Source organism: Lissotriton vulgaris, unplaced genomic scaffold (assembly GCF_964263255.1).
Source record: "Lissotriton vulgaris unplaced genomic scaffold, aLisVul1.2 SCAFFOLD_2356, whole genome shotgun sequence".
NCBI lineage: Eukaryota > Metazoa > Chordata > Amphibia > Caudata > Salamandridae > Lissotriton > Lissotriton vulgaris.
Genome location: NW_028251124.1, coordinates 4,560 through 148,738, shown reverse-complemented (window position 1 = coordinate 148,738; position 144,179 = coordinate 4,560). Strand labels below are relative to the sequence as shown.

The window sequence follows — 144,179 nt, the reverse complement described above, 5'->3', positions numbered from 1 at the left end:
AACATACCCGGAAGAGTTGCCTTGGACCAAAGTGGGGAAAGCCAAGACAAGTGATCCTTGTCACCACTACTGCTGTAAAGTGTGCTGGTGTACCGAAGTGGATCCATGCCAGCCACACAAAGCGGGTAACCGGAGAAAACGCGACTGAAGCTGAAGGCAGCACCGCTGAGGAGACTCCCGAGGAGAGTCCGGAGCTCGCTGACATCGAACTGCCGAGCACAAGTCGAGACGTTGATTGGTACCCTGCCGACGACCAGGTTCATGATCCAATACGAACCCGGAAATATTCCTACCTAGACAGTGAGTGGGATAGTCCAGGTGAGACAGAACTAGAGGACGAAGGTCAGGTCAACGAGACTCACATCACACCTGATCAGGAAGTAGGCCAAGTAGGGACAGATCAAGACATCGACACTCCTCCTGAGACTCCGGAGTCTGGAAAGGGACAGATAGTGGTCAAAGTTGAAGTTCATGCGGAAGAAAATGAAGGGAACGAAGTGCATGAACCAGAGCAGATATAAATAGACGAACGTGTTCAGGAATCGGAATCCAGTTCACCTGAAAGCAAAGAAAACCTACAAAGCGAACCTGAACAGGGCCAGCTTGAGGACCAGGCAGAAGAAATAGATGAAAGACCTGGAACTAGTCAGACAGGAAGGGAAATAGACTCTGTCAAACCCAAAGAAAAAATAAAAAGAGTGCACGAGGAAGGCCAAGTGTCCTCGACCACTGAAAGTCACAGAAGCAAAAGTACACCCAGGTACGTCAAAAGGCTAAGACTCCGAATAAAAACAGTCGAGGAAAAACTGAAAGACCGTAAGAGGGCTGAAAGTGAAAGAAAAGCAGCCCGAGGCAAGTCGCTGAGAAAGAGCGACAGAGTAAAGAAACAGAACAGGCTGTATCGGAGGCCTGAATGGACATACTTAGTGTTGGAAGAAATTGATGAGCCCCACCACAGTGGTAAAAGTGACGAAGAGTCCATCACTGATCGGAGTTCAGACGAAGACCCTCCTTGAGAGAAACCCGAGTGAGCCTTTGGTGTAAGGAGACAAAGAGGGGTTGCAAAAGCCACCTGTAAGCTAAAATGTCTGATTCAAACGTAGCTGGAAGGTCCAGATTTGGGTGTTGTAAAACTTGCTGTAAAATATGCTTATGTAGTGTAGCTATGTTAATAGTGATGTGGATAGGATTAACAGTCTTCATACCTTTTATGATAAGTAAAAATCCTAACTTGTCCCCTACTGAACCTGAAATATTAGACACAGACGTTGTACAGACTGCAGAAACACCACGAAGCTTAGAACGACGTGACAACCCAGTTAGTCTGAGACATACACGACCAACATTAGAAGCATCAGATGAGGGTGGACTGCACTTTCACAAGATGAGAAACCGGACGCATTTAAATGTTTTCGCTAACCTGTTAGTGCATTATGTAGAAGCTATGGAAATAGAAGATTGTTATGTCTGCATGAAGCTACCCACGTCTGTAGCTGAAGGTGTGACATATCACCACTTACCCCTAACCTACGGAATCTCCTGTAGTATATTAGCTAGCTTGTTTTATAGAAGCACTTTGCAGTACTACTATTCAAATGCTGACGTAATATTTTCTGAGCTTCCTATTAGAGGACACCTGAACCTTGTACATGTTAAAAGCGAGGTAACCCGTTATATGGGAGAATATTTTCTGACTATAGGTGACATAGACTTAAATGAAGCAAGACAAGAAAATCTGACCTGTTCTTTGCAAGAGCAGGAAAAGATGTTTATAAAAATGGCAGACAGAAGGAGGGAAAAGTTTCAGAAAAAGGCAAATGATGAAAAGGATAGAGTCCCTAGGTGGGCAGAGAACATGGACAACACCTCGCAAGGCGAAGCTAATCCTACTTTGTTGCTGGATTTTGAACGGAAAGGAAAACTTTGTCTCCATAGAGAAAGGACAGAATATTATAACAATGTATTCATTGGTTCCAGCGAGTGTGAACATAATTATAAGGTAATTGGAGGTTGGGGTTTAAAAAATGGGTCAGAACCTGTGTTTCCCAGAATATATTATATATGTGGGAACAAGGCTTATTTTAAATTGCCGGATCACTGGTATGGAAGCTGCTACTTTGGCATTGTTTTCCCGAAAATATACCATGTGAATAATGCTGCTGGAAGCAATGATGAAGATACTAATGGCTTAGTGCGTAGTAAACGTGAGAGTGTAGGAGAAATCATAGGTGATATTTTTAGTGCACTGATACCTGGAATGGGGGTAGTTCTGAACACACACAGAATCTGCAAATTGTCTACAGTAGTAGATCGGTTATCTACTGACACTGCTGCTGGATTCCTGCTGGTCAATACTGAGATGGTTGCGATCAGATCAATGGTTTTGCAGAATCGCCTTGCTCTTGACACCTTATTGGCAAAAGAGGGCGGAGTCTGTAGAATGCTGAAGGCGCAACATTGTTGCACCTATATACCTGATAAAAGTATCGAACTTAAAAGATATGTAAGGAATATAACTAATTTGGAAAAAGAGCTCAAACCATTGGAGGTTGACAGTGCCTGGACGAGACTGACTGGAGGTCTCTCCTCAATAGGTAGTTGGTTTTCTAACTTAGGTAGAAATCTTCTGTGGAAAATACTGATGCCAATAATCGGAATAGGTGTGGTTGTTCTGATCATATTCATCTGCTGTAAATGCCAAAAATGTAAAAAGAGGTACACAGTAAATAAGAGAGGGGTGAAAAGAAACATTAATGAGTTAGAATTAGAAGAATTAAGGAATCAAATCTACAAAAAGGTAAAGAATCACCACTCTCATAGAGAAGCCGAGAGAAAACTAAATAATAAATTTGTCGAGATTGAGATGCATGATATGGAAGAATGAAAGTTGGCATCTGTTTCCTTTATAGTGATGATAGTAAATATAATCAAAGAGTGGATTGATGGAGCAAGGATTCGCACGTAAAGCGGCTTGCTCTCATTCAGGAACCTCGCCTAACGTATAATGATATTAATCCAACTGTCCGTCATTTATTTAGCATTTTCCCCAACACGCGGGTGTCCCCGAGAGGCTTGCCTGTGTGTCTTTTCATCCTCACAATGCTTGCACTAAGGAAATGGCTGCTTCGCAGAAATCCAGTCTGCGCATGCGTCGGTCATACCCATGTGATGTGACGCACTCGCATTTTGGAGGGATTGTGTTGCTCATGCGCACTGATGCAAAGATGGCCGCTTGTCTCTCACCACGCTCTCTGCTTGCTACCGCTGCTTTCGCCTATCTGTCTTTTCGCACTAAACTTTAATACTATAGATGTTATAAAATAAGGGGTGTGTTAAAATCTATCACGGTATACAGTGTGATCATTTTTATGTATAATTCTAATTTGTTCTCGCTTACTTTTCATGGACCGCGTCTCTGGGGGCTGGGGCACACATGAGCTACGCCATGATGAAGCTCCTCTGAAACCTGTCATGTGACCTGGGAGAAACCTCACTGCGCAGAAGCTAAAACAAGCCACCTGGCTCCTGAAGCCTGATGCGCCTGGGAAACCTCTCCAGGAGACTGAATCCTACCTTGAGCGAAGCAACACTGTTGCTATATGCTATGCACTTGTATTGTTTTCTGTATTCCTATGCCTGGGAACGTGAACCCAAGGGGCGGGTGTGCAAATTTTAATAGTCATGATGGGAACACTGAATTCTAGGAGGTGACAATGACCAGGCCACCTCTCCTGACCAATCATAGTATGGGAAACTGTCACTTGCAACATTAGTGGGTGGTCTAAGGGTCCCCAAACCGTATAATTGCCCTGGTGTAGCATAGAGAAATTGTCCGACTTGTCCGAGTAGCAGACCTGTCACTGACCCTATGAACTCTATAGGTGCTCAATCTAGAGTGCTGCGGATCACTCTGTCCATATTTTTCCACAAACCCCTAGGGGTGGAAAATAGTCCTAAGTGCTGGCGAAGCACTTTGCTGGGGAAATTCGAAAACCCAATCGGGGTTACTGGCGGATTACTTGCAGAGAGGGGTAACGCAGGCGTTGCATCCGAAGCTGTGGGTGTTGGTCGTACCTTGGTGAAGCCCAGCCCTGACCCAAACCTGAGGGGTATCCTGTCCTGACTGTCCGTGAGCTGTACCTGCTCGCATTCTGGTATTCCTTTCCTTGAGGGTCCTTGTCCCCGTCCTTCCAAACTGACCCGTGGCCAGGGTTAGTCCTCATTCCTAATTAGGTAATTATCAATCTGTGGGTTTATGTCTCTCTCTCTCTCTCTCCTTTTTCTTAATAAAGCACTCTTGCCTGTGATATTGCTCTGTCACCTTTGAATGCGCAATATATGCAATTGTTTATTTAGAATTGTTCCACTTTTTCCCTACCCGTAGGACATTATTAAATCGTCATATTATAGTAGTATGTTCCAATTTTTTCCCTTTCCCTTAGCATGATTGCAGTGAAATTCAGTAAGAATAGAATATCTAGCCTAGTTAAGTACTCATATTAGGTCCTGTTTCATGTCCCTTGCCTTAGTTTAAGGTTGCGGTGAATAGTCCATTACCTTTCAGTGTTCTCAATTGTTCTAATGGTTCTTGCCCTAATCCATAGTTACATTGTGGCACTAATTTTAACTCTTGATGTGTTAATGTGTATCTGGCTTGTCTTTTTGGCATATTCATTCTGAAATCTTTTGATAAACCTTTAAAACTCATCAGGTGTCTGTGGTCATTTTACAGTATATAGTGTGGATAAATGTATTTTTGGTTATAAAGTGTATTTCTTCTAGGAACCCTGTCACCTATTCCCTGCTAGCTCCTGATCCGTCAGGAGTAAATGTGCATGTGGTAAGTCAGGTACATGATCAGCAGTGGTGTGAAGTCACCCCCCCGAATTACTCATAGTGGCGTGCAAGAAATCACCCGGTTCACGCAAACTCAGTCCTCGTACTCACGCCAGGGCCCAGTGCGTGGGGAAAATTGGTAAACTTGTGACCCGGGTGACCTGCGCGCTCTATCAGTAGCGTCCGTCGAAAGGCCTGACACAGCCCAACGTTCCCCGAAATCCGCCACGCCAGGAGAAGGAGGGAGCCTGACCGAACCAGGGGATGCGGATTCTGAAGCGGATCTAACAGGAGATTCCGCTTCTGAGGCAGAAGAAATGGCAATGCGCAAGTCATTTCCAGGAGAACAGGGAACCACGTTGAGCCCGCCACAGAGGAGTGATCAGAATCAGCTCCGCCTGAAAACGTGTCACATAGGCCAGAACCCTGGGGATCATCATAAACGGGGGAAACGCATAACTCAGGGAGGTCGGCCACGGTTGAAGGAAAGCATCCGTTGCCAGAGCCTCCGGGTCCGGTCTCCAGCTGAAGAACCGGGGAAGTTGGGCGTTGAGACGGGGCACAAAGAGATCGATCTGACAAGGGCCCCAAATCCGTAGAAGTTGTCGAAACACACGCGGATGGAGTCTCCAGTCGCTGAAATCCCTCAGGTACCTGGAGTTCCAATCCGCCACCACATTGCGACAACCCGGAAGGTACTCCGCAATAACTGTGATCCTGTTGTGTAGACAGTAATGCCAAAACTCCTTGGCGATCTCCGCCAACAACCTCGAACGAGTCCCCCCGAGCTTGTTGATATAACGGACTGCTGATACATTGTCCATCCGGAGAAGTATACAGCAGCGGGACTGAAGTGGAGACAGACATTTGATCGCGAACGATCCCGCCAGCAACTCCAAACAATTGATGTGGAGAGAAAGTTCTTGGGGGGACCATCGTCCCCCGGTCGTGACCGAGCCGCAGCGGGCTCCCCAGCCCCACTGACTGGCATCCGACTCGATCACAATCTCCGGAGAAGATCCGAAGAGGGCCCTGCCGTTCCAGGCCTCCATGTGATTCAACCACCATGTCATCTCCGACTTCGCTTCCTCCGACAGAGGAATGTGGTCGGAATAGCGAAGGCCCCTCTGAAGATGCTGAATCTTCAAGCGCTGCAACGCTCGGTAATGCAGCGGAGCCGGAAATATCGCCTGCAGAGAAGACGCTAAAAGACCGACAACTCGAGCTAATGATCTTAACGACACCGTCGGACTCGAGACAACAGACCTCAATTCCCGCTTGATGTATCGAACTTTCTGACGAGGTAGCAGAAGTTGACAAGAGAGGGAATTGATTTGGAACCCCAAGAAATCTATCACCTGAGTAGGTTGAAGTACAGATTTGGGAACGTTCACTAAAAATCCTAGAGACTGGAGAAGGTCTACGGTCCACGTCAGATGAGTCATAAGCTTGACTGGACAATCCGCTAGCAGGAGGATGTCGTCCAAATAGATGATCAAGCGAACTCCGTGACTGCGGAGAGACTCCACGACCGGACGCAACAGTTTCGTGAAGCACCACGGTGCTGACGAAAGGCCGAAAGGAAGAACCTGATATTGATACCATATCTCCAGCCACTGGAACTGAAGAAAACGGCAATGGGGCGGAAAAATCGGAACAGAGAGGTATGCGTCCTTGAGGTCCAGACAGACCATCCAATCCCGTTCTCTCAGGAGATCCCTCAAGAGATGGATTCCCTCCATCTTGAAGTGGCGGTAAACCTCTCCCGCATTGAATTCCTTCAGATTGAGAACCAACCTCGATCCCCCTCCCTTCTTCTCCACAAGGAAGACTGAGCTGGCAAAGCCCTGAGGATGGCGCACCGTCGGCACAATCGCCCCCTTCGCCTCCAGAGACCTGAGTTCCTCTGTGATGAACTCTTGACTTTGGCTTGAGAAGCGGAGAGGAAAGGGAGGACGGGACTGACGAACAGGCTGATAAAACTCTAGTTTGAAGCCCTGAACCGTCTCCAGCACCCATGCATCGCTGGAGATTGATCGCCAGTTCTCTAGGAAAAGGCGAATCCTGCCCCCCAGAACAACACTGCATGCAGGAAGAATTCTCACCTGAAGTGGCGGAATCGTGGTAGCCGCCGGAGGATCCACCAGCACGTCCTTTTTTAAACTGGCCACGGCCTTTTCTGGAGGGATAGAAGTTCGAACGTGGGGTATATCCCAAATCCTGCTGACCTCCCCGCTGGGACTGGTACCCCTTCTGGGAGGGCTGCTGCTGACCACGGCCAGAGGAACGCCCCCTACTTCTTCCGGCCCTGTTGAAAACCGGACGAAAGGTCCGGCGCAGAGACGCCTGTGCCTTATCCAGGCCACTGAAGGTATTCACAAAGTTGGTCAGCTCTTTTAAAAATGGATGTCCAAAAAGCAGACCCTGAGCCGCAGGGCCCGACTCTGAAGTCGCCAATTCTGCCAGCTTAGGGTCCAATTTCAGTAAAATGGAACGGCGCCGCTCGGCAGAGAGCGCACAGTTGGCATTACCCAACTGGCAAATGGCGCGTTGAGCCCAATTAATTAGCTCATCCGGATCAACCATCCGATTGGTACTCTTTGCCAGAAAACCAAGGTCCAACATTTTGGTGAGGGGCACCAAGAGATCCAAAACCTTGTCTTGGCAAGCCCGCCAAGACCTATCAAGACCCTTTTTGGGATCCTTCGCAAATTTGCGCAGGTACGTCGTCATGGTGGGATCCACCTCAGGGGTCTCCGCCAGATGATCAGCCAAGTCCGGTCGCGGGCATTCAGACCGGAGGCGGGCACGTACCTCCTTTTCAAAGGGCTGACGTATGTGCTGCTGGACGTACTCCGTCACAGCCGGGGAAGGAAGCCAAGCCGTGGACTGGGGATGGACAATGTCCGCCGGCTCAAAAGTAAGGACAGGTGGATGCGACGACGCATCGACAAAATGTTCTTTACACTTCTTTTTCTAGGGAGGGGGAGGAGCGGGGTCCGAGGACGAGGAGGACTGCAGGTCATCACTCTCGTCATCCTCCACAATAGCGGCAGGTTTGGCAGAGGACAAGGACTGTGCCAACTTCTTGAAGACTGAAGCATGTGGATTAGCAGGTGAAGAGGAAGAGGACTTCTTAGCCGCAGGGACCCAACCCTGTTGTTCGGCATATTTTGTCAAGTGCCGCTTGAGAGGCATGATAGCACGCACAAGAACTTTATTCATTGAGTGCTGGACTCCCCGGTCCAAAGCCTCCACAAGATGTTGCTCCATGGTGTCTGGAGCCTCCTCATCAAATTCCTCATCTTCCTCATAGTAATATTCACTCATGTTTCACAAGGGTTGTGAAAAATATGCCCGCAAATGAGGAAGGAAAATATGCAGAAGCCAAAGGCCAAGTAAAAGGGGGGTGAAAAAACCCTCACAGTAAGCCAAACTGCAGATAACTACAGGCCAAAAGATTTAAAGAGTGGAGAGAGGGCTTACTGACACCAAAAAACGTCACCCTAGGCAAAGCCTATGCCAATTATTACAGCCAGAGTCTTTTTTTTAGAGACTGGCGTCTACAGGGTCAATCCCGGAGGATGTGGGCATTAACGCCGCAGGGGACGTCCTTCAGAGAGCTCCGGTGAGGGAAGGAACACGGAGCGCCGGAAAGATCAAAACGCGCATGCGCGTTGAACCGGCCGCCTACCAGGAAGGAGAGCAGCTCGCGCGAACAGCGCGAGGCTGCTCCGACCCAAAACTCCACTCCACAACAGGAAGAGAACACAGGCACAAAGCGCCCAATCTCAGGGTGCAGATGCCTCGCACCCAGCCGCGCCGCCACTAAAACGGGACAACCGAACGGAACGCGGCAATGAAAGCGCAAGCAGCGCGAGAAGCGCAGAAACAATGCGGCAAGCAAATATCAAACACAAGCTGTGCAAGTAATACAAAGCGCAATGTAAACAACAATAGTAAGGTAAGAAGCACTTAACTGGCTGCGGAGCAGCAAAGAAAGAGGAAGTGGGATTGTCTGCACGCTTATTTATACTACAAGACTCTATGGTTATCACCCAAGTGTTTCTGGGTAATGTGGTTTTTTACTTGGCTGCTGAGCATTTCAATAAAGAAATGAGACTAGCATAATCGGAGCCTCCTGTCCTGCAATAGAATTGAGTTTCTCAGCGATTGACTAACTGAGCGGCGATTGACTAACAGAACCACAGCTTAGCACATGGACGTGTTTCTTCTTTAATGTGTTAGACTTTTATTTGAGAAATTTTATTCAACGCACTTCTATTATTGAGCTTTTAAATGTAAACTCACCGCGGACCATGCAGTTGTGCTATATACATTTGAATTTCGCTTACTGCCTTTGTGTTAAAAACTCATCACTGAAACTTAAATGTGATACTGAAACGCAACGTCTGACGTCCCAAGTCTTCAACGTGCGTAGCCTTTCCTCTGTTACCTAGTTATGCCGACGCTTACAGAAGATCTCCTAGCAACGTTGATGGGCACAATGATACTGTATGTTGGTTTATGGCACTGACACGCACAAGTTCATTTGGAATAGAGCGTGTCTCCGTGTACTATTATATGACAACGCTGACACGTACAGCTTCATTTGAAATAGAGCGTGTCTAGGTGTACTATTATATAACAATGCTGATGCGCACAGCAACCTTCATTTGATTATTTACGGCGCTGACAAGCACAGCTTTATTTATATGCAGCGTGTCTGCGCACAGCAACCCCGAAACTCTGCGCATTGTTACATGACAACGCTGATGCGCACAGCAACCCAAATTGTTTATTTACAGCGCTGACACGCACAGCTTCATTTACATACATCGTATTTTTCCTGAATGCTTTTACTTTATTATGCTGATGCGCACAGCAACCTTGATTTCCGCGAACTATTACACGACAACGCTGATGCGCACAGCCCTCTTATAGTTCATTGTCGACGCTGACACTCACAGCTTTGTTTATATACAGCGTGTCTGCGCACAGCAACCCTGATATTCCACGCATTTTTACATGTCAATGCAGCAACCCTGAAATTTTGTTTACTGCAGTGTAACAGTTTCATTTCAATACAACCTGTATTCTATGTGCATTGATACATTATTACTCTGATGCGCACAACAACTCTGAATTTTTATTTATGGTGCTGACACTCAAAACTTCAATTGGATACTACACCATTTTTTTTCTCTGGAGTTATGTACTCTTATGTTCAATCCTTAAGCATTTATTGTCATCAATAATCAATCATATTTAGAGCATATTACTGTTTTATATCATTGGTGTACCTTATTACTGTTTTTCACAACAATCTACGTGCAATTTTTGTCATGCAAAACATCACTGCAGCTCCATTTTTTTGCAGTTTCCAGGAGATCTTCCCATCAAATGGTCTAAATGGAAAACTTTTGTTGAACGTTATGCCTGTGTATGTGGTACCTCTCTCAGTGTTGAGATGAAAACAGCTTTGCTCATGCTCTGTCTTGGTTCAGAGGGGTAAGATGTGTTTGATCATCTTCCAGATGTTCCAGACAGTGCTGCATCAAATTTAAATAAATTTGAGTTGTGTATTTATAAACTAGACGCGCACTATCTGCCCAAGGTCAGTACTATTTTAGAACGTTACCATTTTGGTAGGCGAATGGAAAAAGAAGGAGAAGGTATTGAAAATGATGTTCCTGACCTAAGACGTCTAGCTTCAACTTGTAAATTTAGCACACTTATAGATGAAAGAATAAGAAATCAATTTATGTTAGGTTGTGTGTCTGAGAAAGTGTGTGATGAATTATGCCCCTAAGATGAACCTTCTCTTGATGAAGTTCTAGTTGTGGCCAAAATAATTGAGCATTCCCTTGAGTGTGTCACAGAAATCAAGAAAGATCTCAATAAAGATGTTTCTGTGGTCAACACAAATTTAACTTTCAAGTCAAAAGACCCTCAGACAAAGCCTCAAGTTAAAGACAAACAAATAAATAGGGCTCGCATTCAATTCACTAAAGAAAATAAGTGTTATAGATGTAACAATGCTGGTCATTGGGCTAATGATAAATCCTGTCTGGCCTTAAATGCTGTATGCAGTTATTGTAAAAAATATGGACATTTTGTTATTGCCTGCAGGATCAAAGCTTCTAAACAAAGAGTGAATGCGGTTAGCCATAAAAATTCAACTGCTCAACATGATTTTGATTGTGGGCAGATTGTAGTTCAGGTCGAAGGTGATGGGCCTTTAGATTATGTTCTTGCTGAAGGTCATAAAACCAAAGTACTATTTGACTCTGGTGCAAAAATTACTATTATTTTGAATACATTTTTCAGCGACAATTTAAGTTCCAAAGTTAATCTTTTAAAAGCTGACATTCGTCCCACTGCTTATGGGGAAGATCCTATCGAATAAAGAAGATATTTTGTGGATCTAATAGAATATGAGGGTCGTTTCACTTCTGGGAAAGTTTTTGTCTCCAAGAAGGGTGACAGTATTATCAGTTGGTGCCATCAGAAAGATCTTGGTGTCATGTTACACCCTAATAGCACTCCTCCCATTAATCTTTAAGAGACAGGAGTTGTCAAGTCTGTTGATAATCTTTCTCCCTTACAAACTCAACTGATGGAGGAATATCCGCAAGTATTTGGAGACAAACTTGGACCTTGAAAGGGTTATTGTCATAAGATAAAATTGTCTCCAGGATCTGTTCCAGTATCTAGTAAAGTACGTAATGTACCTATCACTGTGAAAGATGAGATGTTGAAAGAGTTAGATAAGCTTAAATCCCAAGGCATCATTGAGGAGGTGGATGGAACATCCTGGTTGGCTCTAGTAGTGGCAGCTAGGAAGGCTAATGGGTCTCTGAGATTATGTGTTGGTCTCAGGCAGCTCAACAAATGTGTGCTTGTAGAGAAGTATCCACTCCCAAACATCTCAGAGCTTTTGAGCATGGTACGTGGTGCTAAAATGTTCAGTACAATTGACTTGACGTCTGCGTATCATCAAATTCTGCTTGACCAGTCCTCCAGGGATTTAACTGCTTCGTTACACCTTTTGGAGCTTTTAGATTTATAAGACTCCCTTTTGGCCTTGTCTCTGCTGCTTCTGTCTTTCAGCGAGTCACTGAGAAGGTTTTAGTCAATATACCTGTAGTCTGTGTTTACCAGGACGATATTTTGGTACATGGGTGTGATGAATTGGAACATGGGAAGAGAGTCCGACAAGTGTTAGACAGACTTTCTGCTCACAACCTTACCATTAATCGTGAGAAGTGCAAATTTGGTCTTGATAAAATTTATTATCTGGGTCATACCATAACAGCGGATAGGGTCGTTCCCAAAGCGGATTTGGTAAACACCATCAGAGATCTACCTGCCACCACATCTAAGGAAGAACTCATGCGATTCCTGAAGATGGCAGAATATTATAATAAATGTATTTAAAAATTTGCGGAAGCTACATTCAATATGAGAAATTTACTTAAAAAGGGGGTGAAATTCGTGTGGGATGAGTTGTGTGAAAAAGAGGTTATTGAGATAAAACTTAAATTACAAAATGCACCTAATCTTCAAAATTTAGACCTGGAGAACCGGGCCTTATGGGCCTGGAGGCGCAGGGCACGCCTTAATCCCCGAGTTCACCTGCCTTGTAAAAAACAGAGACACAAGACACTCCGTTGAGCGTGGAAGCCAGGTTTATTAGCTGCAGCTAAGCACAGTTATCCCAGAAGTTACACACAAGGTGGGTTCTAAGGAGACTGCCACTTCAATCCGTGGCGCACAATCTTTTATAGCAACATATTTACAGCATCTCACTCCTTACACATACAAAATGAACCAATGAGAAAAGTTGGAAAACAAGCTATCAGGTGTCTCAAATACGCCCCTCTCTGAGACCCCGTGTGTTACCCCTCCCAACAAATTAATCAGTGATGGCATCAACAATCCCTTCTTGGAGGTGGCAGGACGTATTTGTAAAGGATAGTTGTGTAATAGGAGAATACAAGAAGAGAATAGCGAAGGCCAGTCAGATAAGATAGTATAAGGAAAGAATAGGAGAAGGCAAATAGTCGGTCGAGACAGGGATCAATAGAGCCAGACATGGATTAACGAAATCAGCCAGACCCTGACATCGGGTTTCATAAACAGGAGCAATGGAGTTACTTTTTAACTGAAAGGACACGTAGCAGCTGGAAAAGCAAAAACACACCGCCCGCCGTGCTGCCTGAGTGAGGGCAAGTTAAAATGGAGGCAAGACACAAAATGGCGGCTAGATACGGGACAAAGTCAGAAATCGAAGAACCTCAGACCCTCCTTTTGCCATTACTCAGGCAAAACACCAGGGACTCAAGTCAATCTGAGTCGATGTCGATGGCCATGAAGTCATCAAGCTGTTGCTGTAGCATCATTCTAATATTCTCTGTTTTCTGTGACACAGGCTTCGGGACACACATGGTGGCACACAGACCACAGATGGCAGGTCCACACTGTACACAGAGACAGCAGGAGAAAATGATGGCCAAAACCATTCCAAAGAAAGTTAGTATCTTCCATGCCCATGTGGACAGTAGTCCCCAAAACCATCCCATCACAGACCAATCTCCTGTGTCCTGATGTATAGACTCAGAGATGATATGTAACTTGGAGATAGCTTGGTATACTGTAGGGGCATTATCAGGAATGTAAACACAGCAACTAGACCCGATCAATTTACAGACTCCTCCACGATCTGCAAGGATAATATCTAGAACTATCCGATTTTGCAAAGTCATAAGGCGATCCGCCTGAAGTTCGGCTGTCAGATTACTCAAGGCTCCAGAAGTTACATTTATGGTAGCCTCAACAACACAAACTAATTGTCTGATGTCTCTACTATTGGCCATTGGGCCCCAGAAAGGAAACAACCCTTTAATAAAGTCACCTCCCTCTTGTCCTGCTGTGTCTTTCGAATCAATAACTCCCCTGCCATATCTTTTCCTAAAATGACCTGAAGGGGCAGTATATGTTGGAGGAAGAAGAAAAGCCACATAACAGGTTCCTGAAAAATAAGTAGGAAGCCATTTATAGGCTCTATCATAGCAGATAAAATATGTGCCTGGTGATGGCACTAGTGATGAGGGAATCTGAGGTGTATAGACATAAGTATGGGAGCAGACACCCTTTTCCTGTTGATTTTTAACATTCTGGCCATTAATCTGTAAGCAGAAATTACCTCGATGAGGTACAGTCCAAATTGGTGGGGATCTTCTTCGCCTAGCCTTATCTGTGAGGCTAGTAACATAACAGGTTATATTCCAGCCATCATATGCTCTTTTCTCATCTACGGGAACCTTACTAATCTCAGCAATTCTAGCCATAGCCACTATTTCCTTTATCAAAGAACTATGACTGAAGTCTGCTCCACCACCATATGGACTACCAGGAGGATACCATAGCTGATTCTGATAGACATTAGAGAACATAGCCAAATAGGCCCAAGCAGAGCCTTCATATGAGAATGGAAGGACTAGATACGGTATACCTCTCTCTGTATTATGAGGCATGAGCCCACAGACCCAACAATCAGTAGTATTCATCACCAGCTGGTGCTGATGCAATAACTGAATAAATGAATTATTGAAATATTCTGTTCTCCTAATCTGTTCGTGTTCTGAGAGTGTATAAAACCGATGTGGAGAGGCGGTAGTAAGGAAAGATAAAGCGACATTGGTTGGAATAGGTGATGGCTGCATAGCATAAACAACCCGACTTACACACGCTAATAAAGTACATAAACATATAAGAATACATAAGATTATGCCACGTGGACTAACCATCAATGTCTTGCATTTACTTTTCACGTTTACAGTCTGATCATTAATTTCCACTTTAACATCCATACTCTAAAGCATTGCTCACGGCAATCTTCCTAGATCACTTAGCTGTGGTTGTTAGCCGCCCTATGACACTGCAAGTCCTGCAGACCTATGTCACTACTCAGGTCACAGCTTAAGACTCCTACCGTGACCCTGCAACTTGATGGATAGTGGAAGAAAAAACATTAATGTCTCTCAAAAAGTATAATCAGAAAAATAGAAAAAGAAAAGTTCAACTGTCTTTGATTACTCTTGGCCGTAAATAATATTGAGTCTTATTAGGGATTGTTTGGTCCTTAAACAAAGCTTCTGGATTCGCTGTGTTCAAACGCAAATGTAATGGCACGGCTTCTTGTAACACGTCGTTGTATTCTTTCTCAGAGTTCGTTTGGTCCAGGCGTGCACTACTGAATGGTACAAATCGAGGTACTCTTTCACCTTCACTGTCACTCATGCCCTTACGAATCCATTGATCAAAAGGTAAGGGATAAAGGTACCCTCTTACAGTGCACGCCATGGACCCAGTTCTTCTTCCCAACGACTTTCACTGCCGTACGTATTGTCAATACAACTTGTCGCGTCGGGCCCCAACGAGGTTCCAGATTCTTTTTTCCGCTGGAAATTCTTCACGCAGACCCAGTCTCCAGGCTGGATGAAGTGACCTGGATCTGCGAGGCATCCGGCAAAGCGTTTTGAACCTGTTGATGAAGAACACGTAATTTAGTGGTGAGGTCATGCAAATAGTCAATCAGGATTGGGTATGGAATATCATAATACTTCTTAGGTCGAGGGACTCCCCAAACATTAGCTGGGCATCCAAAAACGACCTCATACGGACTACGACCTAAACGAGAATGCACAGTAGTTCTCATGGACAGGAGTGCCAATGGTAAGGCATCAGGCCAAGCGAGACCTGTGCTGGCCTGAATCTTTGCCAATTTGAGCTTGAGAGTGCCATTATAGTACTCTACCAAACCTGCTGACTGAGGATGGTTTGCCGCATGGAATTTCTGCCTAATACCAAGACCTGTACACACTTTCTGCATAATTTGGCCTACGAATTCACTCTCATTGTCAGACCAGACAATGCGCGGCAAACCAAACCTTGGGAAAAAGTCCTTCAAAAGAACTTTAGCAGTAGACAAAGCAGTATTGTCCTTTAGGGGGTAGGCCTCTATCCATCTGGAAAAGGCACACACCACTACCAAAACATACTTGAGGTTATTACAACGATCCATATGAATATAATCGATTTGTAATACTCCAAAAGGGTACGTAGGGGGAGCAAAATGACCTGCTGGAGTTGGGGTTCCCTTTCCTGGATTATGCATTAAACAAACAATGCAATGCTTCACCACATTTTCTGCACATTTAGGAATTCCTTCATTCTGCCATACTGGAGCCAAAATCTTACATATGCCTTTTGCACTGATGTGGGCTGGACCATGCGCCATAGTAACTACAGGTAGTACATAGGCGTCTGGTAACAGCCATCGCTGATGTTCTGACAATTCCGTCCAACACCCAGTCGCGTCCAACATTCCCGTACTTTCTCTCCACTTACTCAGTTCTTTCTCAGTAGCCTCTTCTTGAATCATTCTCACACTTTCTATTGTGTCCTCACACATTCCTCCTTCTCTGACCCATCTTGCAGGGCCCGCAACACACATGCGACTTGTAACATCTCTTGCTGTCTCCTTCGCTACTGCATCTGCAAAAGCATTACCGCGACCCACATCATCAGTAATTTTCTTATGAGCGCTACACTTGATTATTGCTATTTGTGTAGGCAGAGCAAGTGATTCGAGAAGATCAGTCACCAGCTGACCATGCTGAATTTTAGTCCCATGGGAAGTAAAGAATCCTCTTTCCTTCCACAAACGACCGAAACTATGAGCCACACTGAAAGCATATAGGCTATCAGTGTAAACGTTCACTCTCTTTCCTTTTGCCAACACACATGCTCTCGTCAAGGCAATTAATTCAGCTGCTTGGGCTGAATTCTGTGCAATGCGCGCTGTCTCTACTACCGTATGCAAGGTAGTAACAGCACAAGCTGCAGTCGTCTCACCATTTGGAGGCTTGAAACAAGACCCATCCACCCATAAGATTCCATCCGGATCCACAAGTTGTGTATCTTTTAAATCTATTCTACATTTAATTTCCTCCTCTGTTCGGAGAAAACAATCATGCTGATCTTGAATGCCTTTCTCATCCAAGATGGGCAACAATGTTGCTGGGTTCAAAGTATTACACCGCTTGATGTGTATATGGCTGGCCAAGAGCGTCAGCTCATATCCAGACAAGCGAGCACTCGTGAGGTGTTGTGTTTTTGTCCTATTCAAAAGAGTATCTATTGCATGTGGTACCATAAAAACAAGAGTGTTGTCCAATACCAATCCAGCAGATTGGTGAATGGAAATTGCTGCAGCTGCTGTAGCACTGAGACAACTAGGCAATGCCGTGGCTACTGGATCCAACGTAGCCGAAAAATAGGCACATGGCCGTTGTTTGTCTCCAAATTGTTGCGTTAAAACTGACAAAGCGCAACCTTCTCTTTCATGAACGTAGAGTGTGAAAGGCTTAATGTAATCTGGAGTACCTAATACAGGTGCAGAACACAAAGCAGTACGTAAATCAGAAAAACTCTTTTGGCATTCGTGAGTCCAAGGGAGAGGATGTGGCGTATCTTTCAACGTAAGTGCCAACAAAGGTTTAGTCAGCAAAGAAAAATTCGGAATTCATCGTCTACAATAAGAGGTAATGCCCAAAAAGGCACGTACCTCCCTTTGTGTGGTTGGCTCAGACATTTGTGAAATCGCTTGAATTCGTTCTGGGGTCAACCGTCTTCCCTCCTTCGACAAGAGATGACCTAGATAGGTAACCTCTTGGCAGCAATATTGCAACTTAGAGAGGGACACCTTATGATGCAGGTCAGACAAATGACGTAACAAAGAAACAGTCCCATCCTTACAAACAACCTCAGAATCGGCAGCAACCAACAAATCGTCGACGTACTGAATCAAAGTGTCACCTGGAGGTAAAATGAAAGCATCAAGCTGAGATTTCAAAGCCTGACTGTAAATGGAGGGACTTTCGCAATAACCTTGAGGGGCACGCTTGAACCAAAAACTTCGGCCTCCGAGAGAAAAGCCAAAGATATCCCTACTTTCCTCAGCAAAAGGAATACTAAAGAAAGCATTCTTTAGATCGATAACAGAAAACCATGTCGCTGAGGCGGGTATCATGGTAAGCAAAGCAGTGATATCTGGGACAACAGGAAACTGGGGGACAACAATCTTGTTGACCTCCCGTAGATCAATCACAAAGCGATACACAGGAGGCTGAGAAGGATCACTGTGTTTAAGAACAGGTAGAACAGGACTGTTACAAACATTACCTCTCGTTTCTTCGACCACACCCTTCTGAACCAGATCATAGATAATAGCCAACAAAGCTCGTTCACCATCATTAGAAATCTTGCATTGACCAGCTGTACTCGCTCCTCGACGGTCGCTCCCTCTCGCTCCCTGCCTCACTTCCCCGACCACCTGGATACACTCCTGCTGATCACTGCCAGACATCGCCTGCAGTTTTAGCGCCTCGACGCCGAACTAGCGCTCATTGCCTGTGTGGTATCGTTTTTTAGGGAATATCACATTTTATTTTACTTTATTTTAAAAGCGCTGCATTGCCTGTCCTGTGTAATTTCGTTTTAGTTTAAATAATATTTTATTTATATTGCGCTGCATTTACTGGGTTTTAGCTGTCCCCTTCTGTGTGTCCGTGCCCCAGTTTCACTTTCCCTCCCTCCATTTGTTGTGCTCGTGGCCGATGTCTCCTCCCAGCCTCCCAGCTGCCCCTCCCACGCTCCGCCCCCTCCACTATCCATTTAAGTCAGATGGTCCTACGCGCAGCGTCCACGCGCTGCGGCCGTGCCGAAGGTGCGCCAAAGGTAAGCCCGTCTACGCCCGTCTGCGCCAAGACTGCGCCCATTGCCAGACCCCCTGGTCCCCGCAAACCCCACCCCTCCCGCATCACATACAATGCAGCTACCCTCTCAGCCCTTAATCCCGGCCGATCACCAAACTGCTACCAAGCCGAATCTGGACGCACCCATGGACCATTCGCCTGCCACTGCTGCAAGTACAACTGCACTAAGAAACCCACCACACCCTCAGATTCCAAACCGCGCTCCGACCCCAACCATCTGAAGTGCATCCTGCTCAACACTCGCTCGGTCCACAGTAACGCCATCGAACTATGGAACCTACTTGACACCACAGCGCCGGACATCGCCTTTCTCACAGAAACCTGGATGAACACATCTTCAGCACCCGACATCGCCATAGCCATTCCGGACGGCTGCAAGATCATCCGAAAAGATCGCACCACCAAACAAACAGGAGGAGGCATCGCCATCGTCCATAAGAACACCATCCGCATCTCTACCAGCTCCGACGATAACCTCGCTACCGCCGAACACCTCCACTTCCAGATCCACACCGACTCGAAGTCCACACTCAGAGGCACCCTCATCTGCAGACCACCAGGACCCCGCGCACAATTCTGCGAAGACATCACTGAATTCGTCACCCCTCACGCCCTCCCCCCGAGGACTATATCCTGCTAGGAGACATCAACTTCCACCTAGAAAAGAACAATGACAGCAACACCACCACCCTTCTGGACAACCTCGCCAATCTCGGACTCAAACAACTTGTCAACACCCCCACTCACAACGCAGGGCACACGCTCGACCCAATCTTCACCTCCAGCAAGCATATCTCCTTCGACCACACCACAGCCCACCAATGGACAGACCACAGCTGCGTTCACTTCAGCTACAAAAAGACTACAACCCACAACCTCCCTCAACCAATTCCGCGCAGAAACTGGAACAAAATTACAACCGACCAACTCTTCACATCACTGCAACAAAACCTCCCTGCAAAATCATCGGACCCAAACCTTGCAGCAACCAACCTCACACAATGGATCACCCACAGCGCTGATGAATTAGCACCCTTGAAAAAACAGAAATCCAAACAAATCAACAATAAAGCCCCTTGGTTTAATGAGGACCTCAAAAACTCCAAGAAGACCTGCCGCACCCTCGAGAAAGCCTGGAAAAAAGACCGAACTTTTGACAACCAGGCAGCCTTCAAGAACGCCATCCGCAAACACCACCAACTGATCCGATCCACCAAGAAATCAGCACTCAAAGACCGACTCGACAACAACGCCCAAAACAGCAAGGAACTATTCAACATTGTCAAAGAATTCACCAACCCCCCCGCCGGCACGAACGACATCACCCCCTCCCAAGACCTCTGCGACTCCTTAGTCTCATTCTTCCACAACAAAATCGCAGACATACATAACAGCTGCGCAAATGAGACCGGAATCCAAGCCCCACCACCCTCACCTGAACTTAAACACCCCTCTAACAACCTCTACGCCTGGAACCCAATCTCCACTGAAGAAACCATCCGTCTGATGAACTCCATCCACTCAGGATCACCAACCGATCCATGTCCCCACCACATTTTCAACAAAGCAGACTCCGTTATCGCACCCCATCTCCGAGATGTCATCAACTGCTCCCTAAACGCTGCCACCTTCCCAGAAAGCTGGAAACTCAGCGCCCTCCTGAAGAAACCCACAGCAGACCCCACCGAACTCAAGAATTACTGCCCCATCTCACTCCTTCCTTTCCCTGCCAAAGTCATTGAGAAAGCCATCAACAATCAGCTCGCCTCCTTTCTCGAATCCAACAAATCCCTCGACCCTTCACAATACGGCTTACAAGCCAAACACAGCACGGAGACCGCCCTCATCGCAGCAACTGACGACATTCGAACACTACTGGACAATGGAGAAACAACCGCACTCATCCTACTTGACCTCTCCGCAGCATTCGACACAGTCTGCCATACCACCCTTATCAAACGCCTTAGCAACGTCGGGATACAAGGTAAAGCACTAGACTGGATAGTCTCGTTCCTCGCCGGAAGAACTCAGAGAGTCCGCCTCCCCCCCTTCAGATCAGAGGCCACCGAAGTCATCTGTGGTGTACCACAAGGATCTTCACTCAGCCCCACCCTCTTCAACGTATACATAAGTACCCTCACATCCATCGCACGCAAACACAACCTCAACATCATCTCCTACGCAGATGACACACAGCTCATCCTCTCCCTCACCAACGATCCCAGCACCACCAAAACCAACCTACACGAAGGAATGAAAGAAGTAGCCGAATGGTTGAAAGACAGCCGTCTAAAACTGAACTCGGACAAAACTGAAGTCCTCATCTTAGGCTCATCCCCCTCCGCCTGGGACGATTCTTGGTGGCCACCGGCCCTGGGAAATGCACCCACACCTGCTGACCACGCACGCAACCTGGGTTTCATCCTAGACTCCTCCCTCTCAATGACCAGACAAGTCAACGCCGTCACCTCATCTTGCTTCAACATCCTACGCATGCTTAAAAAAATCTTCAGCTGGATCCCCACCGAAACAAGAAAAACGGTCACCCACGCACTGGTTACCAGCCGACTGGACTACGGAAACACCCTCTACGCCGGAACCACCGCCAAACTCCAGAAAAAACTCCAACGCATCCAAAACGCCTCAGCCAGACTTATACTGGACCTCCCCCGCCGAGCTCACATCTCCGGGCACCTGAAAGACCTCCACTGGCTTCCCGTCAACAAGAGAATAACGTTCCGCCTCCTTACCCACGCACACAAAGCCCTCTACGACCTAGGACCCGACTGCCTCAACACACGCCTGTCCTTTTACACCCCCCCCCCCGCCAACTGCGATCATCCACACAAGCCCTCGCCGCAATCCCACGCATCCATAAATCCACCATGGGAGGAAGATCCTTCTCCTACTTAGCAGCCAAAAGCTGGAACTCTCTCCCCACCCATCTCCGCCTTACCCAGAACCACCTCACCTTCAGAAAACAACTAAAAACTTGGATATTCGACAAATAAACTTCCCCTTCGCCCAAGCGCCTTGAGACCCTCTGGGTATATAGGGCGCTATACAAATTTCAAACTTGAACTTGAACTTGGAATACGTGGCAACTTAACATCAGGCTTAATAGTAACCACATAAGGAGGAATCTGCAGCAGACCAACATCATTCGGACCTGTAGCCCAAAGTGTAGCAGGAAGAGATTGCAACTCAGGCGGAAATCTATCTTTCGATAGGTATGTAGGAGAAACTAATTTCTCACCCAAAGTGAGACGCACACCAGAGGGGGAACAATACAACGTTGCATGAAGACGTTTCAATAGATCCAAACCCAACAAATGTTCTCCACAACCAGTCGTTAGAATAAGCGGAGCTTCCAAATCGTAAGGACCAATCGAAAGAGGCAAAGGACAAGAACCTGGGTTAGCAACTGGGGCGCCAGAAAATCCTACAGAAACGTTCGTTACGCCAGACAAAGGTGCCCCAGGGAGTTTGGAATGAATGATAGAACTTCTCATTGCACCAGTATCCAAGAGAAATGGCTCTGCAACACCCAATGCAACTACTTTAACATAAGGTCCATTCTGATCCACTGGAACTGATACGACTCCCTTACTTTGTCCATGGCTGTCCTAACTAGAATAAAAATCCAGAACCTCACTCTCAACACAATAATCGGCATTGTAATATTGTGCAGACTGAGTATTCTGCTGATCAAAATAATTCGAAGAATTCTGAGGGGAAAAGGAACTCTGTCCCAGAGGCAACGCACCTCGCCCTCTACACCTAGGTGCTGATTGAAAACCACCACGGCCTCGCGGCCCTTGAAATCCACCATTACGCTGCAATAAAACCAGACAGCTATTCTTAAAATGGCCTTCCTCTTTACAATAGGCACACTGATTAGGACCAAGCAAAGGTCGTGGAACAAAAGGCTCAGGTTTCTGTAGCAACCTCTGAAGCTGGGGAGGTTGCTGAAACTGACGCTGGCCAGAGCGAGGGGGATAAGTCTGCTGAAGGAGAACCTTCGTTTTTAATTCCTTAGTCTTCTTCTCCATCTTATCTCTCTCTTCTTTCTCCCTATTCTCATAATACTGAGCAGTGGCCAATATCTGTGCAGACGAAGAAACAGCCCAGGAACTTTCGGAGTCTTTCAACTTATGGGACAATTCAGGAAGTAAATTAAATACAAATGTATCCACAAACAATCGCTGTCCACCTTCAGTACTCATATCCTGACCACTGTGATCAAAAAATGTCTCCTCAAACCGAGTAAAGAAATCGGAGACACTCTCATCTTTCTTCTGCTTACACGCAGCTAACTTATCCCAGTTAACGCGTAAGGCAGGCATCATCGTCTTCATTAAAGTAATGATCCTACCAGGCAACTGCGTAATCAAATCATCTGGCTTAGCACCATCCACTTGTGCTGTATCTGCGGCAACTATATCAGCCCAAGTACCTCCTAAAGCCTGGTCGTGGTCCTCTCTACGAATCCGAGCCCACAATGCTTGTGGAACTACATTCCCCATCAACATATCAATATCGGCCAAGTTCATGATGCATGCATCAACAGTCTAAGGCAGCTCTTCATAATATCCCGCTGGATTTTTACAAGGGTCCGGTAAAGACTGCTTAAGTGCTAAAACTTCAGCTTGTTTCCAAGGGACATGTACCCATATACGCTGGAAATGAGCAGGGACAGCCGGAAGAGCACCTGCCTGCAGAACCTCTTCTCCCAAGACTGGAGGAACTTCTCGCATAGGGTAATTTTTCGTTCTCTGTCTAACTGCAGGATCGGGTTCAGGAATAGTCTGGGTAGAATACAAGGACCTAAAAGTAACAAGTGTCTTTATAGCACCCTCAACTTCAGGACCCACAATGAGTCCTCTATCGAACCTGTCCTGTATATCCAATAGACCCTGAGGAGTTAAATCCAACTCCATATCCTCCCATCCTCTAAGAAGTGCATCACATATGACATTAAAAACGTATCTCTGCGTAGGCGCATTCCACTGGAGAAAGGTACTCAGTATATCTGGTACACTATACAGTGGACCATTCATCATCCATTTGTGAGCGAGGGAGTCGAACACAACTCGTTCATCAGAATGTGGAATTTGACTACGGGATTGCCTTCGGGAAAAAGCAGGAGTCCTATTAAACGGCCCAAAGAGGGGGGAGAAAAGACCAAAGACAGTATCAACTAACCGAGTACGAATCGGCAATTGCGGAGGAGACGGAGCACCTGGCTGAACAACAGGTTGCTGCACAGGTGGCAATAATACGGGTGCATTAGCACCTGGCACATAATACGGAGGTAATCTCAAAAACGGGACATTAAGGGATCTTCGTCAAGATCCTTACGCTGTGGAGAAGTAGGCAACACAGGATAGCACCTATCAATTGCCATTCGATGTTGTCTATCTGAGACCTCAATCGCTCGATAAGTCTCATCGTCTTTAAACTGCTGGGCAGCCTGTATGACCGTCATATCTTTCATTTTCCCATCCCTTTTTGCTTGTTTAATTTCCTTCTGTTTGGCTTCTTTACCCCAAAGGCGGAAAGAGTCAAACATTGTCGGCCGGGCTTTTCTCTTAAACAAAATTGTTTCCAAATTATCTAATATATTGGGCTCAAAGCTACCATATTGTGGCCACCGCAAAACACCATCTTTCTTCGTGTATCGGATCCATGCCTCATTAAAGGTAATGGGGCCAACACCATGCTTGGAATAAAGCTCATAAGTGGGAGTTCCAACCGGAGGAATCAGACATGAATCCTCGAGCCGGGAATCCCTAGTACAGCAAAAGCAACAAAGCTTCCTAAATCCGCTCAGACCAGGCATTTTAAGCACACCGATCCGTTTACTAACTTCAAGGAGTGAAAGAAAAGAACGCAGTACAAATGTACTCACCCCTTGGCTTCGGCTGTTGCAATAGTCGAATAACAAAAGTCAAAAACAAAACAAAGAAGTGGGCGCTACCCACGAATACTTAACTAAATGGTATTCTCACGCCAACAGAGGTCCGTCTAATGTCTCGCAATACCAGTCATCACCAGAGGGTCCAAGGCAGGACGGTAGTCAGGGCAGCAGTCATCAGCAGCCGTCGTAAAAGAGTAGCCGCGCTGCAAAAGACCTTCAGTCCGCTTCGACATACAGGGGTCGCTTGACATGGCTCGCGAATGCTCCGGAATTTTCTTGCGGGGCTTCTCACGACCCTCGGGCTGAACCGCTACCACTGAAACCGCCCTACGTTGGGCGCCAGTTGGAGAACCGGGCCTTAAGGGCCTGGCGGCGCAGGGCACGCCTTAATACCCGAGTTCACCTGCCTTGTAAAAAACAGAGACACGAGACACTCCGTTGAGCATGGAAGCCAGGTTTATTAGCTGCAGCTAAGCACAGTTATCCCAGAAGTTACACACAAGGTGGGTTCTAAAGAGACTGCCACTTCAATCCGTGGCGCACAATCTTTTTTATAGCAATATATTTACAGCATCTCACTCCTTACACATACAAAACGAACCAATGAGAAAAGTTGGAAAACAAGCTATCAGGAGTCTCAAATACGCCCCTCTCTCAGACCCCGTGTGTTACCCCTCCCAACACATTAATCAGTGATGGCATCAACAATCCCTTCTTGCAGGTGGCAGGACGTATTTGTGTGCCTCAAAGGATAGTTGTGTAATAGGAGAATACAAGAAGAGAATAGCGAAGGCCAGTCGGATAAGATAGTATAAGGAAAGAATAGGAGAAGGCAAATAGTCGGTCGAGACAGGGATCAATCGAGCCAGACATGGATTAACGAACTCAGCCAGACACTGACATCGGGTTTCGTAAACAGGAGCAATGGAGTTACTTTTTAACTGAAAGGACACGTAGCAGCTGGATAAGCAAAAGCACACCGTCCGCCGTGCTGCCTGAGTGTGGGCAACATAAAATGGCGGCAAGACACAAAATGGCGGCTAGATACGGGACGAAGTCAGAAATCGAAGAACCTCAGACCCCACAAAATGTTTGATCATCTCTACTGATGCCAGCCGTAAAGGTCTTGGTGCTGTCTTGTATCAAGGTGGCACAAGTCCAGACAACACCATCATGTTTATTTCAAGAAGTCTGAAAGGTGCTGAATCTAGGTATTCAGTTATTGGAAGGGAAGCCCTTGCAGTCTATTGGGCCATAAAAAATTAAAAAAGGTTTCTATGGGGTACCTCCTGTGTAGTAAGAACTGATCACAAGCCTTTGTGTGAGGTGTTGACAAGCAAGGGTATTGATTCAATTTCTCCAAGAATCTCTAAGTGGATTGTTGGGTTGCAAGGTTTTAATTTTTCTGTCAAACATGTCCCTTATTGCAGACACTCTTTCGAGATTAGTTCCTATTGCTCAATCTGATAATCATATTGATACGGCTTTTGGTCATCCTCATGATTTTGTTTGTGAGATTGATTTATAAGGTATTTTCTCATGAGATTTGGTTAAATGCTTGTCAAGAAGATGAAGTCATTCAAAATGTTTTGAATCTTATTCGTGATGGTTGGCATCATAAGGAACAGAGAGGTCTGTCTGTAAAAGATTTTTGGTCCGTGAGAGATCAACTCTCCTGTTGGGAAGGAATGCTGTTGAGAGGTTACAGGCTAGTTCCTCCTGTGTCTTTAAGGAAAGAGCTGTTAGATTTAGCTGAAGAAGCGCACTTAGGAATCTCTATGACTAACGAAAGAGTGCGCTCCAGCTACTGGTGACCTGGCCTGGATGTTCCGATTGAGCGGTTGGTTAGAGAATGTGTTCAATGTTCTCATAGTGAGAAAATCTTGAAGATCAGGACCCAACCCATGGAAAAGAGGTCTCGTCCCAGTGGTCCCTGGAAAGACATACCTCTTGATATTTTACTTCCTGTAGGTGGTGATGGGTCTGACACATTTATCATTGTGGTGAAGGATTTGTTCTCAAGGTGGCCAGAAATATCTTTTGTAAAAAGTGTTGATACCAATACTGTCATTGATTTTCTAAAGAAACTGATCTCAAGGGAAGGCATAACTCAAACTATACTGACGGACAATGGTGTCCAACTTGTATCAAGCGATATGGAAGATTTTCTTAGTAATTGTGGTATAGTTCACAAGAAGTGTGCCCTATATTAGGAGCCCTACAGTTATCCCAGCTGGTCGCAGCCCCTACCCATGAGAAGGGTTACTTACTTGATCCGATCTTTAGCAACTGCACAGAGCTGGTAGTGGACCAACCCACTCCCCTCCCCTGGTCGGACCACTTTTTAATCCCGTTCACATGGCTCACCTACAAAACCCCCCTGCCGATTCCCCAAGTCACAACGAGGAGGAATTGGACAAAACTACCCATGGAATCCTGGACAAGCAACCTAGATTCCACCCGCCCACTTCTCTGCACAGACCCCAATGTGGCAAACAAAAATTATGAAGGTTGGATCACGAACTCTCTGGATACGATTCTCCCTTTTCGTAGATCCACCTCAAAGAGACTGCACAAATCAGCACCCTGGTTCTCAGACTCCCTAAGAGATAAAAAACGCCTCTGTAGGCAACGAGAGAGAGCGTGGCGTCTAGACTTCCTACCGGAAAAAAAGGTACAATATAAAGAAGCAATTAAGGCCTACAGAGAAGGGGTCAGGGCGGCCCAGGCTACCTATTTTTCGGACAAAATCTTGGAAGCCAAATCCAAGCCCAAGGAAATCTTTCACATAGTAAAACAATGTACTAAAGTGAACACAGCTCCCCCTTTGACTAAAACCCAGGAACAATGTAATGAGCTTGCGGAATTCTTCCACAATAAAGTCTCTCAAATCTACTCCACCTTCCCAATAGCAGCCACAAATCCAGAGGCAACCGACCTATCTTCATCGAGACACCCTCCTTCCCCAGACCAGCCAAGTCTTGAGTACTTTCCCCCACTAGACCTTGATACCCTTGGCAAATTGGCACGCCAAGTCAAATCGGGCTCCCCTCGTGATCCAGCCCCACCGGAGATTCTGATTCAAGCAAGCCAAGCCATCCTGCCTGTAATCTTGGAGCTACTAAACTCTTCCATCTCCTCCTGTACAGTGCCCACTGCCTGGAAGCGAGCCATGGTGCGGGCGTTGCTAAAAAAAACCAACCTGGATCCAGACGACCACTCCAGTTACCGCCCCATCTCACTGCTCCCCTGGGCAAGCAAGGTCCTGGAGAAATACATAAACGCCCAGTTAGTCCAATTCCTTGAGAACAACTTACTACTGGATACGTCCCAGACAGGCTTCAGACCGAAGCACGGTACTGAAACCGCCTTGTTAGCGGTTACCGAAGAATCACGAAGGATACTAGATCAGGGAGGATCAGTGGCAGTGATCCTCCTTGATTTAAGTGCAGCCTTCGATACGGTCAGCTATGCCACCTTGCTGAACCGTCTATATAATATCGGAGTATCAGGCGACGCATTGAGGTGGTTCGACTCCTTCCTGACCAATAGATCTTTTCAGAACTTTGACGGGGAAACAGTGTCATCCAGCAAATCACTAAGCTGTGGAGTGCCGCAGGGCTCCTCCTTGAGCCCTGCGCTGTTCAACGTATACATGAAACCACTGGCTGGGGTCGTCGAACCGCACGGTATCAAAATCATATCGTATGCTGACGATACCCAGCTAGTGGTTTCGCTGGCACAAGAGAGCAACAGGCAAACCCCGGAAGGCCTGCTGAAATGTTTAGAGGATGTCAAGGAGTGGATGACTACCTCCTCCCTAAAACTAAATGGAGATAAAACTGAGCTCATGCTCCTGGGCCCAACCCCACCAGTGCCTTTCATTTCCTTATGGCCCCCCTGCCTGGGTACCCCTCCCACCCCTAAGGAAAGTGTAAAGAGCCTAGGAGTATGGCTGGAAAAAAGTCTCTCTTTCTCCACCCAGGCCACTAAGTTGTCCGCCACATGTTTTGGCTTACTTAGAACACTGAGGAAGGTTCTCCCCTTCTACCATTGGAAGCCAAACAAGTGGCAGTACAAGGCCTGATCCAGTCCCGTCTAGATTCAAACAACGCCCTATATGTGGGGGCCCCTGAGATGACTCTTCGGAAGTTGCAGGTGGTACAGAACTGTGCAGCCCGTACCCTGCTACAGATCCCACGCACTCAGTCAGCCAGACCCGGACTAAAAAGTCTACATTGGTTACCAGTAAGGCAGAGAGTGGCTTTTAAGGCACTATGTATTGCCCATCGGACCTTCTGGAAGACAGGCCCAGCAATCAATGACAATCTAGTCATTCCTTACCACCCAAGTAGAAACCTTCGCTCCACGGAGGCTTTCCTGGCGGTGGTACCCAGAGTAAGGAGAGCCAGGGCCGGAGGCAGGATGTTCTCCCTGAACACCTCAAAGCTGTGGAATGCACTTCCTCTACCACTCCGGTCCAACTCGAACCTGCTCTCATTCCGCAAACAGCTGAAAACCCTACTGTTTGCTAAATCCACCGAGTCCTAATGTCTTTTGCACCGCCCATCTCTGTCTACTTACTCAGTGCTTGGACGCCCTTGGGCAGCAATCGCGCTCTACAAGTCCAGATACAATACAATACAATACAATATCACCCTGAGTCTAATGGTACTGTCGAAAAATGTAATAGAGATTTAAAAGAAACGGTCTCATTAGCAAAGCAGAATTGTCTTAATTGGAAAGAAGAGGTTTCGAAAAGAGTTTGTGTATATCGTTTTGCACCTCACACTACAACTGGAAAATCTCCTTTTCTCTTGTTTCGTGGAAGGCAACCTGATACTTTTCTAGAACCACCATGGGTTAACAAATTTCTTTCTGTCGAGGGTGGGGTTCTAGATTTGACCTCTTGGAAGGAGAAGGAAGATCTTAAGTATTTGAAGAGCAAGGAGAATTATGATGTCAGACATGCTGTTAAAACTACTAAAGTTTTGGTCGGGAATCTAGTCAAGATCAAAAGGCCTGGCTTTTGTGTTTCTAAGGTAAAATTTTCGAAACCTTTGAAGGTTATTAAAGTGTTTGCCAATGCTGTGAGAACATCTGACCACAGAGTTAGGAATTTGGGCTGTGTTGCTGTATGTGGGAATAGGGGAATAGTGATGGTTTGAATGATTCCCCTGAAAACATTGGTGAAAAAAATGTTCCGAGATTTTAACGAGATCCAACAGAATTTCTCGCACTCCTTCATACTCGAATGACTATGTTGTATAATGCTTTTATGATATCTATGTTGATATTTTTTTTTGTTGCTCTGTATAAAGGAGGGAGATATTTTGTAAAGATACTTATTTGTCTTACACTAGCATCAGCTAGTAACATCTGTGTATTCCAGAATGTAAAAGCTGCTCTGGCTGAAACTTAGAATGTGGTGAGGTTTTTACTGAGATGAGCCTGAGACGGTTGGCTGGTTGAGCTGTTTACCCCTTGAACTCAAGATTAAACAACCAATGAAATTTTTCCTGACTCCTGTGTCATCATTCACTGAGGAATTCACCTTTTAACATATGCCTTCACACAACTGCCTGAATTTTCTTAAGTGCAGGAAACTTCTGAAAACTAAACTTTTTAATAATTGATGGCCTGCTCTCACCTCTGTCCCTCCGCTGTTAGCCTGGAGATACCCCTCCAGGGGGGATTCCTGCACTCTACAAATTGTTTTTTCATTAATTCATTTATTTATTCATTGTGTCGACTCAAGCTTGTGATTATACTTATTTACTTAGTTATGTCTACTTTCCCTCCTGGGGTATAGGCCATCAACCGGGACCTTATCCTTCCAAACATGGGATACAGCATATCTACTGATTTTTTCATCTCTGCCTTCAGTGTCGCTGAAGGAATGTTGTTGAATCTTGCTGCCTGCCTATTTTTCAGATGTTTGATGACTTGCTATATTTCTTACTCGGTTGTTCTGCTGCAGTCAATTGACAAGTCCTTGTCAGCAGGCTATATGTCTGGTTGAGAGTGCAGCACAGGGTGGTTCAGCAGTTCTTCAAATTGCTCCACCCATCTTAGTTGTTCGCATTCATTACCCATGATTATCTGCACAACATTGCTAACAGGTCTTCCTGGCTTGCTGTGTCTGCCGGTGAGTATCCTTGTTATGTTGTAGAGTTCTTTCAAATTTCCATGGCTTGCTGCTGTCTGGGTTTCTGTGGCAAGACCATCAAAAAATCTTCATTTGTCTGCTCTTAAGCTTCTCTTTGCTTCCTTGTTGGTTTTAGTGTATTGACCTTGAGCTTTTTCTTTTTCTGCGCTTGTTGGGGTAGTGTTGACTTTAGCTTTCTTTCCCTTTCTCTCTTGGATTTTGTGGAGAGTCTCGGTGGAGATCCATTGTTGATGCTGGTATTTCTTTGGACCCAGTACCTCCTGGCAGGTTGATGTCACTGTTTCTTTGATCTTCTCCCTCTAACTTACTACTGGGTCTCTGTTGTTCTATGGTTCTTGCAGGACTTGAAACTTGTTACTGAGGGTGGCTGTGTATGTACCCCAGTTCTGTACATCTTTGAGGAGGGTGGTGTTATAGCAATGGCATTGGTTTCTTGGTTCCATCCATGCTTTCTTCAGCTTTAGCCTGGCCACGAAAAGGTGCCGGTCCAACACCATGTGCGCTCCTCTCATCACTCTCACATCCTGAGAGGAACTTCGTAACTCTTTACAATCAAGACATGGTCGACCTGATTCTCAGTCGAAAGGTCTGGTGCCACCCATGTTACCTGTGTATTCTTCTGTGTGGGAATACACTGTCACCTATCATCAGATTGTTAAAGGCACAGAGATCTGCGAGCCTTTCATCATTTTCGTTCCTCTCGCCATGGTCATGGTTGCCCATGACTTCTTCATACTATGATAATAACAGCTGCAAATAAAAGGATTATGCAGCCTCAGGATTCCTATCTCCCAGCAGCCATATTTACTATTGAGTGATACATCGTGAGCCCAGGCCATTACAATGGAGAAGAAGATAAACCTGGTGGTGTGCCCTCACTACACATTTCTGGCATGTTCATTTCACCTGGCATTGTGACACATCAGAAGACACACAGGTTTTCTTGTCCTCTGAAAAACGCAAACCTATTTCATCAGTGAATGCCCATGTAAGCCTGTCAGGTAGTAAGTTGCTCGCAACACATGCTCCAACAATCTCTGAATCATTGCCTTTGGGGGTACCTCCACCTTTTGGTCTGGTTGACACAAGCAATTTGTGCTCCAGATGGTTATGATGGTTTAAGGACTTTGACAGCTATACACTGGCATTAAAAATTAAGACAAACATGAGCTTTCTTATGAGTTGTATAGGTGATATAATTTAGCAATTTGAGGATTCTGTTAAATTTGAGGATTCTGATGATCTTTCATACTGTACTCTAAATCAGCAACTAATGACCTACATTCTCCCAAAATGAAATGTTCATATTAAAGGTATCTTTTGCACTCCACTAAAGTGGGCAAAATCGATGTTTGGCTGCTGAAGGAGCGGAGCAAGGACTGCAAGCCCCAGACTGCCCCTTTGCTCAAGCCTCCCCATTTCAATACCTGGAGGCGCTCATAAGGAGAGCCGCGCCCCGCAGCGCTAGACTGGGCAACCCCTCTTGGATTTTTTTTGCTTCATCTTCTTCACATGCTTATATGAGTCGTCCAAATTTGACTATACATAACTTTTGATTGGCCAAAAATAAGTATGGGGAAATGTAAGTGTGTGGGCGGCGATCATTCAACTCCATCGTCAGCAAAAGCCACCACTATCCTCAAAATGTTTCAAAGGGCTATAGGGGTTATAGCCACTGAGCTAGAGCTAATGGAAGGGAGACTCTCTTTCGGAGGTGGTGGAGATATCTCCCGGAGTACAGCACCTCTCCCCTCAAACTCATCTGTGGTTACTGTTGAAACTCCACCTGTGGCACAGGCCGATACTGTTTGCAATTGTAATGCCACACCTCCAAGGGATACCACTGCAGCTGCCATGACTTGTGAGAAAACCCCTGAGGAACCACAACAAGCAAGAATATAAGTTAAGCAAGTTGTTAAGAATAAGCGAATCTCCTGTTGTTGTCAAATGATGCCTTCACTTCCTGACAAAGCTCGCCAAACTGTTCCCTCAAACTGTGAGGAAAGATTGTATGCTTCCACACCAGGCTGGTTAGATGATTTTATGGTGCTCTGATGAACCAATTGTAAGCTGTGATACATCTAAAACTCACTCCAATAATGGAGAAACTAACTGAGTTAGAAACTCGTGTGCATCTCACTTTAAAAGTTAGCCCACCCCAAGAATGTCTTCAGTCAAAAGCTAAGTTTGCCCATCTTGAGCCAGGTATAGGCTCAGGCACGACTGGGACTTCGAACCTCCGGACACAAAGTACTGACCAGGACATGTCCCAGTGGCTCGAGAACGCCGGGGCTGATGCCCTGGGAGCTCGACAGAGGAACTGCCAAACTTTTAAGAACCCTGCCATTTTGTATCCCCTGCTTCCAAATGCTAAGTAGCGTGAGCCAGGTGGTTTGTATAATGTTTCAATGACTTTCTCCTCCGTGAGACAGAGGGGAGACGGGTACCGGGAGCTAGTTTAGGAGGTCCTGAGCCTCTGCTCCTATAGCTAGATTAAAGAATCAAAAAAGGGGGCTTATGTTCCTGAGAAAGGAGAACAAGTGTTACTAACAGGTGTGTGTGGACCTGTGAGGATAGTCAACATGACTGTCTCATGTTGCCCTCACATATTTCCAAGGGGATGTCATGCTTCATAATAGGGTGGTGCTCCTCATCGGGCCGGCGCTGAAATGCCCTACTGGTCTCCCGAAGGGTCACTTTTTAAGTATGATGCAGGCAAGTGCGGTGACTGGTGTGGTGGTGTAGTGAAACATTTTGTGGGTTAAAACTGATAGGGGAGGTCATAAACTATCTTTTAATAAGTAGACTGCTCTGTCAGGCAATGCTACCCTAGAGGTTTCAAAGGAACCCTAGTAGTCAGTCAGTCAGACAAAAAATCTTTATTCGATTGTTGAAATAGACAATCATAAAAGCACATTAAAAATACAATATTATTATTCATACAAGAAAATTCACACATAAGTTAATTTTGGCTCCACTTTAAAAGGTGAAAACGGTACTAAACTAAGAAAAGCTCTTGACACAGTATATCAAGTCATGGAAATTTGCTTCCTGTAGGACAAACCTTTTTTTCAGAAAAATCAATATCCTGAAAATCGTATGCTCATTATCTAAAAATTGTAAAGCCAATAAGGCTGGTTGTCTTTCGCGCAGCCCAAGCTATTTAGGACTAGGTAATAAATACAGAGCTCTTACAGCAGTATAGAATTTGCAGAAGAGGGTAACATGAAAAGTGGACTGTGGGGAAGAACTATCACAAGGGCAGGCTTGGAGGTTTTGAGACCAGTCATTTATTGTCAGAAAAGTGACTAGTCTGTGAAAGACTTCAAGCCTAAAACAAATCAATTGGAACCTATCATAGACACCTTGTACATAGGTTAAGTAAGGTTGAATGTCTGGTTGTGCAGAACAGTGGGTTTTAAAATCTCAGATGACATTCTATTAGAGTCTAGCAGCAGCATACCCTCTTTTCTTATTTTCTTTCTTGTTATAAACTTGAGGGTGCCAGGGTCAGTAAAAAAAACTCAAAATGGCCAAGATCTTTAAAATAATTATGCACATATCTTAGCCATGGTATCCTCATTGCTCTTTCCAGGTTCAAAGTATCTAGAAGAATTTCTCTATTTAATTTGACCTCATCTTTAGACCACAGTCTGTGCCAGAAAAGCACAGGTTCAAGCCTAATCAAATCAGAGATAAATGCAAGCCCTAACTGTGTGAAAAACTGTGTGACAAACTCATGCAGAAGAACCTTTCGATAGGCATAAAATATATCTTAAGAAAGAGTTTTCAACTCTCTGATTGGGAGTAGATCTACAAAACCCCAAACCACACTCCCATAAATTGCCGCTCCAACACACTTTGCTTTATATATTTTTAGAAGTTCTACAGGGGGTCTTTTTCCCAATTTTCTGGCAAACGTAGTTAAGGCAGATGAAGTGCGTAAAAGTTCCAACCTTTTAGCTAAAACTGCTTGAGCCCAGGTATCATTATGGGCAAAAAGTATACCCAAATATGAGAACTTCTTTGCAACCCCGATCTTTTGCCCTGCCACATACATAGCCTTATGCTTCTTGATGCCAATACCATAATAAAAGTTTTGGATGAGTTTACTCTGAAGCTTAGATCTTTCATTTTTTGTTTGAATATCTTTTATTGCATTTTCTTTGTTCGTTTGACTTGTACACAGATGTGAATTAATTCCATAACCATGACACAGTATCATCATTACATGTCTTACCAATTGTACGGGTAGATTGATGGATACAAGTAAGAGACACTATAATAAAGGCAAAGCAGTGTACACATCATGACTTGGCCATTAGCTATTGGTTCGTGCCAAAAATAGGAGAAATCATAAATCAACAACAGCAGTTCGCTGAATAAACCAATCCTTTCCCAACCCCTCACCAAAGGAATGGGTAGGTTGGGGTATCTGCTATGTTATGTCTGTGGTACTGCGCAAGAGCAGGTGTGTCATCTATGCATGATAATCTTTTGTTCAAAACTAGAAACTATGAACAACAACCTGGGATTGTAGGGATTTAAAGACTGGGTGAAGTCAAATCTATGAATGTGTGGTTCAGTCGGGACAGTCAGGAGCGGGCGTATGTGGAACTGTGTCTGTAGAGGGGGGCTGTTGGATACAAAATGGAGTGGGTGTAATGAGGAAGTGGGGGGGGAGAGGACAGGAAGGCCAAACTAGAGGTCCTGCCAGAGGCCTACAGGGGTGGGAGACCTGCATGTAGGGGGGGATTGGAGGGGTGGCAGGGGGGAGAGCGGGTAGGGGGAAGGTTCGGGGGGAAGGAGGGGGGTAGGAAAAAGGGGGGGGGCGCATTCGGGTCAGCGGTCTGTAGTGCACCCAGGACTAGATGATAACTTTCTGTAGGTACACACTGTGGTAAGCGGTCAAGGCGTTGTCCCAGTCTTGTGCTTTGGGGAACGTGCGCAGTCCCGTCTTCTCTTCTCTGTGTAGAGCTACACTCTCCGCCCTTGCCCAATTGTCAAATAAATTACGCCAGTGTATGGCTTGTGGGGGTGCAGTAAGTTTCCAGCGTTTGGTGATAAGGCGTTTCGCAGTTATCAGCCCCAGGTCCCAGAATCTCGTCTGTACCTTAATCCATGTCGTTCTCTTGAACAGACCCAGTAAGCAAGCTTCCCAGGTGTGTGGCAAGCTACTCCCCGTCGCCGCTGCCAAAGAGGCCGACACCATTGTCCAGTAATTATTTAGGAGTGGGCACTGCCAGAGCATGTGTAGCAGTTGCGCATCCACAAGTCCGCATCTGGGACATGCTGATGAGTCTAGGCCAAAGTATTGGTTGATTTTATCCGGGGATAAGTACGCACGATGTACTATATAATACTGTATGATCTTGAATCGGGAGTTGCGTAGAACATTAGTCGCCCCGGCCAGCACCACTGCCCATTCCTTATTGGTCCAGGCGCGGCCTCTATCTACAGTCCATTTGTCTCGTAGGCGTTGTGACGAAAATTGTGTGTGCGTATGTAGGGCTTGGGCAAGCCAGTGTACTATGTGAGAACCATTTCCCATCACATGTAGGTATTGAATCAGTAAGTGGGTCGGTAGTTCCACTGTTAGGTCACCCCAAGCTTGTGTTAGAAGACGGATAAGTGTCGCATGTGTCAGAAATTGTCCAGGAGACAGCCCCGTGTTAGCTGCCAGGGACTCGAACGAAAGTAGAGTGCCGTCTGCAAAGAGGTCTCCCAAATTTTCTAAATCTGCGTTTGCCCAACTTCCCAGTGCTGCCTCCGTGAGCATGCCTCCCTCCCAAGGCGTCCCCAACAGCGGTAAATTAGGGGCATATGAAGTGACAGAACTCGTGAGTTTTAGGCTGCTCACAAAGCACTTCCTCGCCACCGCAAGGTGCAACTGCTCTGTGCAGCGTTTCCTAGTTAGGGGGTGAAATGGCGCGTGTATCTGCGCCACTGTCACAATGGTGTCGCCCGAAGTCGTATCACACAAGTTCTTTCCTGCCAACCAGTAGGCCACCCACTGCAGCTGCGCTGCCAGGTAGTAGAGCTCTTGATTTGGGACAGATAACCCCCCAGCTGTCGTTGCAGCATATAGCGTCTTCAACACAACTCTGGGTCGCCCTGTATTCCAGATTAGTCGCCTGGTCAGTGTTTCCAGCTCCCGGAAAGTTCTGGGCGGGATATACACCGGTAGGTTGGCATGATAGTATAACAGCTTTGGTAACGCTATCATTTTGGTAAGGGTAATCCGACTCGGGATATTTAGTGGAAGGGAGTTCCAAAATGTCACCTGCGCCGTAAGTGACGAGATGGCTCTCGTGAGGTTACCCTCTAGCAGGTCAACGGGGTCACGATAGATATGGATCCCTAAATAGCGGAAGATGGTTGGATACCATCAGTCTCTCGCCCATCACTACGATATCATGTTCTGGAGTGTCTGCAGCAAAAGAACATTCTCCTGATTTTGCCCAATTAACTCGGAGGCCCGACACATCTCCGAAGTCGCTGAATAGGGAGGTAAGCTCACGCGGAAAGCAAGTCAGATCTCTGACATAGATCAGTAGGTCATCTGCATACAACGACATGAGTGTATCCCATCGGCCAGAGGGATGCCCCAGTCTGCGCCAGAGGCGCGGAGTCGTGTCGTCAGGGGTTCCATCATAAGAGCAAAGATTAAGGGGGAGAGGGGACACCTCTGCCTCGTGCCTCGGCAGACTCGGACCACATCTGATAGGAGCCTGCCCGTGCGTACCCGCGCCACAGGGTCTTGGTAGAGAAGTTCCACCATCTGAAGGTAGGTATCACCCAAGTCAAATTTCTTTAGCACTTGCATCAGGTAGGGCCACTCCACGGAGTCAAATGCTTTCTCCAGATCGAGGACCAGACACCCCAAGCGGGGTCATTGGGACGTGGCTAGACTTTGCACCCTGAAGAGGCGTCTGATGTTGTAAGTCGTACTACGGGTGGGCACAAAACCATTCTGGTCAGCATGTACCAGAGTAGGCACCAGGGGTGGCAATCTTTGGGCTAGGGAAGACGCCAGAATCTTATAATCCGTATTAAGGAGGGCAAGTGGCCTATATGAGCCCAGACTGAGTCTTCTCTGCCTGGCTTCAAGAGAGATATTACGTTTGCCTCGTTCGGTGTTGGTGGGAGAACAGAGTTCTCTATCGCTGCCTTATATATCTATTAAATTGAGGATATCCAAATGTAGAAGAAAATATATATTTATTTGGAGATGGTAAAACAGAGCAGAGCACGTCTGGAAAGGTCCAGGAATCCAGTAAACTGTCCAACCTGGAACTTGGAACCTGATCTGTAAGATGCAGGCACGCATCAATACATTCCAGGCTGCAGCACAGAAAAACATTAATAGACATAGAAAACGATATTATGAATAAAGAATGCAACAATATCCTTAGTAGTTCGGGTATGAGGATAACAGAGTAGGCCTTATAGAACTCCGGAGGCCATCCGTCCAGTCCTGGGGTCTTGCCATTGGAGAGGGAGAAGATGACCGCCCTAATCTCTTCTGCCTCAAGTGGTGCGCCCAATTCCTCCCATTGCGCATTAGTGGCCGTTGGTAAGGGTAGTGCTGACAGGTATTCTGAGATTTCGTCCTCAGTGACCTGCAACCGGGAGCGATAAAGGCCCTCATAATGGTTCGTGAAGGCTTCGTGTATAGACTGTGGTGCCTTGTGTGGTATTTATTGACAGTACTGGCGCAGTTTGGGTGTCCCGTCTTATCAACCAAGACAACAGTTTGTCCGGTTTGTCCCCAGCGTGATGTGTGCGCGCCGAGTGGGCAGCATAATTCAGGTTCTTTAGTCTGACCAAGAGGCGAGTGTGTTGTTCTCGGGCCGCCACCAGTCTCGTGTCGTCGCCTTCTACTGCCTCTCGTTCGTCGTCTAGTAGGGTGGATTCTACACTTGTCAGGTCTCTTTCCACCTGGTGCCGCATGCCCGCCTGCATGCCCAGGCAATTGCCCCGCGTGACTACTTAAACGCATCCCACTCCACTTGCGGGGTAGATGCAATGCCGTTATTTTCTTCAAAATACTGCAGAATGCGGTGCGAGAGCGCCTCCCTGTATGGGGCATCTGATAAAACATCTGGTTGAAGTCGCCACGTAGGCACCGGTGGGTGGGGGTGTTCCCAGGCAAAGTCTAGGGTGTGTGGGTTGTGGTCAGAGTGAGTGCAACCCAAGTAGTCGGTATCCGTGACATGGGGGAGTAAGTCACTCGAGGACATAAACCTGTCCAGCCTGACGTGTAGTGTATGGGCACCCGAGTAGTACGAGTAGATTCTCGCGTTAAGGTTCCTAATACGCCAGACATCATGCAAGTCCCATTGTGTCGCCCATTCTGCAAGTGCCTTCTGTGCTCCGCGCGCCAGCGCGCTTGCTAAGGGAGGGAACGAGCGATCCAGCGCAACATCCAGCACACAATTAAAATCACCACCGATGAAGAGTGGTACACCCGGCCATGGCGCTATCACCGATGACAATCGTGAAAAAAATCGTCCCTGTTCCATGTTAGGAGCATAGATGGAAGCTATAGTTACCTGTTGTCCATCTAACTTGCCTTGAAAAAGCACATATCAGCCCTCAACTTCTATTTTACTGTGAATGAGTGCAAAGGGGACCCAGGGCGTATCCAGATTAAAGCTCCTCGCGCAAATGCCGAGAATCCCATGGCGTTTGGTTGTACCCTCCACCTGCGGCGCAGTGTAAACACCTCCGGGTCTGTCAAATGGGTCTCCTGTAACAATGCTATGTGTATTTGGTGTCGCTTAAGATATGAATAAACCTGGTAACGGCGTGAAGGTGTATGCATACCACGCACGTTCCAGGTACAGAATTTAACCGTAGTCCTTGTATGTCTGCATCACCATGTCTCCCCTCAGCCACCCGCCCCAGCACACAGTTTAGATATAGAATACCTCAGATATCCACGTAGGTCGTTACAAATTATTCGCCCTCGGCTAGTGTCCCGCAAACACACATCTGGGAAATAGGAAAAAACTACCAGTCCTGCAAACAAGGGAAATATCAACATAATACCATAAGGTCCACAGCAGAACATGTTTTCGTCCAAACACTCTAATGAGCCCTAAAGGTCCGTAAGTTCAAGGGGGGTCACTGAGTTTGTAATCCTTAACGTTACAGAGGTTACATGCAATCAGGGCGAGGGTGCTGTCCCCCACAACAGGCAGCTATGGATACCTAGGTCAGTTCCAGCATGAGTTTACAAAGTCAGTTGAGAGTGTTCCATTATGTCCAGGGACCCGTTGCTCAACAGCAACATATCTCGGGTCGCAGCAAGGCACTCACCTCTGGGGGGTTCGTCCACCCCTCCGATATAGTCCCATGACTCACCAACAGCAGTCGCATCTATGGCGTTGTAGAAGTACAGGGTTCAGCTCACGTGACCATGACAAGCAAGGGTGGGCGTCCCTACAGTGTCAGGACCGTCCTGTTAGCCACATCTCTGCATCTGGCATTTCCTGTAATACTTCCGCTGCAGCCCCCTCAGTGTATGAGTGATGGAACAATTGTCTCGGGGCACATTCATTGGACTATATCTGCGGTTTGTGGTGTGACATCTGGAAGGTCCAACGAGACCTGGGAGTCCGGTATACCGTAAAGGTATTCATCGTCACTCACAAGGGCTTCAGGGCTGGCTTCCAAAGCAGGACCTGCTGTCTGTGTACCGCTGATCTCCACCGCCATGCGGAGGGCCTCCTTCTGTTCACTCTGCATGCGTTCAGGCGTGGGACCCACCTGTGGTTCCACGTGTGTCGAATTCGCTGGAAGGGTCTTCTGCGGCGTCTTCTTCGGGATCCACGGTCGCGTCGCATCTTCGGTGGCTCCGTGTCGACGCCTGAGTCAAGCCAAGCCTCAACTGCTTCTGGAGTGTTGAAAAAGTGCGTCTTATCTTGTGCCACCACGCGCAGGCGGGCCGGGAAGAGCAGGGAAAATTTCAGAGCCAGGCGGCGAAGTCGTTGTTTTACCGCTAGAAAAGAGTGGCGTTGGACCTGTACAGTGTAATCAGGAAAGAACATGATTTTGGTGTTCTCAACACTGATGTCAGATAATTTCTGAGCCTCGCGCAGTATGGCATCTCGGTCTCTGTAGTTCAAGACGCGAATGAGCATAGGCCTCGGGTTGGAGCCTGCAGGGGGAGGACGCGTTGGGACACGGTGGGCTCTCTCCACCACAAATTGCTGTGAGAGGGTACCCTCCGGTAGTAGGTTCTTGAGCCAATGTTCCATATGTTCCGCCGGCTCTTTGCCCTCTCATCGTTCCGGCAGACCCACTATGCGGACGTTGTTTCTCCTCGCCCGTCCTTCTGCATCCTCCGCCCAGTCCTCCAGGAATTCCACTCTGTTAAGGAGATCCTGGACATGTTTGTCCATCTGCTTAATCTTGGGTGTCACATCCGCCATGGTTGTTTCAAGGGCGGCCGTCTGATCCGAGAGCTTTTTGTGGTCAGCTCGAAGGTGCGTCAGGTCAATAGCCACTAAATTTTGGTCTCTAAAGATGTGCGGTCTGTTGCATTGACTCCTCCAGACTCTCCATCGCTGCTAGCATTGTGTCTAGTTTGGTGGCAGTCTGGTCCGGTTCAGTCTGTTTCGCCATCTTCCCTTTCCCCTGCGTGCCGCTTGCACCAGCTCTCGTTTTGGGCCCTCCTGACATGAGAATCACAATAGCGCCCCGACTACAGTACAGTTTGGAGGGTTCTTCACAGCGGCAGGCAAGGACTGCGCGCCCCCAGCGCGACCCAGGGCAAGCTTTGGGGAATGCAAGTTAGCCGTCTCTCAGAGTCCTACGAAAGCCTCCCAGTAGGAAGAGTGGCTCCGTGCAGGGGGGGTGTCAGTGCTGCGCAGCTTATGTCTTCTCCAGCCGCCACTTGTGATTGTCAATGGATCTAGGTGGGCTTCTAGATTAGCGAATCGATCTGAAAGTCTGATCCCAGCAATAGGGGCTCCCTTCGCCAGGTGCACGCGCAAGTGCGATCCGTCTCCTCGATGTGCAATTTAGGATCGGTGCCAGGCGCTTCTCCACACCTCACCACCCTGTCTCCCGCCTGTTGGTGTCTTCCAGGAGGTTACAGTCCCCACCGTGCCTTTGGCGCCCGCACCCAGTGATCTTGTGCGGCAGACAGCTGCCGGTGCGCACCTCTCTCGCTCCACCAGTGCCCAGTCTAGGCAGCAGTTGCTTACGTTCCCCGAGACGCACTGTCCACGCGCAGCCCCCAACCGCAATTGTCGCTGGAGCTGCCGCAAAGTAGCTATGGGAGGCAGCCAGTAGCTCCCTGAGCTCCCGGGAATGGGGTCGCTTCCGCAGTTTTTGTATCGATTGACCCCAACCGGAGTGAGTCAGCGACAGGCCTCTTCAGGAAATCCTCGGTCGTGCACCCCCCGCCCTCGCTCCAACAAGTCCGTGTGCTTCCGGGGGGTTACGCCGCTGTCGCATTCAGTCGACTCAGGCCTAGGGTATCGTTTACTTCTACGTGTTAGCCGGGGGGGGGGGTCGGGCGCAGTAGGCCGTCTCAGGGAGGATCAGCCCCGGTGAGTGGTATGGGTCCGGGCGAGGCACAAGAGGGCTCAAAATCCCGTTTTAGGGGTAGTCCACCGCCAGGCCCACCTGCTCCAGCCCAGATCCAGGTCTCCTCACCGTAGTCAGAGGGGGGAGGCGGCCTCCCGCAGCGTCTGTCGTCAGCTCCCTTCGCCCAGCTCGCGGGCCACCTCGTGTCTCTGTCGCAGCCAGGGGTCCAGCCGCCCCCCCTGCAATGTCGTAGCAGCAGTCAGGGGGGGAGCGACGACAGCGCTGAGGTACCAGTTGCTTTTGCGCCGCAGTCCACCACTTCAGGGCCTAGTGGGCCTGCCACACCCCCGACCTCAATTGGCCACGGGCGCCGACCGGAAGGGTCCGCCTGCGGGATGCGCGGTCGTCTTTTCCAGCGGAGCGGTTAGGAGCAAGCTGCAGACTCCAAACTTCTCCAGTACGAGGAAAAGTGCTTCGAGCTCCCTCACTGGTGTTTTCAGCAGATTTTGGATGCTGGAAGCGGATAATTGGCCTGTGGTAGGGGAGCTTCGCTCGGAGCTCTACCAAGGCACGTCTGCCGCCATTGCGTGCTCAGCCACGCCCCCATTAAGCTTAGATCTTTCATGAAGAGGGAAAAACTATCCAAGACACGTTGAAGGCATATTTGGGTTCGAGACATCAATACCGCGTCGTCCGCATACAGGAGGGCTGGAATTGGACTGCCAGCTACTAGGGGAAAGTCCTGGTTTTTCTTAAGAAGGGCCTGCCCTAGTCCATTTATATACAGGTTGAAAAGGAACGGAGCAAAGACACAACCCTGTCTGACTCTGCTCCTAATCAGAAATGCTTCTGAGCATTCTCCCCTCACACCATAGCGGACTGGGGCCTTGGCATCACAATAATATCATTTAAGAAAATAAATAATGTTTGATTCAACCCCCATAACTTCTAAAGTTAGCCAAAATTTACTATGGACCACCGTCTAACCGTCTAAGGTCCCTACAAAACCTCGATCTTTGCACTTATTCATGCTTAAACAAAGCCTACCCCAGGAAAATATCTACAGCTAGAAAATGAGCAGTGCATTAATAGACTCAGAATCAAGTTGTTCGGGGGATTGCCCAGACCAGCCTCTTACTGCCTCAGACGAGCCCGCACTTGGCCCGGGCTGTGCCCGGGCGCAACCCGCGCGCGTCCCTTGCCGAGGGGGTCGAGGCAGCGCTGTATAGCTCCCCCATGAAAATGCCTCCCCCAGTGGCAGCTGTTGACAATAATTGTATTGTATTGTATTGTATTGTATCTATACTTATATAGCGCTACTGTCACCCTACGGGTATCCTGGCATTTTATATATCCAGATACTTGGTCAGCTGGTTGATGAGGAGAGAAATGGAAACATAGATCAGAGTTTTGGGGAAAAGCCAAGTTTTCAGGCCTTTCCTAAATTCGATTAATGAGACACCCTGTCTAATCATTTGTGGTACCTTGTTCCATAACTGTGCCCCTACCACACTAAAAGCCCCCCCCCCCCCCCCACCCCCCCCATCCGGGAGCGTTTACTTTTTCTGACTGCCAGCAGACCGGTACCCGAGGACCGGAGCTGTCTCTGAGAGAGATACCAGGAAAATCTTTCCTGTAATGGGATTGGGCCCATCTCATGTAAGGCCCTAAACACCTGGCAGAGTGATTTGAATAGAACCCTTTCCCTGATTGGTAGCCAATGGAGCTGCCTCAGTGCGGAGATGGAAGAAGAGTCACGTCGCAGCCCCAGTACCAATTTTGCCGCCGCAGACTGGACTCTTTGCAGCCCCTGAAAGATGTACTGGGGGGCTCCTAAATACAGAGAGTTACAATAGTCCAGTCTGCTCAGCACTGTGCTGCTTACCACCGTAGCACGCAATTCCTTTGGCAACATGGGGAGTATTCGACGGAGAAGGCGCAACAGACCAAAGCACACATTTGCAGTCTTGGATGCCTGCGACTCCATCTGGACGTTTTTGTCAATTAGGACCCCCAGGTTCCGTACTGTATTGGCCGGGGTCAGTGGGTCTTCCACCGGAGTGAGTCTCAACTCCAATGGGGAATAGATAGTCGGCCTTGCAGGGGAACAGTAGAGCACTTCAGTTTTTCCGCTATTGAACTGCAGAGAGTTCCTCCGCAGCCAAAACGCGGTGTGGCGCATACACTCTTGGAACTGCTCCAGGGGAACTGCCTGTTCTCCTTCTAAAGAAAATGCCAGCTGCGTATCGTCCGCGTAATTGACTAAGTCAACCCCGAACGATTTGATGATGGAAAACAGCGGCTGTAAATAGGCATTAAAGAGAACAGGGCTAATAGCAGAACCCTGAGGCACCCCATGAGTGACCGGAGTCTTGCAGGAGGTGAAAGGTACCATAGAAATTGTCTGTTCTCTATCTGTCAGATAGGAGCCAAGCCATTGCAAGGCTTTACCCCTGACCCCCATATTTTCCAGTCTCTCTAATAGGATTGAGTGGCTTACCGCATCGAACGCGGCCGACATATCGAGAAGTACCAGTACTGCACCATTCCCGTTGTCGGCCATCATTCGTAGGTTGTCCAGCATAGTCAGGAGAGCAGACTCCGTCCCGTGCGCTAGCCGAAACCCAAACTGATCCTTGTCCAACAAGTGATGTTCCTCAAAGAAGTCTGACAAGGACCTGCTTACAACCCTCTCCAAGATTTCAATAGGAAAGGGAAGCAGTGAGATTGAGCGAAAGCTGACTGGATTTGTGGGGTCTAGAGAAGGTTTTTTAATCAGTGGTGTCACCACAGCGTGTTTCCATTCCCCCGGGACAGTTCCGGTTTCCAATGACTGTTTACATATCTGTCTAAGCCAGGGAAGAGTTTTCCGGCCATAGGTTTTCCATATTTTCTGTGGCAATGGGTCAGAGGGAGATCCTGAGGATATATTTTGCACTACCTCACTGAAAGTGGAGTCAGAGAGAGCCTGAAAACCATCAAGAAGGTATAATTGGCTCGGGCCCCCTCCGTCTCCAGTGGTCTATGGGGGTAGGTGTAGGTATTATGCACCTCAAGTGATCTGACAATCTTTCCCACTTTATCCAGGAAATGCAGAGCAATATCATTGCATAGTTCCTGGGAAGCCACCACTTTGGTGCTCAGACATGTTGGAGCTGACAGATCTCTGACTATCCTAAAAAGTTCCCTAGTCCCATTAGAGCAGTGCAAGATGGAATTGGCATAAAAGTGGGCCTTACAGCCTAGGATTCGTTGTTTATACGCAGTCTGTGCTGCTCTCAGCTCAAGCCTGTCCACCTCCAAGTAGCCCTTGCTCCATTTCCGTTCCGCCTTCTTACACAGCAGACGTAGATGTCTCAATTCATCATTATACCATGGTGCTGATGTTTTATTTCTTATTTTGATTTTTTTATCGGGATTATTTGATCCAATGCACTCATGATATAATTCTGATAGATGTTGTAGTTAGTCTTCACTGATGCGGAGGCGCAGAAGAGGCTGTCTGGTGGTGATGTTAGTGTGGCCCCTGACCTACCCAGCTTCGCCCATTCTCTTCCGACCCTAAATGCCACAGGTATCTTGGCTTGTCCCGTATGTTCTGGGAGTAGGGTTTGAAATGAGACTAGGTAATGGTCAGTCCAGTTCTGAGGTGTGACACTCAGAACCTCGGTCTCCAAGGCATTGGCAAAAAGCTGGTCATGTATATGACCACCTTGGTGAGTCAGGAGTTTAACCAGTCGTTGCAGATTTAGGCTGGCACAGGTGTGTGTCAGTTCCCTGAAATGGTTACCCAAGGAGGCATTCTCCCACAAATTAAAATTACCAAGGATGATCATTCTGGAGTGTGCTAGGGAAAGATTGGTAATAATATCCAGGGCGTCTTGATAATAAGGGTGCTGAGGTGCACCCTGGGACTCCGAGTCCCACCAGGGTATTTGAGGCGATCAAGAGTCACTTCCAAAGCAGCATGGACATGCACATTTGCCCGGAGCCCAACCAGGCAAAGGTGAGTGTTAGCAGAACCACAAAAAACTGAAAAATCCTCAGGCGCGTCCCTGTGTTTCTGCTGCCAAAGGATACAGAAGGCAGAAGATTGGGGGAACTGTCTGGTAGCACAACCAGGCAGTGCATATGAAAAAGTTAATATGATAAAAATGACACAAACAGACACAAATGTAGGACATCAATTCCGTGCTGTGGCAGTGATGTCCGCAATGAACCTTGTTACTTCAACGCAGGTTCTAGAGGCATGATAGTGATGTATCTACGTTAATGCCAACATGTGCCAATCATAAATGGTAAATAACCCAATGCAGATGTGTCAGCCTTCATTGTGGTTAATCGAGATTGTGTTGCCTGACATATTCAGTTTCGAGTGTGTGTGCTAGTTTATGCTAAAGGATGGCATATAGCTTCCCCATGAACCAGCTGAAACTGAATGGAGACAAAACGGAGGTCCTTATACTAGGAAAACAGAAAGACCTGTGGAACCCCTCCCATTGGCCTCCCCAAATGGGAAACCTCCCTATACCTACCACCCAGGTACGCTACCTGGGGGTCATTGTGGATAACACTCTCTCCATGAAGCAACAGACCAACAAGGTCGTGGCCGTGTGTTTCACCATCTTGAAATGGCTGAGAAAAATCCTCTGGATGCTGCCAACCTCCACCCAAAAAACCGTAGTCAATGCCCTCATCACATCACGGCTTGACTACGGAAACATCCTGTACCTAGGTTCAAATAAACTTGTCCAGAACTCAGCTGCCAGGCTGCTGTGTTAAATCCTAAAAACCGCAAGTGTCTCAAAGCATCTGCGGGATCTGCAATGGCTCAGGCTAGAAAACCGAATCAAATTCAAAGCCCTGAGCTATATGTTCAGGATCAAAGCTGGCACTGCACCAAAGTACCTCCAAGCATTAGCCCATCCCTACATACCCAAACGGAACCTACGGTCACAAACCGCATCAAACTTCTGTGTGCCTAGGTTCAAACTCGCAAGAATAGGAGGAAGATCTTTCTCACACCTAGGACCTTCTCTCTGGAACACACTCCCTCCCCACATCCGCAAGCAGGAAAACTACACCAGGTTTAGAAAAAACGTCAAGACCTGGTTGTTCAACCAATAAGATAAAATTCCTGCGAATCCCATACCACCTACTGTGCTGCATCACAGCTCTGGGAAACCCTTCTTGGGTAGCTGTGCGCCTTGTAAGCTTAACAAATAAATAAAAATAAATAATAATATATGTGTGAGCTCAAACCATGCGATGTACAGCAGTTATGATGGCAGATGGCCTGAGTAAACACAGAAGTGGACATGTAAAGTGGTGGTTGTGCCCATGCTTGAGTTCGAAGGTGCTCTTAGGGCTTGTTGCCCATTGTGGTATATGAGTAAGCACCCAATGCATTTATACAGTAGTGACTCTTCACCTATATTATAACTGTGGGTGACAAAGTCCTAGCTACGATCAGGAAAATATCCAAGTATGGGTAGCTGGAGTAAACTTTACGCTTACCTAAAGCTAAACCGCTTTTTACCACATCAGGTGGCATGGAGGTGCCACTTTCAAGCGTGTCCCACTGGGGAAACTGCACAGTTAGTTAGATTCCGCTGGACTCAAGGTAAATTAAAGGAATATGTCGGCCGGCCGATGGCTCGGCATGGGTACTCACGGCTTTAGAGTGCGGACTGTGCGTCTGCACACACCCTTCCGTATCCGGGTTCCTGGGATTGGGACTGGACAGATCCATGGTGCCTGATTATATGGGGTGAGAAGAGTTGGGAGGCCACAAAATGTGCAGTCACTTGGGTGTAGTTACGCATGGCCGGCGGCCATATTGGAAAGGTTAGTCAGTTGATATTGATTGCCTGGCAATCAAGGGGTATGGAAGTGTGGCGTTTGAAAGTAACATGGTTGTTAGTATTTCTCCTGCATTGTAGGTGGCCACGTTGGAATGGTTAGTTATTAACAATTGATTGCTTTCCAACCTCAGGGTGGAAGTGTGGTATGTTAAAATAGTGTAGTTGTGAGTATTACTCCTGCATTATTGAGGTGAATATAGATAGAAATTGAGTATCAAGGGTGGCACATCCCTGAAGCCTGAAGGAAGTTTATGGTCATGTTTGTGATATAGGGAACTATTCCCTAAAGGTGAATCAGCGGCACGATTGGACAGTCTATTCCTTACAGTTTTGAATGGTCATGTTATTGATAATATGTTGAAGTTAGTGTCGCCCAGTGTGGCGGTATTGTTTGGATGTGGGAACAATATGAGAGCAATAGACCTCATGAAGGTACTAGAGTGATAATGACATCTCATTCAGGCGAATACCTGTTTCTTGAATTGGATAGCACTCCATGATATATATCTAAGATAGTGTGTTAGTGCATGAATTTCTTCATCCAGAGCAGAGATATGGATACCATGTGATTGGATATGAGTGTTTAAAGCTCAATTCACGGTATCTCATCATTGAGTCTACTTTTGTTCGTGTGATGACGGAATACCCATTGCTGTTCATGTCTAAAGAGGGTTGTGGCATTCCAGGAAGGGTTGCTTTTGAGGACTGTCCAATTTAGGTCATCAGTGGAGTGCTTTTGCTCCTTGAAATGGTTGCTCATTTTAGTCGCACTCCGACCAAAGCTGATAGTGCTTTTGTGTTCCCCTATCCTGATTTTTACAGATCTTGTTGTCATTACTATGTAGTTCATAGTACAAGGACAAGTGATCGGGTAAACAGTTTTTAATATTACAGTTAGTATGCTGCCTTTGTGTCCAGGAGAATGAGCCTAACTATAGGGTGGTGGAGTTTGAAGTGGATTTACATGCGGTACAACCACCACATGGGTAGTGTCCAGTAACTGGTGGAAGATTCCAAAGGGTGCTCTGTGTGTTGGGCTTTTTCATGCGTGGTCTGATATGTACTAACTGATCTCTCCGATTAGAAGTTCTTCTGAATGCAAAGCGGGGGCATTCTGAGTCTAGGTCCCTGTATTCAAGATTCTCCAATGTTTTAGTATGATTGATTTTACTTTATTTGAGAGAGGTGTATAGGAAGTGACACGTCATCACTTCTTCCTGCGTGCGTTATTTTCAAGGACGGTCTCTCTGTTGTTATTGCCTGCCCTCTTTTTTGCGAGTCTAACCACTTTCTGAGGGTGCTTTCTTTCAAGGAGGTTGTGACTCAGTTCTGCAGCTGGAGTGTGATAATCTGTCAGGTTGCTGCAGTTACGTTAGAGGCGTAGAAACTGCCCGTATGATAGGATTTCCCGCAGGGACTTGGGGTTGTGAATATCAAATGAGAGAAGGCTATTGCAGTCTGTGTCCTTCTTGTGTGTTCTTGTTTTGAGTTGACCTTGTGTGAGGCTAACCATGAGGTCCAGAAAGGGGATCTCAGAGTCTGAGATTGAGCTTGTGAACTTGAGGTAGGGGTTCAATGTATTGACCCAATCTGTAAAGGATTGGCAGCTGTCTTTGTTGCCTTTCCAAAAAATCAGCAAGTCATCTATGCATTCCTTCCATAATAAGATGTTGGTCTTAAATGGATTAGTTGTACAGTTTACGGTTTTGGATTCAAAATCAGCCATGTACAGACATACCAAGCTGGTCACAAATGTACTCCCCATTTCCAATGCCACACTTCCATACCCCTTGATTGCCAGGCAATCAATATCAAATGACTAACCTTTCCAATATGGCCGCCGGACATGAGCAACTACACCCAAGTGCCTGCACATTTTGTAGCCGCCCACCTCTTCTCACCCCATATAATCAAGCACCATGAATCTGTCAAGCCACAATCCCAGGGACGCAAATACGGAAGGGTAGGTGCAGATGCACGGTCTGCACTCCAAAACCGTGAGTACCCATACCGAGCCATCAAACGGCCAACATATTGCTTTAATTTACTGGAGTCCAGCTGAACCTAACTCACTGTGCTGTATCCACAGCGGGTCTCGCTTGAACTCTGCACCTCCGCTGATGTGGTAAAAAGCAACTTTGTTTTAGGTAAGCATGATGTTTACTCCAGTTACACCTACTTAGATATTTTCCTGATTGTAGACAGGACTTTGTCTCCCACAATTATAATATAGGGGAAGAGTCAATACTGTATAAATGCATCGGGTGCTTAGTCATATGCCGCAAATGGTCAACAGGCACTTAGAGAACCTTCTAATGCAAGCATGGCACAACCACCACTTCACATGTCTGCTTCTGTGTTTACTCAGGCCATCTGCCATCATAACTGCTGTAGATCGCATGGTTTGAGCCCACACGTATATGCCATCCTGTAGCATAAACTGCCACACACACTCGAAACTGACTATGTCAGGCAACACAATCTTGATCAACCACAATTAATGCTGGCACATCCACGTCAGGTTATTTACCATTTATGTTTGGCATATGTTGGCATTGCCTTAGATACATCACTAACATGCCTCTAGGACATGCATTGCAATGACAACATTCATTGAGGACATCACTGTCACAGCACGGAATTGGTGTCGTACATTTGTGTTTGTTTGTGTCATTTTCAGCATTTTAACTTTTTCATATGTACTGCCTAGTCGTACTACCAGACAGTTTCCTCAATCTTCCGCCTTCTATATCTTTTGGCAGCAGAAATGCAGTGATATCAGGGACACTGTAACCTCTCCCTTTATTTATTTATATTTTTCTTTACAGGTTGGACCTTGAACCACACACAGTAGGTTGCACTTAAGGGGCACCATTATCATGTGGTGTAATTTTTTATTATATATGTTAATGTCCTGATGAAGCGCAACATATCTTTCAGACCAATTTATAGGTGCGAAACATATCAATAAATCATTGAGTGAGAGACAACCTGGGCTGCTTGTTGCCGTGGGCCATTGCTGGAGTTGCTCTTGGGACGTGGGGACACTCGACGCTGGTCTCCCCCGCTGCCTTACTCGATCCCTGTGCGTGGCCGCCGATGGGGGAGACTGCATCCCTCAGGAGTCCTTGCGGCCGGACGCCACAAACGCCCATTTCGTGCCCGATGGCGCACAAAAGACCACCAGAGCTCCAATGGAGCGGGGGCTCTGAGCAGTGCGGGCGGACAACCTCAACCTGGGCTGCTTGTTGCTGTGGGCCATTGCTGGAGTTGCTCTTGGGACGTGGGGACACTCGACGCTGGTCTCCCCCGCTGCTGCTGCCTTACTCGATCCCTGTGCGCGGCCGCCGAGCGGAGAGACTACATCCCCCAGGAGTCCTTGCGGCCGGACGCCACAAACGCCCATTTTGCGCCCGGTGGCACACAAAAGACCGCCGGAGCTCCCGCGTTGCGGGACGCGCGGGCAAAGCCCGGGCAAAGGGCGGGCTGTCTGTGGACGTCAGAGGCTGAAGGAGGCCGGGCTGGGCCACCCCCTTTTATGTTTCTAACAAGCTCATACAACTGCTGGAAGGTACTGTCTTTCGCTACTTGAAGTTATGTATTCCCCTAATATTTGACAATATTCGAGCTGCGATTTATTTGCTGGTGAAATCTAAAAATGGCAAGAAAACGGGGAAACCTGTTGGATAATACATGTAACACTTTGGACACATATTTAGTTAAAGCAGTAAGTGTTTTGTCAGAGGAAATCGACTGCACAGAGAGACGTTTTATCAATGGGTTCAAATGCAGTGTTTGGCAATAAATCTAGGGAAGATTTTAATGCGGTGAATACAGATGATACCAATACAGGGTCACCCCTTATTGTGGAAGACGCAATCAATCATGTTGATGATGTAAATGATATTATAGAAGATCCCTCTCGTATTTCAAATACACCCACTTTATCTATACCGGTTACCCCACCCAATGTGTCCCCCACTCCGCCCCCAAAGATTATAGGTACTAGGAAAACATTCATTGGGCAGGGAATTACCAAGGTAAAGAGAGACAAGAAATACCCTACCCGAAGCAGCGTAGCAAATACAAATACAAACTCTGATCCTAATGCTGTTTCCAAAACTATGAATATAGAAGCTATGTTTGAGTTAGTAGTATTGCTCAGGCCGCTGCATGATAGAATAGATAATATAGCCAAAGAGGTACACAAACTTAGTGGGTGTCTTGAGAAAATTTATGCCAGAATTGAGAGAGGCAACATGGGGGTAGGTGCAAATGGATAGGGCTCCAAATTGAACTTCGTTAGTGATGGTAACACACCCGCAACTAGTACAAACAACCAGCATAATGGGAGACTACCTAAAGGGAATCATACACATACGAAAGAACCTAAAGAAAATCCCTAACAGATAAAAGATAAGCACGTTGTTATAATTCAAGGTGAGAAGGATCAAAGGGAAGTAATAGACGTAGAGAATGGAAACCCCCCTGCATAAGTTATACACAAATCTGGTAATACAAATACCACTACTGTGAATATAAATACAGTACCCCCATTCATTAATCTACCTCCTGAGAGCGGGGCTTATGTGGCCGTCCTGGTGAACGTGCCAAAACTAGGGAAAGAACAATGGGAAAACCACGCAGCACTCAAAAATAAAACATTATACTGGTTGTCAGAGAAATGTGGCTTCCCGTTGTCGGGCGCAAATCAGATATTGCTAACGCAACGGGTGGGATGGATTGGTCCCCTCAAGAAAAAATTTGAGGGAGACTGTATTATCATTAATTTTAAATCCCCAATCTGGGCGAGGAACACCTTAGTAAATGCCCCTCCACCATCTCAATGGGAATATAACATGACCCTCCTGCCACTAGGGTATTTTTATAGACACCCTATGATGAATCCTGACCAGGGGGGTACCACATGCAACCCCAATCCTAAGTACCAAACACCCTTTCCAGCCCCGCCACTTTTACGTCCAAGCATCACCTTATTTAACAGATTTCAGCTATTGAGTTCTATGGAGGATAATGACTGACTTACGTCAGAGGAGGGAACACCAACACTAGATCTAACAGGGACTAGGCCTATTATAGGTTATAAAGGAGCGCGAAAGGATAGCCTGTTACCAATTTTATCTAGTGGTTACCAGGACTGCAACGAACTTAAGTTCGATTTCGTTGCAACCTCTGGAAATATCATACCATCACTAAATGTAGGGGGGTCATCAGAAAAAGAGATATCACCTAGGGCTGTAATATCTGCACCTACATATAATGAGAGCCCCAATAATGTATACTCAACTGACATGTCTAACACAGTTAACTGCATGAAGGTCATGCAGTTAACAACTACGAAGGCTATAGATTTATGACATGGAACATAGCAGGTCTTAACAGTAAATTAAATACACCATTTTGGAAAGATCTTATTGCATCAAATATGATGTAATGTGTCTACAGGAGACCTGGCATTGAGACCCAATCTTTGTAGAGGGCTACACCACAACCTGGATTGAAGCGGTTGACTCCACTTCGGGCAGGGCAAAGGGTGGTCTCTTGAAACTTGTTTCCAACAAATTAGTCGAATGTAAAATCATCAGCTGCATAACTATAGATCTTAACTGTCAGTTAATGAGACTTAGATTTAACAAGGGAATATATTTGCTTCTTATTAATTTTTACAATAATACTTTTAGTAATAATAGAGGTTGCGCTATTTACAACATAGAAAAGGAAATAGATAGGGCATTGGCAGTGCCAAATAGACAAGCGACTATTCTTTGGATGGGAGACTTCAACGTCCAATTGTGTTCACTCACCCATACCAAAACCTGTGGTTTTACAAAGGGCCATATCTCAGACGAAGACGTAGATTCTTTGCATTTCCCCCCCATGGTGAATATGGTACAGCATTAAATTCTATATTATCTAACTATGACCTGGAACTTTTAAGCTGCACCAGGAATAAGAATAACATTAAATGCCCAACTTTCATTGGCAGGGCTGCGTCTACAATTATAGATGACGTTCTGTTATCATGTAATTGCGATTACACTAATCTTTGGATTACGGAACAGGTGGTCAGCGACCACAACAGTATCTCATTAACCCTATTATGCTGGGGAAATAGACAACCTAACAACTCAAATTGTTTTACTGATATCGTCCCCATAATATCAAATGGTATGAGGTTAAAGTGGGCAGCCGTTGATCCAAACAAAATACAAAAAGAAGTTATCACTAATTGCAAACAGGAAATAGATCACTGTTTAAGCGAAGAGGCTGATTTAAATTCCCTGATTATTAATTTCATTAAGATTAATGTATTTATAGAAAGGCTTCTTACTAAGAAGCACAAAGCCAGGAAACAGACACACACAGGGTGGTTTAACAAGAGTTGTACCCAGGCCATACACAATCTGAAGATAGCATTAGGAACAAAACCTCGTAATAAGGAGCACATCAGAGATTTACGTCTCAACTATAAACATATCATAGGGGCCCGCAAAAAAGAATTTCAAGATGAACCATGGGACAAATTTAGCCAAGCGGCAACTACTAATAACAGCAAATTATTTTGGGAGACGGTCAATTGTCCTTTTTTAAAGGATGACAGTCGACCAGAACTCATTTCATATGTAAATAGTGACGCCTGGATTGAATATTAAACATCAATTTTTAACCCAGACAGGACTGATATTAATCAATTATTTGACTCCATCTGGCCCATAATACCCCTAAGGATAAATGTAGATGAAGTCTATGAAGGGCTAGCAGATAGTAAAGGGGGTAAGGCTCCAGGGCCTGATGGGTTGCCCATTGACCTATATAAGAGCGAAATGGATCTATGGGCACCGATTTTAGTAAAAAAATGTAATGATGCAGTTGAAGGCCAGTTTCCGCCAACAAGGGGCCAATCATTAATGATCCCCCTTTTCAAAAAAGGTTCAAAATCTGAGGCCTGCAATTACCGACCCATATTGCTGCTGAACTCGTCACTTAAAGTAATGAGAAGGGTCATGCTGAAAAGACTTGAAGAGTGGGCCGAAGATAATAAAATTATTTCACCAGCCCAATATGGGTTTAGGAAGGGCCTAGGCACACTGGAACAGTGTGGTAATTTGGACCTCCTTATTAGTAAACACACAATGGCTAAAGGGGGTAAATTATTTTTATGTTTTGCGGACCTTAGTAGCGCCTTTGATCTTGTGGACCACTCCATACTGGCAAATATTACTGGACATTGGTGCCCCGAAAGAAATTGTATATTTCCTGGCAAGGGTGTATGAGATGTTGTCTAGTAAAGTGCGCTACGGCCCAGCAGGCGAATGTACCCCTCTGTTTAAGGTGAAAAGGGGCATCCGACAGGGGTGCGTACTTGCTCCACTTTTGTTTTCATTATTCATTAACCAAGTGGACATAACATTAAAACAAATCCCCGTGGATGCCCCTTCAATTGAGGGCCTGGCCGTCCCAATTTTATTATACGCAGATGATGCGGTTTTAATATCACGTACCTCTAATGGCCTCCAGCATTTTATTGACAATTTTACATCTTTTATTAATGACAGGAAACTTCGAATCAACAAATCCAAGACATTTGTAATGTCATGTGGAAATACAACAACTAAACCTGGAAAGGATTTTTTTTTAGGAGGAACGAAAATGCAATCAGTTAAATCGTTTTGTTGTCTTGGAGTAACTTTTGCAGGAACTGGGAAGTGGTCACAGGAATATGTTAATATCCGTCATAAAATGAGTAGGAATACGAATAGTATTTCTAGATTTTCCGCAAAAGTGGGTGCAAGGAGAGTCAAAGATATGGTGACTATATATAATGCCAGATGTGTATCTTCTGCTCTTTACGGCGCAGGAGTTTGGGGCCACAATCATGAACAATCACTGCAGCAAGACAAAAACATATTTCTTAAACGTCTGCTGTGTGCCCCACCATCGGCCTCCACCGAACTAATACACCAGGAAGTGGGTTTAAATTATATTTCAGACATGGCAGCACTCCGTCCCCCCTATTATGGCGCTCTATTTGGGCAAAAGATGAAACTGCAGTTACACAACGCATCATCAAAGATTGCCTAAAGCTTGACCACAGTTTACGTATCCCTTGGCTGAGCTATATTCATCACTGGTATAGTCTTTTATTTAACTGCAATATTTTTACTGAACCAGAATATGAAGCCTCAATTGCTAAACAAGCATTTACAATGCAATAGGTCTCGCAGCATTAAAATTTGAGTTATTGGCATTGTGTATGACAATGCGTTGCATAACATTTTTAACAAACTTTGAATTGGTGAGCAGTTAGAGTGTGTGCAAGAGTATGCTGTTCTTGAAAGCAGTGTGGTAGAGAGTGCAGGAATTTGGGTGCTTTTTTCCCTTCAGATGCACAGTTAGGAGGGCATACGCTTCATTTCTGCTTTGCAGAATGAGCTGGCAATTTTCTAAAAAACTTGGGTATGTAATTAAAGTGAAGAAAAGAATCCAAAAGCTGGAACAGTCCTCTGAAAACCAGGACTGTCCTGGGAAATCTGAGACTGCTGGTCACCCTACTCTCTCGAAGAACAGTGTTCTCCATTTAATTCACTTTATACTTTTAACGTATATGTTTGCGCAGGGCTTTAAATGGGCTGGGTCCTCCTGGTGCACAGTGCTGAGATGGGTCCAAATCTAGCTCTCCATTTATGCCCTCCAATGGCTGAAGTAGGTTGACCCGCTGACCTATTATCCCAGTAATGCTGTGGTGGACGGACGCAAAATGTCAATGACAGTTCAACAGAACAATGGATAAAGAGGGCACACCAACATCCCCTATTTGTACGCACATATGCAGATTTTATTTTATATAAATTCTAGATGACTTGAGACTTTTTAATTAAGGCGGCTCTAGGCCATATCTATAAACGGGGAAAATTATAAAGTGTCAAGATTTTTTTTTAAAGCAGCATTCTAAAAAAATAAAGAGTGAAATGAAGGGAGAATCACTAACCCTGCAGCTGAATTACACACTATTAATTAGAAAAAAAAGTATTTAAATTATAAAGCAATTTCTTCCTTGCTTTCCATAAGAGGGGGATCAGTTTAACCTCTGTTTAATTCTACATAACATCCGAGGGCATGAAAGACTGCATACCATGACTCACAATGTAATGTCTTTTTGGTAACAAACACGGCCATTTGGGGTACTGGCTAAATGTTCGTAATGCCAAAAACCGACACCCCTTCCCATGGTCCAGAACGGTTCATTTACACACCACCAGTTACAAAACACAGCATGCAAAGGGCAGAAAAATTAGTAGGCTAAGTTTGCAGTTTACCCTACCTGCCCAGTCAACTGCAGGGTGAAATACCTGCGAGCTGCAGTTGGTGTTTGGAATTTTCCTCAATTACTCCCAATCCGCGCTCATGACAATCATTATATTGCAATTCTTTATTTGATCTATCCCTTGTGTGTTAATTCACATACGTCTGAGCATACCCTGCCACACTTATGTGCTCCGTCCATCACCACCCCCTTTTGTACCGCTTTTGGCCGCCATAAGTGTGGCACGGTATGCTCAGACGTGAGTCCCTTGCTCACTTTGCCACTGGATTCAAGCAAGCCGGGCTGAAGACGGCTGGAATGGCAGAAACCGGTCCTCGGAAGCTTGTTTCCGGTCCAGGGAAGGCATGGCTTGGCGGTTCGGGCTGGACTGTTCCCATGAGGCACAGGGTCAGACTGATTTGGATATAGCCATGTCTGAACTGGGGTGGCAGAGTGGGCTAAAGAACGGTGATGGATTAAACCCAGATCTTTTGACTGGGTGTGAATGTTTGATTGGTTCAGATGCTCCGTCCATTACCACCCCCTTTTGTACCGCTTTTGGCCTCCATAAGTGTGGCTGGGTATGCTCAGACGTGAGTCCCTTGCTCACTTTGCCACTGGATTCAAGCAAGCCGGGCTGAAGACGGCTGGAATGCCAGAAACCGGTCCTCGGAAGCTTGTTTCCAGTCCAGGGAAGGCATGGCTTGGCGGTTCGGGCTGGACTGTTCCCATGAGGCACAGGGTCAGACTGATTTGGATATAGCCATGTCTGAACTGGGGTGGCAGAGTGGGCTAAAGAATGGTGATGGATTAAACCCAGATCTTTTGACTGGGTGTGAATGTTTGATTGGTTCAGATGCTCCGTCCATTACCACCCCCTTTTGTACCGCGTATAGAAATAACCTGCATCTAGCACTGGCGGCCGCCGGTCTGCCTCAGAGGGCACCCCTCAAACGTCTCGTCCCTCACGTCACCACTGTTTGTGAGCCGGATCTGAAATCTGCGTTCCTCGTGGTCTTACATCAGTAAGAGAGTACTGGTTATCTGGGGCAGCGGCCCTCCCTTGGACCCCACCCTCAAAGATCAAAACATAGAAATACCAAAGTCGAAGTGCACCACAGCATATGCATTGTACACGTTCTATTTTTCTGTCACATTTGCATACAGGAAAGGAAAAAAAACACAGATGCAGTATTTACAAAATGAGAAAAAGTAAATCACAATGCCTAAAAGGTTTGCACAATCATGAAAGATGGGACATAGAAAAGCAAAGGAATGTACAGCAAAATAAAAAATAAAACAGTCATACAGGGTAAAAGTCACACCCGTCTGCAGGAGAAATGCAAGGAAAGCAAGCACTACAGCATAGGTGCATTTAATAAATGTACAGCAGGGACACGTGTGGATGCAGGCATTCACATATGTGAATTAACACACAAGGGATAGATTACAGGGCGACTTGTTGGTGCACACCTCACTTCTCGCAAACTTTTATAATGGGTTGTAATAAAGTGCAAACATGAATTTTAGATTCTACATGGTAAATGCCAGGGCGGGTGAATGCCGTCAGTAGGTGCTTTACCAGAAACTGGATTTAGTCTAGTGTTCAGCCCCAAGGCATTGTTTGTGCAGTCTGCTTCTAAAATGTTACTTTTCACAAAAAAACTCCATTAATTATTTTTGGGAAGTGTTCAAAAATGTGTTCATAGCTCCTTGCTAAAACAACCTACAGAAATTTGCTAATAAAAGCTGGCTCCAGGTTGCTCGAAATGTACATTACTGCAAAGTTGCCTTTTTAAACAATGAAATTAAATTAATATCGGTGGAAGTCGATTCGCCGCCCTTCAGCGCCGTGTGAAATCCTTCCCTCTGCAATGGACACTTTAGAAGCAGACAATACTGACAAATATTACATTTCAGGAAAAGGTAGCAGGTACCCGAGGCAGATGCTAGGGCAGAGGTGCAGCACAGCTAGGGTAAACGCAAAATAAGAACCTCAGAGGTAGAAAAGACCTTTAGGGGAAAGCACTGTCACATTACAATACCAGCAACAACGTAAAACAGAATTACGGAGGTGGGATTGGAAAGCTGTGAATCCTCCACGAAAACTAAAAGTGGATATACTATGAAAGGCATTCTGTCCATAACAACGTCCCAAAGGATGAGGTGGGGGGTGGAATACTACACGGATACTACTGTTTTATGGAGTGAGACTTCAGTCTGGAAAACACTATAGCTAGTACTTTAAATGGAAATACAGACGAGCAGCCTCAAATACGATATTACAAAAATAGGAGTTGCATAAGCCCACCTGCTTCGAATTGTGCATTCCACGCATTCTCAGTAACACAGTAACTCAGTCTACACAGGAGAGAAGGCAAGGCTGACAACACCAGGGACAACGGATGAGACGGCGGATCAGAGGGTGTCAGCATCAAGGAACAAGACGTGCGCGCACTCCCAAAAACGAAACCTATCGTGAGGCAGGACTTCCGTCTTTTGAAGCCCGCGCCCACGGAGTGCCTAGCCCAAGGAGTAGTGGTGACGCGGGGCTCCCATGCCCGAGGGAGAGCCCCGAGTAGGCTGCAGATGTCCGGAGTGGCGGTAAGTGGCCCTTAGTTGTAGGGGGGGCGGCAGGGGGGTGTTGGTGCGTTTGTGTGTGTATGTGTAAGCGCGTGTGTGTGCGATGGTGCGGGGGTGTCTCTGTATGTGTGCTTGTGTGTATGTGCGCTTGTGTGTGTGTGTGTCTCTGTGTGCGACGGCGGGGGTTGGGGGGTGTTTGTATGTGTGCGTGCGTGTATGTGCGTTCGTGTGTGTGTCTCTGTGTGTGCGCATGCGTGCAAGGGGAGGTGTCGCTGTGTGGTACAGCTTTCCAGGAGAGGGGGCAGGAGCTGGCCACAGCGAGCGCGTTCGCGTGTGCGAGGCCCGCTCAATTCCGAGCGCGCGGCCAGCTCCTGTCCCCTCTCCTGGAAAGAAGAATCCCTAACAATAGGTCTCTGGCCAGACCGCGCTTCACGCGGTTCAACGCCACGAGACCTAAAAAGATCTTAAAGAAGCATTTCTGACCCACAAAAGTGAGATAAGAGGGAGTTTAATTAGGTTACAACCTACTTTTGTATTTTATAAGCAATTAAATCTTACAACAGGTTTTCAGCCATACCTAGGTGAAGTAACTATATCTTCCCACCATTTTGTTTTGACACGCTTAAGGTTAGGGATTACTCATCATCTAGTGGCATTTCCGTTATGATAAGAAGTACTAGTCTACTATGCCCATGCGACAATATGTCAAAGCAAAGTTCCTGTCATTTTTTAATGTTTTGCAAGTTCTATCATTTTTTAAGGAAATTTTATTTGAAACCGCTGTTCTTAAAGTATCATGTTCGATCCACCAAAAATGTTATGAGGTAATATCTTCATTGGAGAGTTTGAACGTTTGTTTCTATGTGGCATCTTACATTTTAAAAAGTATTGCTGCTAGGAAATCAATTGTTCCTTAAAACTTAATTCATATGCTTTGGAAGCCTCATATTTAAAGATACTTTGCACCTTTTATTTAATTTGTCTTAAAATGAAACCGGGATGGTATGTGGCACCTTGCAGTACTATTTGCACATATATATGCAAAGTTATTAACTACAATATTGCAAGTTGTATGCACTAGTCACTTTATACACTACATTTTATAGCGTAACTTGTACATGAAACTGCTATTTGTGATTATATTAGAATGATGTTTTTATAACTATCAAAAGTTTCATTGTGTAAGTTAGATATTTTTGATAAGGCTCAAATATCTAGGGCGAATATTGTTGGTAATGCATATTGTACATTGTAAGCACAAGCTACTTTATTGCGTTACTTACATATATTGAATATTGTTATCTTGTGATTTTGTACAAATTCTTATTAGGTCCTCTGTCAAGCATTATTATCAAAGTGTGAAATTAAAGTTGTAATCTATATTTTTATGTATGCTTATATGGTTGTTATTACACACTGAATAAAGCTTTGAAATTGAATTGCGTGAGAGACAAAGTGAGGGCCCCACCTCAAGACTATAATGTATCCTCCCTGCATAGTTGCGATACAATAAATACCAGGCTTCCTTTTAAACCTCTACGGTAGCATTTGCCTGTTATAGGTTTTTATCTCTGACAGGGTGGTCTACTTAGTAAAAGATAGTTTGTGAGCTCCCCTATCAGTTCTAACCCACAACCACATTTCACTACTCCATCACACCAGTCACCTCACTTGCACGCATCATACAGCATCTCTTAAAAAAGATCTCCGCCAAAGAGACCCTACGTGGGACCCATAGGGCATTGCAGTGCCGGCCCGCCAAGAAGCACCGCCTTATGATGAAGCATGACATCCCCTTGGGGATGTGTGAGGGCAACATGAGAGAGTCATTTTGACTGTCCTCTTGATATAGGTCCAGACACACTTGTTTGTAACGCTTGTTTTCCTTTCTCACGAACTGAAGCCCCATGTTGTGGTTTGTAAAATGTCCCAGTACACAACAGGTTTGATCCACTGGATCTTGTTGATTGACTTAAACCAAATAGTACCCCTTACCTTGATATGTCCAACTCTGAACTCAGTAGGGTAGCATACTGGAGGGAGGCGTCTGATTGTTATAATAGCCCTAATATTGTTGGGACCACAAATTCTGGCATGCAGCATGACGACATTACAGGTCAATAGAGAGCCCTTATAGACCTAGATACCGGGGAATGGGTGAGCCCTGACTCGCCCTCTGGGGTAAAGGCACCTCTATGTGCCAATCCTGTGGGTCTCAATGTGGGCGATCTCATAATAGTTGCATTTGGAATAGACTCAGTGGGACGGTGTAGACCAGTTCAACAACGTGGAGGGAAACCCTGTAGGCTTGCACCTAAATCATGGAATTATAGAAAATTGAAGGTAGTTTCCTCCTGGAACTTTGCAGGGCTGGGCTCTAAGCTGGGAACTCAGATTGGGGATCGTATAGCAACACATTTGACATTTGTTTTTTCAAGAAACGTGGCAAAGACTTAAAATTATACGCCCTGACATTGCCTCCTATTGTGTTGAAGCGAGGTGCCATGGTCAGGGAGGACCCTCCGAACCAGGCTTCAAACCAGAAGACTGTTCTATTAAAGGTTAGAGAAGTACATAACTCCCTTTTTGATAGCCTAAAAACGGATTTTCTCAGAGAAGCAAGTAGCCATAGAGAAGTACACCAATCTGGTTTAATCGACAATGTAGTCTCACTAAGCTTAATTCCGTTAAGAGTAACAGAAGGGGAGAGATTCTAGTTGACACAGCTGCATACAAAACTGCTCTTGCAAAGTCAAAAAGGGATTGGGTTAACCAAAATTAGGGGTTCCTGCTAGCAGCCGCGGGGGTAAATAATCAAACTCTCTTTTAGAATCTAATAGCTACTGGTAACAGGGAAGGAAATTCCAAAATTTACAATAATGTTGCAGCCAAGGGAAAACCAGGCTTGGCAGTTCGGTCTGGACTATTCCCATGAGGCACAGGGTCAAGACTGATTTGCATATGGCTGGGTCTGAACTGGGGTGGTAAAGTCAGCTAAAGAACGAGGATGGATTCAACCCAGATCTGTGACTGGGGGTGAGTGTCTGAAAGGTTTCAGAGCTCTGTCTATCACCTCCTTGTGTTTGCTTTGTTTGCCCTAAATTGGCAGCGTATGCCCAGACATGGGTCCCTTGCTCACTTTGCCACTGGGTTTCTGGTCCAACTAAGACCTGGCTTGGCAGTTCGGTCTGGACTGTTCCCATGAGGCACACGGTCAAGACTTATTTACATATGGCTGGGTCTGAACTGGGTTGGCGAAGTGAGCTAAAGAACAATGATGGATTCAACCCAGATCTGTGACTGGGGGTGAGTGTCTGAAAAGTTTCAGAGCTCCGTCCATCATCTCTGTGAGAAATTAGAGACTATTACAAGAAAACAACGTCTTAAGAGATTTTACTTGCTGACTTGCTCTTTGTTGGTTGGGTTGCAGTGCATTACACCAACTATCGCAAATAAACAACGGCCTAATAGGCAAACATAAGGACGCATATTTACCTTGGGAGAATCCACCTTATTTAATTTTAGGGTACGCGAAAATTTGCTAGTGTGTCAGGGTATATTCAAGCAGTAATTTTACATTGCCCTGATGAAGTTCCCAGCATGGGAATGAAACACGTTGTCTGGAGTGTCTATGTTTGATGACTTTTACAAATTTGGAATAAAGAGATTATTTTTACATCAATACCTGACTATTGGACTTTATTAGCTCCGCACCCCCTTTTTTTGGGGGGGGGAAACCTTTATTTGACATTTCAACCAAGTACAAACACGGGCCTACAACCCCCAGGGCCGGCCGCTAAGCAGTTGCAACACAATAAAACAATCAAAACCCAGACTCAGCATCCTGGGGAGCAGATTCGCCACGTCCACCATACGTACTGGTTGTGAAACATATCAAGTTGGTACCAGCATAAAAAGTTTCCATTTTATAATATAAGATAGAAGGATCAGGTGCCATACAATATCTCAAGTTGCGAAAAAGGGGGGGGGGCGAAATAGCAATATGTCCACAGTTAAATCATCTTCGTGTAAGTCAGCGGCGTTAAAACATACTATTCAGGATTAAGCGAGCGTACAAATACAGTTCGCGCCAGCTGAATGTCCGCCCAGTAGCACTGAAACATTGCGAGAATTGAGGCACATATGAAACAGCAGAGATGGCCATAAAAATGAACCCATTACACTGACCCGGAAAGGAAGAAAAGAAAAGGGCAAAGAAAGATAAGAAGAAAAAAGGCCATAGAAATAAAACGAAAACAAAACACCCATCCCCCAACCCCCACCCTGCACCCCTGCAGATGACTACGGCCTACCCCCCCTAGCAGCGTGCCTGTCGCCCAAGAACTGAGACCCGAAATATAGAAAGACCCAGAGAAAGACAGAAAGAAATTAAACCCCACCCAAAGAGGGGAAATGGAGGAGGGCTATCTTCTACGTGCTCCCGGTCTCCCCCCCCCCCGCCCTAACAAAGGGTTCCCCCCGAAACTGTCACATCTGAATAGTCCAAACTGAGAAAACATCCCGGGGGAACCACCAACCCTGCCCCGGACTCCGTTAAGCTAATGAAGCAGTCCCGTTACCGATAAAACCACAATGAACAACCCAAACAACAGTCTCAGCCTTGGCCCCGTCGATCGAATTCGCTGAGTCCCTCACACGAATTAAGCCCCATCATCAAAATGTCGAAAGATACACAGAAGTGGTCAGAACATAGTTCAGTAGATGAAAAAAGAACAGTAGATCCCAAAGTAAGCAGCTGGTACCGACGATGTCCCTCCCCGTCTCCGAAGCCAGGCATTATCACATCTGCCATCTTGATATACCGACTGGGGAGGGGGTTCGACACAATCCAAAACAGTTCACAGTACCAAATAAAAGGTTCCAGGATAGGGACAGCAGTTGAATGTTCCGACAGCTGCAAAACCGGGGGTTCCCAAAAATTAGTTACGTCACCGATCACAGCCCATTCAAGTAGATCCACTTCTGTAGGGGCAGGCACAGCTTCCAGCACCGGGTCTAATTGCGCCACTGGGGCGACGATCAAAAGGCAAGCTGGCTGCCGGGTCTCGGGCATCGAGTCAGGATCCGGTCTCAGTCCTTTAAGTCCATCTGCCGCCGACAACAGGCCGCAGGTCTGAGCTGCCACAGTCGCCTGAAGTGCCTCTAGGGCCGCCAGCACCTCCCGCAATGACGGGCCACTTTGGGCCTGCTCTGCCCGGTTCCATATTTCCTCATGCATAATGATCCCCACGGAGAGGCGCCTTCTCCGGGGTAAGATCAGCCGGAGCAGGACTGAGCCGTGAGGGACCAACCATCAGCATGCATTAGTGCGCGACGAGACTCCAACCCAAGGTGCGCCGGCGATGCAAGTGCCGGGCTTCCGGGTCAGGGACCCCTGCAACACAGCACCGTGCGTCACTCGTCTCCTCACCTCCAACACAACACCAGGCTGCAGATGGTAGCAAAGCAATCCCAAAATTTCGAAAGTTCCAGAGACAGGACCCTGCCGCCCTCAACAGTCCGCTGTTGTTCAACTCAGACCCGGCTAAGCCAGCACTCGCGACCCCGGCTTCCAGACTGGGTTAGACCACAAATCGGTCCTCGACGTTACTCAGCTCCACAATGTCAGAAAAACCCTGGGATCACACCATCGGAGTGCGGATTAGTTCACACACACGGATCCGGGGCAGGAAATCAGGATAAGTGACAGGATCTTGGAGCGTAAGACGGAGGTCAGCGGAGCCGGGAGACTATGCGGCCATCTTGCTTGCTGTCGTAGCTCCTCCCCTCCGCACCCCTTTTTGACATTAAAACACTTGTGGTTGCCCTCTATGGGGCGGAGGTCTGTGGCACAAAAACTCCAAATCACTGGTAATGGCCGAAAATAGGTTCATGAGGCAACTTCTGTTTACCAGCTAGCACTAACCTAATACAGCTGAGACTAGATTTAGGGCTTAGGTCGATCTCTAAAAAGATTGAACTTCACCCTTTAATTTTCTGGAGATGTCTGTGGGTTACCCCTGAACTCTCACTCTGTTGTAGTTGGCTGGAGGAAATACTTAGATCGCCTATTGCTGCAAAATTCAAGTGGCTCAAATTTGTCAAAATTCCCTTATGGGGATGGGCTTGGCTAATTGTTGGCTCGATCCTGTGGATTGTTGTTAATTAATTAGTGCGAAGGAGTATTAAAAAACGATTTAAGATATAATGCATGCACAAGGCACTTTATCAACCTCTTTTTTAGTGGCCATGGATAATTACCACTTTGAAACCTTTTGCAACAAAATTTAACCCAATCTAGCTGAAAAATTGTACGTCCAGATCAGATGGGTAAGTTTACCATATCATGTCTTTACATCAAAATGGTTAGGACTATTAAACACCAATGATCAGGGGTGCCCCATGTGTGGATACAAGAAAGAAAATTTACCCCATCTTTTATTTTTTTGTCCAGCCTACAATGGGGCAAGAGCAAAATAGTTGATCCCTAAATGCAGAAACCTTGGCACTAGAAGGAATGAGGTAGCATATAGGATTCTTCAAACCGGTATGACACCCCATCTGGTCTTCACTGAATGTAGATTTCTATTCTATGCTTGGTTGATAAGGAAACAACAGGCTGATGTAACCTGCCACAATGGGCGTAGTTAATGGAGTTTTTATAAAACCTAAAATTATGTTTAAAAAGTTTTTAACAGATGGGTTTATTTTATTTATGAACTAAGAATAGTCTGTTGCATGTGTACTCTTGTTTTATAAATGATCCAGATGTATGTTTTTTAATTTTTTACTTGTTATTTACTTTACAATGGCCACTGTGTTTTGTATTACACAGCTCTTTTATGGTATGTTAACGAAATAAAGAGTATTATGATGATGATGCACTCCACAAGGCAAAAACAAGGAGACATTGTTGATGCCTTTGTGGCAACACTGAAAACCGAGTGCAGCACATGGAATTTTAAAATTACAACAGTGAGGCAGCTCTAAGATCACAAATTATTGCCTGGGATACCATCTGCTACTTTGAGACAGACACCGAGAAGACATTCTATCAATGGCAAAACCTCCTGCACCATTGAATACATAGCAGAAGTGATGGGACTCCAACGTGAGTCTCCCTTCTGATTCGGGTCTGTTGGCATGTATGATAAGCATCTGCTTCCCAGCTAGAATCCCTCTCCTCCAGCTTATATTTCTAACCTTCCCCTCCCCGCCCCCTTCCATCAACCTTCCATCCCTCAAACGAGAACATAATATATAAGTCTTGCATTCTGGGGTTTGGCAGTCCTAATTTTAAAAGGTGTTAAACAGGACTACATATCTTATCTTATGATAGGAAATTTTATGAAACTTTTTATGAATTTTTAATGAGTTTTAAATGTTTGGTACTTCCATTGTGTAAAATCAACTTTGTATAAATTAATTCTGTTTTAGTCTGTACAATCATTGTAACTGTATTTCATGTTAATTCTGTATAGCACTTTTTATGATATTAATTTATCGAAATAAAGTATTCTGACTGACTGACTGACTACATATCCCAGAATGCAAAAGCTGGACAAGAAGAGCTCCCCATGCACGGATCGGTGAACGTTTAAGGCTATGCGATAGAAATTTAAAAAATTCGAAGTAATTCTGGCGATTAAACATCTGACCCCCAGGAAGGCAGCTGTCCAGGATGGGATACCAGGAGATCTTCTCCTGAATGATCCTGATGCCTGGGCCAGACTTATTGCCGTAATAATGAATCTGATCGCCAAGGGATACCCGGTGCCAGACTCATGGAAGGGAGCAGAGGTGGTAACAGTCTACAAAAAGGGCCCTAGAGATGACCCTGCTAATTACAGACCGATCAGTCTGATTGACGTGATCCAGAAGGTGGTTGGCAGGGTCATCATTTCAAGGGTGGGTGTCAGGATGGAAGAGGAGCACATTCTCTCCCACTTCCAACAGGGTTTCGCAAGAAGGTGGGCACAATGGACCAGGTCTTCCGTTTCTTTGCGATCTATTGGAAGGCTGTGACCATCAACAACGGTAGCCTTTATTTGGCATTCATAGATCTCAAAACGGCGTTCGACCTGGTTCCACGGGCAAGGTTGTGGGACATCCTGGAGAAGATGGGTTTCCCAAAGGCTCTTTTGGGCTTTATAGTGAAGCTACATGAAGGGAACTATGCGAGGATCAGATGGGGCACCCAGGGGCAACTGACAGAGAGGGTGCCCGTGAGGAGTTGAGTCCGCCAGGGATGTGTTATGGCACTGACCCTTTTCTCCCTCTTTGTGAATGGTGTGGTGGATCACTTGAGGGAGGAAGCGGCAGATGCACCATCCCTGGCGGGGGAAAAAACACCTACTCTACCCTTCGCGGATGATACCATCTAGGTCTCCAAATCCGCCATTGGTCTCCAAAAACTCCTGGACCGCTTTAGTGAGTTTTGTATTGATAGAGGCCTCACCATCAATACCTCTAAAACAAAGCTTATGGCTATTTCACCCTCCAAGAGATTCAGGAATAACATTTTGCTTAATGGTGTCCCTTTGAAGCTGGTTGATTCTTTTGATTATCTGGGAGTCAGGGTAAATAGCCAGATGAGATGGAAAGACCACTTAGCCAAAATGTTACTAAACCACAAAAGAGTCTCAGGGGTGGTATTAAGGGAACAGCGGGAGTCGATGAGTAAACCTGTGGCTCCGACCCTAGCAATATATGATGGCCAAGTATTACCGGCAGCTCTATACGGTTCTGAGTTATGGGGGTTTGAGAACATAATGGAGCTAGCCACATCGGAAAATAAATTCCTGCGAGATCTGGTGGCCCTCCCAGTCTCCACCCCGCTAATTGCGCTGCGGCTAGACCTGGGCAGGCGCACCCTTAAAGAGAAAGTACGGTTGCGCCCACTACTCTTCTGGGTGCGACTAAGAAGGACCCAGGAGCTATATAATTATGCTGCGGCCCTAGATGAACTTATCTTGCTCAACACAGTAACAAAATTAAGTGACTGTGCAACCTGAGACAGCTGGTGGTGAAACTGGGCCTAAGCGAATCATGGTTGAGCCAAACTCCGCCCCCTAAGGCAGTGATTAAGAAACTCTATTGGGACTGGGTACAGGAAACGACCATAAGTAGGAGTGAAGGGGGGCCCATCTCCCAGCGATTTCTGGAGATCAAATGGACAAGAAAATTGGAACCCTTCCTTGACTTTATAGAGAAACCCTTGGACAGAACACTTTACCTCAAATTCAGGCACAGGACTTTGCCGGTGAATGACTTTTCTTCTGGGTGGAAAAGTAAAGGTGTTCTCCCTAAATCATGCAAGACCTTGTGAGCACAAGGTGGTTAGCCTGAGCACTCCTGTGTGCTGAATGAGCAAAGGGTTTGTCAAAAGGTGTAATAATCCAAAGTTTTATTCACTTTTTCGTAAATTCGTAGAATATGTGTTCACACATTGTAATCCAAATAGTAAAGGTGCTCCTCATGTGGAAACAACTAAAGCAAGTGTTTTGTCACATCAAAGTGGCCAAAATTTCAATGCAGTGAAATCATTTGCATAATTCCAATCCCTGATGCATTTCGAGCCAGTGGCTCTTCGTCAATTACAATGTGTGAACACATAGTCTACGAATTTATGAAAAAGTGAATAAAACTTTGGATTATTACACCTTTTGACTACCCTTTGCTCATTCAGCACACAGGAATGCTCAGGCTAACCACCTTGTGATCACAAGGTCTTGCATGTACTTTTGTTGTCAGCCCTTCCCGGACAGTAAGGGCAATATCCTGAACACCCTAAAAGACTTAAACTTTCTTGGTATACCCTATTGAACATTTTCGTTTACCCTAGGAGTTCAGCGGATCTTCACAATCTCCCTAAATCATGCCCCGGCTGTGCAGCCCCTAATGAGTCAGTAGCGCATTTTTTGTTTGCCTGCCCGGCTTATAGGGTCGCAAGGAAAATATGGTTAAAACCGCTATGCATGGGGCTGGGCCTCAGATGTCATAAAATGGCCCTCCGGGTCCTCCGTACTGACACATCTTCTACTGCTGTGGTGTGTGGGGTAGCCAAATTTCTGGGTAGTGCATGGCAGACCCGTACCAGGAGGGCCAAGCGTCTTGTTCATCTAACCTAACCGACGGACAGCATTAGGGCATGAAGTGCTTTTTACGGTTTTTAAATAACTACCTTTGAGCTTGATTTTAGATAATTTTACTGAGTAGTATATGAGGATATTTGTAAATATATGAGTGTTGTGCTACTCTTTTATTTTTTTAATGTACTGTATAAACTGTGTACTTTTATGATGAATTTTCCATCGAATAAAGTAAATACAACAATATCCCAGAATGCAAAAGCTGAACTAGAAGAGCTCCTCATGCACGGATCGGTGAACGTTTAAGGCTATGCGATAGAAACTTAAAAAATAAAAACAAGCATTGGAAATGCAATAGGTCTCGCATTAGGAAAGTTTGAGCGATTGGTATTGTAAATGACACTTTTTTTTATTTATGTGTTGGTTTTGAAAATAGCAAAATTAATAGCTTGGTCAGTTACAATGTCAATAGTTTCAACTTTCGCAAATGTGACACCTATTGCATTTGTAATGCAATGTGTGTTGTATTTATGTGACTTAGATGTATTGATATTACAAATAACAATGGCTTTTAATTTTGTAAATAATTAATACTTAAATAAAAGTTATTGGAATTTATAATGGCAATACCTTAAACGTTTGTAAATAACTTTTGTGAAGATTATGTTCAGTGTATTTTATTGTGATGAAAATCCAAGAACATTGCATTTGCACCTACACACACACACACACACACACACACACACACACACACACACAAACACACATATAGATGTGGTGGTGGTGGATCTGGGGGATATGGTGGTGGTGGATGTGGTGGTGGATGCAGTGGTGGATGTGGTGGTGGTTGTGGTGTTGGTGGATGCGGTGGTGGTGGATGCAGTGGTGGTGGAAGTGGTTGTGGATGTGTTGGATGTGGTGGTGGATGTGTTGGATGTGGTGGTGGATGTGGTGGTGGATGTGGTGGTGGATGTGGTGTTGGTGGATGTGGTGGTGGTGGATGCCTTGGTGGATGTGGTGGATGTGGTGGTGGTGGATGTGGTGGTGGTGGAAGTGGTGGTGGATGTGTTGGATGTGGTGGTGGATGTGGTGGTGGTGGTGAAAGTGGTGGTGGATGTGGTGGTGGTGGTGGATGTGGTGGTGGTGGATGCGGTGGATGTGGCGGTGGATGTCATGGTGGATGAGGAGGTGATGCTGGATGTGGTGGTGGATATGGTGATGTATGTGGTGGTGATAGTGGATGTGGTGGTGGATGTGGTGGTGGATGCGGTGGATGTGGTGGTGGTGGATGCGGTAGTGATGGTGGATGCAGTGGTGGTGGATGGGGTGGTGTGGTGGTGGATGGGGTAATAGATGTAGTGGTGGATGTGGTGGTGGTGGGTGTGGTTAAAGAGTTGGTGGATGTGGTGGTGGTGGATGCAGTGGTGGTGGATGCAGTGGTGGATGTAGTGATGGTGGAAGTGGTGATGTACGTGTTAGATGTGGTGGTGGTGGATGTGTTGAAAGTGGTGGTGGATGTGGCGGTGGATGTGGTGGTGGATGTGGCGGTGGATGTCATGGTGGATATGGAGGTGATGGTGGATGTAGTGGTGGATGTGGTGGTGGATGTGGTGGTGGTGGATGCAGTGGATGTGGTGGTAGTGGTGGTGGATGCGGTGGTGGTGGTGGATGCAGTGGTGGTGGTGGATGGGGTGTTGGTGGTGGTGGATGCAGTGGTGGTGGTGGATGGGGTGGTGGATGTAGTGGTGGTGGGTGTGGTGGATGTGGTGGATGTGGTGGTGCTGGGTGTGGTGAAAGTGGTGGTGGATGTGGTGGTGGATGTGGTGGTGTATGTGGTGGTGGTGGATGCGGTGGTGGATGTGGTGTTGGTGGAAGCGGTGGCGGTGGTGGATGTGGTGGTGGTGGATGCGGTGGTGGATGCGGTGATTGTGGATGCGGTGGTGGTGGAAGTGGTGGTGGATGTGTTGGATGTGGTGGTGGATGTGGTGGTGGTGGATGCGGGGGTGGTGGAAGTGTTGGATGTGGTGGTGGATGTGGTGGTGGTGGTGGATGTGGTGTGGTGGATGCGGTGGATGTGGTGAATGTGGATGTGGTGGATGTGGTGGTGGTGGATGCGGTGTATGTGGATGTGGTGGTGGATGTGGAGGTGGATGTGGAGGTGGATGTTATGGTGGATGTGGAGGTGGTGGTGATGGTGGATGTGGTGGTGGTGGTGGATGCGGTGGATGTGGTGGTGGTGGATGTGGTGGTGGTGGATGTGGTGGTGGTGGATGCGGTGGTGGTGGATGCGGTGGTGGTGGATGCAGTGGATGTGGTGGTGGATGTGGCGGTGGATGTCATGGTAGATGTGCAGGTGATGGTGGATGTGGTGGTGGATGTGGTGGTGATGGTGGATGCAGTGGTGGTGGATGGGGTGGTGGTGGTGGATGTAGTGGTGGTGGGTGTGGTTAAAGTGTTGGTGGATGTGGTGGTGGATGTGGGTGTGTGTGGTGGTGTATGTGGTGGTGGTGGTGGATGTGGTGTTGGTGGATGCGGTGGTGGTGGTGGATGCGGTGGTGGTGGATGCGGTGGTGGATGTGGTGGTGGTGGAAGTGGTGGTGGACGTGTTAGATGTGGTGGTGGATGTGGATGTGGCGGTGGATGTCATGGTGGATGTGGAGGTGATGGTGGATGTGGTGGTGGATGTGGTGGTGGGGGTGGCGGTGGTGGATGCAGTGGATGTGGTGGATGCGGTGGTGGATGCGGGGGTGGTGGAAGTGTTGGATGTGGTGGTGGATGTGGTGGTGGTGGGTGTGGTTAAAGTGTTGGTGGATGTGGTGGTGTATGTGGTGGTGGTGGATGCGGTGGTGGATGTGGTCGTGGATGTGGTGTTGGTGGATGCGGTGGTGGTGGTGGATGTAGTGGTGGTGGATGCAGTGGTGGATGTGGTGGTGGTGGTGGTGGAAGTGGTGGTGGATGTGGTGGTGGTGGATGTGGTGAAAGTGGTGGTGGATGTGGTGGTGGATGTGGTGGTGGTGGATGCGGTGGATGTGGATGTGGTGGATGTCATGGTGGATGTGGAGGTGATGGTGGATGTGGTGGTGGGGTGGTGGTGGATGCAGTGGATGTGGTGGTGGTGGATGCGGTGGTGGTGGTGGTGGATGCGGTGGTGGTGGTGGATGCAGTGGTGGTGGGTGTGGTGTATGTGGTGGTGGATGAGGTGTTGGATGTGGTTGTGGTGGATGCGGTGGTGGATGTGTTGGATGTGGTGGTGGATGTGGTGGTGGTGGGTGTGGTGGTGGATGTGGTGGTGGTGGATGCGGTGTATGTGGATGTGGTGGATGTGGTGGTGGATGTGGCGGTGGATGTCGAGGTGATGGTGGATGTGGTGGTGATGGTAGATGTGGTGGTGGATGCGGTGGATGTGGTGGTGGTGGATGCGGTGGTGATGGTGGATGCAGTGGTGGTGAATGGGGTGGTGGTGGTGGATGGGGTGGTGGATGTAGTGGTGGTGGGTGTGGTTGATGTAGTGGTGGTGGTTGTGGTTAAAGTGTTGGTGGATGTGGTGGTGGATGTGCTGGTGTATATGGTGGTGTATGTGGTGGTGGTGGGTGCGGTGGTGGATGTGGTGGTGGTGGTGGATGTGGTGTTGGTGGATGCGGTGGTGGTGGTGTATGTGGTGGTGGATGTGGTGGTGTATGTGGTGGTGGTGGATGCGGTGGTGGATGCGGTGGTGGATGTGGTGGTGGATGTGGTGTTGGTGGATGCGGTGGTGGATGTGGTGGTGGATGCGGTGGATGTGGTGGTGGATGTGGCGGTGGATGTGGTGGTGGATGTGGTGGTGGATGTGGTGGTGGATGTGGTGGTGATGGTTCTCTGCGGACCTCAAACAACTTAAATTAGAGGTCAGGCAAAAAGAGAGAATCTGGCGCAGAAATTATCTTCCACAAGATAAAGAGGTCTATTGCCTTAGTCGTCGGCTCTACCAAAAAACCATTCTTAAGAGGAAGACTGATTATTTTTCAGGCATAATTCTGCACTCTCACAATCAAACTAAAGACATCTTTAGAATAGTGAACGACCTCTGCAACGACGAGCGTACGTCACTACCTATCGCACATTCCCAAACTTTATGTGATGACTTGAACAACTACTTCATTAATAAAATCATCACAATCAAACAAAGTATACCACTACACCCTGCCAGCAACACCATTGAGGATGGTTACAAGAATCCAGAGACTTTAGACCACATCCCTCCAATTGACCCCAAACAACTGTCGGAACTCCTTCAACGGATCAAATCTGGGTCACCCAATGACATTTGCCCCCCTTCCATCTTTAGAGAACTAGGCTTATTTCTTCCACATGCACTCCTACCTATTCTCAATGAATCCCTCAGACAAGGCAGAGTCCCCACAGATTTTAAAAAAGCCCTCCTTATACCGTTAGTAAAAAAACAAGGGAAGGATCCCTCGGATCTTACAAACTATCGACCCATCTCCCTGTTGCCCTACCTCTCAAAGGTATTGGAGGCCCATGTCTCTAAGAGTGTCTCTAATTTCATCGAGACCACCAACTATTTGGAGCCTAATCAAGCGGGGTTCCGCCCAGGTCACTCAACAGAGGCGGTGATCCTGGCGCTCCACGACAACCTTAGAGCCAACGCGGACGCCGACATACACCAAGCTTTGGTGTTGCTTGACCTCTCGGCTGCGTTCGACACGGTTGACTATGACATCTTGCTCAACCGTGTCGAACAGGCTGGCCTGAGAGGATCAGCGTTGAGCTGGATTACTTCCTTTATTGAGGGCCGGACTCAGGCAATTCAACTTGGCAGCTTTACAGGCACTAGGCACACATCCACCTGTGGAGTCCCGCAGGGGTCGTCATTATCCCCCTTATTATTTAATCTTTACCTCCGCCCTCTTCTTCACTCCCTTAAGAAATTTAAAGTCACGGTGTTCAATTATGCGGATGATTTACAGCTATTATTCCAACTGAACATCCCTGATGCCGTGTCCGAATTTCAGAACACCATGAGACACATCCAATGCTGGATGAACAAAAACCATCTAAAACTTAACCCGGGCAAAACAGAACTACTTTTGCCCGGGAACAGTTTATCCAGCTGGAGTGTCAACTACTGGCCAGCAGACCTGGGCACTCCTCCTGTAAGGTCTACTGCTGTAAAGAGCCTAGGGATCACGCTCCATACGGACCTGTCCTTAAAAACCCAGGTGGGTGCCGTGGTTTCCGCAAGCTTTTTCCAAATGAGGAAAATAAAAAAAATTGCTCACTTACTCACCCAGTCTGCCTTAATCCAGGTCACTATCGCCCTGGTCATGTCCCGCTTGGACTATTCCAATAGCATCTACCTGGGACTCCCAGTGGGCCTATCAAAGAGACTTCAACTAGTCCAGAACCAGGCGGCTAGACTCATCCTACAACAGCCAAAATGGTCTTCTATCAAACCAGGACTAGAAAAGCTACACTGGCTTCCGATTTCCCAACGCATTGCCTTTAAAGCTGGCTGTATCACCTTCAAGGCCACACAAGATAAAGGCCCTGCCTTTATTCGCAGCCTGGTTTCTAAATATATTCCCACTAGAAGCCTGCGCTCCGCTCAAAAATCCTTATTGGAGGTGCCTCGCTTTAAAAGGAAGCGACAGGGCGGCTGCTGCTTTCGCCATCTAGCAGCTTCATTTTGGAACTCCATCCCCTTACCGATTAGGCAGAGTAAGGATTTGCTCACCTTCCGCAAGGGACTAAAAACCTGGTTGTTCTCTCAAGCCTACCATTAACCTCTGTCTGCTTAGTGTTATGTTGTTCGGACTCTTCATACTTCCTATAGCGCCATGAAGCCCACGGGCGTACGAGCGCTTTACAAATTGATTTTAACATAACATAACATAACATGTGGTGGTGGATGCGGTGGATGTGGTGGTGGTGGATGCGGTGGTGGTGGTGGATGCAGTGATGGTGGATGGGGTGGTGGTGGATGGGGTGGTGGATGTAGTGGTGGTGGGTGTGGTGGATGTGGTGGTGGTTGGTGTGGTGGATGTGGTGGTGGTGGGTGTGGTTAAAGTGTTGGTGGATGTGGTGGTGGATGTGGTGGTGGTGGATGTGGTGTTGGTGGTGGATGCGGTGGTGGATGTAGTGGTGGTGGAAGTGGTGGTGGACATGTTAGATGTGGTGAAAGTGGTGGTGGATGTGGTGGTGGTGGATGTGGTGGTGGATGTGGAGGTGATGGTGGATGTGGTGGTGGGTGTGGTGGTGGTGGATGCAGTGGATGTGGTGGTGGATGCGGTGGTGGTGGTGGATGCAGTGGTGGTGGTGGATGGGGTGTTGGTGATGGTGGATGCAGTGGTGGTGGGTGTGGTGGATGTGGTGGTGCTGGGTGTTGTGAAAGTGGTGGTGGTTGTGGTGGTGGATGTGGTGGTGTATGTGGTGGTGGTGGATGCGGTGGTGGATGTGGTGGTGGATGTGGTGTTGGTGGATGCGGTGGTGGTGGTGGATGTGGTGGTGGTGGATGCGGTGGTGGATGCGGTGGTGGTGGTGGTGGAAGTGGTGGTGGATGTGTTGGATGTGGTGGTGGATGTGGTGGTGGGTGTGGATGTGGTGGTGGATGTGGTGGTGGTGGATGTGGTGTTGGACTACATTGAACCCGCATGCATCAAGTGCGGATTATACAAGATAAAATAATGATTTATTTTGCGCTGACTCGCAACCTTAACCAGCCATGATCATTTAGAAATAAATAAGACTATCCACTTAGCTGTGTGAATACAGCACATTCTACAGCCGATAATAAAAAGTCACCAACACAACTAAATAAAGAGCATGAAAAGACAAATAAGAAAGCTGGTGAAAAAGAAATCACATTGCCCAAAAAATAGTGCTTCTGCAAACTGCATATATTGTGCAAAAAGAAACGGAGCATTACTGACAAAGACCAATAACTTACTTAACAATTCTTTTAAGCTAAAGAAATCCATTGCAGCGCACGTTCAGTGACTAAAAATTGAAATCAAAGCAACCACATTCATCCATCAAAAGAACAGCTCAAGAAGGCTGTATGGTAGGCATCGTAAATAAAAATACACGGCCGGCCGGCCGTGAAACTGAAAGCACGGCCGGTCGGCCGTGAAAGCCTTTGATCTGGCAGGGGGTGGAGCGGCACCAAGCTGGGCAACAGATGGCTGGCGATTTGATGCTGTGCACGCGCATTTTAGGTCAATGCGCTTGCGCATTGACCTAAAAGCGCACGGGCACAGCACCAAATCGCCAGTTAGTTAAAGTTTGTTTAAAGCCCTATAGTCTCGCTTCTCGCATTGATAGGTCACGAGACCTAAAAAACGGCTCTGCATTTGATCACTGTTCTTATCATTGGAGCTGGGAACTTGATTATGAACACTTGCATAGTAGAACATCGAGGTTCAGAAAATAAAACTTTTTTACCCAGAAATTGGAATTCCCCCATCCTACATAGGGATGTGCATGAGTACCAGTGAGCATATTTATGTCATTGGAGACACACTTATTGACATGGAGAATGGATGCCTTGTACGTGGGGCACTATTGGTGTCTTTGTCATGTGAAGCGCTCCAATACCTTCGGGTCGAGTTCGCGATATATTAAAACTGCAAAAAGAAAAAAATAGCAAGGCAGGTGCCAAGGCCGCAGATCAGCCTCTGGTTATCTATCAGTTCTAAAGGGCTCACCCCAAATCCCCCTGAAATGCTTGTCTCTGCGAGACTAGCACGAGGCAAGCTGCGCAGCCGTCAGGTCCTTGTGCTGTGCTGTTTACAGTGTGGCCTATCCAATACCCTTCTGAACTGGTAACAGGCGCAGGCCCAGCGTAGAAACAACAGCGCATGCCGGGATTTGCAGTCTCAATGGTAAACAACCCTTTGGTTCCAGCCCAAGTGCTGGCGTAAGCGGCCTACACCGCCCATGATGCTCTGGGGTTAGAAGTCCCGGATGTTCCCAGGCGCCGGAAGAGAAGACTGTCTCTTTCCCAGCCATCTTGTGGCACTCAGACAGCGAGCGCTCGCTCCAGGCCCCGCCGCATCGGAGGAGTATCGCCGCTAAAAGGGGCCATCATGCCCGGACATCTACAGGAAGGCTTCGGCTGCGTCGTAACCAACCGGTTCGACCAGCTTTTCGACGACGAGTCGGACCCGTTTGAGGTGCTCAAGGCCGCGCAGAGTAAGAAGGAGAGTGGCGGTGGTCCCGGTGGTCCGGGGTCGGGCAAGACCGCGGCTCAGGCTGCCAAGCAGCTCAGGAAGGAGTCACAGAAAGACCGCAAGGTTCCTCTGCCTGACAAGAAGGAGGAGGCACCGCTGCAGCCCCCCGTCACGCTCAAGAAGGAGGGTGAGTGCAGTTGGGAGGGGGCGGGTCGGCTGGTGTACCTAGCGCGTCCCTACCGTGTTCCGATAAAGAACTACGCAACTGTCCGTAGAGGTGCTGTGCATTTATGGTTGTGCTATTATGTCTCTGAAACGGTCACTGCATCTTCTTCCAGTGCCCGTTGCTCATGTTGCTTCCTCCGTTGAGACTGAACCTTTTTATTGTTGCTCCGTTCAGACACCTCGTCTCCGGTAAAGCTGTTTCTGCGGCTTTACCGCGGCTTGGCTTGCAGGCCTTACCCTCGTGGTGAGGCGGAGGGGGCTGGGCTGTCACAACACTGGCAGCGCCGCCTCCCTCCAGGCGGGAGAATGACATGGCCCCAAATAGGAGCCCGCCCTGCGCCGCTGGTTGCCAACCGGGGAAAGGGCCCCCGCGCCTAGTGCATCGCAAGAGAAAGCTGCTGCTCTCACCGTCCTTGACACGGAGAGCCTTGGGTACGTCTTTGGCGGGAGTGTGGGGGCCCGCCCATTGTTGAATGCCTCCTTTTGAAACCGGTCTGATGTGAATAGTAGCTTCCGAGATGCAGGGCGTCTGTTTTGTTTATTTTCTAGCCACCATGATATGTGATTAACTACTGATTACATTATGGGGAAAAATGACAGCTCTCTTGTAGGACATTATATTGTGAATGTTATAAGATAAAGCTGGAGCCCTCGAGTTGAGTTATTCTTTACCAACCATAGTTTATAGCCGGTGTCTAAACACGTGTGTCTTGGAGTCAGTTACAAGCCTGCTAGTGGACATCTGTACTTCTTGCCCCATTTCGTTCTAATGCTAAATAATTATCATTCCTCAAACTTTGTGTGGCTGTACGTTTGAACTAGTGTAATACTAGTATTCCCACCGTGCAAAGGATGTTGGCACAGCTGTTATTAAACCAAAGGGGAAGTTTTCTCCAATGTTTGCATCTGTTATAGGATGGACTTGAAAATGTTGCATCTGTTCTACTTAACGCGTACCAAAACACTGCAATTTTCCAACCATATTTGTTTGCGCTCTTGTCCGATCCAATCAACACTCTTCATACGAGATACTTTACTCTCCAGGACCTTGCCGAATCTTGTCTGTCATAAAATATTTTTTATTAGTCAGAGGCCCAATCCCACAGTAAGTAACTTTGTTTCTGCTGTGTATACATTCTATTTTTGTGTAACGGGTCATGAATTTAAAGCGTAGATAGGTGTACCTTGCAAATCGAATTTTTCATAAGGTTTTTTTTTTTCACCCCTGAATGTATGCTACCAGCATGAACGCATTTGCAATAAATTAAGTTTTTTTTAAAGGCAACTCGAGCAATTTGTTAACTTTAATGTATTGCTTTTATACTGTATAGCAAATAAGTAATAACTGGCAGTCAAAAACGGGAGTTAAAAAAAAAAAGAATTTATCACCAAAGCACACAAGTTCAGTTTCTAAAGGGCCCCGCGTGCTAGCTGCCATTGTCTTCAGTCTTTCATTGGGGCGAATGCGTTAACGAATGAATAAAGCGGCATTTTTATATTTCACTGGTCTAGTTAATGGTTTCACTTTACATGTACATGCTGTGTGGCATATCTGCACTATTTAAGCTCGGCTTACACTCTTCTCCCATTATCAGCGAAATGCAGTGTTCAGGGGTGCCTGTCATATTGTATTGACGAGTTGAATGGGAGTAACTTGCTGAAGGCGTGCAAAATACATGCTGACTTGACTGCATTTATTTTACCATACCGATAGATTGGACAATGCTTAGCGTCACGTGTGTAATTTAAGCTTACTCGTTTTATTTCCAGGAAGGCCAGTGATGTCTTTACTTAAACTGCCAAATTCAACATTTTACTTAGCAGTGCACTTTTTTTCTTCACATTTGCCGACATCGTCGAAGAATTTAGGTGTGTAATTTAGCGAGGAACCTATTTTCAGCGTCCTATCCCGTTTGTTGTATCACTCATAATACCCACGCCGAATTTTCATGTATAGTCATTGGACCTCTTATGGCGACACTGCCTTCACTTGTGCCTTAATATATATTTTGACATTAGTGGTATTATCGAACTAAAACACGAGTTTCTAACTTTCACTAACACACAGGAACTACACGGAGAATCCATCAGACTGTTGTACAACTTGCTGAGAAAAGCAGAAATGGATATTTCATTTTATAGTGGTACGCCACATGCCTTGAATTTTTTCTAATTGTAGCAGTAACAGGTGTGAGCGCTACTGCATGACAGCTGCGAGGGTCACAGTTTGCTTAGTAAGAGTTTTTTTTAAAGTAGCATTTCCTCACTATTCCGCCAAATCTTTTAGTATCGTGCAAACTCAGCTACACCACTTACTTTTATTTTTGATCCCAGCTATTTTGTTGCTCTCAGGCAAATCACTGGTCTTCCTGGGGAATGTGGGCTTCCGGGTTTAGGCAATCATCTTTTTTCAAAACGTCTTTGGAGCTTTTCATGATGTTCCTTTTCGTACGATTACCCCAATAATCTTTGGCAAGTTATACATCCAGGCAGGCAGCGTGCCCTTCTGTATGAAGTTTACAAAGAGCTTCGTATTAAATGCGCTCCTCGTCCAGTAAGCACATAGCTCTTCTTTTAGACCAGATGTCTGTGTATTATTAAAACAAAATTAGGATAACCGTCAAGATGTCAGTTGATCAAGAATGGACTAAAAAAAATTAATGCAGATGACAAAATCCAATAAGATACATTCACTCTGCCACACCATGATTAAAATATACAGTGGGGAAATAAATAGTTTGATTTTGCTGTCTGTGCAACCTGGGTACCACGTGTTGGAATCCAGTCGTGGTTTGCTCGGCCCTTAGTGCTTTAAAGGTCTGTATAATGAATATTACTGAGCTGAGCAATAGTGACTCCTGCTTGTGCATGGCAGCCAACAAACTGATATGCAGAACGCCCTGCTATTTTGTTAAACAAATAATTTTGCGCATTTTCGTGAATTAGTTTTTTTATCTCTAGAATTTTCACTGCTAATAAAAAAAGCATATTTATTTCTCGCTGGTAACTACTATGACGATGTAATTTCATTAAGAATTACTCTGTGTTTAGCAGTGGTTTTATATTTGAATCAATATAACATTTTTTTTTTTACTTCCATGGTGTAAGTGATACTGTCATTTTACTTTTCTTTAAACAACCTTGGAAACGAGTTAATGTCCTACATAGGTTACTAATCATTGTTTAATAAACACATCTTACTTGTACAAGGAGTTAGATGGCCAAACAAAATAGTACATATCAATACAGTAGAGGTTACTTTGTCCACTAACAAGGCCACCCATAAGCAACTATTCTCCTATTGAGAATGGACACAGGCATTTTGTGGAGCATTTCACTTTTAAAGTTTCTCATTAAAACTAATGGCAACTTTTAACTTCTCAAGAACAGTGTCAGTCAATCAGTCAAAATACTTTATTTCGATAAATCAATATCATAAAAAGACAATAGCACTATACAATACACTATACAATATTCACATGATCTAAAATACATAATTGATACAAGATAAAATCATGATTAATTTACAGTCAAGATGTTCACAAAAAGATATAAAAATATTTTCCTTTAAAAATACATTTAAAATACAGTAAAAAGAGGTCAGTTAGGTAGGACTAAATTATCTCATACATTTTGCATTTACACATATCAATTTCATACAGTAAACATTCCCTATAGTATAAACAATATTTGATTTCATCCACTATAAAACCGAGTTATTGGTCATCTTCTTGATCCTGACAGCCCCCACTAGGAAATTTGCAACATAAAACATAATCCTGGGGGTCTGCAATAGCTGTAAATACAGGAGTGCTGGCTTTACCTGAATAAACCCTGCCTCCTTTAAAATAGGGATAAAATATTTCGTCCTTACTGCCGCGTAGTGACCACAGAACATCAGAAAGTGCATTGTATTCTGGGTGGAAAAATTGTCACAAGAACACAGCATTGCATTATCAGGGGTACTCCAGGTTGGAAAATTACCAAGGTTCAGGTGAATCAAGTTAAACTAAAAATTGGGTTAAAAGAAATCGGTGATAGGCTTGATTCACAGTAGTTAAGTACAATTCAGGGCCTACTTGGGTGCTCCTAATAATGCTAGCCCTCACTGTTGATTTCTGTAATTCCATTTGTTCCCTCTCCATGCTTGGCAATTCTCCCATCATACCCTTGATCAAGGCGATGTCCTTTGTTATGGACGCCGGGGGGAAAAAAAGAGCTCTGGTCTCCCTAGCTTAACAAGACTGTCTGATGTAAGCTAGCCAAAGGATTTTATTTGCTCTATCTAGCTGCAAACAGTCTTTTAGAATGATGTGGTTAAGGGGGGTTTCCTGGTTCAACCAGATCTTCAACCAAGCTAGGACAGGTGCCATTTTAATCATATCTGAAATATATCCTACTACTAATTCAGTGTGGATTATGTAAGATGGAGTGGACTGTGGCACAGAGAGGACAGCTCTTAAAAATGTATTCTCTGTAGTCTGTATACTGTCCAGAGAACAGTATCCCCAAATTACACTACCATATGTGGCCACCGCAAGGCATTTTGCTTTATAGATTTTCAATAAAGTTGCTATTGGCCTTGCCCCTAATTTTTTCGAAAAGCCCTGAAGTGCAGAGGATGATCTAGCAAGGGAAATATTTATGTTTTTTAACTGTGGACCCCAATTGCCTCTCTCATCAAAGGTTATCCCCAGATATGGAAAAGTGGCTACTCTACATAGCTCTTGTTTGCCACATGTGAATGTTTTTAGATTCCTATTCTTATTACTCCTGGCATTATCATGATTTGAGACTTCTTTACATTTATCTTTAGGTCCAGAGAACCCATGACGTCTTCAAAAGCATCTAAGAGGCGTTGTAAACCAACACCAGTCCGTGAAAGCAAGACGGCATCATCTGCGTATAGAAGAACTGGAATACCAAGTTCTCCTATACCCAGGATGTCAAGGGAAGCCTCTTTTAACGCTGGTTCCAGTGCATTTATATAAATGGTAAATAGGAGGGGTGCCAGTATGCACCCCTGCCTAACGCCCCTTTCAGAGTTAAAGTGACTAGTGCATCGACCCTCCGAGGTTACTCTAACCGATGCTATGAGGCCAGTGTGCAAATCCTCTAGGAGATTAACTAGAGCCCTGTCCAGTCCCATGTCGATTAGGATTTGCCACAGTTTTGAGCTATTTACGAGGTCAAAGGCAGACGAGAGGTCCATGAACCCCAGGTACATGGACCCCTCCTTGGCCCTAGTGTGTTTATCCACCAATAAGTGCAAGTTAAGTCCTTGATCTATTGTGCTCCTTTTTGGTCTAAATCCGTACTGAACATTTGATAGGACTCCTTTCTCGTTCAACCAATCATTCAGTTTAGATAAAATAACCCGGCCCAATATTTTCACAGACTAATCAATCAGTGAAACGGGTCTGTAACAGTAGGGGTCTTGCCTGTTACCCTTTTAAAACACCGAAATGATAATAGATTTTTTTCCATGAGGCCGGGATGTTGTAGTGTTTGAGAGCGTTAAAAACGTTACATAAAACTTTAGACCAAAATTTCGGGGCACATTTGAAAACGTCCGCCGGTACCCCATCAGGGCCCGGTGCTTTGTCTTTCAAAGTCAGGTCTGTTGCCCTTTCCACTTCTGCCGCCTCAAAAATGACGGCAGAGACCTCTACGTTAATAGATTCCACTACTGTAGCCTCAAGAATTACAGCAGGGGCCTCTTAGTTACTAATTTCTGAGTATATTTTTCTGAAATGTTGGATCCAACCCTTGTCTGGGAAATTTGCCTCAAGGGGGGTATTCTCATCAGCCGAAAATAATGGCTGATTTATGATTTTCCAGAATAAACCACTATTTTTTAAGGTTTCGGGGTAGAGTAGTTGGGCCCATGCTACATCTTTCAAATCCCTTTTCCTCTCTAAAATAGCTTTTTTTTTATATACACTCTTTGCGCTAGCTATATTTGCACGCTTTCAATGCTTTAAGTAAATCTCCATGCGCTTTAGAAATTTTTTATCAAACCATCTTTTGCCTTGAAGCGGCTTCTGTTTTGATTCTGTCTGTAGACTATGGTTAATTTCTATACAAATGTTATCAAACCCCAATATAACATCTTTGTTTTGTGTTCGATTTGCTAGGCATATTGCCACTTCATCCTCTACCTTAGTCAGAACCTCTTGAAGGAATGTTTCAGGGACTGTTTTTGTCCATTTTAACCTACGCCTCTGATCTTTTACGGCCACGTTTAGTCCCCCCTCTGTGTCACTGTTTTTAATGAAAGTAGATCTGTATGCTTCATTTCCAATAGAGCAGGATTATGATCACTAAAAACTGATACCTCTGTATAATAATCTACCACATCATTGCACAACAAAAAAGAGGACCTAAAAATATAATCTATAATAGTGCCATCATCTTTACAGTGGTTCATAAACTTAGCCGCTGGACCCCAGTGAGTCTACGTCTGTGCAGGGAGTCCGTGAAATAAAATTAGCAGATTAATAAAACCTACATACGTAAAAAGTATAACATTACGTATGATTAGCAGTTTATTGTAATCTATGCCTAAAAATTGAAAACTGAACATTTTTTTAAAGTATTCTGAAAATATGAAGGAATCTTGGGGCTACAAAATACATTTGTTTACTTGTCTTGAGTTTTTGGGAGGACTTGGTGGCGCGCTAGTCTAGCAGAGGGCTATGCTGTACAACCGAACCAGTTTGGTAAGAAAATTAATACGAGGTAGTGTTACTGTTGACTTCGCACCTGGACATTCTAGTTCTAATCCTGTCCACAGAAATTGACCAATAATCGTGATTTTGGACGAATAATTCAAGACCCTGTGCCTTACATTGCAGACATGTGAAATGTTTATGCAGTACTGACCAATTTGTCTCAATCTCCTCCATGCCATCTCTTATCTAGCAGCAAGTGTCTATGTAGACATTTTCATGTTAATTTCTATAATAACTTTGACTCCTCAAACAATATCTTTTTAAAGAGATGTGTGTGGGAGTTTGGCCCGTGTTACTTGTAGATTCGGGGGTGCTTCATCTATCTCGGTTGACTGTGTAACATGTTATCATCTATTTCCTTTGGATTGTTCAGTCTGAGTGAGATGCTGATACATTGCTCCCACACTGCCTATCGGGATGCATTGCATTTTTTGTAGCCAAGTATAATTTGAAGTTTGTCACAGATATGTGCCCTAATTCAGTCGCTCAAACACTTTCCCTGAACACTTTCCCTGGGAGAAGTTGTCATATAGCCATTCATGTTTATTATTTCAGTTCTTACTGGATGTTTTCTTGCACTGCATACTCTGAAATATATAGAGTGATCGTACATTTTTCTTTCGATTCACTTAAATGCGGAGTGGTTGTTGTTCCAATCACACCTGTCTCTTTGGTGGCTTATAAAAACGAATAATTGCAGTGAAAAGGGACTTACCAAAGCCAGCGTTCCAGGTAAACTTGTTTCTAGTGATGGCAGGTTATTAATATTCCCCCTTTTTCAAGGATTTGTCCCGTTCTACCACTTATACAGTGATTTTCCATGATAAATGGGTAGAACGTTTCAGAGGTGTGTGTGTGTATACCTCCCGTATCCTCTCCCAAATCTAAGTCAGATTGTGGATGCAGAGAGCGTTACACAGGTGTTGATTTAGATTTTGAGCTCTCTGAGCTGGTGGCAGCCATAAACAGAAGTCGTAATGGTACTACTCTTGGAAATTATAGGAGTACCAATCAATTTATTTAAGAACAATCTGTCACTGTTGGTTCCACTCATGCACAATGTACAGTAATCTGTGGCCCACCCAAGTCTTGTTCCCTTTAGATCATATCCATTATTTATTCATTCATTCATTAATTATTTCGGTTAAGTAACCATTAAAGAGTACAATACAATATTAAAACATAATCATATATATCCTATGCTGGTATTCCGAAGAGAATCTGTTTAGGACATACATACTTAAACATTTGTATATATAAAAGAGTTAACTAATAAAGAGACCAGGTTTCTAGGTATCCCATTTTTAAAAAGTGATAGACCAACCCTGATTCTGCTGCCCCATTTAGCTCTTGGATTCAATTAAGACTGCAGGTTGAATTATATTGGATCAGCTTGAGTTTGGGCTGAGGAGAACCATATTTTGTCTAATTTCCAGTTTGGCTTTCGAATCGGCTTTAGTATGATCCAACAATCCCTCAAAATGTATAATTTTGTAGCAAAATATACCATTGTCAAGCAGAGATATCTTTATTTAGCTTTTAATGACCTCAATTCAGCTTTTACCAGTAGAACAAAACTTTTGGGACATCATGAATGAATATAGGGTTGATGAGAGCGATTTGGTTTTTCAAGTTTTTTTTGCACTCCAATGTCACTGCTAGTGTTTTTCTTTTGTGTTTTTATAAATGTTATTGTAAACGATTATAGTAACCAAGTAAAATATTTGCATGATGTACTATGTGAAGTGCTTGTAGTAGAAATTCCTCAAGCTGCTATAATATATTCAATGTTGCAATGCAAAGTCACGGTCAGCACCTTTTTTATGGTGTCAATTTTGTCAGAATATGATATGCTACCTGTAAAACAAACTTTTCATATTACAGTAGATTAGTACATTAAAAACGTTCAGCCACAGTAAACACAGTCACCGTTCTGCCCCAGCAGGACATCTTTGTTCACACCGTTTGTATCTCTCTGCCAGTGAGGCATAGAGCTCCTTTGCACATCCAGAGAACACTACAGTAGCACGCAACACAATTTGTCATGCGCATCTGTGTCCTAACCTCCGCTCACAAAATAATTGTGAATTTGTGCATAGCTCTGAGCTGTCTGGTACCCAACAACTCAGGGTACTTGAACCTCACACCATCTAATTTTGAACTCGTACTGGTATAAAACTGTGTAGTCTTCTCCCTTCCTGCAAACTGTTTTACATTTTTTAGGGACAGGTGGATGTACTGTACTTCTATCCTGAGCTTAAACTCAGCTCAGTGGGGCCAGTCTGCTTGGCTCACTTGTCACTATGGCATTGCACATGGCTAAAGCCTACCATTTCATAATGGAAAAGGCTCAATTGTTTTTATATTGCAGTCAACATTTATTAAATTGGGGTGTGTGGTCTCGTTGAGCAGCAAGATGGCCACTCGCTGAGAGGGCTCTGCCAGGTGAGATAATTTGCCATTAATCCTTACGAAAGGAGCGCACTAAGAAGCCCTAACCTGTGGCAGTGGAAGCCAGGTCGCAGTCTGCACCATCTGTGCAGATCAAAACAGAGGTGCTGAGACCGCTCTGCGGCCTCTGGCCTGCTGGCTGGGGATGCGGCTGCACCGGAGGATCCAACCTGCCCAGAACATAGACCTCCTGATTATAACGAGCAGGAGATCAGAAGCGGCCGAAAACGCGCAGCCCAGTTCCTGTGGACCTGAAGCAGATTCAGCGATGCTGCGAGGGAGAGACTGCCGGGTGGACCTGGCCACCACAGCAGGTGCAAAGAGGCAAAGAACCTCCAGGCGCCATCATAACCTTGAAGGCCAGCCTTTGTATTTGGAGTCCGAGGGTCGAGGCGGCTGTTGACATGCATCTGCAGCTCTGGGTGCAGACCTGAGGGAGATCCATAGACCCTCCGAGGCCTTATGGTAAGAGCCGAGATGTGTGATTGAGGAGTGTCAGGGAGGTCCTGGCTGCATCGGCAGGCACGATGTGTCATGCACACCTCAGTGGGCACTATATCCTGGGCAACTGGATTTGAACACATGCCTCCTTGATCCGGAGTGCCCTGCTCGAGGGCAGTGGAGGAGCGGAGCAAGTATACAGCCTGGCTGGAGTGCTGGATATCGGAGGTATGAAGTGAGACCTCCACAGGCAGCGGCTGCCGGATGGTTCAGGTCCCTGTGGATAGTGCTGGGACTGCTTCCAGTCTGCTGACTGAGCTGCGACTGAGACGGGCGATCTGGCCGGACCTACTATGGTAAGAGGAATCTGATGCGCACAGTGAAGGAAATGCATCAGTGGCCCCTAGCCTTGGTGCGGACCTCAGAAAATCAGACTAACCCCTGCTGCCGACGTGGGTGCTTGTAGTTGCAGATCCAGCACCAGCAAATGTGAAGCGAGAGTGTCTGCACCGCACCCTTGTTGATTGGACCCTGAGGTTGGCAGATGTGATCTTCTTGCTCTAGTACGTGCAGCTCTGGCTGTCGAGCAATCCTGAAATACAACAATAAAGTGGCTGACTCGCCAAACCCTGCATGCTGGAATAAACCAACTGCGCACCAGGGACATATGCACTACCCCTGGAGGTTCACCCTAATAAGACACAAGCCACCTCTCCGTATTGGAATTCAGAGGGACCTCCCAGTGCCCTAAAATACCTCACACGTCCTTCCAGCGCCCACATACCCTTCTCCTAATCACTGTCCGTGCTGAGGCCTTAGGTCAGATTGCCCCACAAGACATTACGGCGCTAAAAGCTCACTACCCCAGGCACAGAAGTAAGCGGGGAAAATAACCCAAATCAAGGAAGCAGCTTCTGCAACACCAATTGGGAAGCAAGACACAAAGCAGACTAAACTTTCCTATGAAAATATATATTTGATATGGCTTAAAGATACTGGAGCGGGGTCTGACTCTGAAACCGGAGGGAGGGGGTATCGTCCCAGAAAAAGACTACCTCAGTCCTCTATTGCTAGAAGTCAAATCGTGCCTCAAAACAATAGACTCTAAGCTAGATATACTTACCTCTAGACTAGGCCAGGTACAACAAGTGGACACCTATGAGACTTGCCTGGACCAACTTGGAAACCGAGTCTCCGATGCACATGAATACCATTTTTAGAGTCTAAAAAACATTTGCTACAAATGTAAAAAGTCCTCAGTGTAATAAAAGGCAAAATGAAGATCTTGAAGGCTGCTCACAAACGCACATCCATTGCATTACGGGAATACCAGAAACCACATTTATCCCTAAAATGGAGGCCTACATTGAAAGCCTGCTGCATGAACTTTTTGGCTTGGACACCTCTGCGGTCTTTGTGGTTGAGCGGGCTCATCGCTCACTCTGCCCCAGACTCCCCTTGGACGCAACACCTAGGCCTATTCTAGCCCGCCTGCTCAACTATAGAGACCACAACATAATCTTTCGGCTGTTCAGGGAATGAGGAAGGATAAATCGGGGCAACAACATATCCTTCTTCCCTGGTTTCACACCCACTGTACAGGCAGCCAGCTGGGACTTCATTCCAGTTAAACGCATTCTACAACAGGCGGAGGTACCAAGCTTCAGATAACTTATGATGGACTCACTTCTTCAGAGACGTCAAATTGGCCATCAAATAAGATGAACGCTCTCCTGAACCCATGCGTCGCTCCTCTCTGGGTGTGGGGCTCAGTGACATTGAATTATTCCCCAGCACACCAACACTGTGAAGCGCGAGAAACAACGGATTTCAAGGAGTTGAAGCACAGGCGCCGGGCAGCGCAAATGGGATGTGAATTATCCATGTTTCTAAGTTGGTAACATAGACTCCTAATGTAGGAACTAAGTTTGGTTTAGTTCCTTAGTCCTCTTATACCTCCTCCTACCCGCCTCTAGGCAGGGCAGTTTGCCGGTCACTCAAGGCCATGAGCAACACGGTGATGGGAGGGTCCAAGGGGTTATTTACCAACCTTACACAGCTACAACCCCCCAAACAAGACACTCTACAAAAACGCAAAATAGCTGTAGGTCATAACACATGGGAAATGAAAGCGAACTAAGTACCTGACCAACAATCCAAGTGAAAAGTATATGTGAAATACAATAACTACTGTAAGGCGAGGTATCTTCTGATAGTGGAAAAAATACCCATCAGTTGTCGACCCGTACCGCCCTTGTCGTCATTTGGGATCCTTCACACCGGAGGAAAGAGATGTTACAACCATGACCAAAGTGATTTTTCTATAGGTTGTACAATGTTATTAATCCGGTGTATCCAGGAAGGATATGGACGTGAAAGTGCGTGAAACTAGTGAAGTGAAAATGTGGTGAGACATAAAATAAAATTAGAGAGCAAAGAGGAAAAAATAGTTTTAATAGTTACCTCTCTACTTCCAAGTCAATAAAAAACCAGTGCGAATAGTAGTTTAAACAAATAGCTACTATAAATATGAATAGGTCAACATGTTTCTGCAGTCTAATTGACCCCAGTGTGTGTCTGCTGCATTCTTCAGGACCGATAGTCGCTACTGCAAGAAAAAGTGATAAAATAAACAACCAGTTTCACCTGGGTTTCCTAGGTGTATTCATTCTCCTGGTAGGCAATCCAAGAACCAGGGAATGCAGAGGTAGTCACGTACAGGTACACAGAGACAGACAAAACACAGTCAAATGTACATTAGTTTACAGGCAGAGATTTCTCGATTTCAGCCAAAGATAAAAATACAAAATCTATTTTTCTGTATTAGTGTCAATCAAGTGTTACACTCACCCCACCTAAGGGTATATTTCTCCTGCTTACCTATGTTTGCAGGAGAGAAAAGCTCCACCTCACCTGGCCGCGGCGCAGGTAAATAGAGCACTGCTCTAGTAGGGAAGACAAACAAAAGATGGAGAGTTTAAAAGACATGTCGATCGTAGACCGACGTCAGTCTCAGAAAGCCCATTATGCGCAACCATCAGCTAATTTAAATGCTGCTTGCATAGTACGTATCAAAATCATACTTGGCGCTATCACACACAGTTGCGCTCTACAGTCACTACATCATGCTCACAGAGGTGACCCCGCGTGCAGAGTTACCAGAATATCCCGTTTGTAACCCTGATGTCACACGTTTTGCATGGTTGTATAATAGTTTGTGTCGGCATACAGCAATGGCCCGGAGATAGGTCTCTGCCTCGCACACGCTTCATTAATGATACTGAACACCAGAATACGGCTTTCTGGTCGTTGTCAATGGACGGACTGTCTATTATTGGTGTAAGGCCCTCTGATTGTATGAGGCTCGGCGTGAGTCTTGATCACACTACGTGACACATGCGTGATTTCGCGCACTAACTCGGGTACAATTCTGGTCGTTGTCAATGGACTGACTGTCTATTATTGGTGTAAGGCCCTCTGATTGTATGAGGCTCGGCGTGAGTCTTGATCACACTACGTGACACATGCGTAATTTCGCGCACTAACTCTGGTACAATAATGGCCACCTAATCACGGTCAACAAGTTTTACGCTTACCGTCCAGTCGGTACTCCGGGCGTCCCTCTGGGCCGTCTCGGGGGGGTGCCGGAGCCGCGAATGGACATCAGCTTTGTTCCGGGTCTGGCATTGACGCGACGCGTCCGCGCGCCTTCCTAGGAATCATGGGAAATGTAGTCTAGAGTCCCCAAATCGTATCTGTGTCCAATTTGCTTAGAACGGGGAACCGTAGCACATGTCAAAACGGCCTGGCGATGCAATTTTAATCACAATAGTATGCACAGAGCCGGGTGGCAATGTTTAACCAACCATACGCCATACCGCTAGATTGCCCCGGTCTGTCAGTTCATGCCCAGTACCGCTAAATCACATGGGAAATAAAGTCAATGCCAATACATTTACATTTACAAGTTCCCTAGCCAGCACAACACACCTATTCTCTGTCCTCAATGGTAGTGTCACCTCATTGGGCACAGTCCTCGTTGTTATTCCGTACAGATATAGATAAAGATCTTATATCATGTAATGCGATTGGGATGCCAGTCTTAGTAGTATAATTCCTTAACCCATTAGTTGTGTCCAATACTTCTGTATGCCCTAGGAGTAGTAGTTCCTTGATAAATCAACAGAATAAGGTGGTGCAAAAGCTTACATATAGATCGTAGTTCTTGTTGTGGCACTACAGTATATCCACAGTTAAGATATGTAATACATAGAGAACTACCTGGCAAAACCAACCACGTAGTAATCAATTAGCCCCCAGAGTCGTCACTCGTTACCTGGAGATGTCATATATATATATATATATATATATATATATATATATATATATATATATATATATATATATGACATCGTAGGTTCAAGGCATGTGAGCTGCTGAATTCATATCTGTGCATAGATCGCCGCCTAGTGTTGGGTCCGGATGATTGCACATTGTTGTCCTGGAAGTGTCTTCGAAGTATCACGAGATAGGTGGCTCCTCTCCTGGACTACAGTGCGCGTGGGCATCCTCTCCATCCTCAGATTGTTTTTTTCCGCCATTGGGTTCGGATGTATATTTGTTAACTCCAGTTCGGAATCGATAAAAGACTTTATATTTGGCCAAAAGGCCTCTAGTTATTGTCGGTATTGTCTTTGCGATCGGTGCCCAGTACTTGTTCCAGCTCTATCCTCGAGCCGGACGTCAAGAAGAGCCGCATGGCTATTCAGCACTAAAGGCCCGGTCGACGCCAGAGGCCTTATCGACGATCCATTATGGAACGGAGCCCGTTCAAGAGATGTCCCGTTTGCAACGCCAAGTATCCTCACATCGATGTCCACCCGGTGTGCAACAAGTGCCTGTCCCGGGATCACGATGAAGCCAGCTGTATGGCTTGTTCTCGGTTCCGATCCAAGAAAACCATTTGCCTTCGCGGCGCGGGAGGAAGCCCAGCAGACGGCACCTGACCCGGTGAACATCTTCGATGCCGAGGATGATGGAGTCGAGCAGGAAGTTCAAGAGAACCGGTCTGATCCTGCATCAGAGATTGACTCCAGTTACGATGCAGATGTGGAAATGGTCAAAAATAAAGACGTCGTCAAACGACGACTGACGACTTTTCAATTTTTAAAACAACTGAAGCATATAGGGACCGTTTTAATTTCTCAGATAGGAAACGGGTCCCTTTTCCGGGACCCGTTTTTCATCTGCTAAATTTTAAAACGGTCCCTACATGCTTCAGTCACCTTTAAATTGGCTTTTAGGACCTGTCTCCTATCTGAGAAATTAAAACGGTACCTATATGCTTCAGTTGTTTTAAAAATTGACGACTGTCAATTCACTTGACATCAAGGCATGCATTTATAAGTCCTGATGATGATCCCATACTAACAGGGGTCGAAACGTCATCGACATTATACACTTGATTTCTTATATTGTATTGAAAAGATCACACTAAGTGTATTTTTACAATCGTCTGTGACAAAATTGAAGTATTTAGACTGCCCTTACTCTTTTTTTGCCTTATATGTATGTCATATGTGATAGTAGAACACAGGCTGTGTCCCGCTTGGTAATTGCTTTCCATCTTTTTGTCATATATATATATAAATATTTATACTATTAAATTCTGTCCGGCTGGACAGCAAAAATATAGATTTCAATTTTGGTCTATATTCTGATTGTAGTATTTTTTGCTAATGTTTGGGACCACTGTCTTTTGAAACATTACACTCCCAAAGGTCCCAGACCAATTGCTACTTTTGGGTTCCCTTGTTATCTGTAACCACATATCTGAGCTGGCATGGACAGGTTAATAAATAAATCAGACTGTTGCTGTTAAAGTTTGTGAAACTTTTTTGTTGCCAAGGACGGCCACTGCCTAGGTCTATGGTAGTAGACCTGGAGGTTTTTGGACAGGCTGCGCAGTTTCCGTAAGGGTGGTGTCCCACCACCGCTGGCATGTCCCACAGGGTGCCCACTGATTGAGAGATGGTAGTCTTCGGTCTCGTGTGTACCAAGCGATCTTTCAGGGTTTGGCCCCTTTTAAAGGCAAACAAAGGCATTGGTAAGGTGTCAGATTCTGTGTTGAGGATGGCCCAGTGCTTTCTGACAATCTTCTGTATGTTATTGGAAAGGGTACAGTAGGTGTTAACACCAGTGATCCGGTTCTGTTTCTCGTTTGGATTAGCGGGCTCCAGCAGCCCTCCTCGATTTGTTATTTGAGGCTCTTTTCATGGACTGACTTATCAGTCGCTTGGGATATTTTCTAGCCCACAGCTGTTTCTCTAGAGCTTTGGCATGATCTTGAAAAGTTTCCTTGGTGGAACAATTCTGTTTCCTAAGAAACTGGCCGTAAGGCAAATTCTCTTAGTGCCCTTGGGTGGCAACTCTCGTAACTCAGTAATGAGTTGCGGGCCATAGGTTTGCGGTACAGCTCTGATTGCAAACCCAAAGGTGTGGCTGAGGTTAAAAGGTCTAGGAAAGCTAGCTGGTACTTATCATGTTCTACCGTGAATCGCAGGAAAGTGTTCCTGCCATTGAGCCTCTCATGAAACTCCACTAAAGCTTCTTCCGTCCCTCGCCATACCACCAGAACGTAATCAATGTAACGTTTCCAGAGATGCAGGCAGTTGTGATACGGGTTGGTCGAAGTCAGGACGTGATCTTGTTCAAATTTATGGACATATAAGTTCGCCAAACCTGGGGCGGAAACACTGCCCATACTGGTACCAGACGTCTGCAGAAAAATTGTGTCTTCAAACCGAAAGAAGTTCTTTCATTGCCAAGGATGCAAGGCTCATGATCAACTATACCGGAGTGATGGAGTTCAAATCTCGAGCACGTAAGAGATTCTCTATTACCTCAAGGGTCTCGTCTTGAGGGATCGATTGTATATAAAGATTCTACATCGAAAGATACCAAGCAATCGGTATCCATGTAAAATTCGATGTCCGGTAAGAGTAAGTACATCCTTCGTGTCCTGCAAAAACGTAGACGACCTCCTCAACCATTGGTCTAAAAAAGAAATCCACAAAAGTGGACAGCGGTTCTAGAAGAGAGCCTATGCCGATATTATGGGGCATCCTGGTGGTGGTCGAAGAGCCTTGTGCGCTTTAGGGAGCACATAAAAGTACTGCTTTATTGGATGAGTTGCACAAAGGTATTGGGCCTCGTTGGTAGTAACCCAACCCTCCGATAGGGCTTCCTCTACAATGTGGCCAATGATGGTGGACAGGCGCTCAGTGGGATTTGCAGTGAGTGGTACATACGATCTAGTGTCGTTCAGTTGTCTCAGGCATTCTTCTCGATAGGTGCTAGTGTTCATCACAACTATGGCTCCACCTTTGTCGGCAGGTTTTATTGTTAGTCATCCCATGTTTGTCCTTTCAATGCATCCTGCTCATTTTTAGGAAAATTGACAAAGGGGTTTGATTCGATCTGTAGAGTTTCTGAATGTCGCTCCCCACAGCTTCTTCAAAAGCCTGAACCTTCGCTGGAAGGCAGATCACAGTTGGATTAAAGGAAGATGGTCTCATGAGTCCTGTTATTTTCAGACCTAGTCAGATCCATATCATTTTCATTAGTTCTTTTGAAAAGGAAGTGCAAAAGGACCTTCCTAAAAAATGTGCCCATCTCTAACCGAGTGAGAAACAGATCCCCGATGTTTGTAGCCACAAAACCCAGACCCCTATTCAGTACTTTCTCTTCGATGTCGGTTAGTGTACGGGTACTAACGTTCATCACGAGACTGTCCCAGATGACGACCATGCCTGTAATTGTGGGATTTTCCTCCTGCTCCTCAGGTCTATTGAGGGCGGTGGTAGGTTCCAATGAACCTGCCCTTGCTGTTGTGTCTGCCGTTTGCCCCTCGGCCTCCCCTGGCTGTGAGTTAGTCGGGGTAGAATTGTTGTGGGCCAAAAGGACCTTTGTGCTGCGGGAAAGGTGGTGTCCGTTGCGCCCAAGGATTAGGCTGCCACAAAGGAGGGAACTGTTGATGGTTGTGGTTGTAATTTGTTCCCCTCCAATTTCTTCGAGTGGCCCTCCCTCGATATTTCGTGTTCGAGGTGCCAGGAATAGAAGTATCTGAGTCACTTGACCTATCTTCAGAGCTTAATGTGCCATAGGTAGACCCACCCTTTCGCCCGTTCCTATTATATGCTACCGGAACATAGGTGTCTCTCTAGGCCCCCATGGAGCGCTCCCTATTTTATTCACTTCTAGAATTGGGACATTGTTATGTTTAAGGAAGGGTGAGGGGTGATTATTTTCCATATCTAATGGGGGATTGGTGTGGGTGGTGGTGTTAGGGAGTACACAGGTTATTAGTTGGGGGAGGAGAGGGTATGATGCGATTCAACATTAACTTGGATGTAACTATGCACTATGAGACAGGGCAGGTATTCTGTTCACAACCCAACTTTATTAGCACAGCGACACTAGGAGATAATGAGCAAGTACGAAGACCGGACTGCTTGCTCGCTCACTCGCCTCGGACCACTTCTAACTTCCTAAACTGGAACATATAAGGCCTAAACGATCTAAGGAAAACGCGCCTCGTGCAGGCCTACTTAACTCGCCATAATATAGATGTAGGCTTCCTACAAAATACCCACCATAACAGCAATGCAGATAACAAACTCCGGCATAAATGGTGGGATATTTATCAGTTGGCTTATTCCAACTATGGCAGGGAACTGGCTTTATTAATTCGTAGACGTCTTCACTGGAATATACACCTCACTTTGGCAGGCCCCAATGTTAGATACGTGGTACGGGGGGGACCACTGGGAACCACCCAAATGATTGTGTCTGCAATCTAAGGCCCAAACACAGATGACCGAGAATTTTTTTTGTGATATCTGTGCGAAAATCATGTCTTTACATTGCAACACCATCATTTGAGGTGGAGACTTCAACTTCATCCTAGACAAAGCCCTAGATAGAATTAGATCTTCGCGAAGCCTACATCCTAAAGTGAGAGATATTAAATTCAATCCTGGGTGACCATGCATTGGTAGATAGATGAAAGCAATGACATAAAGGGGATCGAGAGGGAACCTGTATCTCTACTCAGCACAATGTCTCATCCAGGTTAGAATTTTGGTTAATACCCAAGAATGTAGCGACGTGGACAATGGACACTAGACACTTACCTAGGTCATTCTCCGACCACGCCCCGTCCCACAGATAACAGGAATCAGTTGGGGCGACTCACCTTAAGCACTGTCGGATGAGGCATTTGGGGAGAAAATGCGTTGGAACATCCTGAATTATTTCTCCCTTAATAAAGATCCGTCTCTTTTCACTCCACGCTCTGAGAAGCCTTCCAAAGGGTAATGCAGGGGTCATGTATTGCTAGACAAGCAGGTGTACTGCTTGATAGCCGACAAACTGGAATCTTTGATAGAGGTGTTATATAATGACACTAATGAACAGGCACATCTCGTGACAGTCGGTGAGCACATATCTGAATATGAGAGAGAAGCCTGGCGAGAATCAAACTTTCTAGGGAAATATGCCACAGTCCGAAGAAAAGGGGCAGGAGATAGATGGGGGGAAAACCCTAGCTAATATCCTTAGGCCAGCACATAACCCTTCCTAACCGAGATATTAGACAATGACTCCAATTCCATAAGAGACCTGCAGAGCATACAACACTGTTTCACCAGCTTCTACTCTTCACTATAAACCTCAACAATTCCCCCGAAGAACTAACTACATAACTAGACTCATTTGAATTACTATGGCTAAGTAATGCCCACCGAGCAGTTCTCAATGCACCCTTCACTACCAACGACCTAATCTAAGTAATAAATAACCTCGCTAGTGACAGCACCCGAATTGGAATGGCCTAACTGCCTCTCTTTTTATAAATGCTGTTCATCGCTCCTAGTGCCCTACCTCCAAGGTTTACCTTGAATCAATACGGCTAGGAACCCTCCCCACAAACTATGCGGGAGTCAGTCATATTGACACTGCTAAAGCACGTAAAAAAAAATCTGACTCTTACCACCCATTATCACATATAAATATAAAGCACATTTATGCTAAATTGCTTGCAAATAGACGACTGCCCCTTATGCCACGTATTGCTAGACATAACCAATCCTGGTTCATACCCGGACGTTCAAGGGCGCATCATTTGCCTACATTATATGCGCTCTTATATTACCCAGACCCCCCAAGTCCCCTCCCTTTCAGCCTTTCTGGATGCCACCAAGGCGTTTGAGACTCTGGAGTGGGCGTACTTTTTTCCTATCCTAACTAGACTTTGCCATTAGTGTGGCGAAACGTGTAACGTTGTTTTGAGGATTAAAATATCAGCTCAAGTTTGGACTTTTGAGTGTGCGTATTAATTTTGAGAATTTACGGAATCACGAAGCCCGGCGGTGGTTCTACCAGAACTGCGCACCACGCGGGCTAGATCCCAGGAGGGACCTCTTGTTTGAAGGAATATATATATATATAAATCTCTCAGACCCATCTTTTGTACACTAAACCCACTTTCAGACTGCGGGTTAAACGGTATGCTCTCCGCCTTATGAGGAAAACACAAGGATGCCCTCTGTTGCCCCTCCTCTTAGCCATAGCGATGGAACCGCTGTGGCACGGCTGACAATATCACGCTACCAGGGAACTGGGGTTCGCCTGCAGAGGGCTGATCATTTCCTTATATGCAGATTACATTACTCTACATACCTGATCCCAAAGGATATTCAAGTCCAATACTACGGGAAATAACTAAATTAGGTGACTATCAGTGATAGAGATAAATTAGACCAAATCTACTTACTGACAAACCATTTAACCTGGGCCCAAGGCCCAGTCAAATATCTGGGGATCTGGCTGTCGTGACATACAAGAACTATGAACTACGGCCGCACTATTATAACCTGGCTAATAAGCAAAGCCATATAGTAAACAGAGGAGTCCCCACCTGAACTATGTCACAAAAGTGCTAATTAAGTCACCAAAAGTACATTCTAACTCCCAAAGAACAGGATCAAACAAACTGATGTGAGCGCAGATCCATAAGTGTTTTTTTTTAATTCAAAATTCATATATGCGCTAGAAATTAATTTCAATGGATGCAGAATCAAAAACAAGTGAATACAACACAAATATATGCAGATCCACACAAATAATCATTCAAACAAAGTCATACACATACTCTCTCATACACAACCGTCCTGATCCGGAGGGATCCACTCATTCGCATTCAATGAAAACTAGTTAAAAACAAAAAGGCGAAGATATACAGTTCCACATGGGGAACTGAAAAACAATTGTCCTCCTAAACAAAAACCTTTTTGTGTGTTTGGTCTCGGGGGTCACAACAAAATCCTATTAGACAATTCTTTAAAGCAAGGAATATGGGATAGAGTAAATGCAATTAGAACTGTTCAAGACCAAACATATCCAAAATTAGATCAAAAACAACTTGTGAGTCGTAAGGAGGCAATAAATAGTAGACTTCGCCAGTTGGTGGTAGTAATAGTGCTGACGTACTTTTCGTTGTATGACCTATGACAGGTCTCACCTTCCTCAGGGCACAAGTCTCCGTGGAGACTTAAGGTAGGGGGTATCTGTGGAAATTAAAAAACAGTATCATGGCAACGTACGTATTTACAATTATTAATGAGTCAAAGTTCATAAAGGGCACTGAATTTGGGTAAGTGCAGGCAAATGCTAGGGAGAGAATGTTAAATTGATAATAGCAAGTTAAATTAAGAGACCTGGGACCAGAGTGCCAAAAGATGTGCCACTTAATCAGACCATATTTCAGAGACTGGGTTCTCATTATATCGTTAGTATGGGCAGGCCTTGGGATTTCCTTATGCTTCCCCTCCAACAGGGCGTTTTGGGGACCCGGACATTCTTCTACATGCTTATTGCACCCAATCACAGTTCCTCCACCATTGGGTACACCGGACCCCATTCGGATACTATCCCATTACAGGTGGCAGCATTTCAAATATTCACACGCCCCAGAAATAAAGTCAACAGAGACATTGTGGTGGGCCTGGGGGGGTCTGCGGAACAGAGCCGGAGCCACAATCCTATATGCCCCTAGCCAACAACCTAATACCATTGTTAAAAAGACAAAGGCAGCATGAAAAAGGCACAACAACTTGGCATTAACACATTTGCGGACCTATACATCAGACACATTTATTGCCCCTCCAACACCCAACTATATTATCAGATCCAATCAGGGTGTTGCCAGATACATAGCTCATTCCCGAGCCCCACTCCACGTTCCCGGGCTTGAACATCCTACTGACCAATACGTCTGCCCGCAGGCCCATCACACGCCTCTACAACATTACACAACGCACCACTCCGGTCACCACACCATAGGCAATCGAGGAATGGTGAAAATTACTACACCTGCACATGACAGACGAACAGTCACTTCTGTTGTGGCCAATTGGAACGCTTATCCCCTAATTACAAATTAAGGCTGATCCAGGTTAAATTTCTCTACAGTTTCTATCGTAATCCCATACAGCTCTGCCGAATGGGCCTGAGCTCCGATGCCATCTGTTGGAGATGCCACGCCCCACAAGCCTCTTTCCTCTACCTAGCAAGGGGCTGCCACCACAAAGCATGTTTCTGAAAGGAACCGTGTGTACTTATATAAGAAAAGCTGTGGATAACATTAGACTTCACACCATATAGGTCTGTTTGGCTGTTAAAGAAGCCCCAATTGGTACTCGCCGCCTCCTCGCAATGGTGCTACAGCTAGCCAAACTCATAGTTGCCATGCACTGGATGTTACTAAAAGCACCTTCAATAGACATTTGGGTGCGCGACATTACCTACTCTCAAATGTAACTAGCCTCCTTCTGGAAATTAATGCAGACAGCGTCCCGCCCCAAAGACATTTGGGACCCGTTTGTAACATGGCTACTCAATTGCAGATCTGGCGATCTCGACTCCCAAACGATCTCAATACAGTAACTCAAGCATGCACAAATACAATTCCGCCAGTCCCCAAACTTTAGTCCCTGGTCCACTTGGAACTCGCTAATAGGTGCCCTACTCAGTGTTGCTGTACAACTGAGAAAGACATTGTATGATAAGCTGTGAACTGAACAATTCTTTATTATTCGTTAGATGCATTACTAGCAGGACATAATTGAACTGACCATGCGTCCTCTGCCCCCCTCCCTTGTTTGTGTTGTGCTTTGAGTGACTTTACACCATATGTATCATACTTCGACAATTGTATGTGATGTATGTCAACATCACTGAAATGCCACTAAAGAAACTTTAGGGCGGGTGATAATAGCTTGTCAGCATATTGTCTCACTATCCAACATTTACAGGATATCTATCCTGCCTTGAGGATGGTCCTGGACTGGATTTATCTGAAGATAACATATACTTGCTGACATTTTCCAATATGATTATTGATATGATATGGTAAATAGGATTTGTAGAGCGCACGTTCACCAGCGGTTTCTTGGCGCTTGAGTGGGAGGGCTGAGTGGTACAGTGACGTGAAGGAATTAGTTGTTGGCTAGGGAGAAGAGACCAGTTTTAAGTGACTTTCTGAAGTGGGCATAAGAGGGGAGTTCTTGGGGAAGGGAATTCCAGAGGTGTGGAGCCTGGGTAGAGAATCTCAGGCCTCCATGCCTCTTGGTTCTGAAGGAGCAGGGGGACAATAAGTTGGAGCAGGAAGAGCTTAGGGCGAGGGGAGGGACATAGCGGTTTAATCGGGAGAAGATGGAGGTTCCCTAGGAGGATAGGGCTTTGTGGATCAGGCAGCCCAGTCTGAAAAGGCTGCACTGGGAGCCAATGGAGGCTCCTGAGAAGGGGTTTAGTGTGACTGGACTCAAGCTGGCCATGAATAAGCCTGGCTGCTTGGTTCTTAATGCGTTTTGAAATCACTTGGCGTGGGAAAATAAACAAGCATTTACAATGCAATGGTTTCGCCTTTGGAAAAGTTAGAGCTATTGGCATTGTAAATGACAAATTTTGTATTTGTGTTGGATTTTGAAAACAGATAAATAAATGGCATTGTCATTTACATTGCCATTAGCTTAATCACTCACAAGTGTGAGACCTATTGTACCCTACGGACGAGCTCAGCAGACAGCAATTACTACCACACGCACACACCCAGGGCCACACACACACCCAGGGCCACACACACACACCCAGGGCCACACACACACACCCAGGGCCACACACACACACCCAGGGCCACACACACACACCCAGGGCCACACACACACCCAGGGCCACACACACACCCAGGGCCACACACACACCCAGGGCCACACACACACCCAGGGCCACACACACACCCAGGGCCACACACACACCCAGGGCCACACACACACCCAGAGCCACCCCCCCCCCCCCAGAGCCACACACACACCCCCCGGAGCCACACACACACCCCCCGGAGCCACACACACACCCCCCGGAGCCACACACACACCCCCCGGAGCCACACACACACCCCCCGGAGCCACACACACACCCCCCCCCAGAGCCACACACACACCCCCCCCCAGAGCCACACACACACACCCAGAGCCACACACACACCCCCAGAGCCACACACACACCCCCAGAGCCACACACACACCCCCAGAGCCACACACACACACCCCCAGAGCCACACACACACACCCCCAGAGCCCCACACACACACACCCCCAGAGCCACACACACACACACACCCCCAGAGCCCCACACACACACACCCCCAGAGCCACACACACACACACCCCCAGAGCCACACACACACACACACCCCCAAAGCCACACACACACACACACCCCCAAAGCCACACACACACCCCCAGAGCCACACACACACCCCCAGAGCCACACACACACCCCCAGAGCCACACACACACCCCCAGAGCCACACACACACCCCCAGAGCCACACACACACACCCCCAGAGCCACACACACCCCCAGAGCCACACACACACACACCCCCAGAGCCACACACACACACACCCCCAGAGCCACACACACCCCCAGAGCCACACACACACACCCCCAGAGCCACACACACACCCCCAGAGCGACCCCCCCCCAGAGCCACACCCCCCCAGAGCCACACCCCCCCCCAAGAGCCACCCCCCCCAGAGCCACCCCCCCCCCAGAGCCACGCACACCCCACAAACCACCCACCCCCCACCCCCCCCCCCGGAGCCACACACACACCCCCGGAGCCACACACACACCCCCGGAGCCACACACACACCCCCGGAGCCACACACACACCCCCAGAGCCACACACACACACACCCCCAGAGCCACACACACACACACACACACACACCCCCAGAGCCACACACACACACCCCCAGAGCCACACACACACACACCCCCAGAGCCACACACACACACACACACACAGAGCCACACACACACACAACCAGAGCCACACACACACACACACACAGAGCCACACACACACACACACCCAGAGCCACACACACACCCCCAGAGCCACACACACACACCCCCAGAGCCACACACACACACCCCCAGAGCCACACACACACACACCCCCAGAGCCACACACCCCCAGAGCCACACACACACCCCCAGAGCCACACACACACCCCCCCAGAGCCACACACACACCCCCCAGAGCCACACACACACCCCCAGAGCCACACACACACCCCCAGAGCCACACACACACCCCCAGAGCCACACACACACCCCCAGAGCCACACACACACCCCCAGAGCCACACACACCCAGAGCCACACACACACACCCAGAGCCACACACACACACACCCAGAGCCACACACACACACCCCCAGAGCCACACACACACACCCCCAGAGCCACACACACACACCCCCAGAGCCACACACACACACCCCCAGAGCCACACACACACCCCCAGAGCCACACACACACCCCCAGAGCCACACACACACCCCCAGAGCCACACACACACCCCCAGAGCCACACACACACCCCCAGAGCCACACACACACCCCCAGAGCCACACACACACCCCCAGAGCCACACACACACCCCCAGAGCCACACACACACCCCCAGAGCCACACACACACCCCCAGAGCCACACACACCCCCAGAGCCACACACACCCCCAGAGCCACACACACACCCCCAGAGCCACACACACACCCCCAGAGCCACACACACCCCCCTAGAGCCACACACACACCCCCAGAGCCACACACACACCCCCAGAGCCACACACACCCCCAGAGCCACACACACCCCCCCAGAGCCACACACACCCCCCCAGAGCCACACACACCCCCCCAGAGCCACACACACCCCCCCAGAGCCACACACACCCCCCCAGAGCCACACACACACCCCCAGAGCCACACACACACCCCCAGAGCCACACACACACCCCCAGAGCCACACACACACCCCCAGAGCCACACACACACCCCCAGAGCCACACACACACCCCCAGAGCCACACACACACCCCCAGAGCCACACACACCCCCAGAGCCACACACACCCCCAGAGCCGCACACACCCCCAGAGCCACACACACCCCCAGAGCCACACACCCCCACCCCCAGAGCCACACACACGTTCTCTTCTGTACCCACCACACTGCAGCCCACCCTATATCCATCCCTCCATCCCTCCCTCCCCTCGCCTCCCCCCACCTCACCTCGCACTTTGTCGACGCTGCACCTCTTCTCCTGCCAAAATTCCCCGGAGAAAAGAGTGTGTAACGCGGATGTGCTGGGGGATTATGACGACTTAGTGCAAATGGAACGAAACTCCTTCCGAGTTCATAAAGTACATAAGACAGTTCTCTCTATAACTTTCACATGTAAGATGGTGTTCGACGCGTGCTGCTCGACACAACTGATACGCTGGCTGCCGTTGTATCTAGTGTTTTTATTTGGTACAGTATTGCTGCAGATGCTTAGTAACATTGGTTATGGTGTTTAGGAGTTAATGTTTGGGTTTGAATGCGCGTTGTAGCATTAGGTACGGTTCATGCATTGTAATTTAAGAATGTTATTCACCATGTTATTCATAGAGGGATAAATGAAGGTGTGATGAGAAGTGCGCATTCGTGGAGGGGGAGAGCTGGGCAGCTCTCGAAGAAGTTGGGGCTCTGTTTTCGAAGGGAGGGCTCGGGAGATGACAAAAGGTGGATGGGCGCAGGGTCTCGGACTGCGGGGGGTCAAAAGAAAGATTTGCGGGAGGGCTGATGGTAATGACGGAGCGTGGACGAAAGTCAGGGGTTATTGGTTTGTGCATTTGTGTGGGCGGACTTTCCCCGGGGTGTCAGGGCGCTTCACGAAAGGGGGCAGGGGTGAAATATAGTGAGAAAGATTGCAAAAGAGCGGATTGCGAAGGCATACGTTACGTTACATAAGGTGGTGGTGACAATTGTGAGCAAGGAAAGTACATGAGGCTGCGGGGCGAGAGCAATAAGAGAAAGGTGAACTCGAAAGGATTGTTGCCAGGAAGAGGGTGTCGGGGCATCGAGGACAATGGCACGAGCAATGGGGGGGGGGGGGGGGGCATAGATCGGCAGTTGAAGTGAACACAAGAGGGGGTGGTGAGGATAGGCGAGCATGGGACACCGCTGGCGGCATCGACGCTCCACTGCTCCCCAAGGGTCCTGTGCACCACCCCCAGAGCCACACACACACCCCCAGAGCCACACACACACCCCCAGAGCCACACACACACCCCCAGAGCCACACACACACCCCCAGAGCCACACACACCCCCAGAGCCACACCCCCCCAGAGCCACACCCCCAGAGCCACACCCCCCCAGAGCCACACCCCCCCAGAGCCACACCCCCCCAGAGCGCAGCTTTCGACAGGCGAAACCTAAAAAATGTAGAATAGAATGTATTGGGAGACCTCTTTTATGGTCTGAACTCATTCATGGTTGTGGTGTGATGTGTGCACACTTTGCTACACTGTCACTCTTGTTCTTGCTAGAATAAACTCAGGCTCCTTCCATGTTCACATCACAAGCTGACTTTCGCTATTTTTTCTCCTCCTCGGAATCTGAAATTTCTCACTCTTGATGTTTACTACACCTAAATGTAAGATATCTTGATTCCTACATTACAGTAATTGATCATGACCACTACCCTGCCTTAAGTGTTTGATTTTTCTAATCCCTTATTCGAGGCACTTACATTGACCACGTTGAGTGCCTCAAACATAAATTTGAATCCACTAGCTTATTTTCTGAATGAGTGTTCATCCAAGATATTTTGGTTAGAGTACTAGATGGAGCAAGCAGGCTAAATACAAAGGACTAGCACAGGAGGGTCTGCACCTAGACCAACAAACATCTATGCAAAAGCTATTGGTGTTGTCAATATCTTTTCGTTCGGTTGTAAAGCAATACGGCTGCTATGCAGCATGGTTGGAAGTTGGAGGGGGGGGGGGTGTGGAGAAGCTACAACACGGCCACCACTGACCGAGAGTCAGTGAACAGTTTTCTTAGTACAAAATTATTCTCTGCCTCACCAAAAACAAGCATTTGTACAGCAATAGGTCTCGCATTTGCGAGAGTTTAAGCTATTGGCATTGTAAATGACAACGCATTTAATTTGTTTTGAAGTCTCGTAAATGCGAGACTTACTGCATTGAAAATGCTTGTTTTATATTGCATACACATGGTGCAAAAAAGAACTGATGACATGCTGAGACATGAAAATGGTGGCTATATAATTTCAATAAAAATGTTTAATTACCATAATAAGAATTCACCATTGCAAATAATTGTAATAATACAGTACGGGTGTTTCTTAGCAGACTAGTGTATTAGGAGTACCATGATTTAGCTTTAAAGCACAGAACAGGACAAGATGATTCTTAATAATGCACAGAAAAAGAACTATTGGTTTTGACCCTTTCTGAAAATGACACGCAAGACTAAAAAATGGAGGCAGGGCTTTAAGTGGGCCAGGCCCGAGCACCAGCAGTTGCTTCGGTGAATAAAAAAGCATCGTAACTCTGCAGCAGTAACGTCAAAGACACTGGTAATAGTTCTTTCAAAGTCTCATCTTTTTAGAACTGAAGCATTTTCAAAATTATATACAACAAAACCACAGTTTTTTCACATTTAAAAAAAAAGTTATGCTCCTAACAACCATTGACAAAGACAATAGTCCTGACAGAAGCAACAAAATACCAGTCGGGGAGCACACTATGCTAAGTACAGATTTTTAGCTACTGTTTTAAACCACGCTCTAAATCAGCCATTCCCCTTTGAGAGACCCCTCTATTTTTTTCATCCCACTTAAAGCCCTGTATGGAGGGAAGCAGTTTAAAGTAATTTATTGGCGCATCTATCCTGGCCCTAAAGCGTACATCTTTTTAGGCGTATGTGCTTGTCTTGAGGCAAAATGTATCGCCCACAGTGCAAGAGAGCCAAGGACTTAAGTGAGCTGACCATGAAGTGTACCCTCATTGCCCACTGCGTTGGTAGAAGCAACATTTAATTTCACACTTGAATAAAGAGGGCTTTTCCAAAGCCACTCTGTCTGCTAGTATTATTTATTAAATCATTTTTTATTTAATTATACGAAGCTGGCTATCTCTGGGCTAAGACAAAAAAGGTTGTGTATGAACCACAAAACCTAAGAAATACAGCAAGGGGCATCCTGGTTCAATCCCTTGAAGAGAAACTGCACGCCAACATGCCCATCTGTCATAACGAAGGGCATATATTTCGGTTTCTCTAAAACTGCAAGTTATTCTTAAGCTGTCAAGCACCAGTTGTCTCCAAATTTTTCAGCTTCAGTATTCTTTGAATCTCTCCATGCCCCTCCAGCCTCAACACCGCACCCTCCCACCCCACTCACTGCCCCACGCGACTGAAAGGATTGGGCTGTATGTTTTGCAATAATACTTGTCCTGAATGCGCAATACAATCTCCCGTTCTGTGAAAGGAAAGTGGACTGGCCAGCTTGAAAATATATTTATTGCATGGAACGGCCTTCCTTCACCACCTTTAATTTCCAGAAAAAGTACATTTGGAAAAAAATAAGAATACAAAGTGTAGTGAAGGGGTTTGCCTGTTCCACACAAATTCCTTTGTCACTTACAGCAGTGGCAACAAATTTCTTGTTTGGCTGTTCTTTAAATTAGGTAACAAAAAAACACTAGGAAGAGATTCTCTTAAAACATGGAGTGCAGCAGAGTAGTCCACCACTAAGCACCTCCAACCACTATCAACTAAATTGTCAATAAAAACTTATTTACAACTAACAAAACTGGGAGAAAAGAAATTAGCAAATAATGCATTGCACAGAAAATTGGGACAATCATGGGAGACACCTTAAATACAGTATTAAATTATCTGTCCATGCTCAGATGTAACTCTGGAAACAAGACCAGGGCAGCTACAATGCCGGTCAGAGTTAGTGCTACTCAAACAAATGCTGGACGGAATGCTGAATGAACAATACGTTCACCCCCAGTCGAGAGATCTGGGTTAAATCCATCGTTCTTTTGCTCAACATGCCACCCCAGGCCCAGCCATATGCCATTCAGTCTTGACTCTGTGCCTCATGGGAACAGTCCAGACCGAACTGCTAAGCCAGGTCCTCCCTGGACCGGAAACAAGCATCCTGGGACCGGTTTCTGGGCAGTAACCTTCATCATCCAGGCTAGCTTGTATCAGGTGGCACAGTGAGCAAGGGACCCACGTCTGAGCATACCCATCACACTTAAGGTGAAAAGTGCAACGCAAACAAATGAACGGAATGCTGAATGAACCATACATTCACCCCAGTCAAGATGTCTGGGTGCTCTCCATACCACTGGAGTCAAGCTATCCTGGCTGAAGAGTGGTGAAACACCGAAACCGGTCCTAGGATGCTTGTTTCCAGTCCAGGGGGAACCTGGCCTGGCAGTTCAGGCTGGACTGTTCCCATGAGGCACAGGGTCCAGGCTGATTTGCCTTTGCCCATCTCTGAACTGTGCACACTTTCAAGCTGGCCGATCACCAACAGAGCACTTTTGCATTCCTGTTACGTACACTTGGCACGAGGCATAAGCATACTGCACAAATATTGACTGCAGAGGGATCTCTATGGTCTCTGAAGTTTCTACGACTTCCTACGTGTCTTCCAGAGGAGTTGACTGCTTTGGTAGCTGCAGTGCAGGACTAAGAGGACAGGCTGATTTGATTTGATTTAGGATTTATAGAGCGCGTAGCTACCCTCGGGCGTCCCAACGATATAGTAACAGCCTGACAGTAGTCCTGGGGTAGGATTATTGGGGGAACAGCCAAGTTTTCAGTAGTCTGCAGAATGACAGCAGATTGTTTTCTTTGCGGATGCTAAGGGGGAGGCGATTCCAGAGCTTTGGGGCGTTGTATGCAAAGCGGCGCCCACCGTGCGTGCTCTCCTTCTTATTCTGGGGACGCTGGCCAGAAATAGGGAGTCCGACCTGAGCTGCCTGGTAGATATAGGGGGTTTGAGTGGTTTTTAATATAGGTGGGCCTTTTCCTTGTAAGATTTTATGAGAGATGCATAAGGTTTTAAAGGCGATGCGCTCCTGAATGGGGAGCTAGTGAAGTGCCTTGAGGGAGGGTTTAGCCGAGCACCTTGATTTTGTCCCCGTGAGTAGTCTTGCTGCGGCATTCTGGGCGTGCTGAAGTTTTTTTAATAACCGCTACTGGGGCGCCTAGGTACAGGGCGTTTCCGTAGTCCAGTCTCTATATAATAAGGCCCTGGATCAGAATTTTCCTAGACTGTTGGGGGGGGGGGGGGGGGGGGGGGGATAAGAGGGAGGATCTTCCGGGCTGCTCGCTTGAGCCCAAAGCAGGTGCCGGCTGTCTTTCTCGCTTGGGCTCTGAAGCGGAGGTCCTGGTCGAGCCAAAAGCCTAAGCTCTTCATTTCTTGTTTTGGTGTGGGGGGTGCCCATGCTGGGTGGCCAGGCAAGGGTTTTGGGAAGTTGTTTGGGTAGCCTAGGAGCATAATTTCAGATTTCTCACCGTTGAGTTTAAGTCTGGAGTCGCCGTTCCAATTTGATATATTATGCAGGCAGGCGGCTAGATTCTCCATGGATTGATCGGCCTGGTTGATGGAGACGACTAGTTGGGTTTCGTCAGTGTACATGACCACCTTTATGCCGAATGGTGAGGCTATGTCGTCTAAGGGGGGCTATGTAAACGTTAAAAAGAGTGTGGCTCAGGGAGGATCTCTGGAGAACCCCACAGTTCAGGGGGAGAGCTTTGGAGTGACCGTAGCTGTCGGCCACTTGGAAGGTCCTATGTTCCAGGAATGATTTTAACCAGGGCAGTCCCAGTGATGCCAGTTTTTGGGAGGCAGTGGAGGAGGATGGTTTGGTCCACCGTGTCGAAGGCGGCGCTCTGGGTCCAGGAGGATCACTGCCACTGATCCTCCTGCGTCCAAGATGGATCTTGTCTCCTCTAACGGCCAGGAGGGCGGTGTCAGTCCCTTGTCCTGGTCTGAACCTGTCTGGGAGTGGCGAAGGAGGTTTGTTGGTCTCTAGAAACTGAGAGCTGTTAGTTTACGATTTTTTCTGCCACTTTGCTGATGCCTGGGAGGAGGCAGATGGGTCTGACGTTTGAGGCATCCAAGGGGTCTAGGTGGGGTTTCTTGATGAGTGCCCGTACTATCGCACTTTTCCAGTTGACGGGACTATCCCACGGGAGAGGGAGGCATTCATCAGCCTGGTGAGGAGGGGGGGATATTGTAGGGGCTACTAGTTTCAGTTTACTCATGGGAGCTGGGTCGTCCGGGGTTCCACTCTTCACATGGTTGAGAGTGGCCACCAACCTCTCGATGGAGATGGGGAGGAAGGCATTCAGGAGGGGGGCGTCTTGGTCGATGGGCCCAGCTGGGAGGTCGGTTGGGGGGTGGGGCTGGGGGAAGGTCTTTCGGATCTTGAGGATTTTGGATGAGAAGAACTCAGGGAGTTGGGAGCATCTGGTGCCGGTGGGATCAGCGGCCGGCTGCGGTTCGGGAACTTTCATAAGAGATTTTACTATGCGGTAGGTCTCCTTAGAGGAGTTGGAAGCAGCTAGAATTTTCCCATCGAAATAAATTGCTTGCGTATTTTTTATGAGGGTTTTGTATTGCTTCATGGGCGATTTATAGGTTTCTTTGCGGTTTGAAGTCCAATCTTTCCTCCAGAGACGTTCTAGTCTTTTGCATTTTTTCCGTAGTTCACGCAGTTCCGGAGTAAACCAGGGTGACTTGAATGATCCCCTCTTACTGGGAAGGTGTTTGACGGAAGGACCGCGTCAAGGGATGATTCTATCCAAGATCAGATTTGGGTGTCTGCTAGTGAGGGGTCTGGGTTTAAGGTGGGGGTGGAGGCTATCAGCTGGCTGGTCCAAGCATCCATGTCTAGTTTGTGCCACGGGCGAGAGGGTGCTTGGGGTGGAAGGCTGTGAGTGATTTCGATGGAGACTGGAAGTTTGAGGAGGATAAGGTGGTGATCTGTCCAGGGGATGGTTAGGGGTGAAGATGTGGTGAGTTCTGGGATGTTAGAAAAGATAGGGTCCAAGAGATGGCCCTTGTTGTGGGTGGGCTGAGAATTTTTCAAGGAGAGGCTGAGTGCGGCTAGGTCTTCTTTGAGGTCTCCAGCTATTTTGTTCCCTCTGTCATCAAAGTGAATGTTAAGATCTCCTAGCACTGTGAAGTTGGAAGATAGACAGGCTAGGGAGGTGGCTGTCTCCACCAGTAAGTTAGGGAACTGTCCAAGTGGGCTCGGGGTCGGTATATTAGAAGACCCAACAGTTTTCTCCGGGGAGAGATGTAGGGAGAAGTGAGTGTTTTCGCAGTCGAGGATTGGGCTGTCCTTGAGTTGGCAGGAGAGGTGGGCTTTGGTGATAATTGCTATGCCGCCTCCTGACCCTTGCGGTCTATCTAGGTGTTTAATTATGTAGCCCGGGGGTAGGGCTTGGACTATGTCTGGGTCGGATGCTGAGTTGATCCATGTTTCCGTGAGAAACAGCACTTCGATATCGTTGTTCAGTATTTGAAGGTTTATCTCGGTGCTGTGTTTGGGGAGGGATCTGCAGTTGAGCAGCCATTTTGATTGTCCTAACTTTGGGGGATGAGTGGGGGGTGAGTCTGTATGGGCAGTGGTTGCATTTGTTTTGATGCTCAACGGGAGAGATTGAATGGAAGCCTGTATATCTTTGAGTCTGTGCCAAAGCCAGCTGAATAAGTGCTGACCGACTTATGAAGGAGACCGGTAACGCCGCAAGTAAAAGATCCAATCCTGATGGGCGGTAACAAAAGGAGACAGGGGTAACAAGGAGGGACTAAGAAGCCTCATTATCAATCGGAAGCCAGCATTTACCATGGACAATGACACCAGCCAATGAAAAATAGGTCATCCAGTGGACTTCCATAACATACCCTACTACAGCATGCTTCGCAGAGCGAGCAGCGCATGTGCTGAAATACTAGGCTCGACCTAAAAAGGAACACACAATGACCTAAACTTAAACCAATCAGAAATGAAAATATAAATGTATGCACCAATTTGTTTTTTCTTCTAATCGGGATGGGTAATGAGAGCCGAAGGTGCTGGGCAAAACGCGAAATCAACATTAACTAAAAACATTCTTTCGCGATACTCTTGAGCGCAACGCTAGAGCGGTCAACGCAGCATTATTGTGCATGACAAGACATGTGCACAGGTTCTTGATCGGTGCACTTTAGGACGAGATATTGTCTGTCCGTACAGTACAGAGTATGGTAGTCCCTTTTTGAAACAATTTGTGGACAGAAGATATGGTCCTTGTTCGTTTAATTTGATGGGCAACATCCGTGTGGACACTGATTTTACATCTTGGATATAGAAAATGAAGGAAGCTTAACGTATTCTTTAGGAAGAGTACTCTAAAATGAGGCTGCCGTAATTGACACTCCTTCCCTAGTCCGGATGAAGACCCCATAACGATGGTCCTAAATTTCACACTTCAAATAGGGGGTCGAAACGTTGACATATATGAAAATCAAGCATTGTAGTCCTTTTTGACTTTTCAATTAACTATGTTTAGCATAGGACTGTCTCTTCTGAATTTGACATTGATATAACAATGTGTCAATATCAAGCTTTTGTCGATTTGATTGTATTGTGATCTGTGTATGTAATTGTATTTTACTCTGCAATTTCACTGGAGTTTTGCTCTGTAATTGTTTTTGGAATAATACTGTCATGCCTCTGTAAATTTATACATATACGTATTATTCACATTTTGCTGTTTTGTTAGTCTTTCTTACCCTTAAGAATATTGGGAGAATTGATTTAGGCTTTTTCTTTCATTAATTGGACACTCCTTCCATTGGGTGGATGGACAAAGAAGAAATTCATTTTTTTTTTAGAAAATGATGTAGCAGAACCATTGTTCGTTTACTGTGAAAACACAAAATAAGCACGAACTAAAATAAATAAAATAAAATAAATAACCGCCATCCATAAAAGTGTGCGAGGGGTGCAATCTACTTTAAGCGGTCTGAATTTATCTAATTACAAAGAACAGGGGTCCTAAGAATTTACAGTATGACAAGAGGATAATAATATAGACTACAATCAGTGCTATATATTTTTTTCAACGCCCAGCCGGGCGCGGGTTTATTCAAGGAATGTTATAGAATCGTGTTGACCCAGAGAGGGGCCAAGATAAGCGGCGAGATGGGGTACAGTCCTGTACCTATCCCAAAAGGTTTGAAAAACCAAGCAAGAGAGATAGAAGAAAGAAGGAAGTTTTTCGGGCAAGAAACAAGTTGTTGAGCCAGAGGGTGACTTGCAATTACAGTAAACAGTTTCACAAGATTCACCCTACAGTGTAAACAATTTCAAGTATACATATTAAATCATATGTTACACTGTATAGCGCGTCGACGTTTCGATCCCTAAGGGCTCATAATAAACTGGGATCATCATCAGGACAGTTTTACAATCAATGCCTGCATTTCTATGCGAAAGCCTTCAAGGGCCAAAATTGCGGGTATGATAAGAGATTATTTTCTTCCCGGTGCAGAGAGCTTGTTACTGGCGCTACTTGGAACAGTCGCAAGGGGTTGGCGATGGTTGTTCCGAATGGAGGAGAGATTTCCTCCTACCGGTTCAAGGAGCTGGATGCTGGCTACGCTTGATGTAGCCGTCAGAGGGGAGTAACAGCGGAAAGTAATCCGTTTGGAGGAGATTAATCCGTGTGGAGGAGAAGGTAGTCTCCTTTGATAAGCTCCAACGATTATGCTTGCTTCTTAATCGAAGCGGCGGCGGGGCGGGTGAAGCTCGATGGACTTCTTCCCCTTTCACTTGCAGCGCGAATCCGCTGTGCGCGAATCCGCTGTGCGCCCATGCACGCACGCACATACATACATACATACATACAGAGACACCCCCCCTCACACATGCACGCACACACACAAGTGCACCGAGGCTCCCCCTCCGTCATCGTCGCACACATACATACACACACGAGTATACACACACACAAGTGCACCAAGCCCCCCCAGCCTTTTGGAACTTACTTGGCCAATGTCGGGGACTCTGCTCTCAGCACGCGGCGCCCAACCTCCTGCTGGCGCGGCCCCGGGGCTCTACACCGCTCACAGGAGCCCCGGGCCGCGAGACTCATCGACTCCGCCTGCCTCCTCTTCCGGTCTGGACGTGGCCCCGCCCCCGTCACAGGCGACCGTGCCTGACTTCCGGGGCGGGCTTCCGGGGGCATTTAGGATGCTGCTGTTATTTACAAAATTTCTTCTGTTATTCACAATGTGTCTTTAAATTAGCTCTACAAGTTTTTTTAGCAGCAGATGCAGAACATTGCTGTAGGCACTCCCTAACATAATGAAACCTGACATACGCACAACACAACTCTTTTTCTCCCTTTGGTTTTAATTACATGTCTCCATCTATTATCCACTCTCCTTTTCAAGAAAAGGTTTTGGGGTGCTGGGGTGCCTTAGGGAATATCGTCGTTGCTGTGTGCTGTCCACTCCCTCCCCAGCCCATAGCCTATGACAAGGATGCCATGGGTCTATTTCACTCCTCGCCTGAGTACACTTTAGCCAACTGAAATTCCAAATATTGGCATCATGTACAGACTTCTGTTTCTCCCCTCAGATTGGTGCTAGCGTCGGTGTTATGCAATCAATTAAGCACTCTCACGTCTGGCAAACGTCACTCAAAGCAGAGAATTAGCTAAACATGCAAAACAAACAAAATTGCTGAAAACGTTAAATGAAATATTTTTAAACGTTATCTGCCCCTCAGTTTCCATAGATGTGAAATGAATGGTGGTCAGCCATCAGCGGTAGTATTTTTGTGAGAAATAATTTAAATATGCATCTGCTCCACTTACAATTTTTGAGCACACCTGAAATCTGCTACCACGTCTGTGCTTTCTTGAAAGTAGCCATCCGGGCCAGTGGTGAGTGCGCAGAGTGGTGAGTGCGCAGAGTGGTGAGTGCGCAGAGTGGTGAGTGCTGGCAATGTAAATGACAATGCCATTTATTTATGATTTAAAGAAAAAAAAAAGAAATGTCATGAGCAATGCCAATAGCTCTACCTTTAATGATGCCGAGACCATTGCATTGCAAATGCTTGTTAATCTTGCCTTCAAGATTTTGCAGATATTTGCCGCTACTTAAAGCACATTCAGTGCGCGTTACGCTTATCTTCAAATTGTTAAACTTTGCAAATGTGTGTACACATTTTTAAACTGGAACGGTCAGTTCAGTCAAAGCTTACGTTTCCCTGAAGTACTCGCGTCAATAATAATGGCTTTGTATTAATTCTAGTTCAAAAGGCATGAGCAAACTCATATATTATTTATTTAACTGCAGACAGTGCTGTTTTACAGATCCATAATGTGGGTTTATAAACTGTCAGCTTAAGTATTTGTGCTGCAGAACAAAATTAACAAGCATTGGCATAGCCAGTAGGTCTCACCTTTGGGACCTTATAAGTGTGTAGCTAGAGATATTGACTTTGCTTATGTTTTAAAGTTGTGTTGTACATTAGTTTGTAGAATGTATTGAAAGCATTTTTGTTACCTTGTATATGACCAAGAAAGCATTACGTCCAACTGAAAGATCATATTAAAGTATTACTTATAAATGTTTTCATCTAATTTTGTCCTATGAATGTTGGCAACTTGTTTCTGCGTGTGCCAATGCTTGCTTGTTATCGTTTTTTTTTGTTATGGGGGCATAAATAACAGGCTGAAGCTTGGGAAATAGTACCTGTGTAACAGTTACTGTGATAGTTTAATGAGAGCGTTAGTGAGTTATTTAGTGAGATAGTTAGTTTTGAGAGAGTTTGAATTAGTGTTTTTAAAGAGTTGGGATAGTGAGCCAGTTAGTGGGATAGAGAGCTACTTAGTGAGAGAGTTAGTGAGAGAGTTTGATGAAGAACAACGATAACCTCCCTTGCCACGTTGTTATGCTGTGACTAGCAGAAGCGGTCAGAGAAAGTGACCCGCTGCTCTAAAGAGACAAATGTACTTAAGAATTGTTTTTGCCAAGGCACACGGTGGTTAATCCACCCTATAATTAGTCATTGAAAACCTTTCTAATCTGACCTGAAAAGGTTTCCAATAAGTGTGATTTGTTGACTTTCGATACAGGGCATCATTTGAGAGAGGAAAGGTTCTTCTGTCAGTGGCTATGTTCTCTTGAGCCTGAGGCCTAGGAGGAGGGAGAGATGCCATCCCCATTTCATTTGATCAGAGCAATTCAAACCCCTTCCGCTTCCCGTGCTCTCATATGCAAATTGACCTTAGCCTCGTAGGGTGCTTTGTAACAATCCTGCCTGCCGAGTCCATGCATTAGAATGGCCCAGGAGTGAGGTGCCTTGTGAAATCCAAATTGTCTGCACAAAAACCTGCTCCCCATTAACTTTGGATCGGAGTGCTGAAGCCCTAATGAGAGGCGCTTAGATACGATGATAAAAAAACATATGATGGTCCCTGTGTCTGTGGACGCTAAGGGCATGTCTGGTGTTTCCCTTGCGGGAGCGAGCAGCAAGGCGCGATAATTGCTAAAATTGGCGCGATGCTCGCTCCCGCAAGGAAAACGCCAAACCTGCACGAGTGCCCATCGAGAGCAAGGCAAAACGTGCATGCTTTTTGCCAAACATTCTGATTTACTCCAATAGGCCTCCTACGCAACGCATGCTCGCTGCGTAGGTGAGACATAAAAATTAAAACTTGTTGTCCCTCACACCACTTGATGTCCTGGGCATCGGGCTATCGTAATTCCACACCCCTGTCTATCCAAGCAAGAGTTGCTATCAGACATGTGTTTCTCCTGAAAAAGCTTAGCAGTCGAGGATAAGCCTTACTTCCCTTCAAGAACCCTGATCTGCCACAACTTTTGTCGTGTACTACTTTATGTAAAAATATTCATTGTTGCACAAAAATATTGATAGTCTGTTTGCACATTACAGCTCTTCAAATATAATAAACCATTTTTTCTAGTTTATCTGTGGGGTTTTGGAGGTAAGTTAGCTCCTAATCGAGAGCATACCTACCCCTTTAGAAATGTTCGGTCCTTTATGGGGAATGTATTGAAGCATGTCTGGAAACATCCTCAATAGCAAATTTCTTTGCAATTTTAGCCTCTTTGATGCGTCGGACTTCCGTACGATGTCGCAGTGCGCGCGTGCAGAGGATGGCCTGGGACATCCGAACCGCACAGGCGTCATTCTTTTCAGCACCGTGGCGAAGAGGTTAATCCTAGAGAAAAATATTCCCATCCACATTCTCTTTTTCTAGTGCATAGTAACAAAGAAACCAGTCTCAATCATACTAATAAACCGAAATTTGGGTAGATTTTGGTTGAGTAAGGGGTACCACACAAAATAAGTTTCATAGTTAATTCTATGTGATGGAGATAGCAACCGGCAAAGAAATGGATTTCGAGGACTAGTACATTTCAAAGGGAAGACATGAAGTTGTTTATCAAACTGGATCCCTAAGAATCTTAAGTGCTTCTGAAGTGAATAATAATTTTGCAGTATATGGAGAAGAATAATTGTGATATTGCCAGATATGCTATTTTAGGTAACCGAGTTTACGTTTAGTTCGCCAAAAGTCTGGACTTGTGTGAACACACTGAAGCTAACACAGCTTTATTTGTATTTAAAAAACAAAATAACGTATGTAGCTTGCTTTTGCTCTGCTTGCTGCTTTCATGCATGTCAACCCAAGGGTGATTCAGTTTGCATTGCATGTAAAAAATCTCAAATATATTGTGGTGCTGCGGTTGCCTGCTTTTAACTAATACCATAGGCTACTCGTTTGAGTGTGGTGAGCATTTTGAGGCATTAATTTGGGTCTAGTTGACCGTAATAAAAGGATTTGCTCCTAAAGTTCTAAGAGCATGGCACTTAACTTCATGAGTTCGTCCAGACGGAGTTTTGGAAAGAAACAAACATTTTAGAAGGTGATGTTTTATTAAGCAACCCGTGTTAAACTGGTATTGTGGAAACGTTAGTAGACCGACTTATTGATGTGCATGAGCACTACAGTTTAACGTAATTGCAGCAATGATGAGTAAAACTAGGTCTTCGTTTCTCAGTCTACCCAATATTTATTTTCTGGATATTCTGTTGGGCATCTAACAAATGACGTCATTCTTTTTTTGGGTGGAGGGGGCAGCGGCATTGAGGTGTTGCACCTCTTGGCATTCTTTTAATATTTTTGTGAACCACTTTTATTTGTAACCTGCATAGTGCTGAATGTTGGTGCAAGAATATCTTGTTCGTAAGTTTTTGCGACACGTAGGTTCGATTTTTTTTATTTATTTATTTATTTTTTGGTTCATCTTCACTAGCAATTTCCAAATTTTAGTTGAGTTTTTCAAACTCCTTTTCCAGCTGGCTGTTGCGACTTGTTTATGACAGAAATATTACTTTTATATATCTGCTGTTCTGGAACTATCCCTATGTAGGTAGTAAAGCATGCAGTGGAATGCAGAATAATTCAGGATATTATAGTGCTCGTTTAATTTTTTTTAGGTTGGTAAATGCAATTCTCTTGAAGGAGACTGTCTTCTTTTTGTTGTAGTTTGGAAGTACTTCAAGAAAACGTGTAAGAACGCCAAACCGAAATGAATGTTAAGGTATAAGTTTTATTAAATGTGCATATAGCAGAAAGGTGGCATGGCACAATGACGGAGTGCCAATGTCCTACTGCTGCTCAAAGGAAAACCATCACGTCCTGAAAGGCAGAATAATAGGAGAAGGCGAGATTAATGTGTAGGGCAAAGTCTTCAAGTACAATAGATGGCATTCTATGCAAAAATGGAGGAATACAATTTCCCAATATGCCAGTAGCCACAGAGAAGGTCCTATCTCCAGATGGCACCTGGATAACTCAGTTAGTAGAGAACTCATTCCAGAAAACTAAGGTGGTTACCGGGGACAGATCTTCAATTTATTTCGCAGATATATTGGACAAGATTGACTGAGATCCTTAAGGACTAATCTAAGGGACTTAAAATAAATCATTTCAGCTACTGGAAGCCAGCGCAGAGAATTTAAAGCTGAGGAAGAACTTGGTAATCCAAGAGCTGCGCTGCAGCTTCATCCGCACAATGGCAGAGGCTCCTAGAACTACAATAGTCATGAGGACTATGGATAGTAGCCTATACCCACAATTTGAAAAGTCTGCGAGGAGAGCCATGGTGCTATTTTCCTAAGCTCGTTTAACTGGAGGAAACGCAGAGTTGAGGTGGTTAGGTTCTGTCTCTACAGACTGGGTTTCCTCTAGATAAAAGCCCACATTGTTCGTTAACTTAGCAGGCAGAAATGGTTTAAGCTGGGGAAGGAAGAAGGGAGGGGAATGAAAAGTTCCAAGTGGATTGGGAAAGCCATAGTACCTCAGGCTTGTTTGAGTTTAACTTAATGAAGGGGGGGGGGGGGAGGGGGGAGTACACTGCAGGAAATTATCCAAAGGGACTGACCTGGTTCTGTCCAAGGATACAAGCTGTGTCATCTGCATAATTTATGCAGGTTGACACCAAAAGATCTGACCAGTAGGGACAAAAGACAGATGTAAATATTAAATTGCTCCAAACCAAGGGCAGAATCCTGTGGAACACAATGCCCTAAAACATTCTAGGCCGACACATTTGGAAGGAGGTACACTGCTTGATGTGTATTTTTAATATAAGCTTTACACCACTGACATGCAGATTCTCTCTTCGCCCTCCCCCTCTGCCAATCAGGTCAAAAGGATGGTATGAGGTTACAGTATTGAATGCTGCAGATAAATCAAGAAGCCCTAAGGCCGCTGGATTTGTCTTGTTTGCTAGCATTCGTAAATCATCCAAGACCAAAACCAGTGTACTTTCAGTGCTGTTCTGGTGGAAAACGGTCTGCATAATGATGGTTCTGTTACAGTAATAAAGTTTAGGAAAGAATTTGGACAAAAGTTAGGAACAACTACCTTATTTGCATTTGGTTTTTTCTGTAGTGGAACAATGAGTGCCCTTTTCCATTCTCAAGGAACTCTGACATTAAAAGGAGCCATTACACACCTCAGACAAAGGCTCTAGGACAGCTGATTGTGCCATGTTCCAATATTTTGGAGGGGACTAGTCTACTGAAGAACCAGGCATAATAGACGCAGAGAAATTTAACTGGTCCACAGATAGACGGGTACAATGATATTGGCCAGGGATTCGCTCCGCCGTAGCTTCGGGCAATTCAAAAGGTTTGTCAGAAGAAAGACCTAGATAAGGAGCTAAGAAGTGCAGAGCAGCTTTGAGCCTATCAAGTTCATGGGCTGGCTTGCAGTCAGATGGAAATTTTCTTTTCAAAATAATTGATTTCTGCCAAGTCTTGGGAATGAACAATAGCCGAAGCTACCCAGTTACTAGAGGCAAAGGACCTCCCTATTGCGAAGATTTCCTTTGCAGAATTCTCTGCAGCTTAGATTTTATCGGAATAGAACTTTGCTTTGGCACTAGTGATACATTTTTGTGATCTTGGCAGGCTTTAATTTGACTCTGACTTTGATGGTGTAATCGCATATCAGGTCGGCTCAAGTTTTTTTACAGCCCCTGTTAGTGTCTGTCAGGGCTTCATTATAACAGCTGGGTGACTGCTTTTGGATTACCTTTAGCGTCAAGATTGCATCTAGTCTGGGTAACCACGGTCATCTTGCTTAGTGGAGTTGAAGATTTTGCGGCCTTAACTCAGTCAGCTTAGTACTAGAAAATATGCTCCAAGATCTTTTTGCTTAAGGAACTTTGGCTCTTAAATGCCCCATACACCTTTTTCCCCCTCTCCATAATCTCACTGATGTTTCTAACACTACAAAGGCAGTTGATTGTGGCCTTTTTTTTAAGTCTCTCATAGACAGCACAAATGTGTGCTTAACAAAACACACTGGGGTTAAAGCCTAACAATTGTTTGAGTCACTCATTTGCTAGGATCGTATTCATTGCCTTGCCTTCTCCATTGTTCAAACCCCCTCACACCCACCCCCCTTTAGCTTATTTTCTTCCACCACTCACTTTCATGGAACTGTTTTACCTTTTAGCGCTCCATGAGTCCCGGTTAGTTTTCTTCTTTTGTGCGCTGCATTGCTCCCCCAAACACCTGAGATTGTGTGCTCCTTGTTCTCTTTCCTTTCATGTGCGCTTCTCTGATTTTCCCCCAGCTCGCTCTATGGCTTTCTACTTAGTGCTGCTCCTCCCCACCCTGTCTGCTTTATTTTTATTTTCTCCACCCATTCCTCTGTAGATCCGGGGGGGGGTCTTAGAAGTAGACCACCCATCGGAGCAGGAAACACCCAAGTCCACAGCTTCCTCCAAGTACGTTCAAAAATGGGAGACCACACCACTGGGAGTGAAGTAACACAGGTTTATTAATCTTACACAGGAATCTCTAGAGATTGAAAAGTGTCTGTGACCCACTGAAGGTAGGTAATGGGAGACTGTTCAATTTGCAAGGAGCACGCAGCATCCTTAATAGGACGTGGACACTCCCTCCGCAGAGAAGGAATGCAGAAAGTTCATATAGCTTGCGGGATGGAGATACAGATCACCTGCCCTTTGTCACCGAGCTTGATGCTGGAATGGGGCAGTCTAAGCCTTAGGCACCTTCCTCTTGCCGTGCAGTTTGAATAGGAATGGAACCCCCTGGGCGAGGTCATCTGCCATCTCACCATTCTGGAACATTTTAGCATGGGTGCGGGGAAAGATCAGCTTGAGCGCAGGTCTACCTGTAGGTGGTCAGTGGGACAGAGGTGAAATAGACGCTGTAGTTACAAAGATGGTGGGGCACATGGCAACTTAGCAGATTCAGGTTTCACACCTCTGTTGTTCACCAGTCTATTGTAGGCTTTTACTCGTTTTTTTTCCCTCCAGTTTTTGGAGGGCTTGGCTGCTGCCATTTGCTACTAGGCAATGTGCCACAAAAAGACTTTAGCACACGGAGCTTCAAACATTTGTTTTATTTAATTTACAGATCTAAGTGGTGTTTGCCATCTTAGATCAGTCAATTAAAAAACTGCCTGCATTATACTGTAGACGGGACTAACTTTCAGAAGATAAAATATTGAGATTCGGAGGTATTCCAAGAGACTGGGTTTCTCACACCTGAATAGTCTGGGAAAAGACTAGTCGATAAAAACAATATCTTGACATATCAAGGCCCACACACCCCGCTAGTTACCTCTATAATGAAAAGTGATGCTAAATTAAGAATGCTATTTTGAAAGTCTGAGATACATTTTTGACTTGAGCTCTCGCAATTCAGACACTAACTCCATATTCCTATTAACTGACTAATTGAATTGTGTGGCAGTCTTTTTAGGTGTCGCCTAGCGTTTCAGCGCATGCGCTGCTCGCTTTGCGAGGCATATGGTATATACTTTAGCTGGGAAGCTTCACTTAACTTTTTGTTTGGCTTCCATCCTAAATGGTGCCTTTTGGTTTTTCCCTTGGTAGTCCCTCCTCCTAACGCCCATAGCGTAATTTGTACACATCCGAGGCTATTGGCCCCATTACTGAACATTATTTTCTACCTGCCCCCACGCTTCCCCCATACCCTCCTTCTCCCGTTCGTGCCTTTTTTCAGGCCTGCACTCCCATTTTTCAATGCAATGCGTCTCATGTAAATGCGAGTCGTATTGCATTGCAAAGGCTTGTTTTAAAATAGTGCGCTGGAATCCCAGAAAGGTCGTCCCTAGGGTGCACGGGAAAAACCCTCTGTTGCTCCGAAAGTCTTGTTACGGCCATGCTGTTCTGCTGTGTACTTTTATTTGAATAGTTTACGCCATCCGCGTCCGTGCAATTCTAAAGCACCAGCGCTCGCAGGCAGCTCCCAGCAGCTGTGTGACCCGGCATGGAGCTCGTCACACTCATCATGATCATTACTTGGCACAGCCACCCTCCAAGAGTTCTTTGCTGCTAGAGGGTTTTCCTGAGGCTGCTATTGGAGTCTTGGCGTCTCTGGTTTCTCAACACTGTTGATCCTGCTGAGTTCTGGAGACAAATTTGGATATGATCACCCTTCCGTTCAGAATCTTGTTTACTGCCTCCAGGGGCGTGCCCTCCAGCATTTGGATGGAGTTGCTGGCGATGGTTCCGCGCACTGATGTGCTTTAACAGGTCTGAAAAAGAACTACCAGGTAGTGCATTAGGGGTTTAGAAGCCCAAAGAGCTCCACAGCTTCTACCCTGACATTAGAATATTTCTTTTCAATATCTTTAAAATATCTTCTACTTTCACACATTGCTAAAGCCTTCCAAGATATATTTACAGCGCCTAGTAGACCTTTGTCTACTATGGAGTGGGCCAATAAATGTCTTCGTGGAACAGATGTTTTTCATACACTGCTTCTTTATTTGGAATTATTTAATATCAACAGCTGCGTATTACACCTCCATATGCTTATGAATATAGTGTACTAACAATCCCTTATTTCCGAACACTTGAAATTACCTTATCAATGACAAGTGTAATATACAATAGTTTGCATTTTCCTTTGGGTAAAAATTTACCATTTCAGCACGTTCTTAAAATTAATACTGTCAAATGGGGAAGTAAGAAAAGGAATTCAATATTGTTTTATAATCGATCAGAAGTCTCTTTTCTTAGTAGTTCTAGCAAAGCACACTTACAAATATAAGGAATTTCACCCTATGGCAATAGGGCAAGCAACGGGATTCTGGGTAAGATTAGAATGTGTTACTCTGGATTATCGAGTAGAAACCCTTCACTGAACTTTATTAGAAATTAAAAAAGCTTAGTATTCCGTGTTTCACAATCTAAATTGAATGTATTTTCATTGTTAGATCAATGATGCCAACAGGAAGCAGCCAGAAAATATCTGATATTGATTTCTGTGCACTGGGTCACTGTCTCCAAGCAGTAGATTTTACAACCCTCTACCATCACTTCAGGTTCAACTCCTCAGTAACTGAGATTCACACTGGAGAACCTGAATAAAGTATCTTGTCACACCCAGGCCTAGGGATCCAAGAAGCATCTATCTCCGTTGATTGAAGTGAGGAACCTGATAAAGAAAATGGACTTTCACCTAGTTTAGTCCTGCAGGGAACTAATTCAACCAAATGCACCTTCTACAACAAGCGAAAAATAAAGTACATCTTCTCATGTCCAGGTCTCTCATTAGGGGCTTGCCAACCTTCACCTTGGTCCTGTTGTACCAAAACTCCACCAAAAGACTTCACTATCAGTGAAAGGTCATTTTGGCAGAAGTGAATTATACTGAAGTATTAGACTGAAAAAAGGCTGGGGATTTTAATTTGTGTTCATTAATAACTGGTTCTTTTTCTAGCTCTTGAAAAGAATAACCTTTGCATTTTGATGATCATGTATAATGTGTTCTTTTTCTTCTTCTTTTTTTACTATGTTAGTGTAAACCTATATCATTAATCACAGCGTAATCCAACGTCGCTTTTAGTTTAGTCACATCATCTCTATACAAGGCCTGCTCCTTTAAATGAGTGACCATGCTCATCCGCCTCTTTTGGAGAAAGTCACCGCTCTTTTCAGTTATGTCAACAGCAGCATACTCGCCTAAAGAGAAGCACAGGCTTGTTCTCAGGCAATAACTTTATCATGCTACCTGTACTGTACAGGCGCCCTATACAAATCTGAGCCATCCAGGATCTATGCTCAGTCATAGTCAGGAATGTCACAACACAATCCTATACCTACCTCCTTTCTACCTCCCAGAATGTGGGAGGTAGAGAGATTGTTATCCAGGAAGACAGAGGTGCTTGGGGTGACATGACACATGAGCCCTCGACCCATTTCACTCAACAATATCTTCATATATGGGGGCAGGCACCTGATACACTGGTTAACTGATTCATTGCGCAACTCATAGTGCACAGTCACTCACTTCCCTCCATGTTCACTGGGAAGATGCCCTGAATCACCCCTGTTCAGACAAATGATGATCTGAACTACTGGAAAGCCCTGTTCAGATTCTTTGTAATGCCGGTTTCTGGCACATCCAACTGTATATTGTGCAAAGGGCCTACTTCAAACCTGCCAAAATAAACCAATATTTTCACAGCACAGATTCTGCCTGCTCCCGGTGCAGTTTAGTGGATGCGGATCTCCTTTATATGATCTGGGTCTGTCGTCACTCGCCAATATTGGTGTATATTGTGTCACCTGTCTCATTGTAGAGAAAGGGACATATTAACCACCTAGGAAGCGTGTCTCCTGGGTCTATATCGCAGGGACAAGGTTCATGGTCATGTCCTGTTTGACTGACCTGGCCCTTCTGGTGGCTAAACGGCTCATCACATGCAAGTGGAAGTCACCAAGCCTCAACCCCTTATAGCACTGATGCAGTCACTTCTTGCCTTGGCACAGGCAGCGTATTACCCTACCAATGGAAGATAATTTGGGACTTTGCAAATATCCCTCAGGCAACTAACTGGAACACTATCATAACTGACCTGCAAATTGTTACACAGCGCTGCTTCTGTAACATTTAGTGAACAGTTTATTGAAGGGGGGGTGGTAGTGGACGGGGATCAGGCAATACCCCTTTCTAGGTAGGAGAACCATAACACAATACACACTACCACCCATCCAGTTCCAGGATCCAACTAAACTGAGATTTATATGAGGGTGGGGTGGACTTTGATTTGAAGCCCCTATGGTGGTTATTACAATTACCTTCATGAAAAGAGGGTTTATTTCAGAGAATGTGATCTGTTAACTCCTATGACTTGTGAACACCTGTAACTGAAATTGTGTTCCTTAGATACGCAGTCATAAATTCCCCCGAAGACCAGATAAGTATATACAGGCTTCGGTCTCCATCGAACACTACTTACTTTGATGTGCGATTTATATCCAACAGCAGCATATTGTATCCTCACCTGTAATACTGAGATGCAGTTGTCATTGGGGTATCGATGTGATGCATAACCAGAAATAGCCAAAGTGTAAACTCTAGAGGGAGTTAAAAAGCGGGTTAAAATACAGTAGTTTAATATACTGTGGTAGTAGTAGAATAGATTTAGTTTAGGAATAGATTGGTAAATAGGAATGCTATTGATGTCATTCTAACAAGATTTTGGTCCACTCCTGGATTTGCTGAAGATTCCTGGATCATCATGGGTCCGCTAGAATAGAGTTCCGTATATTGAGGGCTTCTACAGAGAAAATCTGTGTGGTAGCTTTACAAAGTTTGATGTCTTTGGTATCCTTCTTAGGTTGCTGTTGCTGCTTAAGTTCCTATTTCCTCCTGATATGTTTAGATCCTCCTGGGGTATTCCAGTGTTTATTGTGAATGGCATTAAGTGTGAGGCATATCAGTTTGAACTTTATTCTGAATTCCAGAGAGTCATTGTATGTCTTCTTGCATGGTTAATGTGGCTGGACCTTTTTGATAAGAGGCCATCCTAACTGCTAAGTGGAGAACCGCTTTCATAAGAAGGATGAAGGAGCGATTACGAAAATAGGGGTAACATAGAGTACCCTCATCGGGACTATGGAATGCACGATTGTGTGAAAGTTCTTGGGAAGTAAAGGCTTTTGTATTTTCCACTTTTGAAATACGTAGCGGTAGGCATTAGTTAATGTTTATAAGCTGATCTGAACACTTTAATTTTTTTGTTTCATTTTTAGGTCTTGCCTAGAAAGTGCGTTCAAGACTTTTTTTATAAGTGTTCTTGGACTGTTCCCATTGCTTACCATTACTTCGCTTCATTTTTCCCCGTTTCCTTGCTTCTTATTACTCGGTTTCCTTCCTCTTCATGTTGGTCCCTCTTTGGAGCATGGGTGCATTATTTGTGTCCTTCCATCTAATTATTTTAGAGGCAGTACTTTGTTATAATTTAAGAGAGCGTTTCTTTATGCCATCTCCCTAATATATTTGCCCCTGTGTTCCTGTTGCTTGCAGGCTCTCAGCTGTCCATCTGCTTTCCTTCGGTTATCAGCTTGCCCTAGCCTTACCCTAGCCTTACCCTGTTGGCTTATCCTCCATCCCCTCCGTTGTCTGTATTGCCCCAACTCCCTCTCTTATTTAGCCACCCCATGTTTTTCCACCCACACTGTTCACGTTTGCTGCCCACCATATGCGCTCCCTCCATGTTAGGGAACCTGCCATGCCAGCAGTTGAAGCCTATAACTCTGTCTCGTAGGTGAGACCTGTTAGCTTTGCCAATCCTTTGACTGGCTAGAATCTGCGTTAGAAATGCTGTCCCACCCTTTTTTTTATTTGAAAAAGCTGTATTATACAAAAGACTACATGTTTTTTTCCCAATCCCCATTGAGACAGCCTGACCCCAAGATGGGCACCCCTGAAGTCTTGCATGATTAGCAGAAAAAACCATGATCTTGCTATACTTCATAGACTGTCATCTTGGTGTAATTGCACATTTACAGTGCTAAGAGCTTGTGCACATACAAGGACGTGAGGAGTTAAAATAAGTATATCTTTTTTTAGGTTTGGTATTCGCAAAGACCTTTTGATTTGAATGAAATTCTACATACATTTGCTTGTAGGTGGCTTTCAGCCCGTCCTTTAGGTCTGTTGCTGTCTGTTACATTTTTCTTCCACCTGCTACAGAACTTGCCAATAGATCGCCCCTTTCGCTCACTAGTTAACTTCACTGTGTATGATGGCATCCTGCTCTTTTTTACCAACAGCACATCCACAAAGTTTCCTTCACTACCGGGTACTATTAGGACAATGTTTTGTCAGGCCCAAAATATTTTTTTCTTATAGCCATTTTTTTTTTTTAACGTATATTGGCCAAGGTCCAGCAACTTTTCAAATGTAAAGTTTTACAAAAACAAGTGCTTGTTTTGAGATGGTGAAATCATGCATATTAGCATTCCATGGGCAAAACATTGTTGATTTGACGTAGTTGCGCACAATAGGTATTAAGGTTTAGTCAAAGCTTTTTTATGTATTAAGAATACAAATCCTTTTTGTGCCAAGAGAATGAGTAAATAGAGGACATGAACTGTAAAACCTCTCATGACGTACCTGTTGACCACCCTCATAGCTGGAATTTGAAGCTCTTTGTGCACATTATACTAGTACGTCAGTTGGTATGCCTGTACTTGTAAGCAGGCAAATCTGTTCCATTCCCATGTCTTCAAATGTTTTTTGCAACAAATATGGCTGTAAAACATCCAGTACTGAGCTAGGTATGTTAATGAATGAATAAGATGAAGCCAATACCCTGTGAACGTGCTTCAATTTGGGATGAAGCCCATGCGATCTCTGCGAGTATTCAAAGACTTCATTTGTAGAAGTGAACTGTTGCTGTTATCTTCCTGTTGGTTGGCTGGTATGAAACTAAATCTACAATAGGTGACTGGCTTGTGGTAGTGGGTAACCTGTCTTTGTTTGGAAATAGCACATAATGCTAATACAAATTGTCTTTTAGGAATTCGAAGGGTAGGAAGGAGGCCCGATCAACAACTTCCACCACCACAACAGCAACCGCAACAGCAGCAGCAGCTTTCTCCTCAAGGTGAAGGCAAGCCCATTGACCGGAGACCAGACAGACGACCACCTCGTGAGCGTCGGTTTGATAAACCAATTGAAGAGAAGACTGAAGGGGGAGAATTTTCTGTAGATAAGTAAGACTTATTGGTGTGATTTATTACATTTGTTAAATTGTTGGTCAGTAGTACACTTGAATTTGCATCTTGTATATTCTGCATGTTAACTGAACAGTCAAATAACTTCAAAGACCATTCTCTAGAGTGGGAATGCCGACAAATAACTTTCATTGATGCCCCATTCTGTTTCCACTGATCATACTCTAGATTAGAAGATGTTTCAGGGCGCAGTAATCCATGCTAATGTTGCAATTTCATCACGTCCTATTGAGTGGTCAATATGAGAGGTATGCGTTATACTACTGAGTTTCAAGTAATATACTGTGGTCTTGGTATGCCGGATGCATGATCCGAGAGGCAAGGCTTTAGATTATAGTGGAGAAGTGTGGCTCACTGGTTAGAGCAGGCAGACCCTGAAGCAGAGGTCAGACCCGGGACCAGGGTTCAATTCCCGACGCGGCAGGGTCTTGAGCTCAAATGTCCATGGACTCGATAATTCTAGCTTCGGTGCCTGACCTAATCATAGGTTCACACTCTGCAACTCTGGGCATTAAGCTTGCTTAATCTCCACAACGGCCCCCCACGCCGCGGGATGCCTGGCTTTCAGCTTGGGGATCCCCTGTAGGGGCTATCTCACAGGGAAAAGCCAGGACGGGTTCCCAATGCAAGCGCGGAGATACCCCTTCGGGGGTCGATTCTGGCGCTATATAACCCCTTTAGTGCTGCTGACGGCCAATGGTCGTCAGCAGCGCTACCTCCCCAGTGCTGCGCACGACCATTGAACGTCCATTCAGCACTAGTTCTAATGGACAGCGCAGCACTGGGGAGAAATGTTTACACGCAGCTAAGGTGTTAAACATAATAATAATAGAACAGGTCTCCTGCATTAGATGATAGCGCCGCTATACCCTGTTCACTTTTCTGTACGTATGCTTAAGTGGTTTCAAAGATTCTGATTGATCCACAAGGTACTGAACACTTCCAGTAACTGTTTCAACAAAAGAGCCTAGCTCTGCCGAAAGATGCAACTAAAATTTGTCACACAACCAAAAGAAAGGTACCTTTCTGCGACTTTACTAGACTAGGAGAAATGTTACTGAAAGCGGAATGTAGTTCTTGGTGCTGTCATTGTAGCCTACACTTCTGATGGAGAGTCAGCTTCCTTGCCCTCTTTCGTGACCATCCAATTCTTGTAACTGTCTTAGCCTTTCTTGTGTGTGCGTGTTCTGTTGAAGTCCTTTGTTATAATCCCTTTGTTCTTTCGGGACAGTGTGCAAATCCTACAAGATGGTGTTTCTTTTGCAGGCTAGCTCTTTGATGGTGGATGTGACCTACTGCCCATGTTTGTTTTAGGACTGCCAACCATAAGGTTCAGGGAAAATAGTAGTCTTTCCCCAATAAACAGTATTCTATGCTCTGCACATGCACTGAATTCTAAATACTCCGCAGTTCACGTGTTCACCTTGCAGACTGAGCACTGTTTGCTGTACTAGTCTGGCAATAACCCACAAGTGCTCTTAACTGGTTCTTACTTGCACGGAAAGCCTGCTAATACAAAGACAAAAGGCACATATCTAGATAGCAACGAATAGTTTCTTACCTGTCTGTGTAGTTTTGCAGCTTGAAGATCTTTCTGGATTCACTTTGCTGTGCATTATTCCGCGGTCTAGTGGTTCGGTCCGGAATCGTAGTCCTTTTTTTTTTTTTTTTTTCCCCCCACCTTTGGGCGCCATCTTCGGATTCTTTTTTTAATTGATTTTGTGTTCTGTTTGCGAATCCTTTGGCAATGTTCAGTATTTCTTCTCCAGTAAGAGATTTATCCGCTTTGTCTTTCAAGGTGTCTGTTTCTGTATTGTCCTTGTATTATCACCTGCTTCTTCAGCCTCATCTATCTGGCGGAGGTGGGTGGGTTCGCTAGTTAATCCAGAAAGATTTTCAAGCTGCAAAACTACACCGACAGGTAAGGAACTATTCGTTTTGCAGGGTGAATCTTTCTGGATTCACTATGCTGTGCATAGACTTTGTATTGGTACACTGTCTTTAGTTCCAGGTAGTTGATGTGTTTGACCGCATCTGCTGGAGTCCAGAGACCCCTCACCCTGAGCTTGCTCATGTGAGTTCCCCATCCCTTCTGGGATGCATCTGTGGTGATGGTCACCATTTGGGTCGGTGGTGTCAGTCTTCCCTTCTGTTATGTTCTCCTTGTTACACCGCATCTCCTTCTGCACTGCGTGTGTTACAACCACTAGATCTTCCCAACTTCCTGTAGCTTGTGACCATTTTTCTTGCAATCATTCCTGAAATGGTCTCGTGGAGCCGTACATTTGGGACCAGATGTATGCAGGAGGCCATCATTCCCATGATCTTGCTCGCTGTCCTCACTGTCAGAGCTCGGCCCTCCGGGTAGAGGCGCGTCTGTCAGCAGGACCATTGTTGTCTTGTTGCTGGGGGACACCCTGCTCTGTATGGTGTTGATCTCTGCTCCTAGGAAGTTTTTTACTTGCTCTGGTTCCATTGAGGATTTCCCCCAGTGAATGGAGAATCCCAGGTCCGCCAGTGTACTTGTCACGCTCTGTGCGTTTTTTATTTGCATGTCCTGTGTGAACTTGCCTTTATTAGCCAGTTGTCAAGGTAAGAGTATACATGTATCCCTTCCCTCCTTAGGTGCGCTGCCACTGCTGCGAGGCACTTTGTGAAGACCCTTGGTATGGATTTTAGTCCGAATGCTAGGGCTGTGAAATGGTAGTGATCAATGTTGATGGTTAATCTCAATAGATGTTTGTGGTGTCTGTTCATTGGGATGTGCAGGTAGGCATCTCTGAGGTCTATGGTGGCCATGAAGTCTCCTTCTCTTATCTGAGGAATGACCTCTTGTAGGGACGCCATAGTGAACTTGTCTTTATGTACTTGTTTTGGAACCTTAGGTCCAGGATGGGTATGTTTCGTCCACCTTTGGTACCAGGAAGTATGTTAATTATACTCCCTTGTTCCTTTCTCTGTATGGTACTGGTTCGACGGCCTCCTTTTGGAGGAGTTCCTTCGCTTTCTTTTGAAGTTTGAAGTAGCTCTAGCTCCTTTCCTGACAGCGCCCTTCTTTTTGGTTTCCTGTTTGGCTGTGTCTTTTCCAGTTCTATGCAGTATCCGAACTGTATGATGAGTATCCATTTTTCTGTGGTTATCATCTTCCAATCCCGGAAGGAGTTTTGTGGGTGGGCAAGTATTGCGAAACCGTCACTTAGAGGTGGGTTGTTGGCCCCCTCTTTTATTTTGTCCTTGTTGTGTTTGGCTCTCTCCCTGGTGGGACTGCTGGAAGGTCTGGTGTGATGTTCTTGGCTGGTTTCCCCCTCTTCCGTTCAGTCCCCGCGACGGAGTACCCCTTTTCGTCCCCCTGAATTGTAAGGCCCCCATGGACCTTGCAGTTTCGTTTTCTTCTTTGAGCTGGGTGAGTTTTTCATCCACCAGCGCCCCAAACAGTGTCTCCCCATTGAACAGGGTGTTCAGAATGTTGTGCTGCACCTCTGGTTTGAGATCCTGAGCCAGGCCTGCCTTCTCTCCGCGATTCGTGTCCGCTCCGTCCAGGGCTGTTTTGAGGCAAGAATTTGCCACATTTTTCCCCTCTTCCTCTTCCCCAAGGTGTGAAGCTCTTTTTTGGTACTCGTCTGGGAGGTGCTTGAGCAGCTGTCCGATCTCGTCCAGAATTTTGGTACTGGTGCCTGTTCAGCCGTGCGTTAGTTTGCCATGCGCCAGTGCATCATTTCTTTTTATCTTCCTCCCTGTTAGGTCCATCCTCCTGCTTTTCCTTGTAAGGTGGTGGCCCCCTCTGCCTGGCGGTCGTCACAATAGTGGAGTCAGCCGTAACTGATCCTCCGATGTAGGGAGGGTCCTTGGAGGATTGTTTATACTTCTTCTCCGTCCTCGGCGTCACTGACCTGCATGTTGCCGGTTTCTTGAATGCCTCTTTCCCCAGGGCCCTGGCACTCACCAGCATGAGGAGGTACTGGCTCCTAGTTTGTGTGGCGAGCAGGATCTCCAAGAGGAAGTCTGCTTTCGGTTTTTCTTCATCCAGCTTGACTCCAAAAGCTGTTGCTGCGTTCTTGATGACCATATTGTAGGCCCCAATGTCATCTGGCGGCGAAGGCCTCGAAGGGTACGCGTCTACAGCCTCTTCTGGGCTTTCGGTGTCGAGGTTCTGTGTCCCCAAAAATATTGAGACGAGGATCGTCCGCTGATCGTCTTCGCCCTCCTCCTTGTAGTAGAAGGCTTCTTCCTCTGGATTTTCCAGAATTTCTGGGCTTTTCGACAGCCCTTCGGCGTCAGAAGTCCTCCACCTCATCTTTTTTTGACCACCAACCTTTAGTTTCGATGGAATTGAGAATTTCTTAATTTTCTCGTCCAACTCCTTTTTCCTTTGCAGGATGTTATCCATCTCGGCCTTGAGCTGTCTTTTCTTTGCATTTCGGCGGCCTGCTCGGCGTCTAATGGTTCAGCTGTTCTCTTCGACGTATACGTCGAAACGGGCTGCGGGTCCTTTGTTGACGTTGAAGTGACCTTCGGGTTCTTCTCTCTCGAAGCCAAACGTTCCTTTTCGGGGACATGCTTGGACGACCATGGCTTTTTGCCGGTCTTTGTTGCCTGAGAGTCCTTTTCGAAGGATCCGCCGGGCTGTTTGTGCTTGGATGCAGCTGCGGCTGTCAATTTTCTGCGCAGGTGCTCCCTTCGAGGACTTGGACTCTGATTTTCGAGAGTCTGGCTCAGACTTTCGAGGGTCTGTCGGGGCTTTAGGGATCGTCGAGTCTCCTACCTCTTTAGAAGTCTCCTTATTGGTCTCTACGACTGTGTAGTAGTCATAGTCTTCTCTGGCGACGTTGTCTTCCTCGTCGGTCGAGGGCCCCAGGTCTTGAAGGGACGGCGGTTGGCCCTTGCCCTGCATTTTGTAGTTGGCCCTTCTCTGACGCTCTCTAACCCGGAGAGTCTTCGGTGTGAAGGTGGAGCAGGCGTTGCAATCCTTGCTCTCGTGGTAGACAGGTAGGCAGAGGTTGCAAACCTGGTGCTGGACCTTCTGCGCGTATTTGTGGTGGCAGTTACGCAGAATTTAAAGGGTAAGTAAATTTTTATTATGTATAGTTAATTAAAACCAGTACAATCACTGCAATTAAAACAATTTCTTAAAATATGATAAAAGAATGTAGTCTGTATAATCGTCCTTATCGGAGACCATGCGGTGAGAGACCGAAGGTAGTAGTCAAGCAGTATTCCCTGAGCTGGGGCGGGCTAGGCTTTTGTAGCCCAAAGTTCGTCCGTTACGTGCCAGAGCCAGAAGTTGCCGCCAGTTGTAGATTTTGCAGTCGTTGCTCTATCGTAGTCAGAAACTTGACGTATCTACAGTTCAGTTTTGTATTCGCGGGGTGCAAGCATGCAAGCACAGCCTGCCTTTGTGTGCTAGTCCCTATCTCCTTGAACTGGTCCCTTAGTAGCTGTCGGCGGACTTGTCGAAGCTCTTCGCAGAGACAAGTCCTGTGGAGTATGTCTCCCGTTGCTAGATTGCAGAGCGGACAGACTTCATGGCCATTGCTCCTAAGCCATGGTGGTTGATACTCTGCTAGGCAGGATCCCTAATCTATATTTCAGAAACTTCAGTTTTGTGATTTTTTGGGTAACCCAGGCTGAAATAAAGTTGTGGTGTCGGATTTATACGTATTTAGTGTCATCCACACATGGTTTCTTTTTGCTAAAGCGGCCTTGTCCTCTATTAGGGAAAGTTTTTACGTTTTTCCAAACCGCTTTTTTAAAATGGTTGTGCCCCAGTTGCATGTCCCAAAGTGCGGTTGCCGTGACAGCCCCCAATGCTGCCTTCAAGTAGGAGTGTGCCTGAGGTACATGCCTGCTTTGTATGTCTTGCCACAGCATCGCATTTAAGGTGTCATTGGAGGCAGAGCGGAGTTTTTGGCAGCAGATAATGAAGGCTCCGTGTCTTGCAAGGTCTTGTTTTTTTAGGCCAAACTCCAACCTTATTCGGGCAGGTGTAAGACGGAAGTGAAAACAGAGTTCTATATGCTTTTACCTGGATGTTACCTAGGTTCCTGGAGTCTCTTCCTCGTAGTGCCTCTGTGCCGTAGGAAATTGAGGGGAGCAATTTAGCCTGGATGACTTTTAAATATGGTGTCGGGGTCGGACCCGATAGCTGGTTTGCTAGATTTTTCAATGTGATGGCGATCGAGGCCCCTCTTCTTTTGGTTTCCTCCATCTGCCGGATGAATGAGCCGTCCGTGTCAAAGATAAGTCCCAAGTATTTATATTCGCGTGAAGACTCTATTTTTTGGCCGCCCAGAGTCCAGGACTTCTGTTGTATGTTCCTGGTATTGATCGACATCGTACGCGTGTTTTGCTTAGTTTAATTTTTAAGTGCTTTTCCGTTGAGTAACTGTGCATTTCGATCAGCAAATTCTGGAGGCCAATATGTGTGTGGCTAAGAAGTACCACGTCATCCGCGTATAATAGATTACTTGGGGTTTTTTAGGTCTCGCCCTGGAATAGCATCCGAAGGATGCGTCCAGGGTCGGAGACTATAGCGAGCTGACACGGGGGAATGAGGGACAAAAAACTGTCACGCGCTTCTCCCCGGCTGGATTCAGCTGCTTGCACGCGCACCAACATTCACGCATGCGCACATCACAGCCACACGCATACACAGCACTCACGCATGCGCACATACACACGCATACACAGGCACACCCCCGTCACCTACACGCATTCACAGAGACCCCTCCACACACACCAGCCCCTCTCCTCTCGGCTCCACACACACGCACACGCATTTACACTTACACAGACACGCAGGCACCCAGACAGGCAACCCCCCCCCCCCCCGTCACACACACGCATACACACAGACTCCAGGACACATACACATACACATGCACGCTCACACACATACACAGTCCGCCGCGCGCGCGCACACAGATGTCCCCCCCCCCCCCCCCAACAAGGCGAAGCCCCACTCACCGGCATCCTCAGTGCAGCGGCTCCCTCGGGCAGCAAGACTCTTCTTCCCTTCTTCGGCACCGGGGCGCAGGGTAGGCTCCTGCCTGCTCCGGTGCGCCAAACAATCGCGGCTCTTCCGTGGGAGGCGGGGTAGGCTCCCGCCCTCCTACTTCCGGTTGTCCCGCCCGGCCTGCCTGACTTCCTGGTCGCAGGCCGGCGCAAAACGCTGCCTCCAATTGGGGGAAAGGGTAGTAGGACTACCGGTTTTGGCCGCCATCTTGGAGTGGGGTCATATTCCTTGCAGATAACTAGATAAATCAAGGGAAGAAATCCGCCATCTTCAAGGATGGAACAAAGTTTATACTGTGGGTCTGTCACAGTTAGTTGCTAGGTGCCAAGTGCATATTTGATCAATTGAAACGGCGCAGTGATAGTGAAGGTGCTAATTTATATAAAGCTAATTGTAGAAAAATGATTGTATTGATGGCAAAGATGCAACAATGGTTAAGTTACTCAATGATTACAAACAAACAACAAACAACTTGCATTGATTAATTCATGTTAATGTTCATTGTGAGTATGGACGATGCCGTGAGGGCAACTCAAGTCTCTCAAGCTGAATACTGAGTGCGTGCAGAATGACAGTGAGTGCAGAGTGACAGTGAGTGCAGAGTGACAGTGAGTGCAGAGTGACAGTGAGTGCAGAGTGACAGTGAGTGCAGAGTGACAGTGAGTGCGGAGTGACAGTGAGTGCGGAGTGACAGTGAGTGCAGAGTGACAGTGAGTGCAGAGTGACAGTGAGTGCAGAGTGACAGTGAGTGCAGAGTGACAGTGAGTGCAGAGTGACAGTGAGTGCAGAGTGACAGTGAGTGCAGAGTGACAGTGAGTGCAGAGTGACAGTGAGTGCGGAGTGACAGTGAGTGCGGAGTGACAGTGAGTGCAGAGTGCGTGCAGAGTGACAGTGCGTGCAGAGTGACAGTGCGTGCAGAGTGACAGTGCGTGCAGAGTGACAGTGCGTGCAGAGTGACAGTGCGTGCAGAGTGACAGTGCGTGCAGAGTGACAGTGCGTGCAGAGTGACAGTGCGTGCAGAGTGACAGTGCGTGCAGAGTGACAGTGCGTGCAGAGTGACAGTGCGTGCAGAGTGACAGTGAGTGCAGAGTGACAGTGAGTGCAGAGTGACAGTGAGTGCAGAGTGACAGTGAGTGCAGAGTGACAGTGAGTGCAGAGTGACAGTGAGTGCAGAGTGACAGTGAGTGCAGAGTGACAGTGAGTGCAGAGTGACAGTGAGTGCAGAGTGACAGTGAGTGCAGAGTGACAGTGAGTGCAGAGTGACAGTGAGTGCAGAGTGACAGTGAGTGCAGAGTGACAGTGAGTGCAGAGTGACAGTGAGTGCAGAGTGACAGTGAGTGCAGAGTGACAGTGAGTGCAGAGTGACAGTGAGTGCAGAGTGACAGTGAGTGCAGAGTGACAGTGAGTGCAGAGTGACAGTGAGTGCAGAGTGACAGTGAGTGCAGAGTGACAGTGAGTGCAGAGTGACAGTGAGTGCAGAGTGACAGTGAGTGCAGAGTGACAGTGAGTGCAGAGTGACAGTGAGTGCAGAGTGACAGTGAGTGCAGAGTGACAGTGAGTGCAGAGTGACAGTGAGTGCAGAGTGACAGTGAGTGCAGAGTGAGTGCAGAGTGAGTGCAGAGTGAGTGCAGAGTGAGTGCAGAGTGAGTGCAGAGTGAGTGCAGAGTGAGTGCAGAGTGAGTGCAGAGTGAGTGCAGAGTGAGTGCAGAGTGAGTGCAGAGTGAGTGCAGAGTGAGTGCAGAGTGAGTGCAGAGTGAGTGCAGAGTGAGTGCAGAGTGAGTGCAGAGTGAGTGCAGAGTGAGTGCAGAGTGAGTGCAGAGTGAGTGCAGAGTGAGTGCAGAGTGAGTGCAGAGTGAGTGCAGAGTGAGTGCAGAGTGAGTGCAGAGTGAGTGCAGAGTGAGTGCAGAGTGAGTGCAGAGTGTGTGCAGAGTGTGTGCAGAGTGTGTGCAGAGTGTGTGCAGAGTGTGTGCAGAGTGAGTGCAGAGTGAGTGCAGAGTGAGTGCAGAGTGAGTGCAGAGTGAGTGCAGAGTGAGTGCAGAGTGAGTGCAGAGTGAGTGCAGAGTGAGTGCAGAGTGAGTGCAGAGTGAGTGCAGAGTGAGTGCAGAGTGAGTGCAGAGTGAGTGCAGAGTGAGTGCAGAGTGAGTGCAGAGTGAGTGCAGAGTGAGTGCAGAGTGAGTGCAGAGTGAGTGCAGAGTGAGTGCAGAGTGAGTGCAGAGTGAGTGCAGAGTGAGTGCAGAGTGAGTGCAGAGTGAGTGCAGAGTGAGTGCAGAGTGAGTGCAGAGTGAGTGCAGAGTGAGTGCAGAGTGAGTGCAGAGTGAGTGCAGAGTGAGTGCAGAGTGAGTGCAGAGTGAGTGCAGAGTGAGTGCAGAGTGAGTGCAGAGTGAGTGCAGAGTGAGTGCAGAGTGAGTGCAGAGTGAGTGCAGAGTGAGTGCAGAGTGAGTGCAGAGTGAGTGCAGAGTGAGTGCAGAGTGAGTGCAGAGTGAGTGCAGAGTGAGTGCAGAGTGAGTGCAGAGTGAGTGCAGAGTGAGTGCAGAGTGAGTGCAGAGTGAGTGCAGAGTGAGTGCAGAGTGACAGTGAGTGCAGAGTGAGTGCAGAGTGACAGTGAGTGCAGAGTGACAGTGAGTGCAGAGTGAGTGCAGAGTGACAGTGAGTGCAGAGTGCGTGCAGAGTGACAGTGAGTGCAGAGTGCGTGCAGAGTGACAGTGAGTGCAGAGTGCGTGCAGAGTGACAGTGAGTGCAGAGTGAGTGCAGAGTGACAGTGAGTGCAGAGTGACAGTGAGTGCAGAGTGACAGTGAGTGCAGAGTGAGTGCAGAGTGAGTGCAGAGTGAGTGCAGAGTGAGTGCAGAGTGAGTGCAGAGTGAGTGCAGAGTGAGTGCAGAGTGAGTGCAGAGTGAGTGCAGAGTGAGTGCAGAGTGAGTGCAGAGTGAGTGCAGAGTGAGTGCAGAGTGAGTGCAGAGTGAGTGCAGAGTGACAGTGAGTGCAGAGTGACAGTGAGTGCAGAGTGACAGTGAGTGCAGAGTGACAGTGAGTGCAGAGTGACAGTGAGTGCAGAGTGACAGTGAGTGCAGAGTGACAGTGAGTGCAGAGTGACAGTGAGTGCAGAGTGACAGTGAGTGCAGAGTGACAGTGAGTGCAGAGTGACAGTGAGTGCAGAGTGACAGTGAGTGCAGAGTGCGTGCAGAGTGACAGTGAGTGCAGAGTGACAGTGAGTGCAGAGTGCGTGCAGAGTGACAGTGAGTGCAGAGTGACAGTGAGTGCAGAGTGCGTGCAGAGTGACAGTGAGTGCAGAGTGACAGTGAGTGCAGAGTGACAGTGAGTGCAGAGTGCGTGCAGAGTGACAGTGAGTGCAGAGTGACAGTGAGTGCAGAGTGCGTGCAGAGTGACAGTGAGTGCAGAGTGACAGTGAGTGCAGAGTGCGTGCAGAGTGACAGTGCGTGCAGAGTGCGTGCAGAGTGCGTGCAGAGTGACAGTGAGTGCAGAGTGACAGTGAGTGCAGAGTGACAGTGAGTGCAGAGTGACAGTGAGTGCAGAGTGACAGTGAGTGCAGAGTGAGTGCAGAGTGAGTGCAGAGTGAGTGCAGAGTGAGTGCAGAGTGAGTGCAGAGTGAGTGCAGAGTGAGTGCAGAGTGAGTGCAGAGTGAGTGCAGAGTGAGTGCAGAGTGAGTGCAGAGTGAGTGCAGAGTGAGTGCAGAGTGAGTGCAGAGTGAGTGCAGAGTGAGTGCAGAGTGAGTGCAGAGTGAGTGCAGAGTGAGTGCAGAGTGAGTGCGTGCAGAGTGCGTGCAGAGTGACAGTGCGTGCAGAGTGACAGTGCGTGCAGAGTGACAGTGCGTGCAGAGTGACAGTGCGTGCAGAGTGACAGTGCGTGCAGAGTGACAGTGCGTGCAGAGTGACAGTGCGTGTGACAGTGCGTGCAGAGTGACAGTGCGTGTGACAGTGCGTGCAGAGTGACAGTGCGTGTGACAGTGAGTGCAGAGTGACAGTGAGTGCAGAGTGCGTGCAGAGTGACAGTGAGTGCAGAGTGACAGTGAGTGCAGAGTGCGTGCAGAGTGACAGTGAGTGCAGAGTGCGTGCAGAGTGACAGTGAGTGCAGAGTGACAGTGAGTGCAGAGTGCGTGCAGAGTGACAGTGAGTGCAGAGTGACAGTGAGTGCAGAGTGCGTGCAGAGTGACAGTGAGTGCAGAGTGACAGTGAGTGCAGAGTGCGTGCAGAGTGACAGTGAGTGCAGAGTGCGTGCAGTGACAGTGAGTGCAGAGTGACAGTGCGTGCAGAGTGCGTGCAGAGTGCGTGCAGAGTGCGTGCAGAGTGCGTGCAGAGTGCGTGCAGAGTGCGTGCAGAGTGCGTGCAGAGTGCGTGCAGAGTGCGTGCAGAGTGCGTGCAGAGTGCGTGCAGAGTGCGTGCAGAGTGCGTGCAGAGTGCGTGCAGAGTGCGTGCAGAGTGCGTGCAGAGTGCGTGCAGAGTGCGTGCAGAGTGCGTGCAGAGTGAGAGTGCGTGCAGAGTGAGAGTGCGTGCAGAGTGAGAGTGCGTGCAGAGTGAGAGTGCGTGCAGAGTGAGAGTGCGTGCAGAGTGAGAGTGCGTGCAGAGTGAGAGTGCGTGCAGAGTGAGAGTGCGTGCAGAGTGAGAGTGCGTGCAGAGTGACAGTGAGTGCAGAGTGACAGTGAGTGCAGAGTGACAGTGAGTGCAGAGTGACAGTGAGTGCAGAGTGACAGTGAGTGCAGAGTGACAGTGAGTGCAGAGTGCGTGCAGAGTGACAGTGAGTGCAGAGTGACAGTGAGTGCAGAGTGACAGTGAGTGCAGAGTGACAGTGAGTGCAGAGTGCGTGCAGAGTGACAGTGAGTGCAGAGTGACAGTGAGTGCAGAGTGCGTGCAGAGTGAGAGTGCGTGCAGAGTGACAGTGCGTGCAGTGACAGTGAGTGCAGAGTGAGAGTGCGTGCAGAGTGAGAGTGCGTGCAGAGTGACAGTGAGTGCAGAGTGACAGTGAGTGCAGAGTGCGTGCAGAGTGACAGTGAGTGCAGAGTGACAGTGAGTGCAGAGTGCGTGCAGAGTGACAGTGAGTGCAGAGTGACAGTGAGTGCAGAGTGCGTGCAGAGTGACAGTGCGTGCAGAGTGACAGTGAGTGCAGAGTGCGTGCAGAGTGCGTGCAGAGTGCGTGCAGAGTGCGAGTGCGTGCAGAGTGCGTGCAGAGTGCGTGCAGAGTGCGTGCAGAGTGCGTGCAGAGTGCGTGCAGAGTGCGTGCAGAGTGCGTGCAGAGTGCGAGTGCGTGCAGAGTGCGAGTGCGTGCAGAGTGCGAGTGCGTGCAGAGTGACAGTGAGTGCAGAGTGAGAGTGCGTGCAGAGTGAGAGTGCGTGCAGAGTGACAGTGAGTGCAGAGTGACAGTGAGTGCAGAGTGAGAGTGAGTGCAGAGTGACAGTGAGTGCAGAGTGACAGTGAGTGCAGAGTGACAGTGAGTGCAGAGTGAGAGTGAGTGCAGAGTGAGAGTGAGTGCAGAGTGACAGTGAGTGCAGAGTGACAGTGAGTGCAGAGTGACAGTGAGTGCAGAGTGACAGTGAGTGCAGAGTGACAGTGAGTGCAGAGTGACAGTGAGTGCAGAGTGACAGTGAGTGCAGAGTGACAGTGAGTGCAGAGTGACAGTGAGTGCAGAGTGACAGTGAGTGCAGAGTGACAGTGAGTGCAGAGTGACAGTGAGTGCAGAGTGACAGTGAGTGCAGAGTGACAGTGAGTGCAGAGTGACAGTGAGTGCAGAGTGACAGTGAGTGCAGAGTGACAGTGAGTGCAGAGTGACAGTGAGTGCAGAGTGACAGTGAGTGCAGAGTGACAGTGAGTGCAGAGTGACAGTGAGTGCAGAGTGACAGTGAGTGCAGAGTGACAGTGAGTGCAGAGTGACAGTGAGTGCAGAGTGACAGTGAGTGCAGAGTGACAGTGAGTGCAGAGTGACAGTGAGTGCAGAGTGCGTGCAGAGTGACAGTGAGTGCAGAGTGACAGTGAGTGCAGAGTGCGTGCAGAGTGACAGTGAGTGCAGAGTGCGTGCAGAGTGACAGTGAGTGCAGAGTGACAGTGAGTGCAGAGTGACAGTGAGTGCAGAGTGACAGTGAGTGCAGAGTGACAGTGAGTGCAGAGTGCGTGCAGAGTGCGTGCAGAGTGACAGTGAGTGCAGAGTGACAGTGAGTGCAGAGTGACAGTGAGTGCAGAGTGAGTGCAGAGTGCGTGCAGAGTGCGTGCAGAGTGCGTGCAGAGTGCGTGCAGAGTGCGTGCAGAGTGCGTGCAGAGTGCGTGCAGAGTGCGTGCAGAGTGCGTGCAGAGTGCGTGCAGAGTGACAGTGAGTGCAGAGTGACAGTGAGTGCAGAGTGACAGTGAGTGCAGAGTGACAGTGAGTGCAGAGTGACAGTGAGTGCAGAGTGACAGTGAGTGCAGAGTGACAGTGAGTGCAGAGTGACAGTGAGTGCAGAGTGACAGTGAGTGCAGAGTGACAGTGAGTGCAGAGTGACAGTGAGTGCAGAGTGACAGTGAGTGCAGAGTGACAGTGAGTGCAGAGTGACAGTGAGTGCAGAGTGACAGTGAGTGCAGAGTGACAGTGAGTGCAGAGTGACAGTGAGTGCAGAGTGACAGTGAGTGCAGAGTGACAGTGAGTGCAGAGTGACAGTGAGTGCAGAGTGACAGTGAGTGCAGAGTGACAGTGAGTGCAGAGTGACAGTGAGTGCAGAGTGACAGTGAGTGCAGAGTGACAGTGCGTGCAGAGTGCGAGTGCGTGCAGAGTGCGTGCAGAGTGCGTGCAGAGTGCGAGTGCGTGCAGAGTGCGAGTGCGTGCAGAGTGCGTGCAGAGTGCGTGCAGAGTGCGAGTGCGTGCAGAGTGACAGTGCGTGCAGAGTGCGTGCAGAGTGACAGTGCGTGCAGAGTGCGTGCAGAGTGACAGTGCGTGCAGAGTGACAGTGAGTACAGTCACTCAGCACCACCACATTATCAGTCAGCACCACCACAGCACCACCATAGCACCACTCAGCACCACCACTGCATCACTCTGCATCACCACAGCCCCATTCAGCACCACCACAGCATCACTCAGCACCACCACAGCACAAATATGTTCTCTCAATGTTTCAAGCTTTATTACAAATGTCACAAAAAGATGTTAATATTTCACTTCTGTTCTTGGATTTTGTTACAATAAAATACACTGAACATAATCTTCACAAAAGTTATTTACAAAAGTTTAAGCTATTGCCATTATAAATTACAATCACTTTTATTAAGTATTAAAAAAAATTAAAAGCCATTGTTATTTGTAATATCAATACATCTAAGTCATGTAAATACAAATGTTGCATTACAAATGCTATAGGTGTCACATTTGCGAAAGTTATAACTATTGGCATTGTAAATGACAAAGCTATTAATTTAGCTATTTTCAAAACCAACACATAAATGAACATTTGGTGAATTTCCATTAAAATATTTGACTTTTTTACTAAGATATTATTATACTGTTTTATGCAAACAAAATTTAGATACTGCATAAATAACTTTAATAAAACATATTTTATATGAAGCTTTTTATGTAAAAAAAAACTATAGCATAAAGCAAAAAACAATTGCCATTTACAATGCTAATAGCTCAAACTTAAATAATGCGAGACCTATTGCATTGCAAATGCTTGTCCTCCCAGAATTTAAAGGGTGTCTTGTCCATTTCTTGCGCTCAGGGGGCCCCCTATGAGCGCATTCTCTGTTGGACGTCAACGTTCTCCTTCGTCGTCCTTAATGGTGTAGTTTCTCGTAGTCTTCTCAATCCTTTTCGTGTAAAAATAATTTTTGGGCGTCTTCTTTTCTCAAATTCTGGAGCCC

General features: G+C 46.4%; 1 pseudogene across 1 annotated transcript; it reads left to right on the top strand.

Moving 5' to 3' along the window:
- The first annotated feature begins 78,139 nt into the window (after positions 1 to 78,139).
- On the top strand, positions 78,140 to 129,314 carry LOC147663020 (SERPINE1 mRNA-binding protein 1 pseudogene; annotated as a pseudogene). Its single transcript, XR_015305444.1, has 2 exons — positions 78,140 to 78,528; positions 129,115 to 129,314. The product of XR_015305444.1 is annotated as an SERPINE1 mRNA-binding protein 1 pseudogene (transcript).
- Positions 129,315 to 144,179: the final 14,865 nt, after the last annotated feature.